This window comes from Uloborus diversus, chromosome 6 (genome assembly GCF_026930045.1).
Source record: "Uloborus diversus isolate 005 chromosome 6, Udiv.v.3.1, whole genome shotgun sequence".
In the NCBI taxonomy this organism is placed as follows: Eukaryota; Metazoa; Arthropoda; class Arachnida; order Araneae; family Uloboridae; genus Uloborus; species Uloborus diversus.
In genome coordinates this window covers 1,174,042-1,293,102 of record NC_072736.1, presented here as the reverse complement: position 1 = coordinate 1,293,102, position 119,061 = coordinate 1,174,042, and the positions used below count along the sequence as shown (strand labels likewise).

The 119,061-nt window shown below is 35.3% G+C and overlaps 1 protein-coding gene across 1 annotated transcript; it reads right to left on the bottom strand.

Annotated features, from left to right (window-relative positions):
- Positions 1–4,767: 4,767 nt before the first annotated feature.
- LOC129224140 (uncharacterized) lies at positions 4,768–83,139 on the bottom strand. Its single transcript, XM_054858556.1, has 11 exons — positions 83,032–83,139; positions 50,202–50,333; positions 43,260–43,324; positions 42,329–42,581; positions 38,865–38,939; positions 32,269–32,329; positions 25,345–25,460; positions 22,508–22,613; positions 16,216–16,271; positions 5,964–6,074; positions 4,768–4,785 (listed from the first exon to the last, which is right to left on the bottom strand). The coding sequence occupies exons 1-11, from the start codon at positions 83,095–83,097 to the stop codon at positions 4,768–4,770; spliced, it is 1,059 nt and encodes a 352-aa protein (XP_054714531.1). The 5' UTR covers positions 83,098–83,139.
- Between the last annotated feature and the right edge of the window lie 35,922 nt (positions 83,140–119,061).

Here is a 119,061-nt window from a genome sequence, read left to right as displayed (position 1 = left end):
ATAGGGTACTGCGGGTACGGCCTTAGATATGGATTGAAAAGTGTTCAACTAGCTATTTGTTTTAGTTTTTTTTCTTCTGAAAATTTATTTGAAACTAGTAGTTTTGAACATACATTTGCTAACTTTAATAGGGATGCTAAAAGCCTCAGGAAACTCCCCCTATTCCCTTAATCGCACTGAAAGTAGCTCCATACCAACAAATTAAATTTCAGTTAAGCATATGATAGTTAATATTAATTAAGTTCATTTTTCAACTTTTTATTTACTTTATTTTCCTATTTCCTATTCCTATTCAGAGTTACAACCGACTACAACTGTATTTATGTCGAGGACTGCATACTAAGTGCCTTGCCTCCATTATTTTATGTACCGATAGATGGCAGCACCATCACCGGATCGAACAGTTAATGAGAATTTAGAACTAGTCCAGGAGCTAATAGCTACCTAGTACTAGCACCCCCAGAGGTATCGTTTCACTTGGAGGACATTGAGACCACGAGCATATTTAACGTCGCCCAGTCCCCTTTAATGACGATGGTGGGTCTTCGACCATCGAGGTTCGAACACAGGACCCCTCCGGCCCCGAATCCGACACTCTACCGATCGGGCTACCACGGCCCTTTTTCCCTATTTATTTTTAAGAAAATTTTTTTTTTTAGAGCGGGGGCCCCTGCTGGCGCGGGGCCCCATTGGGCTCTTTTGCTCTAATCGGTTTAAGGCCGGCTCTGGGTATCCGGGGGAGGGGGAATTATGGCCAAAGTTTCGCGATCAAAATTGGGGGGGTGGGGGATTTTTTTTTCTTTAATGAAATTTTTGGAGGAAAGAAAAATATTTAAATTTATTCAACAAAGAATAGTAAGATGCATGGTCATTCAATGAAGACCAACTCAGAGACGGAATGGGTCAGAATATCTGTTGCAAAAAATGTTCAGACAGCTTGATTGCCTATGCATTTATCATGAACTTTTCTGGAACTAGTACACTTATGTACGTTAACTACGCTTGACAGCTAAGAAAAAAAGGAGGTCGAAAACGAATAAATTAAAATACATTTTTAATCTCTCTTTTTTTTTTGTTAGAATTTTGACCACTATGCTCAGACCTTTAATAGATTCATTAACAACAGGAAAAATCAATAACTAGTTTTAAAGTTTTAAAATAACGTAATTTTTATCCCTTGACTGACCAGTATTAATATATATTTTTTAAAAAACAAGCTTGATTTTATTCAGAATTTTTCATTTCACTTTACCCCCAAGGATTTCATCAATTTTAAAATGACAGTTCTTTCAATTTATATTTACTATTAGATGATTTTTACCATACTGTCAAAAATGCTAAGACTCCGCTGATGGAAGTAGAGCAATTTGATCTCATAATACTTTAACTATTTTTTTATAAACCATTTTTACTTGTATCTGTATCTAACTCATAGAAGAAAGATTTCTATTCATGAAAATGCTCGAATTTCCATGTTTGTGCGCTTAATAGATGAATCATTCTGACCATTTCTCCATATATCTGTGTGTGACTGTGTTTTTTTTTTTTTTTTTTTTTGTGATTGTGCGTATTTAGGACTTCAATTTCGCAAAAGTTTTAGAAGAACGCTCCCTCCCCATAATTAATGACCGTCTTAAATTTTGTTTAGAAAAATGTCAGGAGAGAGTCTTAAACTTCTTTTTTTAACAATATTATCGAAATTCTTCTACAATTGAGTTTTTGGAATTTCAATTTCAACCTCTCATCCCAATAACATGTCAAAGATCATCCAAAACTGCCCTTTTAAAGCTACAAGTTCGAAAGTTTTCCGATGTCCCCCCCCCCTTCTTCACAGCTCCCCCAAACATCATTAAAAATAGGTTTTAAGTTTCTTTTTAAGGGTTTACATTCTAAAACATGTCCGGGTAAGAGCTTTCGAGAACTTCCTCTCAAGCTTCATCGAAGGTCGATTACCTGAAATGGCCTACAATTGCGTTTTTAGTACCTAAATCTCAAAAAATCACCCTCCCCTTACCCATAACATAATCGGAGACAATGCATTTTCGAAGTTCCGATTTCGAAAAATTGCAGCGGAAGTGCCCACGGAACCTCTCATCTGCCTAACATAACCAAAGATGTTCTAAAATTGCGTTTTTATAAGTTTAATTACAAAAAAAAAAAAAAAAAAAAAAAAAAATCCAGGGGAGAGCCTAAGAGCTCTGTTCTTCATACCATTACCAAAGATCGTGTTTAAAGCTTCCACTGGAGTTTTGATTTCGAAAAAGTGCTGCGGAGCGCCACGAATCTCTCCCCGCTAACAGTACTGAAGACTGTCAAAAACTGTGTGTGTGTGTGTTCTAGAACGACAATTTCAATGAAGATCAGTGGAAACAAGTTCTTTGGAGAGACGAATCAAGGTTCACCCTTTACCGTTCGGATGGCAGGGTCTGGGTCTGGCGTCTACCTGGAGAACGTCTCCTGCCGGAATGCATTGTGTCAACAGTCAAGTTCGGCGGAGGTGGAATTATGGTCTGGGGGTGTTTCTCTTGGTATGGGCTGGGACCCTTGGTCCCCATTCATGGTAAGCTCAACTCCGATGCCTACTGCACTATTTTGGATGACAATGTGCTTCCTACGTTGTGGCAGTTTTAAGGGTTGGACCCCTGTTACTTTCAGGACGACAATGCTAGTTGTCATGTTTCGACGTTAACCAAAGCTTGGTATGGTGCCAATGGAGTTCATCGAATGGACTGGCCTGCCCAGAGCCCAGACCTGAACCCTATCGAGAACTTCTGGGATGAGTTGCATCGCCGAATTCAGGGGTGCACTCCCCGTGCAAAATCGGTGAAGGAACTTCTATGCCTTCTCCAAGCTGAGTGGAAGAAAATACCACTAGCCGTCATACAAAGACTTGTGGAAAGTATGCCCCGGAGGGTTCACGCTGTAATTGCCTCTCGTGAAGGCTCTACCAACTATTGATTTTGAATAAAGTGTTAGTTTTTCTTTTCTATCACAGGTTTCCAAATACTTATTGGTAGTCAGTGTATATCGTCGCCTCAGAGCAAACTTAGTGTTATTTCCGGGATTAGATATTTTACTGTTGCTCTGAGGCGACGACATAACATTACTAAAGATGGTCTAAAACTGTAATTTTAGAACTACAATTCTGAAAAAAAGCCGAGGCTGAACTCCTGAACTCCACTTTTCCTGACATAATCAAAGCATTGCCTCTTTATAGTTATAATTTCGAAAAATGAACCCGGGAGAGCCACCAAGCCTCTCTTATCCCTAACATTACCGAAGATCGTCTAAAACAATTGTTTCGAAAATCTTCCGGGGAAGAAACCCCAGGAACCGTTATTTCTGAGCCAACAATTAAACTTTGGATACAGGTCGTATTACCTGGATCTAGTAATGATTCCCTCCCTAACCAAAAGCTGAATCAACCGTCTCTCTGTATTTTAAAATATATTAAGGAAAAGAAAGGTGGGAGTAGTGCTTGCTAAAACTCATATCACTTCGCCCTTAGTTTTTTGATCTCGCGATGCCCGCAAAAATTTTAATATCATCATTTCAACTGGGATTAAAATATAAATTATAAATTTCGCCGGTACATGCAGTAAATCGAGTGAATCTGGTAGCCGAAACCCTCAAATTTTGAAGTTTCGACAAAACGGTAAAATTTAGCAGCGATTATTCGCAATATCCTAAATTCATTACTAATAAACTATTGCTTATACTAGTAATTGCTGTCGTAAATCTAAGCAGTCCGCTGTCAGATTTGTTGTAACTTTATCTCCAACAACTTTATTTCTTGAATTTCCTTTTTACATTTTTTTCTTTTTGATTGATTCATTAAATGAATGCCAATGATGTGAATTTAAACTGAAAAATGTGAAACTAAAAAGTTTTATGTTTCACGTAATTTAAAAGCAAGAGAGTTTGAAAGAATTTGGGGGGAGGGGGGGGGGATTTTGCGCCACTGAGCTTGGAAGGATGGGCTTTCCTGTATGGAACTTCACCTTCAGGGGATTTTATGCCAGGATGATGAATATATCATGAACAAATTGTTTGTATATTTTGAGAATTAATAAGTTTTGTTTAATGGGTAAAAAACTTAAACTTTTCTTAAATCGCTAATATGATATTTTTAATATTTTTCACCGCCATTATTTTCTAAAAAACAGTTCGTGAAGTGGGAAATGGCGGGCTTTTTTTTTTTCTTGGATTCAACATCCTCGAAAACAAAGTTTGCCAAAAACATTCCATGCAGCTGATTTTTTTGGTTTGCAGACCTGTGCTATCTGCCCTCGTCTCCCCGTTGTCAAAATATAAGGCCTTAAAGTCTGTCGAAATTTTAGCCAAATTTAGCGAGTTTGGTGTGAAATAGAACACTCATTTCTCTTGCTTTTCAGATGGATGTCCTGCCACATGCTGCCTGTTAAACTACCGTGATACAGTAAAGTCAGACCAAACAACGTAAGTAGAAGCACAAATTTTACAAATTTGTGCTTCTACTTACGTTGTTTGGTCTGACTTTACTATTCAGCACAAAGGTATTTATTTATCTTACCGTGATACATTCCATTTCTAGCCAAGTCTTTCAATTTGGCACTTTTTTTAAAATTTCGGCGACTTTAAGACCTTATATCTCGATAACGGGGATCCGAGGGCAATTATTTTTTCCATTAAAAAAATATCTTAATTGCTTCTTTCGATTTCTACCTTCAAAATGTTTTTTCATATTCGCAGGTAAGAAAATGATTTCTTAATTGCGTATTTCTATTTTTACGCCCAAAACCTCTTCTGGAAGAAAAAAAAAGTATGCTAATGAAAGAAACAAGTGAGAACTACAAACAAAGCACATCTGACCTTTGAATCTAACAGTGATTAAAATGCCGAAAATTGCGAAGAAAATTCTTTGCTATTTTTCACGAAACTCCTTTCTGAAAGGTATTTTTTCGGGATAATTTACGTTGCAGTCTGCTTTGCGTTACCAGACTATGTCAAGCTTGCACTTTCCCACGCTCTTGAGTAATTTGCTGAATGAATACACTCAAGGTCTCCGAGCACCGCTGCACCTAAATTGCTTCTAAATCTTAACTTTTCGTGAAAACCATTGTTTCTACTTTTGCAAGTATTTCAGGAGAAATTACTTTCAATATCTTCTCCTGATACGATCTGGTGAAAATATGAAACTGTCAGTTTGGAAGGGTAAGAAATTCTACATCAACAATAATCGAAGTGAGGCGCGTAGGTCGCATGCGACTCGCTAAATCGTTTAAGTGTAATCTGAGATCATTTAAACAGAAAGCTCATACCAAAAAAAAAAAAAAAAATACACGTTGAATTCAAGTAGCACAGCACACACAAAGGTGTAATTTACATCAAAGTTTTACCTTCCAAAAATTTGGAAAAATGAAAAACTTGGCTGTTTCCGTTCAGCACAGATTACAGAATTTATAAGGAAAATGGAAGGATTTAAGTTGCCCAGAAAAAATAGCTGGTAAAGTGAAAATCATAATCAAATGTTTTTGTTGAATTTATAATTCAATGTTTTTCACATTACAAATGAAATAAATTAGTTGAAACCAGTTGCTTCGCATCGGTAGACCTTCCATAGAGGAAGGTAGATCACTTAACATTAAAAAACTACTTTTTCACAGTGCCATCTTCAACCAATGACTCTTACACAGTTATTTAAACAGGCACGAAATTCTTAGAATCTCTTTTATATGCCACTTAACCTTCATTCACCAACCGCTCAGTTTCAAAAACTATTAGAAGTTTTGCAATGGAGTTTGTTTCTATTTATCCCAACTGACTGTAATTAAGTTTCAAAAAAGAACTATTACGTCTTCAAAAAAGTTTCTCTAAATCAGACGGAAGAATCATAATATAAGGTACAAATTCAAAATGTAAGGTGCAAATAATTCTCGTCAAAAGTAATAACACAAATGTTTGTTATAAACACATTTATTTACATTCAGTCTAAAGAGCGAGCAACTGTCAAGTTTTTGTTCCTCTTCGACTGGAAATGGAACTGGTTCGTCGCACTTGTACTGTGTAGCTGTGATAGTTTCCGATGGTTTGCGCTAAAATTGATGCAAAATATACAAAGTTTATCAGGCTCTGAAAATGCAAAAGAAATTTTGCTTTCGTAAATGCATTTTTGAAATTGTTTTGCACAAATACGTTGCATCTAGAAATAATTGAGGAGTTTACTTTCAAAACGGATTATATCCAGTTATATATATATATATATATATATATGTATATATATATATATATTGGCAAAACGAAAAAAAAAAGTTTCACGCACAAAAACAAACTTTTAGAATTTCGAATTTTTCACCATGTTTTGGTAGAATAAAGTGACTATTGCCATAAGCCTAGAAATTTTTCCTCAATTTTATCAGACTTAAATTGCCAATTATATTTTGGATATATTCCTCTTTGGTGTAAAACAGTGGATATCATCATTTTTGAAAAAAGAAAAAAAAAAAAAAAACACGCATTTTCTAGTCTACTTTCCAAATAGTACAGTAAAATTAGGCCAAAAAATGGCCAAACCCAAACATCCAAAAAAAAAAAAAAAAAAAGGCGAAACCTGTTGCAAATTACTTCTGACCCTTCCAGCAAGAAGGGGTAAAAAGTCCCAGCACTTTGCGCGTCGGGTTTTGGGGGGAAAGGGGGGGGATGAAATAATCTTCTATTTAAATAAAAATAATTTCTATTACTTAAAAAAAATTCTCAAACTTCGCAGAAACCACTCTATAATAGTAAAATAATAAACTCTCACAGAAAAAATTCTAATTAGCAGGGGTGGACAGGCGGAGGGGGGGGGGGATTGGGGGGTCCATGGAGCAGCTTTCCGTCATTTGAATTTCTAAGGCAGTTTTTTCAAGGATTATTTCTTTCTTTTTTGAGGGCTTTTATTCTGGATGGGTACTCCGTCACACTTAAGGGGTGCGCCATCGCTATTTTTTTGGGGGGGGGGGGAAGGGGGAGGACCCTGAATTTACATTCTAAAATCAACTATTGCAGTGAAGTTCACGAAAAAATTTCCCTGATTTAAACTTTTCCGAAGTACAAAATGTCACACAATGATATGGTAATATCAGACTAATAATTCTAAAAGATCTAAGCGAGCTCGGTAACCAAATTATTTGTGACTGGAGTTATTAAACTGATTAGAGCGCTGGAAAACCAAATTCCTGTGCAGCATAAAAAAAGTCCAAATTGACCAAAGTTTCCCTACTTCTTCTTGATTAACTTACTTCAACTTTTCTACAATCTTTTGCCATCACCGTAAGGGGGGACAAACCGAAATTGCGAATAGTGAGATGGGCAATGCTGCAATTCTGCACCCTCTAAGTCGGTGGGGGTTCTCATTTGCAAACACCGAGCTACCTCTCCTTTACGCAGCTGGTTATGCGAATTATGCTAAATCTGCGAACATATACTTGCAACACTATCTGAAACTTTTGAGTACATTATGCGATAAAAAAAATTTGATCACATTAAACATCAGCTAAAACATCAGCTATCCAGCGATCTAACGCAGTGACAAATTCAGGTGGTCTAGAACCTGTAGTGATTCAACGATGGAACAAGTCTTGCTGAGAGCAATGAGCAATACAACAATAGAATGCTAAGTATTTACACCTTTTTGTCTCTCAATTTGGAAATTACAATCTGTTTCTAAAGCCCCCTGAAGTTTCTTCCCTCTCAAGTTGGTAGTAGTATTGCTCGCTGATGATAAAGTGAGTTGCGATGAGACCTTTAATGTTCGTGTAGTAACATCAAAGGATGTTGATGGCAAACAATTTTGTGGCATTTCTTTGTAAAGGAGGTAAGCAGCTATGTCTTCAGCTTCTGTTATGAGAGTAGTTATTATCTGTAAAGATGTGTAAGCTCAAACCATCTTTACACCTAATGGTATGAACAGTAAAGATGGAATAACAAATTGCTAAAAACTTCTGGTATGAGTTATGCGCTGATCCTCCATCAGTATTCGATGAATCTGGTTTCAGAAGGAAAGAAATACTGTATCGTTAAAGTGCTATTATCTGAAGCAAAAGGTTCATCTACCATCACAGAACGAACAGCTGGTGTCATATATGAGGCAGTGAGAAGCAAAGAGATGTAAGTGAACATTTTCAAGTTTTGAATAAAACACGTTTAAAGATAACATCCTAGGTAGGCTTTCATTGATTTTCTTTTCTAAATCATGCTGTATAGAAGCAAGTACCACGTCTACTAGTACCATCTCTTGCCCCAAGATAGAGGAGAGGTTCAACAACCATTTGTACTGGTTATCTCCAAACTTTTAATTTTGCCACTGACATCCCTTTGCTTCTCACTGCATCATATGTAATAGATGGAAGATACCTGCTTGATCATATTTTTGGTTCTGTAACTTCAAGGAAATATGCCAGTAATGCAGTGTATAGGTCACTTGTAAGTATGGGAAAGCTAGTGTCATTTTTGATGGGTGCAAAGAAAGCACCACAGAAATATAATCTGCGTCTTATTACAACAGTCAAGCTCTAGAAGACTTTCTGCGCCTCAAATCTTGTGCTTGCTCTGAGGGGTTCATTGGATATAGTGAGTGTTTGAAAAGTCTGAAAGTGGACTGAAGTGTGCAACTATATGCACAAACTGTGCTAGACATAACTGCAACAATAACGATTTTGCTGAGAATCTAGATTCCAAAAAACATTTAGATAACGAAGACTTTTTGTTACAAGCTTAGGAGAAATCATTTGAAAGCAAAAAACAGTTCAGCGTAATTTTTCTGGCCATTGAATCAAATGTGCACCATCAGAGCGGGTGGGGGGGAGGATAATATTTTAGTATATAATTTCGTTTTGGGAGGTGAGCTACTGTTCTTATGGGGTGGACAGTCCTGATTTAATGCATTTTAGATTTGCATGAAATAATACTTCTACTTGAAAAAAAGGGGGGGGGGTTAAGTTCATTTTATTTGGCGGAGGGGGGGGTTGCTGTAGCTTTGAGAGGAGATGCACCATCGCTCTTGGAGGATGGACACACTTGATTTATAACCTTAACTTAGCATAAAATAATGTTTCCATATGAAATGTATGGAGGGGGGTTCGGGGGTACTGCTTCGTTTTACGGAGATAGGGGGGCTCTGTAGCATTGATGGGTTATGTCATCCCTCTTGGGGATCAAACACCTTTAATTTCATGCTTTTAAATTTAGTATAACATAATATTCTCACTTTAAATTTACTCTAAAAATTCTGGAAAAATGCTCAAAACAGCAATTTTTAGATGCCCCCCATTCCAAAACCCGACGCACAATGGGGTGGGACTTTTTACCTGTTCTTATTGGGAGGGTAATAAACAATTTGCACCGGGTTTAGCTTTTTTTTTTTGGATGTTTGGGTCCGACCCCTATTTTTACTGTACTAAAACGGATTATATCCAGTTTTATATTTTTTTCGCAAAAAAAAAAAAAAAAACTTTTTACGCACAAACACTAACTTTTAGAATTTCGAATTTTCACCATGTTTTGGTAGAATAAAGTGACTATTGCCATAAGCCTAGAAATTTTTCCTCAATTTTATCAGACTTAAATTGCCAATTATATTTTGGATATATTCCTCTTGTATAACACAGTGGTATACAAGATCTGGTATATAACAAGATCTGGTATAAAACAGTGGAAATCATCATTTTTGAAAAAAGAAAAAAAAAAAAAAAAAACACGCATTTTTTTCAGAAATAAACTTTAAAATTGAAACAAAATATTCAACAATCGCAATTTTTCGATTAATCACAATTTAATAGCAATATCAATTATTTAATATTAATTTAGTAATCACAATTTGAGGTCGCGCTTGCCTAAATGATAACAGACTTGCGCAAGGTGCTGCGATCTCTTAATACGGACAGGTATCCCGCTCGATTGGAAATGCTCAGCCAGTGCTTCGCTCCCCTATTTTATTTGTGAACCACTTTTGAATAAGAAGTGGTAAATTCAAATTTGGTTATGTGCCCTTTTGATATGAAAGTGAATGAGTGGATACCGGCAAATAAGGGATAAGTTCCACTCTGCTGTAAAAGACCTGGCGAGAAATAAGGGGATGGATGTACACGTTCAGGTGATAAAACCAATCTTTACGCATTTTTTAACAGTAGATGTAAATTTTTCCGAGAAGAAAGAAATTCGTGGGTCGACTTATACTAGAGATTCTGAAAACGAAAAAAAAAAATGTTTTTTTCCCTCCAAAAGTCGATGTAATCCGTTTCAAAAGTAAACTCCTCAATTACATTATTAGTCGGCGTTCACCCATACCTGTTATACCACGTTTCTTTTAGACAGTTAAAAGACAGAAAGTGAGGCGGTTGTATAGCAAGTTTATTATACTTACTCGTACTTCGTCGCTGGAGAGTGGGACACGCTATTAAATACGTGCCAAAGACAGAAATGAGTAACGGTAATTATAAAGGTAATAACTGTGAATAAAGTAAACTAGTATGTTGTGGCCATCACGAAACTTTCTTCTATATATATATATATTTTTTTTTTCTGATCCCTCCCCATGCTTGACGAGGAAGCAATATTCCCAACGAAAACAAAATGACACATGCAAAAACTTGACGACTATCCCAATGTCTGAATTATTGCAAAAGCAAAGCAAAGAGCGAAAATTGAAAGTTATTTTAAAAGCCTTGCTTGAATGAATTACAAATATTTTATTTGTTAACAAACATAAGATGGCAACAGTTCAAAATTTTAAATCATTGAGATAATATTTCCTATCATTTCCATACAATTAAAATCACGAGAAATACGCAGACGACAATCTATTACGATTTAGCTTTCTATCCCAATGTCTGAATTATTGCAAAAGCAAAGCAAAGAGCGAAAATTGAAAGTTATTTTAAACTAGTGGCACCCGCACGGCTTCGCCCGTAATAGAAAAATTAAAGGTCTTTTGGTTCGCTTGTATATTTACAAATGATGTATGGTGAATTTTCTCGCCAATTGGCTTGTACCGACGTTACAGTTCCACGTTATGATAATTTCGTATCTCGCCAATTGGCTTGTGCCCATGTTACGATTCCACGTTATGATAATTTCGTAATTTATGATAGTTTTTTTTTCTTAAAATTTGAATAAAAAAAGAACCACATCGAATTTTTGAAAAATCGCTTCGAGGTGCACACCCCCATGCTACATACTAACTTTGTGCCAAATTTCATGAAAATCGGCCGAACGGTTTAAGCGCTATGCGCGTCACAGACATCCTACGGACATCCTACAGACATCCTACAGACATCCTCCGGACAGAGAGACTTACTGCTTTATTATTAGTAAAGAAGCCTTGCTTGAATGAATTACAAATATTTTATTTGTTAACAAACATAAGATGGCAACAGTTAAAAATTTTAAATCATTGAGATAATATTTCCTATCATTTCCATACAATTAAAATCACGAGAAATACGCAGACGACAATCTATTACGATTTATCTTTCTTATTGTTGCATTAATAAAAATATTTTTATTCGCAAAAAAAAAAAAAAAAATCAACACCTCTTGGAGCGATCGGCGTCAAAATAGAACCAAAGCCTGTTTACATATGGATTCACATATATTCCAAATTTCAACCAGAACGTAGCATTACTTCTTGAGATAGGGCACTCAAAATGGAAAAAAAGAACGGGTGATTGCGCTGCCCCCTTTTTAGCTGTTGACACAAAAATAAAATCAGTTCTTATACCCACTAAGGGCTACTTGCCGATAAATTTTTCTTTCATTCCGTTCATTATTTCTTGAGATACAGCAGTCACAATTGACGACAAAAAACGTTCTCTAGCTCAACCCCCGTTTGAGTTATTGACACCAAAATTGAATCAGCACCTGTTCCTGTTAATACCAACATATGGACAAAATTTTGTTTGATTCCGCCAGTAACTTCCTGAGGAATAGCAAGCACGCGTAACTCGAAAAACGTCCCATTGCTCCACCCCCCTTGGAGGAATTCGCGCCAAAACCTAATGGGCACAAGTTCACATAGGGACACATATGTGTACTAAATTTCGTTCGATTTCATGCGGTAGTTTTTGTTGTAGAGCGGCCACAAAAAACTGGTCACACACAGACGTGACACACATACATACACACACACATACATACATACACACACACACACATACATACACACACACACACAGACAGACAGACATTTTCCAAAAATGGTCGAAATGGACTCAGCACACCTCAAAACGTTCGAATCCGTCAAAATTCGAAATTCGAAAATTTGCACGAATCCAATACTTTCTTCTATATATTAGATATAGAAGAAAGTAAAAATTATCTTGAAGGCTGAACTTAGGTAAGCGCAGATTAGTAGAATTTGGACTTAGGAAACTCTTTAAAAAATCGAGGTTTTTTTTTGATTCAGGTCGTCAGTTTAAACGAGTTTTTTAAATGTTCTTTCATTAAATTGCTTGTTCATCACGTAAATAAGAATTCTTATTCACATTTTTACTTTCTTCTATATCTAATATATAGAAGAAAGTATTGGATTCGTGCAAATTTTCGAATTTCGAATTTTGACGGATTCGAACGTTTTGAGGTGTGCTGAGTCCATTTCGACTATTTTTGGAAAATGTCTGTGTGTGTGTGTGTGTCTGTGTGTGTGTGTGTGTGTGTGTGTGTCCGTGTGTGTGTCACTTCTGTGTGTGACCAGTTTTTTGTGGCCGCTCTACAGCAAAAACTACCGCATGAAATCGAACGAAATTTGGTACACATATGTGCCTCTATGTGAACTTGTGCCCATTGGTTTTTGGCGTGAATTCCTCAAAGGGGGGTGGAGCAATGGGGCGTTTTTTGAGTTACGCGTGCTTGCTATTCCTCAGGAAGTAACTGGCGGAAGCAAACAAAATTTGGTCCATATGTTGCCATTAACAGGAACAGGTGCTGATTCAATTTTGGTGACAATAACTCAAACGGGGGTTGAGCTATAGAACGTTTTTTGTCGTCAATTGTGACTGCTGTATCTCAAAAAATAATGAACGGAATGAAAGAAAAATTTATCGGAAAGTAGCCCTTATTAGTGGGTATAAGAACTGATTTTATTTTGGTGTCAACAGCTAAAAAGGGGGTAGCGCAATCGCCTGTTCTTTTTTTCCATTGTGAGTGCCCTATCTCAAGAAGTAATGCTACGTTCTGGTTGAAATTTGGAATATATGTGAATCCATATGTAAACAGGCTTTGGTTCAATTTTGACGCCAATCGCTCCAAGAGGTGTTGATTTTCTTTTCTTTCTTTTTTTTTTTTGCGAATAAAAATATTTTTATTGATGCAACAATAAGAAAGATAAATCGTAATAGGGCAATTCCACAGAAAAGGGGAAAAGGTGGCAGAATTTTAAAATAATCTTTTTCTCACAATTTTGGTATCAATGGAAAGGTAATTATCTGAAGTATATGGAAATAACAAAAATATGCAACAAAAGCAAAATTAATTAGAGTTCTGAGGCTTCAAATCAGGTTGTTATGACCATGTTCATACGAGTAACTTTTTTTATACGACTTAAGAATGGCTGTTTGATACTCACATTTTCGCATTTTTCAAACATTCTCTCTAAAATATGCTTCTCAGAACTCTCTAGAAGAGTTATATACAAAAAAATTGCACTTTAACTGCAAAATTTAGTTTTTAGGGATTTTTTCATATAAGGCATTTTTGTAATTCTACGTCCGACACCAAATTGGCTGAAAGTTTATATTATGTAAAACTGAGATGAGATTTTTACAAAATATTTTGTCTGCAAATAAACATTTTAAATACAATTAAAAATAATCATTTAAATTAAATTTAAAAAAACTAGTTATGCTTAAATAAATGGTCAGAAAAATTTCTACGTCCGACACCAATATTTTCCTAACTGAAACTAGGTTTATAAGTATACGAAAATTCCTTCTTAAATTAAATAATTCACACATGCTATTCATGCCTGATTATGTATTTATACTTATATTTTACATAACATAAATTTAAAGAACATATACACAATATTTTGACTGGGGAAAATATCTGAAGATAAGAAATGAGTCTCATATGTTTATCAATAGCGATTAAAGTAGCTATGTATAAAATTATGAATAGTTAAGAAGCATTAGTGTTCTCAGTTCAAAAATAACACTCTTCCCTTCCCCAGTTTTCACTTAAAAACTCTCAGATATTTTTGGTGAACTCACAACACCCCTGTTTGTGCCTTGAAATGCTCAGTTTCGTTTTCAACAATTTGTAACCAACATCCAAATTTCTTATTATTTGTTAATAAGTTAGATTTTTCTTCATTAAAATTCTACAAATCAATCTTCATTTCTTTTCACCGTAGAGATTGAGTTTTTTGTTGTTCACATAGAGATTGTAAAAAAAAAAAAACTTGACAAAATGCGTCTAATCTCTCTTGTTCTCGTTATAGTATTTTCCTTATTTTATGAGTGAAGACTTAAAATACAAATTTCCTGGATTGGTATACAGATATTGATACATTAGGGGTGTCCATCTCCCCAAAAGCAATGAGATCCCCCCCCCCCCCAAATCCCTCAAGAACACCCAGAAGAATAATATTCAGAAAAACAAACAAATGTCTTGAAAAACATTCCTTGTAAACAAGTTCTATGACATAACTTGGGCCATGACCCCCCCCCCCTCCCTACATTCTTTTTGCATAAAATTTTTAGTTTCAAATTATTTCAATTTTCACAAAATTATTTGATTTTTCACAAAAAATGGAGCCCTGGGAAAAATTCTGCACAGACCCCTGTTATGCATATTTTCCCCTTTTTTATGCTTTAAAATACCATAATATATAATTCCATACACAAATTAAGAGTTCAACAGCTTTTTAAGATGTTTATTTCATGTCGGATGTTGTCTGCTTTGCACATTCTACGTCCGACACCTACTATTCTACGTCCGACACCAAGGGAAAAAAAAAATTTGTGCTATTTATCCGTGAATTAATTTGGTGAAAAAGAAAAAAATATTCATATTTCAGCTTTACTTTTCAACATTCAAGTAGTCAAAAAATCTGAAAACAGTTCATTGAGCTGAAACTTGGGTTTTTTCAACATACGTCAATTTTCAGTTCCCCTTTCATCTACGTCCGACACCATGAGGTTTTTTATTTTTAATATTATAGTTTGAATTTTTTTCAGAAATTCTATAAGTTTTTATATTTTTCCTACATATATAAGTATTGAGAAAAAAAATTGGCTCAGTTCATCCATTTTAACTCTGAAAAATATGAACCTTTATTGGTAAATTTCGTGCAAATTCTACGTCTGACGCCGTGGAATTGCCCAATAGATTGTCGTCTGCGTATTTCTCGTGATTTTAATTGTATGGAAATGATCGGAAATATTATCTCAATGATTTAAAATTTTTAACTGTTGCCATCTTATGTTTGTAAACAATTAAAATATTTGTAATTAATTCAAGCAAGGCTTTTAAAATAACTTTCAATTTTCGCTCTTTGCTTTGCTTTTGCAATAATTCAGACATTGGGATGGTCGTCAAGTCTTTGCATGTGTAATTTTGTTTTTGTTGGGAATATTGCTTCCTCGTCAAGCATGGGGAGGGATCAGAAAAAAAAAGAAAAATATAGAAGAAAGTTTCGTGATGGCCACAACATACTAGTTTGTAATTGCTATCGTAGTTGATCAATTATTAATCTTAAGGATGGTAAAATAAAATATTGTGATAATATTAATACTAAATTGAAACCTCAATCAATACTCCGTTGAAACAATTCCTTGAAAAACAGTGTAAAAATCGTCTACTGGATTTTTTTTTTTTTTTTTTGCTTCATACAATTAAGCAAAGAGTACCAGGTATGCAGTAAAGTTATACATAATAAAGAGAGAAGTCTAAGGCAAAAGCCGAGAAGTTTCTTTATTTCTTGTATCTGCACAACCTTTTTAACAAATTTAAGCATATGCATTCCATATTGCACAGCCAAAAAAATGTATTTTAGATAAATAATTATGTTTTATCGGTTAAATATTTAATAAAAAAATCTTTTTCATGAATGAACCCAAAACACATGATTTTTGAACAAAATCTCTAGAACTCAAGGCCTACATTGAAAACCCAAGATCATGGTAGAAAACCTGGCACCCCTAAAAATAGCCGACGTTTTGAAAAGGGAAAAAAATCACCAAATTGATCAAAATAGCTTACCTGAAAGCAAAGAATTAAAGTGACGTACCAAAACCTTGGTTGGATGTTTGCAGCACCTGGAAAAAACAGACATTACGGTTTGTCAGTGCTCTTCATAACGTCAATAATATCCATTTACTCTGCAGATGTTGGGCCAAGTGAAATAGTTAAGTCACATTTTTTTAATAAACAAATTGAAAACTTAATTTAAAAACTTGAGCACGTAAAGAGAAAACAATGTATATATTTTTTACAGAGCTTGTGTTGAAATGTTACTTGTGATTTTTGGTAATCAATTTGCACATTCAGATAAAAGTGAAAAATTGTAATTTTGCCCCATACCATATAAATAAGTATCCCGGGCATAGTGCATATGTAGGCGTGTGTGTATGTATGTAGGCGTGTGTGTATGTATGTAGGCGTGTGTATATAAGTAGGCATGTGTGTGTATGTATATAGGCATGTATATGTGGGTGTGGCATGTGTGTGTATTTGTGTATGTGCAGGTGTGTATGGGTGTAGGCATATGTGTGTGTGTGAAGGGTACATACGCCACTGCCCAGAAGTGATTCTGCTCGCGTGGATAGTGGAGTTCGCAGAGTTAAGTTTTATGCTTAAGTCCTGAATGACCAAACGATTTGTAATCATGGCGGCGAAAATCAATCCCCTTAATAAATAATTAAACAAAAAGCTAAACTTATTCTCGTTGCCATGGTAATATAAAAAATCAAAACAACATCAACTTTGGTCATGTGACGGACAGCATGCGATTCGTGACTGCTCAAAAACGGAACATTCTGTAGTGCTCTAGAATAGTTGCAAACATTCATGCAACCAAATGTTCGGCAATCTAGTGCTGATGACCACCTCCGAGACGCTGTCTGTACATATTTGTCATGTGAAGCTTGGAACGGTTTTGTCCTGTTTAGGATAAATCCTCATTGAACAAAAGAAACTTGTTAGTCAAGCTGATGAAGCGAAAATTCCTGCTACCCGCTGAATTACGGAATCTGAAAACCAGAGTCATAGTGACAAACATACCGTCGCTATTTTTGCGTACAAAAAGTAATTTTTTGTTGACGCGCAACAAATAATCGATAAGCACCAATTTTTGCGTACAAAAAGTAATTTTTTATTTGACGCGTAACAAATAATCGATAAGCACCAATTTTAGAGTACAAAAAGTAATTTCTTATTTGACGCGTAACAAATAATCGATAGGAAATTTCCCTTCCCTTCATAAAATTTAACTTTACGCGTGGTAACCACCAACCTAGGTATATCATATCATATCACAATCGAAAGGTCCCTTGTACCTACACTCTAAAAACTGAAGTGTAATAAGACTCTTAGTTTGGTGTTAAGCAACTCCAAAAATTGTGCAAATTAACGCTTTATTTCAAGTCAACACCATATCTAGCTTTCCCATTCACCAAAAGTGGTGTAACTGAAACCAAACACCGATATTGGTGAATTCTTTCACTTACGTCCCATGCGCAAACACCATTTGAGGATCCGTTGACACCAACTTTGGTGTAAGATTGGAAAAAAGCCGGTGGCAGCCAAACATTAATCAGTCTCAAGCACGTTGCAACGTCGTCAACACACAATCGTCGTCTGCACAGGATTGAAGTTTTCAAAAGGTATGTTAAATTTTATTTGTAATGAAATGTCAATTACCATAAACCAAAGCTACTTTGCACCATTGTTAGAAAAGACTTTAGTCCATCCGAAAGATAAACTAACGAATATATTATTTTATGAATGATCGTTACAACTTTAGCAGCCATTTTCAACATGGCTGCTTTACGGCTGGGTTTATGGTATTCATAATAAAATAACATGTTTCAGTGTGTATGTGTGTGGCGCGCTTTCCGGGAAAACGGTAAGGCCTAGAAAAATTTTTTTTTTGTAATATAACTTTTTTTGAGGAGCAAGCGAGAAACTTTATCGTTATTGTATCGTGATTTTTGAAATTTTTATATTCTGCTTGTTTTTGTAATTCGTTTTTATGTATACCAGACTTTTAAGACTGATTAAGAAATCTTCTTGAATAAATTTGATTAAAATCTTAAACTGTTCCATTTTTATGTTGTTATTTGAAAAGTGTTAATTTCATTGTTCTAATATACAGATAATTTTAGTTTCCTTAAGTGTTTTTGAAAGTTACTTTTTTGTTCAACTTATAGGCATAAATGTCCATTCCTCGTATTAAAAATAAAAAGTTGAGAATCTTCATATACAAAATAGTTATATGTATTTGTGTTATTAATAATCAATTGGGAAATTAAAACTTGTATAATATGTTCACTGTAAAAAACATTTAGTGTATCTCAACACCAAAAATGGTGGCAACTACTTTACACCAAGTGTCGTGTAGTGAAACACCACAGATTATTCTTGGTGTTAGCAAACACCAGGAATTATCTGTGTGTCGTGTCTGTGTGTCGTCACCAAGAATAATCACAGATTATTCTTGGTGTTAGCAAACACCAAGAATTATCTGTGGTGTTTCACTAAACGACACTTGGTGTAAAGTAGTTGCCACCATTTTTGGTGTTGACAAACACTAAAATTTTTTACAGTGTACCACTGTTTGTAGTTTATTTTCCAAATGAAATTTTTTTGGGGAAGGTCACAGTGACCACCCATCGGGGAGAAAAGAGCTGACATGAGCGGCTATCTCCTAGTTCACCAGCAGAGCTTGTGCCGCAGGAGCTCTGGTCTTTGGACAGAACAACATGCCAGCTGCGTGCAAGTTTCCCTCTCCTCTGAGTGTAGTTAGTGGAAATAAATAATCTTGGTTTAGTTATCTGTTGTTTAATCCTTGTAATTCTTAGTTATGTTTCCATTAACCGAAGTTGTATGATAGTAAAATGGGCGTTATTGCGGGAACTTAAACTTTGAATGAGTTAAGGAAAACAGCTTCGGTTTAATAAAAAAAAAAAATGTGCATCACGGGACGCTTGGCAGAAGTGATAACTTTCATAGGATTAAAGTTGTATCAATATTTAATCCTATGAAAGTAACAATTGGCTTACGGTTGCTATAATAAGCAACGAAATTTTTGCATTGTATGTTATCTAAAAATCTTGCAAAGACTGCATCAAGTACAGTTCCGTGACTTGTAGTGGCTTCTTTTGCCTTATTAATCATTTGCGATTGTAATGTGGATTGTAGAAACGATACTAAATTTTTATCTCGATCAGAAAAGCAAAATTAACATTAAAATCTCCGGTTAAAATTAAAGGTATTGTATAATAATCTTCATAAACTGAAGCAGAACCTTCTTGTGTAGAATTTAAAAGCTGTTTATGAATAAATTGAATAATACTTGAAATACTTTTTTTTGGATATATATATATATATATATATATATATATACATATATATATATATATATATATATATATATATATATATACACATATATATATATATATATATATATATATATATATACATATATATATATATATGTGTGTGTGTGTGTGTGTGTGCGTGTGTGTTGGCAATTATAATTTGTTGCTTTGCTTCATTGAGACATTCCGCTATACGCATTTCTCCAATATCGTTTTGTGTAGCCGTATTAAAGGTTGCAGCATTATTAATATGTAATCCTATGTTTGGAGTGACAATATTTATGCAATCAAGATCATTCTGATAAACTGCTACGCCTCCTGCTCTTATATTTTGACGCTTTAATTGCACAATACGTTTAAAAGATGGAATAAGTTTAGTATCATCATTTTCAAGCGATGTTTCACATAATAAAAGAATATTACAGCGTTGAGAGACCGAACTGACAAGATCGAGGTCATGAACATTAAGGCTGTGACAATTAATTGAAGAAAGAGGAACACTCAAACTTACGAAACATTTTAGATTTTACTCCTGTGATGAACAAATTAAATGTTTATTTATTATTTTGTTTTCTCGGCCGTCCCCAACCCCCGCGTTGCGAAGTCTGCGGGGATGAAGTTCGTTTAAAATATGTACACCTTATCACAGTTCAAAATCCGAAATGAAGCGAGATATTTTTAGTATGACTAATCGCAAAAATGTTTTTGTTTTGAAAATAAATTTAAAAATTAAATGCTGTTTTGAATATATACTGTTTACAATGTTATTTGTATTATATTGAATTATTAAACTCACCTTTCGTTAGGAGATTGCGTTATGTTGCGACGATCATCCATCTTCTGTTAGTTTAATTACTTTTTCTACTATCACTTAACGCTTGCTTAAAGCTGACCCAAAGAGTAAAGAAACAAATTTCCCCGACCATGCGCGCTTCTGTCGTATGCGCGAACGAAAGGAATGCAAGACGAGAGTTGCGCCGTTACGTGCGGTTTGTCACAAATTGGTTTACCCTCACATAAGAAGTTATCACTTCAAAACTGAGAAACAACTTCTTCTGAAAAATGCAATATTTTTACTTCAGTCATCTTAAATTTAAAGTAAAGCTTCATGTATATTTAATTTTTCGAGAGACGACAAAAAAGCGCGATATATCAAATGAGCGATATTTTAACGAGGGGTTATTGTGAAAACCGGTGCTCACCGGTCTATCACTGATTCGCAGTTAAGGTATCCGACTACGTTCGAAAAAAATTTTTTGAAAAAAAAACCTGAATATTTTTTTAAATGTTATTGTTTAACTACATATGTTTCAAATCTATGAAAAAAAAATGTAAAAACAAGCTTTTAAAATATTATTTTTTTAACAAAATGGACAAATTTGAAGAAAAATAGCGAAAAAACGTGTCTTACGCTAACAATTATGGACAAAATTTGGTTTTAATCACACACAAACCCTTGTACTAATGCATTTGTATGACATTAATGTGTGTTTTACTCTAAAAGTTTTATTATTTTTAAAAAAAGTACTGAAATATAGCCGAACAAAGTTCCTACTCTGGTATTTTTTCGTAAGCAAACGCCCTTGTTCAAACTTATCCGCATGAAAATATTACTTAATAATGAAATTCAGCTTAGCTTTTAGAGGAAAACATCAAGCATATTACAGAGAACTATCTCAGAAAATTTCCCATCAATACTCGAATAACTTTTTGAGATATTATTGTTACAGTAGACAGCTTTCTTCAAAAATATCGTTCTTTAGAAAACGCAATTAAATGCAACTTCCGGTCTGGAGCTCAGCGTACGACTCTGTAATACAGCTATAACTCCAGTTGTAATTCACGTAGAGTAAAAACTAAGACAGTTTTGGAAAGCTAATGAATCAGACTACAAAATGAAATCATAAAAACAATTACGAATATTTCATCAAAAATGTCGATTTTAACGCAGTCGGATACCTTAAATCATTTCAAAGTAGCAGAGTCGATTCGGAAACAACCTGAAGCATATAAACCATTACTCAGCAAAAGGACCTAGTAATAGTTTTGGTAGTCCTGAACGGCCAGCCGATGAAAATGCGACGGCCATGTTTTATCCACATCCAACTCATGTGAACAAATAACGTTCCTCAGAAGTTATGAATTAACGCTTAAATAGTTTTATGCCCCCTTCTCTCAAATATCTAGAAGATCGCGATTCGACATCAAACAACAGATAGTTAGATCCTGCTGAATGAGCTATAAAGCAGATGGATGGCATTTTTGCATGGCAGACAAACATTAGTCTTTGAATTTGTACATGGTCTCCAGCAGTGGCGCACACAGGAATTTTGTAAGGGGAGGGTCCAAGGTCAAAAGCCTTATTCTCCTATTTCCCAATATGCCGTCAAATATATTGGCTTGATTTTATCGATTCCCGGGAATGAAATACGGTAAAAAATAAACTATTGAAATTTAATTAGCATTGTTTAATTAAATATACTTAAATTAATAACCCGAGAGCAAAATAATTTATGCTGTTACTTTTCTTATAATTAAAAAATGGATTCAAGTTCATAGAATATCATTTTATTCTGTAATTACAAAACTAAAAACATGATTTTTATTACAGTGTACTCGTTTAAAATCATCATTCTGCGTCTTATAGGCAATTCGTTATAGAAATAGTGCACAACATTTAAAAAAATCTTTTAACATGAGAATTTTATTATTTCACTTATAACAACTGAAAGTACTGTTACCTTTGTTTGAAATTATTCTACGTACAAAATACATAGAATCATAATCAATCGGTAAAAAAGCAAGACCTATGGGAGGGGTCCGGACCCCCTGGACCCCTCCCTTGTGTGCGCCACTGGTCTCCAGCAAAGTAAAGGTTGCTTTTTATGCCACCCTGAGTCAGAAGCAGAATTCTGCATTATTCGACAAGAATTCAGTAGAAAATGACATACCGCACAGTGTTGCAGCAGATACGGATAAGTAGAGCATTTGGATGTACTGAGTGACTGCAATGTTGTCCTCCATTTTGTCTCTGCTCCCGAACTCCCAGCTTTCAGGCTGTAAAAGGTATCATCAGGGTAATTGGGGCATATTTTTAGACAGGCACGCTGACAGGATTTTCACGAGAATTCAGAAGTGACATTGGTAGTTATAGTTATATGGCGTTAAAAAAAGTCTTGTTATGTTTTCATTTCGTAAGGGAAAGTTAGGTTTTTATTGCAATTCTTCCCGACACTGAAAAATATTTTATTTCGGTGTTTTAAAATTGACGAAGATTGACCAGGCAAATGATTTTCACAGAATGTTTTACTACACAAAAAGAGCTTAAATAGCGTCAGTTCAGGAAAATGGAAATAAGCTCTTTTACCACACTTGACGTAATTTTGGAAGCTTAACTGCTGATGAGTAAAGATCAGCTGACATATAAAAGAGATTCTGAGAGTTCGACGTGTTGTGAAACGCTTTTTCAAAATGAATAAATTGGAAATTTGTTTAGAAATTTACAGTACATAAAGAGTAATAATGTGTTTTAACATAGATATATGTGTTTTAAAATAAAACTTGCATTGAAACATTATTTTTTATCTTTGGCAGTAAAATCGTGCTTTAAAAAAAATGGAAATTTTTGATTTTTTTTTTATGGGGAAAAGAGAAAAAATGAAATATTTTTCGAATGAAATATTTTCTATTCGGTTGTGAAAAATTTTTTGAGCCAAATAATGAGCAAATAAAAGGATATTTTAATAAACGAAAAGATAAGGAAACAATAAACTAATAAACAAATTAGTTTATTAATTAATACATGACGAAAAACAATGAGTGATTAAAATAGTGAATGAATAAGAAAATAAGTGAAAGAATGAATACGTCAGTGATTTAACAAACGAGTGAATGAGTAAACGAAATGAACTATTTCACTTAGCCCCATCCACTTTGCCCCGCATGCACTTGACTAATTGTGAAAAATATGAAAAAAACAAATAAGCTAAATAAGAACTAAATAAATACTGCACTGAATATTATAAGTTCACAATTAATATTTAAAATGTTAATAACCGGAACTATTAATTATCATTTGATAATATCAAAATAATTTTCGATTTACAACAAAATGTTACAATTTGAGTATCAATTTTTGAAAATTACTTGTATTATCCTATGCCTTGATTTTCAGAGGTAATTCTTTCTTGACTGGAATAGACTACATATGTTACTACATACTTAAAATATTACTGAGTAAGTGGCACTAAAAGTAGAGTAAATATTTCACCATTTCACTTTGCTCACACATTCGCCTACTTGTCACGTGGAAGGTTTATTAAAAACATTTAGCTAAAAGTAGAGTAAATATTTCACCATTTCACTTTGCTCACACATTCGCCTACTTGTCACGTGGAAGGTTTATTAAAACATTTAGCTAAAAGTAGAGTAAATATTTCACCATTTCACTTTGCTCACACATTCGCCTACTTGTCACGTGGAAGGTTTATTAAAAACATTTAGCTATGAATTTCATCTTCTCAGCTATTTTTGATGGGAAATTAAATTTTTTGTATGATTTTCCTTTTGAAATGATATTTACATTTGTAGGATACAGCGGATGGGCCAGTTTGGTTATTGTTGGTGTACAACTTCATTAGCATCTTTACTTCTAAACTGATTGTGTCGACTGCTGTGATCTACCTACATTAACCGTATGGGGAAATAAATGGGGTGTTTCTGTTTACTCCATCGTCTTTGGGGGAAAAGGAAACATGATTTCATTCGTTAACAAACAATAAGAAAGTCCCTTTTTTTTCCCAGTCACTCTCAAAGAAGACATGCACAAAAGTTTGCCTCTCAATTTATTGAGAAGAAAGGAACGGATCTTAAGTTGAAACATAGAAATTCTGCTTCATTTTATCTCACAGTGGGTGCACGGTCTCATGTTATAGATATAAAGAGAAAAACCAGAATTCTACTTTTTAAATTCATATTTCATTTAATGTGTATGGACTTTTAATTAAGAATTTGTTAGACTTTTAACAAAGGTGAGAATAATTTCAACATGCAGCGAAAGTTGTGTACACACTCTACGACACCTTCAAATCAGTTTTTAATCAGAATTAGAAACTTATGTACATTCGTCGATCAAAATGCTCTGCAGCTCGCGGACGCCTAAGGTTCGAATCCCGATAAGAGTACCTGTGCTCCATTAATAGATTGATTGCAAATTTGTTGAGAGAATGTTTTTAGAAAATTCGAACAAATTTTATCTTTTGCAGAAAAATTAGAGCTTTCGATTGATATATATTGTTAATATGTACGAGTATTTTTTTATCTTAATAATAGAGGATTTATGTGAACATTTCACTCAAATTTAAAGCAAAACAGTTATTTGTGTTAACTAGAAAGTTACCGCTTTTAAGCCATGACTAAGGTAGAACTACATGCAATATACCGACAGTCCAGTTCTGAAATCCAGAGACAGCAGTTTCGTCTTTGTTATAGACTCATCAATTTGGAATAATCAATAACTGAGCTGGAGCCAGGAACCGGGTTTTCGGAATATATTGCATGTTATTCTTAGTAGTTCGTTAATGAGTATGACAATAGAATAGAATATTTCATTGTCACTAGATCTGATGTCGCACACCAAATAATAAAGGAATTCGTTCTCATGAAGTGGGTAAACATTGAATCTAAAGATGCCATTGCATACATGCACAGACACATACAAGTGAAGCTAATAAAAGAATGTTAAGAATAATAATGATAATAATAGTAATAATAACAACGTTATGCTTACATCGAATCTGTAAATGATGAAGTAAAGACCGGCGAATGTAACTACTGTAGCCAGATAAGTCTGTGCCATAAATTTTCCTTCTACCTTGTATTTCAGCATCTGCCTAGACAGCACAACTAAATTAAAAAAATGCCTTCTGTAGTCTCACGCATGCATGAAATATAATTTATTTGCTGGGCACATTCGTGTATTTCAAATATATTGCTGTAGTGTAGTGTAAGAGTCATTTCTGCATAAATGCGAAAAACACTATAAGACATATGAAATATCAAACATTTTATCTTTCTAGATTACAAAATCTGCTTTCTATATTGTAAAATCTGCTTTTTTGCATAACAAAATGTACTTTCTACATTTATGGTGGTAACAGAGTGTGGTTGAGCAAGAGGCTAATAGACTGACAAATATTTTATTGGTCCAGAATACATTCATAACTAAACGTAGTTCACTGAACTAATATAAATACAGTCGACTCCCGCTATAACGCGATTCAACTTACGCGAAATGGCTATAACGCGAATTTTTCGCCAGTAACGAGTTTTAGAGCTGACGCGAATTCCTGGAACACAACACGAATTTCTGTGGAAAGAAGTATCGGCTTCGTTATTGACAACTAAATAATGATTTGTTTGCCAAATGTTCATGTAAAATTTTGTTGATGCTTGTCATACTAATGTCCAGAGCTCCCTCAATCTCACGGTATGTCACATAACGATCTTGCTTTATCAGTTCACGCACAGCGTAGATAGTTTCTGGCACAACAACCGTTTTAGGACGACTTGCACAGAATTCGTCCTGGATCGAACATCGACCACGATTAAATTCGTTATACCAGTTTTTTACAGTGCTGTAGGATGGTGCTTTATCGCTGAAAAAGAATTAAATTCATCAAAGCAATCTTGTGTTGACAATCCATGTCGAAAGTTATGTAAAATAATCGCACAAAAATGTTTACGAGGAAATTCCATTTTTTTAGCGAGATGAATTTTTACTTTTAATGTAAACAACACAAATCAAGCAAAAATGGCAAATCTTTCAGAAAAATTTATGTTTAAAAACATCAAACTTCCTATTTAATTTCTGCTGTCGCCTAGCAACGATTTCTGTTGCCAAGGCAAGAAATGTAAATAGCAGCCCTCGTAAGCATTTTATGTTGAATAAAACAGTTTTTTTTATTTTTTAAATACTGTAAAAGTTCTGTTCTTCATGTAAGAAACTGTAATGTGTTGTTGGGGAATGCTTTATAGCAATTTACGGTGCATACAAATGTCTCAAAGAATTTGGTATGTTTCTAAGAAATGTATAGATACATTTTTCCACAACGCGAAATTTCGACTTACGCGAAGAGTCTTGGAACGCATCCCTCGCGTAAGTCGGGACTCGACTGTAAACAAAATATCTTGTAGCTGATCAGTCATTACATCCTTTTATGAACAAATTCCAAAGTCCATATATATAACTAAAAAACTATTACTACACCATCCATTTAATTTACACAATGGTGTTCTTCTTCCCAGTTGACGCATTTTCAGTTCGAATACTGTCAGTTATTAAATGCTAGAAAATCGCCCGTCAAGGTATGACGGAAAAAAATTGCTGCTACATTTGAATAGAGCCGCTATATAAATGGGCCGACGCATCAACTTAGGTTTAGCTATTTTGGATCGGATTTTTCATTGTTGTGCTGTTAGGGTTACCACAGTAAAGTTTCGGGTTTCGTCAAATTTGCGGAATTTTTTTTAAATCCAATAAACAATTCCACGTCGCTAATAAATCGCTTGCAGCGAACATCATCAAACGCGATAACTCGCCAGAAAAGACAACCACTCAAACAAGCGCCCCGATCTAAAATGGCTGATCTTAAGCTGATGCGCCAACACATATAAAAAGGAGCCTCACATTTGAAAGTAGCAATTGCCTGTTCGGTAATATTTTGATAGTTTAAATTTTAACCCTAGCTGCAGTGGATTAACCCTGAAATATCAAATCTGCTTTCCACATTGTATAAAATTTCCTTTTCACATTATAAAATCTACTTTCTAGCCGTGGATTATCTTGCTTTAATGTCGTTCCAATGTAGAAAGCTCCGAAAAAGATCACGTGCATGAGATAAAAGTAAACGAATAGGTGGTTCTACAATATATTATGCATTCTATGATTACCTCCAAATATGTAAAGGTACTTCTTTACATTTTGTCACTGCAGATCCATGCACTACAAAATTTATTTCGAATCAGCTTTTAACGTAATGTTTTTACAAGGTCAGGATGATTCTTTCATATTGTACAATTTTAACTCTAAGTCTATTTTCAACAATACTTTATGCTTACAATGAATCAGGTGGTTCCTTTTTTTTTTTTTTCAAAAATTTGTCACTTTATAAAAAAAAAAGTATTGGAACCATAAATTTTTTTAATGTGGATTTGGTTATAGTTTTATTCGATTCAGCGTAGAAAATACATACAAAATGATACCCCACTCACCTATATGCTTCAGTTGAAATCCCCCCTCCCTGCGCCCCACCTCCAAAAAAAAAGGAACGTCCACAGAAATGCGGAGGACTTTGAAGTTAAAATTTTTGGTGAAACATAAACTCCTTTGCGAATGGAAAAATCTAGGAAATTATTGATATTATTATTATTATTTTTTTTTTGAAGGAAACGATAGAACAAGTTGTCCTATTCTGTTTTGAAAATTGTTTTTTTTTTTTTTTTTTTTTTTTTGTGCAAAAAACCGAACATTTTGTAATATCGATTCTTTCGTGCTTTCATTCGATTCAGCGTACAAAATAAACATAAAACAATGCCCAATTTGCCTATATATCTAGGTTGCCCCCCCCCCCCCAAAGGGGGGAAGTGCATAGCAAAAAGTTATAACACTGCTTTTTGTGAAGAAAAACCATGAGTACTAATTTTTTCCAAGGAAAATGCTGATTTTAGTAGTGGAAGTTGGGGGTAATAAGAGACAAAAGGGATAATAAGAGACAAAAAAAAAAAAAAAAAATAATATTTAAACTAATATTCCAAATAACTTGAAATAAATACCTCATAGGGACTAAATTAAATGGACTCCTCTTGATTTTTAGGTGATTATTTAACTTAAATATTTTGTTCAAAAAATGTTTAAAAATTGCAGTAAATTCTTGTCTCTAATAACCCCATGTAGGGTAATAAGAGACTAAAGCTGCGGCTCTACCAGATAGATGGAACTAAAAGTAGAGTAAACATTTCACCATTTCACTTTGCCCCGCTAGTTCATTTTGCACCATGTTCCCCCAGGTTTAAAACAGTTTTAAACCATTTTGTAACCTTCCATGCTTGAAGGTTCTAAGGAAAAACTTGATGTGTGCCCTCTGCTACTTTCCTTTACCTCTATCAAATAATCCATGTTTTTTATTAACTGAAAAGAACGAGTTTTTACCACCAACTTGACAATATCGATCAATTGCAAGGGCAAGAACTTAGTTGCCAAAAGTTATATCTTGCTTCAGTCTGTATTGAAATTAATGTCGATCTGCTCCAAAAAGCGTATACATAAACACCCCTTTTTGAGCATTAGGACTTGAAATAAAAAGGAGAAGTTTAAAACTAGACCTCCTAAAGACCTTGAATACAAAATATCAATTTTCTACTGCACACCATTTTTGAGTTACACGAGATTCACAAATGCATACATACATACATACGTACTTACGCACATACATACGTCACGGAAAAACTCATGATAATCAACTCCGGGTTGCCAGAATGGATATTTCGGCTGTCCATTCGTTCGTAGATACATATAATGTACGTACGGACGGGCCAAAAAAAAAAAAAAAAAAATTAATTTGAATTTTGTCATCTTGAATTCAAATTATGTTTTTCGCAATCACGAGTGTGTGTGTGTATGTAGGGGTGTGTGTTTGTGAGTGGGGGGTATATGTGTTTGTGTGTAGGGGTATGTGTATGTGTGTAGGCATGTATGTTTGTGTCTGTGTGCAGGCATGAGTGTGTGGGTAGCTGTGTGTATGAGTGTTTGTGTGCGTGGGGGCGGGGTATGTATATGTGCGCAGGAGTGAATGTGTGGGTAGTTGTGTGTGCTTGTGTTTGTGTGTGTGTATGTGTAGGTGTCTGTATGTGTTTGTGTGTATGTGTTTGTTAGCATGCATGTATGTGTGTGTGTGTGTGTGCGTATGTGTGTGTAGGTGTCTGTATGTATGCGTATGTGTGTGTAGGTGTCTGTATGTATGCGTGTGTGTATGTGTTTGTTAGTATGCATGTATGTGTGTGTGCGTGTGTGTGTGAGTGTATGTGTGTGCATGTGTATGTGTAGTTGTGCATGTGTGTGCATGTGTATGTGTAGTTGTGTATGTGTGTGCATGTGTATGTGTAGTTGTGTATGTATGCGCGTGTGTGTAGGATATGGATGGAACCTGGAGGCGGTTTTCGCTATAGGAGCAGCATCGTGACGAACCGGTCGACGGTGATAGTGCGGAGGGTGGCGGTGGGAATATAAAATGATAGCACGCCAAAAAAAAAAAACTAGTATGTTGTGGCCATCACAAAACTTTCTTCCATATTTTTTTTTTCTTTTTTTTTCTGATCCCTCCCCATGCTTGACGAGGAAGCAATATTCCCCCCCAAAAAAAAAACAAATTTACACATGCAAAAACTTGACGACCATGCCAATGTCTGAATTATTGCAAAAGCAAAGCAAAGAGCGAAAATTGAAAGTTATTTTAAAAGCCTTGCTTGAATTAATTACAAATATTTTATTTATTAACAAACATAAGATGGCAACAGTTAAAAATTTTAAACCATTGAGATAATATTTCCATAGACTAATAATAAGAGTAGACCGAGCTTTCTCATTCTTGCTGATAAAGAAAATTGGTTCATAGATGTATCATGTGACTAGTGGAAGGGCTTGGCGAGGACTTTGGCAGCATGGTTGCTAGATGGCAGCATTATCTATAGTTTGGCACTCGACATGTATTTTAAGACAATGTGTTTTCATTAAAAAAACTTCCAGGTGCAGAGATTGAACTGTTTTTCTTTTAGTTATGCATTATTTTGACATTAGTAATAGTTTTTGATCAGTTTTCGGTAACTTTTATTTCATTTGGAGCTGTCAGCGTTGGCGTGAACGAAATGGCGTAAACGTTTTGCGTTAACGCAAAAATGTACTAATCGGTATCTTAAATTGAAACTGTAGGTAAAAATCTTACCGTTTGCTGATTCCTCTTGGTCGCTTGCATCTTTTATTGCTTAGAGAGTTATTGAAATTGACTAAAGAAAATGCACAATACTATCTAAACGAAAAACTCACTATATTAACAAAATATTTACAACTTAGAATAACAAATTTACAAATCGGACTCCATAAAAGATCATTCTTCCGTGTTCCATCAATTCTATTTATTTTATTTCGCGTTGGCGTTGATCGTCTGCTACGATCAACGCCCGCTGTTGCTAGGATATCCACCAGTCACATGGTTTGGTTTATGAGCAGCAAAAGGGTTGCCATAGCTCGGTCTACTCTTATTATTAGTCTATGAATATTTCCGATCATTTCCATACAATTAAAATCACGAGAAATACGCAGACGACAATCTATTACGATTTATCTTTCTTATTGTTGCATTAATAAAGCTATTTTTATTCGCAAAAAAAATAAATAAATAAAAATAAATAGTAAATAAATAAATAAATAAATAAAATCAACTCCTCTTGGAGTGACTGGAGTCAAAATTGAACCAAAGCCTGTTTACGTATGGATTCACATATATTCCAAATTTCAACCAGAACGTAGCATTACTTATTGAGATATTGCACTCACAATGGAAAAAAAGAACAGGCGATTGCGCTACCCCCTTTTTAGCTGTTGACACCAAAATAAAATCAGCTCCTATACCCACTAAGGGCCACTTGCCGATAAATTTTTCTTTCATTCCGTTCATTATTTCTTGAGATACAGCAGTCACAATTGACGACAAAAAACGTCCTATAGCTCAACCCCGGTTTTAGTTATTGACACCAAAATTGAATCAGCACCTGTTCCTCTTAATGGCAACATATAGACCAAATTTTGTTTGATTTCACCATCTACTTCCTGAGGAATAGCAAGCACGCGTAACTCAAAGAACGTCCCATTGCTCCACTCCCATTTTAGGAATTCGCGCCAAAAATCAATGGGCACAAGTTCACATAAGGGCACATATGTGTACCGAATTTCGTTCGATTTCATGCGGTAGTTTTCGCTGTAGAGCGGCCACAAAAAACTGGTCACACACAGACGTGACACACACACACACACACACACACACACACACACACACACACACACACACACACACACACACATACGCACACACACACACACACAAACAGACAAACATTTTCCAAAAATAGTCGAAATGGACTCAGCACACCTCAAAACGTTCGAATCCGTCAAAATTCGAAATTCGAACGAATCCAATACTTTCTTCTATATATTAGATATAGAAGAAAGTAAAAAACGTTCAAATAAAAGCAATAAGCAATTGTGATTGCTCAAAAAAAAAAAAAAAAAGACTCAACATTTATTCGGGGTCGAGTAAAATGAAAATTTATGCTGAGTAAGAAAATAAGGGTGGAGGTCATTGTGACCTCCCAAAATTCCCTTATTCGGAAAACTTTGTCTCACGGTTGCGGCAAATTTGGAGAAAATATTGCAATACTGCATTTCTTTTGATGATGCGTAGCCGGGCTCTCAGTAAATGTGTAGTTGTTGTAATTTATCATTCGGTAAAATTCGGAATTGCATTCGGTAAAGAGAGAACTTTCCGCATCCCAAATATCATAACTTCGGGGTGCCCCTGAACACTTTCTGTGCACTTTATAAAAAAGAAATGAACATATTTGAAATGAAACTTAAGTTGCTGAGTACGTTTTTGTGACTTACCTGTTGCGAAAGATACCAACATCATATTTAGTATTTGGAGTACCATCCCGCACGATCTAGTCTGCAGTAGAGAAAAATATTTCAATCATTCATCTGCGCTGAAAAAAAGTCAGAATTGCGCACATCTATTTCAATACCGCCATAAGTGCAAATTTTTAATTTATGATTTTATGGTGGTAATGTAGTGACAACATGTTGAACTTTTAAATGATATACAAATAAACCTGATTAACTTAATATCTAAGCATAATTATTAAGTTCATTTTTATTTCATTTCAAATTCTATCATGTTAAATACCGTCATAAAATCAAAAAATTAAAAGTTTGCACTTATGGCTCTATTAACTCGGCTTAATATGGCGATACGTCACTTAGCGAGTATTTAATTTCCTATAGCTGATGGATCGCCAATTGCTTTAAGCAATTTTCCTCTTGTCGCCAAGGTAAAAAGCAAATAATTCGTCAAAACAAGAGACGTCGTACCTTTAACGCAAAAGTACCGATTTTTTCAGTTGCTGCTTTTTTCAAGCACATTCAGGCAATTTTAAGCTTACAACAAATTTTGTAAAAGGTATAAAATTGTTACAAATTTATTAAAACAGTTTAAAACGTTAACCTAACAGGATTTTGAAATCGTTATTAAAAGCAAATCTTTGCCAAAGTAGTAGGGTAAAGGCACCAATTGCTGACACCATTGCAGTTACTGACACATGCTCATTGTATCTTGAAAAATAAGTGGTTCAGGTCACCTAGGAATTCAAAATCGGCGTCAAATCAATGCCACAGTAATTTGCTATCGATTCCGGCCAAGATCTAGTCAGCATTCATGATAAGGTGCTCAGGAATCCAGTTTTATCAACAGTCTAACGCAGGCAGTCCGATCGTTAGCGGTTTTGCGAAGAAAGTGAGTCGCTATTTCATCTATTATATTTCATATTTGTTTCTACATTCGAACTATTTCTTACGGCTCCAATATTGATATTAGATAGGTACTAAGCATACACAAATCCTGTGCAAATTATTGATATAAGCAAATTTTTTTGGCAGTGTTAGAATTTGGGTTACCTGAAACGTGCCTTTACTCAATTACTGATACTTGTGTTAGTAATTGGAGATTCCGGAAAAATTTAGTTCCAAAGTAAAATTAACTAGGATTTTAAAGTAGAAAACAATGGTGCTAACCTCCTTTTGTAAAAAACAAAGGATCCATATCATAACAGGGGGTGTTAGCAACTAGTTGTGGGAGCGTTAGTAATTAAGATATATGCACACCAAATACTGACAGTGAACATATCCAATCACTGACACCCCTCTCGCAGGTAGGAATCTACTCGTACTTACCCTCCTATTCTTAATCTCTATCATTAAGAAATAGTCTCTAATTAATGCATTTTCTGTTTCATGTTCAAATGGCTCCCTCTAAGAGGACCTCCAAGAAAAGGAAGAATCGTGTGATTCAGAAGGGAAGCAATAAACAGTACAGTGAGGATCAAATGCTAGCAGTCCTTGCTGACGTGCAGAAAGGAATTCCAGTGGCGACTGCAGCTCGGAATCACAGGGTACCTTGTGTCACTTCTTCACTGTAAGGTAACTGGAAAATATCCTATTTCTGGTAAACCGTGCAGGTCCGACGCTATGGGGGGGGGGGGGTTGCTACTGTCCGCCTCTGAGAAGTTGAGCTGTGACCTTGAACAAGTCCATTTCTTTCAAGGGAGAGCATACAGTAAGAAGAGGAATTGTTAGCGCAGAGTTGGGCTCTCTTCAAGCCTTTTGACCTTCAGCCGTTTTTGCTCACCCCTATTTCAGCAAATGGAATCGTTTAATCCTCTGACCAACGGAGTTCAACTTGAAAGAGGCGGACAGTACACCTTCGCAGTTTTTCAGAAATGGGGTCGCCAATTTCCTTTTAGCGATGCAACAAACGAAGAAAAAGGGAAACTCTTCGCTGTTTTAAAAACTTAAAATAGTAAATATAAATTAACTATTGAAATAATAGTGACAAAAAGGATTTTTTCTGTCAAATTTGAATGGAAAATGTAATCTTAAAATAGAATTTAGGAACATCCATGATTCTCTTTTGTTAAGATTATCTAAGTAAGGGCCGCGGAAATGTACGCTTCAAACATTTTTTAATTCAAAAAAAAAAAAAAAAAAAAGATTAAGTGCACTATTCACAAGGCCGCAGAGTGGGTATGATTACATGTCTACCTAGTCGGAAACTATGGGCCCGGCTTAAATTAAAGTATTGTGCATAGACTAAAATTAGCATAATGTGATGGAGGACCGACGACAAAACGTGCACGCCTTGTCTCTCGGCGGCCCTCGTTATACAAAACCATGCTTCACGGTTCTTCAGTTTAAAAAAAAATAGATTAATAAATAGGATGACTTCATAGGGGCCACCAAACATTCCCATTTGTAATTTGTAACCTGAAAATCGTTGCTAAGTGGAGAAAAATGCACGGGTCTCCGAAATATATTTGAAACAACAGAGAGAGAGAGGAAAGAAAAAAAGACAGTTTAATGCTAAGAGAGATTAAAAGTATTGTGATGAATACTCACATCAGAAGTTCTAAATGTTTGAACGTAGAAATCTTAAGTTAATCGAAGATTAATCAAGATATGCAAGGGGGAACATTTGAAATGAAATGAAGTGGAATAAATAGGACCTGAGGTATCACTGAAAATTATCACATCCGTTCAAAATGTTAAAAGTTCTTTTTCTGGGGCCAAAGACGCGTGTATTTCAAGAAAAAAAATAATTAGTGGGAAATTGAAAAGTTTAATATGGAAAATCCTAGCAAATAATCATGTTTGGCAAAAGAATATTGGAAGAAAGTATTACCAAAATATTTTTTATCAATAATTAAAGTCAATTATCAAATTAAGTTTAAAATGACGATAGGGAAATAGCCAAACTGAGGGTAGAGTGGAGAACTCCAATTCCTTCTTTTTACGTCCCCAAAGCTGGTTTGAAATTGAGTTTTTAAAACTTAGGTTTAGAAACTATTCTGGGAAAAGTTCTCAAACCCCATCTCTTGCTCTAACGTCATTAAAGATGGCCTACACATGAATATTTAGGACTGCTTTGACTCGCCTGTGCACAGGTCATCTAAAAACCCTCAGATTTTCCAATGGTAATAGGACTTTCCCAATTTGCACCAAATGTCATACTAAAGAGGCCACTGCACAACATCTGAATTTTTGTGTTGGTTTGGTACGCGAGGATCTACTGAAGAGACCTGCTTCTGTCTTGAAGTTGATTAAGGCAAGCAACCTCATGGATCTGATCTAATTCAGAACAGAGAGATAAGTAAGAAGAAGAAGAATTACTGCAATTTCGAAAATCATGAGAATGCTCCCAACGTAATCCCCGAGAAACGCCCTCTCAATTAATCATTCATCATCATTCACGGTTGAATAAATTTCGTCTTTTCATTTTTAATTTAAAAAAAACTCCCTGAGATCTCTCAAACTTGTCCTCCTCCTAATATTACCGATGATCATCAAAAATTAAATTCTTAAGGCTTCAAAAAAATTTTCGGGGGAGATCTCCCAAGCCCCCTACTCCTCTGACAGTATTGAAACTCGTCTACGATTGCCTTAATTGAATTTCAATTCTGAAAATTTGCCAGAGGAGGACTTTCCACCCATTAACATTATCAAAATTCTTCTAAAACTACGTTTTCTACAGATCGAAAATTTTTCTAGAGAATGTTTCCCTCCCTCTCTCACCAACATCATCCAAAAACGTCTTAAATCTCGTTTTTAGTGCTTCAATTACAAAACATTTCTGTACACGAGCCCCTTCAACCCCCCCCCCCTTCAGTGACGGTTGGCTTAAATTAAGTTTTCGGAGCTTTAATTTCAAGGAACTGGCGGTGAATTCAATTTTAAACAAAAAAGCCTACAACCGTGTTTATAGGCTTCAATTTCAAAAAAATTCGGGGGAATGGCGCCTGCATCTCTCTTCTCCTTAATATCACTATACATCGTCTCAAACTGCATTTTATTAACTACAATTTTCAAGTTTTTCCGGGGGAGCCCTCGGACTACCCTTTATCTGTCACAATCCGAAATAATTCGCAATTGAGTTCTTGTAGCTTGAAGTTATCGGGGGATGACCCCGAGTCTCTTCCTCCCTTAACATCAATTATAGATCGTCTAAGTCTGCGTTTTTATATCTTCAATTTCGAAAAAATGCCAGGAGGAAACCCTCCGACACCCCTTATTTCGGATTGAATATTATCCTTACGATTAAATTTACACTACTAATACTAAGGTCTAGAAATATGACTATCCCTGCTAAATCAGAAGCTAAATATTCTCTCTTCTCTGCATATTGGAACATGCGTTTAAATATAAAACAATTAAGGGGCCGCCAAATCCTAACCCCCCCCGCCAGTTTTTTTTGACCTAGCGACGTCCCTGTCAGTAGGTACCTACCTATGACTTGCTTTGTGATTTTCGGCCTTTATAGTACTGCCGTGTGCGTGTACAGGTAAACGGCAGTATCTGCAGAAAATGAGTTCTCGAGATATTTGAAGAAACGCGTTTTGGATTCAATACTAACAATAGGGAAATGTTGGGATTAGACATGTTTTTCGCGCCTTTTTTTTAGAGCGGAACCCAATTAAGAGAGCTTGTACATTAAAGATAACGTACAATAGATGACAAAAATGCAAAAAAAAAAAAAAAAAAAAAAAAATGTAGTTACTGCCTTTTAACTGCACACGGCAGATTAGTTTTTCCATTTAAAAGTTGGAAATAAAATTGATTTGAACTTTGACTTGCTTTGATTTCGAGACTTAAAAATTACTTTTTCCATTTTAAAGTTGAAAATAAAATTAATTTGATCTTGTTCTATGGTGTCAGTAATTGGTTCCTCCTTTTGTCAGTAATTGATGCATGCATGTCAGTGATAGGAGAAAAAAGATGATCCAAATTTTAAGCACAAATATTAATTGATTATTGTTTTGATAATTTAAATGAGCGAAGTGGAAAAAATTCATATTGGCGTAGTGGAAAAATTTTAAACTATGAGGATCGATTTATAAATACGGGAGAAATTGTTGAAAAACCAAAAAATTATCCTTAAAGAGTCAGTAATTGGTGCTTTTATTCTACCGTCCGTAGGTGAAACCCTTTACTTTTTTTTAAGTTTTAAATTCGGGTGCTAGGGTCTGCGGGTAGCACACAGACAATCTTTAGCCCGCTAGAGACCATGTAAAAATTTGGAGACTGCTAATTGGCTACTACGCAAAAACGTCAGCCGTCTCCTTAAAAGCTTTTTTCGCATGCTCTAACTATTGTTTCATTTCGGAACAAAATCTTCTAGGCATTATTCGAGAGAAGGGAGGGGGATGAAAACATTCAAGCGTGTATTCAGAATTTGTTCACATCCGTTGGATGGAGGAAAAAAAACAATGTCGACGCATTTTCATCGGCAAGCTAGCGCAACTCCTGATAGGCCAGCCGACTCAGGCTGGCCAACCAGGAGTCCCAAAACTATTATAAGGTCCCTAGCTGAGTAAAGGTTGTTTATATGCCTGCGGATAATAGGTTGTTTGTTATTATTTTGTAATAGAAAGGATCAGCGAGAACGCGCCTCTAACTACGTGGCATTTTCGGGCTCATTCTACCAATTACAAATGATACAATTGATTTTCTGCTTCAAGGTCATCCACCATCTCTCCCTGGTCAAGCTTTACACCTTCTCTCCCTCTTGTCACAAACTGTCACATTTTCACACACCCCTTTCCCCTTCTCGAAGGATGACATCATTTGTGGACAATATCTTCTTTATTAAGTCGAAAATGATTTTCGTTTGCTATGAATATTAACATGACTGATATAGTATAGCAAGATGATCTTTGAGCTAATATATTTCGTCTCTCATTTCGCAAACTTATCTCTTTTTTGGAGCCCTTATAATCCCGAAATATGTGCTCGTTTTTTGCAAATGTCAGTTTTTTAACATTGCCGATTATCTTTTAAACTCAGGACTGGTTGATCCTTTTAGTCTTTTGAAATTGCTTTGATGTACCTTATATTTCTGATATTTAATTTGGAAGATGTTTTGAAAGTTGAAATATTCATTTCTTCATCAGACGATTGCCCTAAATTGTAGGAGCATTGCAATAACTTATTGCTGAACATTTGTTGTTTATTGGTTTCTGATTTTGCTTCGGATTCATTAGCTCTTCACCATTTGTGTACATGTACATAATGCACTCCCCATTGACTGGTGGTACCCATTCTATCATATGGTACTGCCATCAAAATCAGTTCTTTTCGGCTAGATAAACCAATTACAGAATGTGTACGACTCTATTTTATTTATTTATTTATTTTTTTTTTGTCCGCTTGGAGGCAGAAACACCCTGTAGTTTCACTAACATCACATTCTCTTTCTCTGGAAGTTATGAAAAAGCAAAGGATTGCTTGTCGTAAAAGTTTATCACGCGACATAGCTATTGAACTGAGCCGCCTATTTATGTAGCGGCTCTACATTAAACAGCTTGGAAAGGAAAGAAACAAAAAAGAGAGATATTGCTAAAAATCACGAAAGGTAGGAATCAATTCCAACTTCTTACCAGTATGTGATAGCCCGAATCTGGATGATTTTCGGTCAAATGATCAAACAGGGTTAAAAGAAGAATGCTCACCAGCTGCAAAGAAAAAACAAAAGAATGATGTAGTAACACTTTTCGTTAGTGTGTTTTTGTTATTCATTACCAGGGACGCATCGATGGCAGATCACTGTACCCTCTCATATATTTCCATATTTGGAAAACTTCGCTGACGATTAGGCAAATGTGGAGACAATATTGCAGCATTGAGATTCTTTTTTATTTTTAAAAATTTTAAAAATCGTTTTTAATGATGTCAGATTTCCTTCCATGTATGATATGTGTCTCGTCTTTTTTTTCTGTGTAAAATTGGAATTTTATTCGGCTAATTGAGAGTTTCCCCCTTAGAAAAATTTTAGTTCAGTCCGCTAATGTTCATTACATGTTGAAGGGCCAGAGAGTTCCAGGATTCTGAGACCTTATAATGTAAAAGTTTAAAGAACATATTTTTACTCATATACGCTGATGTTTGCTCTATTCCCGGAATTTTGAACTTAGGTTTCAATTGTGAATTATTTGAACGTAAGGAACTCGTATATAGTATATATCTTAATATGATTTACCAAATTTCTAAAACGTTATCTTGTTTTTAAAAAAAATAATGACTTGTACTTGTTGCGGGTGTGATCGTACGGTCACATCCACAATTCTTAAAAGTTTTTCCCTGCTCATTAGCGCTCACCAACCCCAGAAGATTGCTTCGCAATCTTATTTGATTCGCAATGATTTAAAATCGTCAGTTACAAAGAAACAGATTAAAAAACGCATTATGAGCGCCCTTTGGAACAAAAAGCTACCCTTCCCCGAGTTTCAAAATAACTTGGGCCAACTTGCTGAGTCGTAAAAGGCTAAGGGGCTCCTGAGCATTGCAAAACTAGTTTTGTACGTTTGAAAAGTCTCTTTCATATTCGTGGTCTCTAGTAATATACTTTTTTTAGCTCAGGGCTTGAATTGAGTTGAGGTTTTCCGATAAAATTGAAACCCTTAAAGTTTGTGAATTCGCAACTCCAATAAACTATAGGGGGCGTTGCAGCCACTGTCTAATGGCATATGAAAAAGGTTAAAACAATCAAATGCCGTAACTAATAACTTGCTATGACTCTTAGTGAATGACAGTAATTTTTCATCGAGCTTGTGGGAAGCTTTCTTTTTTATTCTTTTGAAATTACATTACATCACAAACTGTCTGAAGCCTGTAATTTACCCCAAATAAAACACGTGGAATGGAATGTTTTACCTTTTCCTTTAGTATTGTAAATCACCGCAAGGTAGCGTATTCGAGCTCTGGAGTTGCGAATAAGGAAAGACGAAACGAGCGAATCGAAAAGACGTAACTATGGCAACTCCAAATAAAACATCAATAATTTTAATGGATATGAAATTATTCGAACTTGACATTGAACGACTTGTAACTTTTTTTCCTTTGAAGATAGTCTATTTTTTTCGCCCATAGGAAGGTTTAATGAGTTAGGTCTGGAGTAAAAAAAAGCCACTCTTTCGAGTGGTGTCAAAAAGAGAACTGTGGGACAATTCCTTCGCTTTTTACTGATGGATTTAATGAAGAAAGTAGTGGCTACATTTTAGCTAAACCTAAAAAAAGTCCGAGCTAAAAATGCAAACAACTCCCGCCGTATTAAAGTTAGAGCATTGAAACAAACTGCGCAAAAGGCGGAAAATTCTACCATTTTCAATGATTACATAATATTAATATGTGCAAGGAAATTTTTCACCCTTTTAGTAGGCAATAAGAGGCAATATACGCGAAATTTGTGCTTAAAAAATTAGGTTTACAAAACACTTATTCGAATTTTAAAAAACAAAACCCCATGTGCAAACCACCGGGGCTCGAAGTGATATTGTACAAAATTTCAAGGCTGTAGGTGCTATGGGGTCTCCTGGACGAAGGTCCGCCAGACTTCCTTCCAGAATTTCTTAGAAACCTTACTTTTTTTACTATAAAGAGACAAGCCCACAAATGCAAAATAACCGATTCCAACAAGTTTTACTTCTTATGTGGATGGTTACTAAAAACATTTACTTATGAATTTCTCCTTCCCAGCTATTTTTGATGAGCATAAGGAGGAGTGATGCTTTTCCTTCAAATAACACATTTATTGGTGCTAAAACTACATAAACATTAAAACGAGCAAAATGCTACTAAAAGGTTAAGATTTAAAAGGTTAAAATAGGAATATTTAGAAAAGTTCGCTGTCGAGCGAACACACGCTGCACGTCTGCTTCCAGAGAACTCTGCTTGGACTGGGCGCACGTGTGTTATGCACTGAACAGATTCAGATCAGTGGTGTTATCTAGATTCCGATTCCGAGTCACAACTGACTACAACTGTATTTATGTCGAGGACTGCATACTAAGTACCTTGCCTCCATTATTTTTTATACCGATAGATGGCAGCACCATCACCGGATCGAACAGTTAATGAGAATTTAGAACTAGTCCAGGAGCTAATAACTACCTGGTGCTAGCACCCCCAGAGGTATCGTTTCACTTGGAGGACATTGAGACCACGAGCATATTTAACGTCGCTCAGTCCCCTTTAATGACGAAGGTGGGTCTTCGACCATCGAGGTTCGAACTCAGGACCCTCCGGCCCCGAATCCGACACTCTACCGATCGGGCTACCATGGCCCAGTGGTGTTATCTACGCTTAGTTCTTCGCTGAGCCGAGTTAAGTAGCGCGCGCGTGTTCTCTGTCGATTACCGCTGGTTATCTGGAGTTGCAAAATACTGAAGAGGAGTCCTGGAGTCCCACTGACCTGGAGTCCCCCACAAGCAATTTAAGCGTTTCCATTTACCCAATTTTTTCTATGCTTTAGGGAAAATTGAATCAGTTTTCATTCTTCTTATTTTGTTGGCAGATTTCACTTTGGTGTAAATGGTTCATTTGTGTGCATTTTACCTGAATTCAGAGCATAGTTTTATTTTCTGTACGTTTTTTCCTAAAAATTATGTCAGATTACATTTGATGGATACAACGGGTCGCTTGCGACCTACGGGCAACAGATCGAGTGTTGTTGGTGCAGTACTCTGTAAGCTCTTAACTGATTGCGCATGTTCCGATTATTTACCAACATCAACATCATGGGGGAATAAATGGGGTGTTTCCATTCCACAGTGTTTTGGGTAAAAGGGAGCGCGCTGGGGTAAAAGGAAACCCGATGTCATTCGCTAAAAACCAGCCATTAAAATCAAATTTTTCATACCGAGTTACTCTCAGAGAGTGTAGTCCTGGACACAAGGCACAAAATTTAGTCTCAAAGTAAAGAAAAGGATCTAAAGTTGAAACTTTGAAATTCTGCTTCGCATTGCGCCAACTGACCCTACTTTTGTAAACGAATGACATGAATGCAGTACCAGTATAAAAACCTAAGGCGCATCGCAAAAAAGTGGGGTAAGGCGGGGAAAAGTACCTGTATGAAGCCCACCAGTACAATCAAGTACTTGAGCAAGAAAACCGTCTGCTCGAAGGAGGTGCTGGAGAAGAGCTCTTCGGGTTCCGGCGCGGAGGGCATGAGGTAGTCCCTCAAGAGGGCGGCCGTGTCCTCCAGGTGGGTGATGAGGTCGTTAAGGGCGGCCTGACGACTCTCGCTATCCTCTTCCTCCTCCTCCATCGTCGTACACGTGACCAGGGAGGGACTGCGAGAGCCTCGCGACGCCAGCGAACTGCAAAACGAACGAGACAATTCTTAGTTTATTACTGTGCAAGAAGCATCACTTTTCAGTTTACGATCTATTTAGCTCTCTAAAGAGAGTTATGTTGTTCAATGTCCTTAAATTTTCAAATGTTTTAATGCAGAATAAATTAGTAGTTATTTGACGAAAATTGGGAACTTTGATGCAAAATTTGCAGATGCGGCAGTTATTTGAAGACACACATTATAGGAACCTCATTTTTCTGTGTTTTACAGAAACATAGATTTTTTCGTTAAAGATAGACATGGTAGACCCTATTCCTACTCAAGCTTGTCATTATTATCTCCTTGGATGCAGAGCAGACTGATTCCGAAATTGCTGCATTCTTGAAGGTTGTCCGATTATTTGTAAACGAAGTTCCTAGATAATTAAGCGCTGCAAAAGGGGGGATGTGGTAGCAGTTTAGGAAAGGAAACGGCATTGTCGACGTTGTGTCAGGACACCATAATTCGTCAGTCGGTCCAATCACGCTTGGACCTCCGTTACAAATCACACGTGATGCGGAGAGGCCAGTTTATGGTTGACAGGACCAAGGTTAACGCTTGACTAGAGCCAACAGCCTTTTGAGCAAGATCAAAAATCAAGAATTATTCATTCGAAACGAATTTAAGAGCATAAATGTGACTGAATTGTAAACTAAAAAGTTACCTTATTTCTATAGAGGTTTGCATCAGACTATCTATTAAAGGCAAAGCACCGTCTTTCAAGAAAGTCTGAAAAAAAAGTTACAATTTATTTATTATATGCAGTAAACTACCGCCCCTAAGCCAGAACCACATGCAGTATACCGACCGCCAGCTCGTAGACTCTCGCTTGTGTGCCAAATTAATTTTAGCTACCGGTTTGTTGCCACTCTCAGCTTGAATGAGATCACATCTGCCTCCAGCTCAATCATTTTCAATTCCAGACTGACGAGTCTATAACAGAGACGAAGCTGCAGTCATCGCCGGGCTGTCGGTATATTGCACGTAATTTATTCGTTTAATAATTTAAATTGAATAATAGTAACAGTACATTTATTATTGTAACCTGATATCTGCATGACAGAAAGCATCTGCCCCCAGCTCAGTTTTTCTTCCTCCAGCTCTATTCCTGACTGAGGAGTTCTAAGAACGAAACTGCAGTCTCAGGGTATGATAACCATGGTGTCTTGTATATTGCATGTAGTTCTGCCTTAGCCTAGGCTTAGGGGCAGTAACTTACAGCTAAATATCCAAGCTTTGCCTCCAATTCCGGAGTTGAACCGCATCATGCTGCGGACACTTGCTGGTGAGATAAATTTATTTCATCTACCAGTTTGTTGGCACTCTCAGCTTCAATGAGATAACTTCTGCCTTGAGCTCTGTTATTCATTATCCCTGACTGAAGAGTTCAAATAAGAACGAAACTGCAGTCTCTCGATGTGATAACCGGGCTGTCAGGTATATTGCATGTAGTTCTGCCTTAGCCCTCGCTTAGAGGAGGTAACTTACTGCTATTTTAACATTATTTAAACTTTAACGCATTCATCTCCTTCTATAAATGAAATCAGGGCTCACCTGTCCGTCTATTTGCAACTTTAATTCTTTGGTATGTTAGTCTACCAGTCATTGGTCCTATGACAGGAGTGTCCAACTAATTACAACTCTGGGGATCCTTTAGCTCAGGGGTTTCCAAACCCTGGGCCGCGGCTCACAAGTGGGCTGCGAGCAGCGGGGTCTAATTTCCATTTTTGCGGCAATGCACTATAGTTGGGGCAAGGCTTACCTGGCAGCTTTGCAACGCTATAATTAGGATCTGTGTAGCCTTCACAGTGCTGCCTGGTTAGGTTTGCCTCAACAATGGTAGTGCCATTGTTCAAAAGCTCTTTGTGGGTCGTAGCCAATAAGGAACTTTTCCCTTAAGTTTAAACTGCAATCCAATAAATCAGAAACTTCTTTGAAGAAAATTACCTAAAAATCTAGTATTAGCTTCAAGCTTCTAGTTAAAAACACTCTTCCTTTTTTGAACTATCACACGATTTGAGAAGATCTAAAAATCGCTTTTTAAAAAGACAACATTAGTTCCGTTTTGATTACCAAGTAGTAATTGAAACACTTAGAAGGATTTCGACAAACAACCTTTTGTACGAGGATTTTCAATTGCAATTTTTAAACAAGAAGTTCTGTCGAGAACTAGACGAGCTTACTTTCCCGTATACCCATACTACTTTCTAGTACCTGATCAATATTCTCAAAAATAGCTAAAACCGAAAATTTTTTGAAACATATTTTTAAAATACTTTAAGCTGATTTCTAGGAATAAAATAAACAAAGCAGCTAATACACTTTTTTCCATTAAAAAAAATCTTTCACAGCTTTCAAAACCAAAAAATAATAACTAAAATTAATAAGCTCATCAAAATAAATACATCATATCAAAAAGAAAAAAATCGTTTATTTTTCCCCTGTTGCCAAAAACAATTTTTTAAATGAATTAATGCACTTCCCAAAATAAATAAAAAGAACAAAATGTCAACTTAAAGAAATAATTTTCATTGTAAAAAAAAAAAAAAAATCGTCTGCGCGTATCTCTATGTAGAAACATAAATGACTTCGAGTTTATTCGCCGAAAACTGAATACCTAAATTGAAACTTTAGCGTAAAAATAAAAGCAAGTCAGATCAACAAAAATTATTTCACAGTCAAAACCATAGCTGCGGAGTCAATCTCATTTTGGGGTAAAGGAGTCGAAGTCGAATATTTAAGAATCGGAGTCAGTCATTTGTCCTCCGTGTATAAATTTTTGCCAAAGCTACGAAGTCAGAGTCGAAGTCGGGGAGTCGGAGTTCGATTAATTGTCGGGTACAGGAGTCGGTGTCGGAGTCAAGTGCCCCTAAATTCTCGGAGTCGAAGTCTGGAGTTTGGCGTCAAGAGCTATTTCCAACAAAATTTGTTTGAAGAAAATCCGCCTTCAAGTACGGAATCTACATTGACTTTCAGTTTCCCCGTAGGCGCTAATGTTAAGGGATTTGAACTGTTCAAAATTGAACGGAAAATTGTTCAAATCAAAAAGATATTTTATCTACAAGTTTTTTTTATGAAACGCTTTTTCCTACAAAGTTTGTTTGAAGCAAATTCACTTCACAGTTCGGAATTGCCTTGAATTTCCTCGTAGGCGCTAATGTTAAGTATTTTTGAACTGTTTAAAATTGAACAAAAAATGGTTCAAATCAAAAAGTGAAATATGGGAATGAGGTGCCCTCGCCGAGATCTTTCGAACAAAAAAAAGTTTGTTCGAATCGGACTATTCATTCAAAAGTTATTAGGGGGGGGGGGACAGACAGACAGACCGACAGACATTTTTTCCCCCATCTCAATACCCTACTTTCCAATTTTTAATTTTTCGATATTTATTTAATTATTTTATTTATTTTTGACTTTTTTTTGTTTTTTGCGATATTTTTAAGATGCATTAAACCTTCTTTCATGCTTTTTTCTCCTTTTTCTGATTTTTACTGGGAAAGTAGGCAAAAAATTATATAGAAATTCATTGAATGTTGCAATTTATTTGAGACTCAATCTGTCCAGTTTCAAACCAGACGTCGACTCCCTCGTTGAGGAAAAACAGCGTCGAAAATCTCATTGTGAGCTATAACTTTGATACCTTGTTTCTGGGTTTTCTTAGAATTATGCCTAAGTAAAGATAATAAAGTTAATTCCTTTATTCAAAAATTACTTTGTAAATTCTTCTTGTAAAGTGTTTTTATATCAGTGGCACAGCATGAGGGGAGAAGAGATTAACATCTGCAGAACAATTTTTTGAACATATATTTTCATGAAATACACCGCCATTTCAGTCATTCCAGCCAAGAACTGCAGTTTCGTGCTTATTAGCCCTCATCAACCCCGCATAAGAAGTGACTAAGCTGGAGGTGGAAAACCTCTAAGGAAGCCAAGAGTGCCAAACAAACTGGTAGCTAATATAGAATAAGCACTGACCAGACGAGTGACCGAAACAATGGTTCGGTTCAACTCGATACGGTTCAACTGGAACTTTCGGTTTAACTGAAAAAAGAACGGAAGGTATGGTATTTTCAGTAAAAGAGGTTTTCCACCTCCAGCTCAATCACTTTCTAAGCCGGACTGATGAGTGCTTATAAGCACGAAATTGCAGTCCTCGGCCGGAATGACTGAGCTGGCAGAGTATTTCATGTATTTCTGCTTTAGCCCTGGCTATAGGGTGGTAACTTACTGAAAACATATTTTCAGTTCTTATAGGTAGTTTATATGCACTTAAGGACAGAAAAAAAATCTACAGAAGTGTAATGAACAATGGGAAAAGGTAGAGAAATCATTTAATGATATTACTGGTAGGCCCCCTTTAGCATGACGTATACCATCAAATCTGCTAATTATTTTATCGATTATGAGAGTTCGGATATTGAAGGTTTGGATCAACTAATACCTGAGGGACTAGAGATTAAGAATGACCGGATCCCCCCCCCCCCAGAAAGGTTATTTTAGCTGTGCAAGTGATGCATAGTAGTAATTGAGCTTTAGTTGTGCTTTCTACAAAACTGATGGTTCACGCACAACTAAAAATGTTGGGTACCGCTGCTTTAGCTTGTAGCAGGACTCCTTTTCCATGGGAGCTAACAGGAACAGTGCTCCACCAACTATTTTCAATTTTCTGCAAAATTTAACATTGTAGGTGAAATTCAGGCCATTTAAGCATGAAAATAAGTTGTAGAGATTATAAAACTCCCGTTCTTCTTTAGTGTAGAAATTAAGCACTAGATTGCGGTCGGATCAAGTTTGTTTCTTTTCCAGGATCTTAAAATTTTCATTATTGAGCAATATTCTGCAACTCATTCATTTCAAGCAACTGTTGCAACCTTTGATAATAAACTTCCAATCTCTTTTGCATCATCTAATTAATACAACAATCTTTTGATTAATATCTCGCCTTCGTGGAAGTACGTCGGTTTTACTAATTAATTCACTTTTATTATTATTGAAATTGCTTTTAACTGAAACTGTTTTTAATTAAAACTATAGGCTAGTAAAAACAAAAGTTCCTTACTTTTGGTTTTCATAAAATTCATGTAGGAATTTCTATTTAACTTTTAACAGTTAAAAAGATCTTAAGATAAAATAAGTGGTATTTATGTGACACCGAAATGATATTTCTCATGCACTCCACAAAATTTAGCAAATTGAAGTAGGGAATTTTCCAACGATTTATGAACTCTATATAGTAAAATTTAAAAACAAAAGTTCCATAAAAATATTTGTGTGTATGTGTGTGAATCTGCAACGTCTATTGCTTTGGACTTCCGGGGCTTGCTCGTCAGGGTTTTTAAAAGTTTCAAACTAGTTTTTTGTAACATCTTAGGCATATTCAAGCAGTCAACTAAGGAACGGCATGTTATTGGAGGCTACGAATTTGAGAGCTACTTTTAAAACGTCACGTAGGCAGTTTTGCCTTGCCAAGGCAAATACAAGGCTTGCCCTTAATACTTATAGACTTGGATTGTGAAACAAAATAAGTTAGACACCAGAGGTGTGCATAGTGCACATCCACGCGTTTTCCCCCATCTCTTCTTTTAATTTTTGTACGTATTCGAACCAAATAATTTTTTTTTTTTTTCGCAGAGGAATCTTCGTATTTTTATTATTATAATGACATCTTCAGTTAAATTTTATTTTCAACGGGAGGAAGAACGGCATTTTCATTTTCTTATAATCGTAAAGCGAATCTTAATCAAAGTTTTGCTTGCAAATAATATAATACCTTTTCGCAAAACCAACTGGAATTCGAGGCAGTTTTTGGGGGTTGTTGGGCGTTAGCGAGCAGGGGACAGAGTTCCCGACTTTACGAATAACAACTGAAACAGTACCGTAAGTAACATATGAAGGCTGTTAGAATAGCATCCACCCATGTTTTTGAGTGAAAAGCTGATGGATATGGATTAAACGCTCTTGAATGAATTGACTTTGAACCTTTGTGGTCACGCGTGATTTTTCCCCGTCTGTGAATAGCATCACTACCTGGCAAATATAGTTTGACTGATACAGTATGTAGTGCGTAATGCTATGGTCTTTTTTTTTTTTTTTTTTCAATTAAAATGTAAGGACCGGAGCAGCACTACTGCATCAATATTTGCCGGAAACTTGACGACAACCAAGTAAAACCACTCAGAAGATGCAAAAGGCTTTCTGTGGCGATTTACCAGATCATTTTTCTCATTTGATGACTTGATTTTGATGTTTACTTCCCTTTACAAAAAGAAAGTATTGTATTCGCGAAAATTTTTTCACTCAAAACTCGATCTTAATTTCCATTTTGCTCACCCCCGAATGAATGTTGAGTTCTTTTTTCGACTCGACCACACGTGGATAAGTGCCTAAGAACGTATAGACAAGCGAAATAACCATTTTGACTATTTCCCCCCCCCCCCCCAAAAAAAACAACGAGTTTTCTCTTGACGTCTGTATGTACGTATTTAAGTGCGTATGTGCGAATGTGCGTACGTGCGTATGTGCGTATGTGAGTATGTGCGTATGAATGTCGCATAACTCAAGAACAGAATGTCCTAGAAAGTTGAAATTTTCTACGTAGACTCATAGTTGGGTCTGGTTGTGCACCTCTCTTTTTTGTTGCATTCAAATGCTCCAAAGGGGTCTTTTGCCCCTTTTTGAGGGTAAATCATTGTTAATTTCGATGTAAACACAAGTAGTGTTATAATTTGGCGGACACTTGGCAATGCATCGCCTGTCTTTTGGTCGCCAAGTTTCGTTGCCAACTTGGCGACAAATTTGGCGATTTTTTTTTTCCAATTTTTTTTTTTTTTTTTTAAATCTAGTTTCAATTTGGCATCTTTGGTGATATTTAGAGAGTAAACTATTGAATCACATTAAAACTGCCAATAATGAGAAAATGCCATTAAATTGGAGGAAAAGGAAGTCATTTGATGCACAGATCAGCTTGTTTTTTGAAGTGTTAACTTCTTATGGGAGCGTAAACCGATTTGTGATATATCGGGTAAGGCGCAACTCTCGTCTGGCATTTCTTTCGTTCGCGCATACGACAGAAGTGCGCGTGCTCGTGGAAATTCTGTTTTTTTATTCTTTGGGTCAGCTTTAAGCAAGCGTTAAGTGATAGTAGAAAAAGTAATGAAACTATCAGAAGATGGATGATCGTCGCAACATAACGCAATCTCCTAACGAAAGGTGAGTTTAATAATACAGTATAATACCAATTTTTCAGAAAGATTTCAGTAAAGAGAGGGCATTATGCCTCTAACGACAACCGGAGCTAAATTCCTGTTTTAAACAGGCCCTCTCGGAAGGTTTTGAACGATAACAGAAAGTTGGAAGAAGTGTGGGGAGTCATAAGGAGACTACTTCGGGGGGATTAAGTTTCCAGTGCTCCAGTTCTGCCAGTTTATTTTCTTCGATAAAAGGTTGGATACTTTTCAAACTGGCTTTGTACATATGACATAAAGCGACATGTGTAAATATTACAAAACGATTGAATGATGAAGTAAAAATCCTCTGAGGTGTAAGACAGCTCATTTCACCAGGTACGGGTTAATGAAGTTAAGGTTAAAGCGAATAACGTTCTTACCTCTGTTTCCGTCTGTGTGGCGTCGTCCGTGAGTTGGCACTCCTCGTCTTTGAATTCCATGACGTCGGTCAGCTCCCAGTCGGCCCACTGAACCGACTTGTTCCGAGAGCTGCGGGTTACGCTGGGACTGGGCTGAAACGACGTGGAAATGACATCAGAAGCATTTTCAGTATTTCAAGTATTTTTGCATGTAATGAAATCATTGAACTGTATTTCAGAAATAAATAAATAAAAATATTCCCTACGTCCCATTATTGTCGCAATGTTTAGGGCGAAAATTTTATCCCAAATTAATTGTTACATTCTTTTCAACTACCTTATTTCACCTTATTACACATAGGGTCAGATGGGGCAATTATGGGTCAAAAAAACCATAATCTTTACTAATAATAAAGCTGAAAGTCTCTCTGTCCGGAGGATGTCTGGATGTCTGTAGGATGTTTGTGACGCGCATAGCGCCTAGACCGTTCGGCCGATTTTCATGAAATTTGGTACAAAGTTAGTTTGTAGCATGGGAGTGTGCACCTCGAAGCGATTTTTCGAAAATTCCATGTGGTTCTTTTTCTGTTCCAATTTTAAGAACAAAACTATGATAAATTACGAAATTATCATAACGTGGAACCGTAACATGGGCACAAGCCAATTGGCGAGATACGAAATTATCATAACGTGGAACTGTAACGTCGGTACAAGCCAATTGGCGAGATACGAAATTATCATAACGTGGAACTGTAACGTGGGTACAAGCCAATTGGCGAGAAAATTCACCATACATTATTTGTAAATATACAGGCTAACCAAAAGACCTTTTCATTTTTCTATTACGGGCAAAGCCGTGCGGGTGCCACTAGTTCAGAAATAAATGAATAAAAAATATTCCCTACGTCCCATATTTTTCACTATGTTTAGAGCGAAAATTTTATCCCAAATTAGTTAGTACATTCTTTTCAACTACCTTATTTCAGTAAATTACCGCCCATTAGCCAGGGCTGAAGCAGAAATACATGAAATACACCGCCAACTCAGTCATTTCCAGCCGAGGACTGCAGTTTCGTGCTTATTAGCACTCATCAGCCCATATTAGCTACCAGTTTGTTTGGCACTCTTGGCATCCTTAAGAGGTTTTCCATCTCCAGCTCAGTCACTTTCCTAAGCCGGGCTGATGAGTGCTAATAAGCACGAAACTGCAGTCCTCGGCTGGAAATGACTAAGCTGGCGTAGTATTTCATGTACCTTATTTCACCTCATTACACATAGGGTCAGACGGGGCAATTATGGGTCAAAAAACCATAACATATTAATATTTTCTTAAGTATGAAAGATAAAATAATTTAATTTGGCATAGAGTAAGCTTAAATAATTTAGAAATTATTCAAATAATCCCTTTACTTTAAATTGTATTATTATTTATTTTATTTAAGTGAAATGTGAGTGACCAAGAATTACCCCGGATCGTGGCAATTATGGGTCACACATGGGGTAAATATGGGTCACCCTATTTTTTTAAGGTACTCAATGTCAAAAGTAATTAACTATTCTGAATTATCATTTCCTAGCTCACAAAGAGATTTTTTAATGATAAAAAGTTTTATATTAAAGAAATAACATATTATAATTGAAATAATTTGATATTACTCTTACTAGTCAACTATACAATTGATTATTGTTTTCTCTAAATCCACGATTCCATGAAAAAAAATTCTTTGATACTTGTATGCTACCCTCATCAATCATATTTCTATCAACTGCATGGTTTTTTAGCCTACTTTCCCAGTAAAAGTCAGAGAAAGAAGAAAAAAAAGCATGAAAGAAGGCTTAATGCATCTGAAAAATATCCTGAAAAACAAAGAAAAGTCAAAAATAAATAAAATAGTTAGAAAAATATTGAAAAATTTAAAATTGGATAGTAGGGATTGAGATGGGGAAAAATGTCTGTCGGTCTGTCTATCTGTCTGTCGGTCTGTCCCCCCCCCCCTAATAACTTTTGAATGAATAGTCCGATTCGAAGAAATTTTTTTTTTTGTTAAAAAGATCTCGGCGAGGACATCTCATTCCATAATTTATTTTTTGATTTGAACAGTTTTCCGTTCAATTTTGAACACTTCAAAAAACTTAACATTAGCGCCTATACGGGGATATTCAAAGCAAAAATAAATCTTGAACTTAGAGGCGAAGTGGCTCCAAACAAACTTTGTAGGAAAAAGCTTCTGATGAAAAACATGTATCGAAAATATCTTTTTGATTTGAACAAGTTTTCGCTCAATTTTGAACAGTTCAAATCTCTTAACATTAGCGCCTACGGGGAAACTGAAAGTCAATGTAGATTCCGAACTTAAAGGCGGATTTACTTCAAACAAACTTTATTGGAAATAGCTCTTGACGACCTACTCCCGACTCCGATAATTTTGATGCTTCTGACTCCGACTCCGACTCCTGTGCCCAAAAATTACTCGGACTCCGACTTCCCGACTTTGAATCTGACTTCGTAGCTTTGGCAAAAATTAATGGCAAAAATTTTGGCAAATATTGGCAGACTTGCGGACTTTTTGGGGAAATGACCGATTCCAACTCCGAGTCTTTGAAGTTAAAACTTTCGGCTCACGAATCTAACTCTTTCGTCCCGAAATCAGATGGACTCTGACTCCACAGCCATGGTTTTTACTGTGAAATAACTGTTTTAAATATGTTTTGATTTTATTTTCAAGCTAAAGTTTTAATTTATGTATTCAGTTTTTGGCGGAGAAATTCGGAGTCCTTTATGTTTCTACATAAAGATATGCGCAGACGATATTTTTTTCGACAATAAAAATTATTTTTTTAAGTTGACATTTTATTGTTTTTATTTATTTTTGAAAGTACATTAATTCATTCTTAAAAATTTTTTTGCCACCAGGGGAAAAACGAACGATTTTTTTATGATTAATGAGCTTTAAATTTGAATTCTTTTTTTTTTTTTCCTTTTTCAAAGCGGTTGAAGATTGTTTTTTTGATGGAAAAAATGTATTTAGCTGCTTTGTTTAAAAAGTGCTGCTATTTCATTTGTTCTTTTATTTATTTTTTACGTATCTAATTCTTCAGATGAGCGAGGCATACTTTATTTCTCGAAATCAGCTTAAAATATTGAAAAAATATGTTTGAAATAATTTACGATTTTAGCGAATTTTGAGAATACTGATCAGATACTAGAAAGTCGATATTGGTATACGGGAAAGTAGGCTCGTTTAGTTCTAGACATAACTTCTTGTTTCTTTTAAATTTTAATTAACTAGACTGAAAAAATGCACTTCTTTCAAATTACTTCTAAAAATGTCTCGCTTGGACAAACTAAAATTTCCGACACCTTGTTCCAGAAAAATCATTTTTGCTTTTTTTCTTGTCCAAAATTTAAATTACTTTCCAATTCCAAAATATTTTGCTATCATCATACACAACAAAGTATATCTGATGTTCAAGTACAGAATGAGTTCGTTTGTAGCCTCACCATCTTTTAACATTTTTAAAACAGGAATGTTTTTGCAATTGTGTTATTACAAATTCTTCACTCTTTTTCTGGTTCTCATTAAACAATTCCGAAAAAAACTTATTTTGCATTTCAAGCCTCTATATCAGCTTGTTGAGTTACTTTTTACTTTCTTCTATATCTAATATATAGAAGAAAGTATTGGATTCGTGCAAATTTTTGAATTTCGAATTTTGACGGATTCGAACGTTTTGAGGTGTGCTGAGTCCATTTCGACCATTTTTGGAAAATGTCTGTCTGTCTGTGTGTGTGTATGTATGTGTGTGTGTGTGTGTGTGTGTGTGTATGTATGTGTGTCACGTCTGTGTGTGACCAGTTTTTTGTGGCCGCTCTACAACAAAAACTACCGCATGAAATCGAACGAAATTTAGTACACATATGTGCCCCTATGTGAACTTGTGCCCATTAGTTTTTGGCGCGAATTCCTCCAAGGGGGGTGGAGCAATGGGACGTTTTTCGAGTTACGCGTGCTTGCTATTCCTCAGGAAGTTACTGGCGGAATCAAACAAAATTTGGTCCATATGTTGGTATTAACAGGAACAGGTGCTGATTCAATTTTGGTGTCAATAACTCAAACGGGGGTTGAGCTGTAGAACGTTTTTTGTCGTCAATTGTGACTGCTGTATCTCAAGAAATAATGAACGGAATGAAAGAAAAATTTATCGGCAGGTAGCCCTTAGTGGGTATAAGAACTGATTTTATTTTTGGTGTCAACAGCTAAAAGGGGGGTAGCGCAATCACCCGTTCTTTTTTTCCATTTTGAGTGCCGTATCTCAAGAAGTAATGCTACGTTCTGGTTGAAATTTGGAATATATGTGAATCCATATATAAACAGGCTTTGGTTCTATTTTGACGCCGATCGCTCCAAGAGGTGTTGATTTTTTTTTTTTTTTTTTTTTTGCGAATAAAAATATTTTTATTAATGCAACAATAAGAAAGCTAAATCGTAATAGATTGTCGTCTGCGTATTTCTCGTGATTTTAATTGTATGGAAATGATAGGAAATATTATCTCAATGATTTAAAATTTTGAACTGTTGCCATCTTATGTTTGTTAACAAATAAAATATTTGTAATTCATTCAAGCAAGGCTTTTAAAATAACTTTCAATTTTCGCTCTTTGCTTTGCTTTTGCAATAATTCAGACATTGGGATAGTCGTCAAGTTTTTGCATGTGTCATTTTGTTTTTGTTGGGAATATTGCTTCCTCGTCAAGCATGGGGAGGGATCAGAAAAAAAAAAAGAAAAATATAGAAGAAAGTTTCGTGATGGCCACAACATACTAGTTTTTTTGTGAACAAGGTTTTTATCTATGACTGCATTTGTGTATTTGATTTCTCTTCTGCTTCTTTTTCTCTTGCACTTACAAGATACAAGAGAAATTTCTTATAACTGTCGAATTTGTGTCTTTATTTGGTATTCAAGAGATTCATATTAATTTGTTGCTTATTTTGTTACTTGATATGTGAAATAATTGCATGCTGACATAGTTAATCATCAAAGCTAGAATAATAGGTTTGCTAATCAAAAGGCATGATACTTGAGCAGCAATTGAAAATGATATATCATCCAATGTTGCACTTGGAGCGTTAAAATTCCTTTCTGAGAGAGAAATAGGCACAGAAAAAGATAAATTGAATTTAATACTAATATTATTTACACATAAAAAAATAAGTAAAACACCTAAAATATCAGAAAATAGACAGACCCAGAATTATCCCGGTGACCTAGAATTACCTCACTAAATTGGGGTACAAATCAGGCATACTTTTAATACTACATTTTTGTAAAAAGAAGAAAAAATTATGTAGTTATGAAAAGCTTAGACAATTTGCTATTGAAAAACAGCACCAACAAAATTGTTTCCTCAAAAAGTATTTAATCGACAGGAATCTTGAAAAAAAAATCGCGATTTTCCGAAACAATCTTTTTTGAAAATGTTTTTATAGAAGTGTGAAAACTCTTTTTTTACCCGACTGCGCGTGCGCGACGCAAAGGAGGGTAATGTGTTTATCAGTCTATGTATGTATGTCCGTTTCTATGTGGCGTTCAACAGGCTAAACGCCTTGGCCAATTTTGGTAATTCTTACGTCAATCGATTTGTCTTAACCTTGGGAGAGTCACTAAGCACATGACACTACTCAAAATTCTCCATATCAACAACCAGTTGCCATTTTGTTAGTTCGGCATCGTGTCGCACGCAGTCGCTGTGTCGCTCACTACCTGCGTGCGACACAGCGTGAGGCAAATGCATGTAGCTTTCACTGCTTGAATTCTTTGTTTACTAATTAGGACCTCAGTGGCGGAGTGGTCAAAGCGATTGCTTCTCACACTTGAGGCGGTGGGTTGGACTTCCACTTTCGCTCCGGATGTACTTTCCCCTCATTTGTTTTTGTCGTGATTCAGGGGACTGAGTTCCGCTACGTGTACTTTCGCGACAGGTTTTTTTTAGTTTTGCTAGAAAGATTTGACTGACGATGTTTGCTAGCTCGCGTCATCATGAGTTATACAGGCTGTTTATATAGCTGTCCTGTGGTTGACTTAGTTCTCGCATTTTTGCTAAAGGTCAAGCACATGTAGCTTTAAGCCGAGTTAGGTCCCTAAGGGACTAATTATCTGTGTTTTAAACCACCGCAAGTTACTTAATAAACCTCACGATACAAACTCTCTCAATGAAATGACAAGAATGCGAGTCTTATAATCATAATGACTAAGCCAATAAAATTAACTAAAAAGTGTAAAAATAAAAATAATTATTAAAAAAAAAAAAAAAAATCCGACTGCGTAAAAACCAAAAAAACTAAAAAGAAAAATGCATAAGCCCAGTAGCTTAGAATGCTATTAAGTACTACTGAATAACTGCACCATTGAAATGGTTTTATATTCGTTCACACACAAATAAGATATATATATATATATATATATATATATATATATATATATATATATATATATATATATATATATATATATATATCATAAATTAAAAAACAGAATAGAAGGATTAACAATCGGGGCCCATTCCTTTTTGAATCAAGGAACCCCGTAAAATTTGAATGGGCCCCGACTGTTGATCCTTCTATTCTGCGTTTGAATTTATGATATGTCTTATCTGTGCACGAATATAAAACTATTTAAATGGTGCAGTTATTCAGTAGTACTTAATAGCATTCTAAACTACTGGGCTTATACATTTTTACTTCCTTTTACAAAAAAGGAAGTATTGTATTCGCGAAAAAATTTTCACTCAAAAATCGCCCTTAATTTCCATTTTGCTCACCCCCAAATGAATGTTGAGTTTTTTTTTCGATTCGACCACATGCGGAAAAGTGCCTAAGAATGTATAGACACGCGAAATATCCATTTTGACCATCACCGAGGTAATTACAACGACTTTTCTCGTGACGTCTGTATGTATGTGCGTATGTGCGTATGTGCGTATGTATCTCGCATAACTCAAAAATGGTATGTCCTAGAAAGTTGAAATTTGGTACATAGACTCGTAGTGGGGTCTAGTTGTGCACCTCCCCTTTTGGTTGCTTTCGGATGTTCCTAAGGGGGTCTTTTGCACCTTTTTGGGGGGAAATCATTGTTAATATCAATGCAAACTTAAGTGGTGTTATAATTTGGTAAACACTTGGTGACGTATCGCCAAGCTTTTGGTCGCCAAGTTTTTTCGCCAACTTGGCGACGATTTTTTTTTTTTTTTTTTGTGCTTCTTATAAATTAATTGTTCTCCTGCCAAATATACCTAGCCATTCCTGATTTGTTATTTTATAAGAATGAGATTAAAAAAACATATATTCAGCTCAGTGGTGACTCTTTTTTACTTCCTTTTACAAAAAAGGAAGTATTGTATTCGCGAAAAAATGTTCACTCAAAAATCGGCCTTAATTTCCATTTTGCTCACCCCCAAATGAATGCTGAGGTTTTTTTTTCGACCCGACCACACGTACATATGTACCTAAGAACGTATAGACGCTCGAAATATCCATTTTGAAGTTTCCCGAGTTAATTACAACGAGTTTTCTCGTGACGTCTGTATGTACGTATGTGCGTATGTATGTCGCATAACTCAAGAACGTAATGTCCTAGAAAGTTGAAATTTGGTACGTAGACTCCTAGTGAGGTTTAGTTGTGCACCTCCTTTTTTGGTTGCATTCGGGTGTTTCTAACGGGGACTTTTGCCCCTTTTTGGGGGGAATTCATTGTTAATTTCGATGCAAACTCAAGTAGTGTTACAATTTGGCGGACACTTGGCGATATATCGCCAGTCTTTTGGTAGCCGTTTTGTTGCCAAATTTTTTCGCCAACTTGGCGACAAATTTGGCTATTTTTTTTAAAATCTGGTTTTAATGTAGCCATTGTTGGTGATATTTAGAGAGTTAGAGAGAGAATCACATTAAAATTGCAATAATAGAGAAATAACATTAAATTGGTGTAAAAGGAAGTCATGTGATGCACACATCAGCTCGTTCTTTTTAGTATTTTTGGTTTTTACGCAGTCGGGTTTTTTATTTTTATTTAATAATTATTTTTATTTAAATCTTATTTACTTCACTTTTGCATTGATTTTGACCTTGATGTAGGGAAATTGAATGTATGAGGATGGCTTAGCATAATTTAGTTTTTTTGTAAAAACACTTTTTAACTGTAAAAAGTTGGTGACCATTATTTCCCCCGTATGACCCTACCTTCATAGGAAATATCGAAACTGGTGACGCCCTCAATCATCTGGTTGCCGGAGAATTTGGAACTGATTTTGTATGAATTTGATACTAAAAATGCAAATATGACAATATTATCCCTAACACCTCAAAAAGGAAGTACTTCAGTGAAATGTACGAGACTCGGCGTAAAGTTAAATATATAGAGCAAATAAAGCAAAAAACATGGAATTTTTATTATTATTATATTATACAAATGCACAGAGATTGCTTATTGAACAGGCCAACTAGGATGCCGTCTTGGGCCCTCAAACTTTAGGGGACTTAAAATGAACAAAATTGTTCTTGTCTGTTACTTAAGAAAAGGAAATCAAATTAAGGTTTTCAACTGAGTTTGTTTCCTTTTCGTTACCTGTGATTAAGGTGTGGAAAAACAATATATTAATCGAGTGGTTGATCATTTCATAAGTCCTGAAATAAGCCCTCCTGGTTCCCAGTGAGTGCTTGAGTTCATAAGGTTTTACGACAAAGGGCTTCGAGATAATGTTTGGCTTGTGACCAGGACCTTTCAAACATTTTCGATTTCGATTCCGAGTCACAACTGACAAAAACTGTATTTATGTCGAGGACTGCATACTAAGTGCCTTGCGTCCATTATTTTTTATACCGATAGATGGCAGAACCATCACCGGATCGAACAGTTAATGAGAATTTAGAACTAGACCAGGAGCTAATAGCTACCTGGTGCTAGCACCCCCAGAGGTATCGTTTGTTTCACTTGGAGGACATTGAGACCACGAGCATATTTAACGTCGCCCAGTCCCCTTTAATGACGACGGTGGATCTTCGACCATCGAAGTTCGAACTCAGGACCCTCCGGCCCCGATTCCGACACTCTACCGATCGGGCTACCACGGCCTAAACATTTTACACAAACATCCAACTCATTACATATCACCGCAACGCATGGCAAAAAAACAAATTGACTGTTAATTCGTTGCAGCTCTGTAACTACACTTGTCCATTGTTTACTACTTCTCATGAATTTCCCCAAAGAATTGCGGGTTCAAAATAGTGCAAATATGCAGGAAGTAATCTTCGTTTCAATGCCTATACTTGCTTTATAAGGGCACAAAAAGGGGAAAACTGAACAGTTTGGGTATAACAGCAACAGTGATCTAAAAGTAGAGACAAGAGAGAAAACCTAATTTCATGCTGCAGTTCAGCGCACGAAACATAGCTAAAATCAGTTCTAAAACTCTGGACACAAAAGAAAAAGTTTTTTTTTTGAGCAATCACAATTGCTTATTGTTCTCACTTGAATGTTTTGATGTCATTTGATTTTATTTTCCCACGGTTACCCTCCGCACCATCACCGTCAACCGGGTCCTCACGATGCTGCTCCTAAAGCGAAAGCCGTCTCCAGGTTGCACACATATCCTATACATACGCGCATACATACACAACTACACACACATACATACACAACTACACACACATACATACACAACTACACACACATACATACACACACAACTACACACACACATACACACACATACACAAACACATATACACAACTACCCACACATACATGCGTGCACACAGACACAAACATATATGCCTATAAATAAATACACATACCCTCCCCCCCCACACACATTCATACACACAACTACCCACACACTTATGCCAGCACACAGACACAAACACACATGCCTACACACACATACACATACCCCCTACACACAAACACACATACATCCCACACGCCTACATACACACACTCGTGATTGCGAAAAACATAATTTGAATTCAAAATGTCAAAATTCAAATTAATTTTTCTTTCTTTTTTTTTTTGGTTCCACATGTCGTTTTAGCACTTTTCAGGATGCTGCGCTATCAATCAACATCGTTTACTTACCAAGTATTCCCTCCTTTTTCCTTAAATCAGTACCAAATGAGTTTATGAATTCAATAGAATGCAAACTGATATTTCTAGTATACATTGTTAGAACCTAATGTGTAAAGATTTTAACACAGGGGTGAAGAAACGGTGCCTAGGGGTGCAATGGAGGCTACACTGTTAAAAATTCAAAAATATTACAGTAAAATGGAGTGTTTACAGTGCATTAAAAATTACAGAAAATAGTACCGTAAAATATAAACGATTGCAGCGCCAATTGATACACCACGTAGCTTATAGTGCAAAGGAGATAACACCGTATTTCACCTCAGTCAACGTGAACAGACTGTTACACCCCGTTTGCACTGGCGGAATTAAGCCGCTTAGTTTTCAGCTAACCTACTGCGCATTCACTTAGCGCATCTCAAAGCCGCTTCAGTTGAGCGACACTGGAAAGCCGCTCAACAAGACATTCGTCGCTTAAAGATGGCTGCCTCCTTGAGCTTAAAGCGGAAGGACAATTGGGCAGACGATGAAACGTTTGCCCTCGTAAATATATGGCATGAGAATCTTGCAAATTTAAGAAAAAGTAAACGCAACCGTGTGGTTTATGAAGGAATGAGCTGTTCTTTCAAAACATACGGATTTACACGGAGTTCTGCAGAGATCTCGAAAAAAATACAAAACTTAAACCGACGTTACAGGTGAGTGATTTTTTTCTATTTATTTATGTATGCATTTGTACAATATTTTTTCTTGCAATAAATTGTGTCAATGTAAATAAGAATTTTCAAAATTTATTCGTAAACATAAAGGTTTTTTTTTTATTGTTTACAATTAGAGACGTACCGAGTAGCACTTTGGCCGAGTACCAAGTACTCGGCCGAGTACCGAGTTACCGAGCACTCGGCCGAGTCACGGAGTACCAATTATGTTTTAAGAAGAACCACTGAAACACGTGTGATGAATTTTGAACTTATTGGAATAGTAGTATAGACCTCCTAGTCCATATAATAGTTTTAAAAACTAAATTCCTGCTGAAATTTAATTGCTCATTATTTAGGAAATTTTGTTGTCAAAAATTACAAAAAAAAATAAATAAATAAATAAATAAATAAAAGTAAATAAAGAAAAGGTATGATTAATCAAGTTAGAATTAAAACAAACTATACCAATCTATTATAGTTCTAGTCCGCTCAACATAAATAATTTTTGAAAGCAAAGAAAACAAATGCACTACAGACACTTGTTTCTGCATTACAAGGAACAAGGCCGGCAGGGCAGCTGCCCCGGGGCCTCCACAACAAAGGGGCCCCCACAATAAAATTTTTACAAAATATCCTAACTTGTGCTGATTGAAAATTTATGTGATATAATACATGTGTATCAAAATAGTCGGATATATATCAAAGTATGGGATAATTTTGAACCCTGATTAGGGGCCTCCACACTTCCAAATCCAGCCCTGAAAAGGAACGTCTTTTTCAGGGCGTAAAATGTGAGTTAAAGAATGCAAAGACATTCCACAAAAAAATCTGCCTTTTGTCGGATGCCTTTAAATCTGTGAGTCACATTTTGCGCATTGAAAAAGGAATTCCTTGTAAACCCAAAGCACATGTCCATAATTCCATTGAAGGATTACAAACTTCATTAATCTCAAAATTTAAATTTCACTTGTAAATTTGAATTGTAAACAAGGGCACTCATATAAGGGGGTAAGGGGGCTCAAGCCCTGCCCCACCCCCCTTAGAAATGAGAACTTCCTTTCTTTTAATGCTTTTTTCTTTGCAAAAATGTATTTAAAAATTCTTTTCCAGCCATTAATGAATAAGTTATTAAAGGTCAAATTTTAAAATCTTTTTACTGTACTGAAATCCGTTTCCATGTAGAAAATACTCTAAACCATGGAGAAAAATTTTGCATTGGGCACCCTTGATTGTAAATGATTGCAGAATATTATATATATGATTGCGCTTTTTATAAATATTAATATCTGTCATGGAAATATTGCTTTTTTTGCAACTACTCGGTATGGGCCGAGTACCTATTCAAAGTTTGGCCGAGTACCAAGTAGTTCGCGAGTACTCGGTACGTCTCTATTCACAATCCCAGATGTTATAGAAGTGGTTCCGCCCAAAAACACGCCATTTTCCCATAGTCAATTAATTTTGTACAAAAACCTATCTAGCTGCACAAATAATAAAGGACAACAAACCGGGCCTTTTTCTCCATTCCTTTCATGAATGATATTTTACTATTTCTACTTCTCTGATTTGGAACTGTATTTTTATACTTTGAATTTGAGGGATTAAAATAGAAATTTGACATTTTAGCGTATTGCTAAAGCATTTTCTCCAGTTTTAGCATTTTTGCTAAAGAACTTATAAACTCGGCTGAAACATTGCATTGCAATGATAAGTTTGTAATGATCATTTTGATATTAGTTTATAATAATTTTTGAGCAGATTTTAACCCCCACTCCCACAGTATGTACAGTTCATACACTTGAATACAGTGCCGTACTTAGGGAAAAGTAGTATTTGGGGTAACTCACCTTTGTGGGGTTTACAGGAAGTCCCCAAAAAAAGCGGTAGTTTTTAAACACATTTACGTTACAGTGACATTCCTTTTTAACATGAAAAATTAAATGTATTGGGGGACAAAGCTCCCTTCTCCTCTGCCCAGGGTTACAGGACTGATTATGTGCATATATTAATCTGGTTAATTACTGAACTAAATATCTAGTGATGCATTTGAATGCTTAAGATTTGAAGCTGCATATCATTTACAAAAAAACCTTTGGTCGCCTCTGAAAATGCTTTTGTACTTCTAGGGAAGAAAAAACTAAGATTGGCACAACTGGAGGAGAACCGTCCAAATGGAGATTTTTTCAAGCGGTGCATGAAGTGATTGGGGTGCTACCGTGCCAAGATGCATCGTCAATGGTGGAAAGCATGGATAACAGCTTTGTGGCCGATGAAAATAGTGAGCAATAAGGATATTAAAAAACACTTAAAATTTATTTGCATAAAATCTAAACCATGCTCATAATTTATTTATTTATTTATTTATTTATTTTGCAGCATCTTTAGTGACAGACATGTCTCTTGAAGAGGACTGCCAGGAAAGTGGAGCATTACCAAATCAAGTGCGTAGCATAAATCCTCATTACTAGCATTGTATTACTTGGACCAGTTATATAAAAAATGTATCGAGTGGAAAAACTTAAAATTGGGGGGGGGGGGGGTAATCTTATTACATTGTTTAAAAATTGATATTTATCAAATAAATCATAGAGGGAATGTGATTTTATTTCAGATACAATTTCATTCATAACACCTTTTGTATTAACAAATTTTGCCAATTTGCTTCTTGGTTGGCATTTGCAAAAAAAAAAAAAAAAAGAAAAGTTTTAGAGTTTTTATGCTTTGAATTGCTTGATCAGCTCTGGATGTCATGTTAATACCAAGAGTAAAATGCTGCTTATTCTTCTCAGTAAAAATTTGCATGCGGTAAGTTGTTGATAGTCTTAGTTGATACGCTATGAACTATGTTGACTTGTACAAAATGGCATCACCTTGCAAGGTTTATTTCTAATTTCCTCTTCTCTGCCTCTCAGAGTGGAGTGCTACCCTACGTTTTTGTATAATTATTAGTTCTCTGGATGCGTACAGTCATTTGTCGTTTTTTGTAAAAGCAATTTAGAGTGTATGTAGTTTTCTTCAGTATTTATTTTATTTTTTGAATTGTCAGCTACCTGCTGCAGATCCAGTAGAAGATGTTGGTGTCGGAAGTCCCCGGCCTGAACTTCCCGAGCTGGAACCAGTAGCTGGTCCATCAAATCTAGAAGATTCTGTTGCACCCCAGGTTAGCAATTTTTTAATTAAATGTTGTACACGGCAACTGAAATTCTTAATTTTGAAAAAAATCACTTCATTATTTTGTTCATATTGCCGAGTATTTGTCTCCTAATATCCAGTATTCAATTTTTTGACTGTTCAATAGATGTTAATATATATTGCTAGCTCCTTTTGAAAAAGCAGACTTCCCAATGTTCATGTTTAGCAATTTGTTTCATTATAGTTATTCTCAAAAACGTTTTAGTTTTTACTGTCGTGGGCACCGCAGAGGAAGACACTGAGATAGGACTTCAACACCCTCTTGTAGCGTCACTTAGGTTATTTTGCCCTAACCCCTCTTATTCATTTTATTTTTTTTCAGAGACCAAAGAGAAGAAGAGTTGAAGGAGGGAAAAAGACCCGATTTTTGGGCGAATTGTTACAAAAATTCAATAACATACAGCAGAATTATAACGATAATTCGAAAGAAATGCTGAATATAATGAAGCAATCTGTAGAAAATGACGCCAGTATTATTGAAGTTTTAAAAGAACAAACAAATGTGCTGAGGGATTTGTTAAATAAATGATTTTAATTTTGTAGTTTTGTGTTATTAATAAGTTTTGCATGTGTAATTAATAGTTTGTGTTTATAATAATTATTATATATTAATAATTTTTAATTTGTAGAATGAAACCAACTGTGTTTTAATAGTGGATTATCTGTGGTATTAGGCTTCAATACTTGAGAATGAAAAAAAAAACATGTAAGTCATGACTTTAAAACTCGTTTGCTACGTAAAATGTTTTTTCCCCATATTTTGCAGAATAGAAAGTTTTACTTGATTTGTAAATTTTTGTTCGGAGGAGACAAATCTTTCTAATTAAAATAAAAGTGCCAAAAATTACCTGATAAAAATCTCGCCAAATATCCAGTACTCGGCAAATTTTTATTTTGCATTAAAGTTTTCAATTTTAATCGAGACATGGGGGCCTTGAAAAATAGTCATAAGTTTATTTTATTGAATTTTTATTTGTTCCATAGTTTTTTTGAATGTTTCTTTGACAATATGATTGTACCCCGTTAAATCCATTAAAATATGCATCAAGGTGGGTAATTTTCCGGTGCTGTAATGCTGTTAACAAATGACTCAGTCCTGTATCATGTATAATTTTATGTGGAAGGAGAATTTATTTTTGAAGAACAATTACTACGTAAGCTGTATTTGAGCACCAAATCAACCCTGCTCTGATAAAACCAAGTAGTTCAATTAAATTAGCTCGTTTCACATGTACTGACATTATTAAAGCATGGGGTAAAATTGGTACGAAGAAGTTCACTATACAGAAAGTGAAAAATACTGAAGCAAATTGAACTATGCCTATAACATATCTACTCCTTACGTATAGGTATTTGTTATGTATGCATGATCATATTTCATTTTTTGTTAACAATGAAGTTCATTTCTCCGTGTAAGAAAAGGGTAGGTATATCAAAAGGAAGTTGCTGCATCCTCCCAAAAATACGATTCGGCACATTTTATCTGACGATTTAATAAATTTCTTTTATATACCTATACTGCTATTCTAAGCACATAAGTGGTATCTGAATGTTTTATCAAAATCAAGTTATTGTTAGGAGGTGATTCCTTGTAACATATTTTACCAATATGCAATTTTTTGGACATGGAAAATGCAAGATTTAAAAAATTGAAAAAGTGAAATCTGGATTAGATATATGGAGGAAAACTTGAAAAAAGCTTCTCATTTTTGAGGTGAACTGTAGATATAACTTTCAAACCTTAGCGCAACAACATAATAAATTGCATATATGTAGGTATGTGCTAAGTCTACCCATTATTTATTTCATTCGAAACATTGTGAAGTTTATCCTCACAACAATTCAAGTTTGAGGGGCTCCTGGACATAGGTTTCACTGTTACATTATTTTAAACAAATGAAATAAACAATCTGAATTTTAAAATAGGGTCTTTTTATTTTAAACATTTAAAATAATTTTATATCTTATCAAGGCAGCGTTACATACTTGTTTAAAAAATGTGCAAACTTTAAATTACAAATGTTAGCAATGGTTGAGAAGCAGGACAAAGTTCTTGAAAAATTTATGATGTTGAATACAGCGAAAACTGACAGTTTGAAATGTGAAGATCAATGGTCAATGACAAAACTGAAGGTTACTTGAGAAATTAAAAAAATAAACTATTATCAAAATACAATTAAAATCACTTTGTAAACTAATTTAACATATATGTGAAAAACAACATCAAAATTTTGTACAAAAAGGTCTATCTACATATATACATTTTAAGAGGCAAGAAAATTAGCAATAGCTTCTCTAATGCGCACTGATTGTTCATCAGTGTCTCCTTCCTCGGTATCTTGATTTGGAAGAGCTTGGGGAACACTCCATGTTGGGTCAACATCATCACTGTTTAGTTCACAGAGGTTGTTTAGAATGCAGCAGGCTTGTATAATCTTCGTTGTGTTTTTGATGGAAAAATCCATTTGTTGAAGACAACGAAAACGAGCCTTCAGCCTTCCAAAAGCATTTTCTACAACAACTCTAGCTCTAGAGAGTGTAGAGTTGAAGTGTTTTTGATACTCTGGCATTTGGTGCCTCTGTATGTACGGCTTCTGCAGAAAAGGCAGCAACGGAAATGCGGAATCTGCAACCAAACATGCAGGGACACTAACATTGTTTAGTATTCTGTTTAGAGGTGGGAGAATGGTGCTTTGGCGGAAAAAACGATATAAATTTGAATTTTTAAATACAAAAGAATCATTATTTCTTCCCGTAGCCCCCACGTTTATGTATAGGAACTTGTATTTTGCATCCACCACTGCTAGAAGTATTACTCTGTAAAAACTTCTATAATTGTGATAACAAGTTGCGTTTTTTTTGGGGGGTTTTATTTGAATGTGGGAACCATCAATGGCTCCACAACATTGAGGAAAGCCCCAAATATCTTCCAATTCTCCTATTAAACGAGAAACTTCTGCTGTGCTAGATGGAAATGTTATCACTTCTTTAAGAAGATTGTCCACAAGTAATGAGCAGAATTCCAAGACACATTCACATACTGTGGATTTGTGAACTCCAAATAGGCTGGCAATGGTCCTATATTCTGCTGACGAGCCTAGTTTGTAGAGAGCAATTGCAACTCTCTTGCCAAGAGGAATGGGATTCCTGAAATTGCTCGCTTTCCTCTCAAGTTCCGATGATCGATCACAGAGTTCAAAGTACATACTTTTGGTTATTCGGAAATTGCTTTTCCACTGCTCGTCCGTGAAAGCAGTGGCAATTCTTTCGTACCACTGTGATTCTTTTGCCAGAGACCATGAATCTGGACATCTTGTACTGTCCGCCAGTACCAAACTCAACATCAGTAACTCTTGAAGAATTTTGTCCTGTTTTTCAATCATTAATAATATTTGTCGTTTGAAATTTACACGTTTCTTAAACAAGTATGTAAGATTAGCTTGATAAGATATATGAGCTATTGCAACTTCGTTGTTCATGACGAAGCTGCGAATAGTAAATAGAAGTGCCGATAATTACAGTCACAGTCACGGCTGATTCAGAAAACAATATTTTTTTTCATTCGACGCCACGGCGCAGTGCTCAGATGGAGAGGAATAGAATCTAAGTTCCTTCTCTTCCACAGCATAAACACAGTTACAGTTAATTTACCATTCCATTTGAAGTCGCGGTTTGCAGTTAAACTTTAAGTGCGTTCTCTAGTGCAAACGACTTTTAAAGTAAGTGCGCTTAACTCGTAAGTGCATTGATGGGTTGAGCGCGCTTAGCTCGCAGTGCAAACGGGGTGTTATGGTGGTCAGCAAAGCCACTCGCCAATACGAAAGTTCCGAGTTCGAACCTGCTGTTCACAATTTACTATTTTTAACTCTCTTTTATTTTACCGTAAAATTTTACTGTAAAATAGGTTTTACGGTAAAGTTTCTGGCAACATGAAACTTTTACAGTAAAATTTCAGGGTTTTTTTTCTTCTTTTTTTTTAATCTGACTGTGTAGGAAAAGTGTTAAAGATGTCTTTGGGGGCCTCACTGGATGAACGAAGCTAATAAAGGTGCCAACACACCACGCAATAGCAGGGTGACTCGTTTGCGCGTGCGTTTTGGCATCGTTCAAACACTTCAATGGCGGACGAAAGAAGGTGCTACAAAGAAGCACTTTCACATTGAAGGAAGTACAAATTGGATTAAAATTGTTCATTTCTCGGATTAATTGGGATTAGATTCGAAATTGTTTCAAAGTACGTTGCCTACTGCTTATTGTTCAGTTTACCGTTATAAACACTGTAATGTGTTGCTATTTCTATCATGCATAAATGTTACCTAAAAATATCTACCAGCCCTGGAAAAACAACATTTAATAATCAAAGCGTTCAAATTAGCTGATATTTGAAAAGCTAATTCAGCTAGCAATTAGAGCCATTTTACACACCTATTACTCACAATTTTACAAGTCCTTTCCATTCAGAGTGTGACATTTTTTGTGGGCGAGCACTTAGTGTGAAAGAAAATCTAAAAAGATAAACTAACATTCACGTGAAACATATACTTTTAGGAACATGAAGTAATAAATTATCGAACAAACACATTGGAAAAGATTTAAAAAAAAAAAATTGTAAACGATGTTTCAGAACTCAATACGTGATAGCAAAACTTTTAATTTGGCAGAAAGAAATTTTATTTTCATTTATTTATTTTTTTAAACAAAAAGTTTCTACCTTAACTGTAAATTGTTTTATTGGCAAAAAGATAAATTGAAAGAGGTAGGAGGAGTTGGGGTTCGTTGGACAGCGGGGCACGAGTCTCAATATTTTTATTACCATTAAGGGGTGCAGTACCTCAAAAATGATGAAACGATCAAAAAAAAAAAAAAAAAATATCGCTTATTTTAAAACTAAAATCTATTCTGAACACACGGGAAAAGTTTCATTGCTTTGTTCAAATAGTTAAAAAGTTGTGAGTGGTTTAAGTCAATGGTCGCAATGTGTTCTTACGCAAAAGAAAAACTTTAAGAGCCATTATTTTGAAGTTCAGACAAGGTGTGGCAGTGACCATTTTTGATTTTTCTAATTTTTTTATATGTCAAATTAGGTCATGAGAAGTGAACATTCTGAAATTTTTAGCCTTCCAAAAATTTTTTTTCGCTCGTTAAAAATTCCCGAAGTTTGAGGTTTTGCAGCGCTTTTTTAGAAAAATTCTATAAGTCGCATTTCAGTGCGCTATAGCTCTTTACAAAAACACCACCTCACGCTTATGTTTATATTTATTGGTTGTACTGTATCTAGTGATGATGACGTCATAGTTATTTTGGTTGGGTATTGTTGCTTTCTTCAGATAAGGCGTCGCAAAGTATGGATTTTATCCGTTTTCGCGCAAGTTTAACCTGCGTTACTTCCCCCAAAAAGCCACCCCCCGAAAAAAATGTGACATATACTGAAAGTTTATACTATTAAGAGAGTAAATAGCACAAAATTTGTTTGAGGTTTAATTTTTTTTAGGAGAAAAATGCCCTGATATTTTTCAAATTTTCAAAAATTGTGCTTTTTCGATCGCAATTAACTCAAAACAGCATCACTAGGAAAAAAAACCTTTTATATATTATGGTACCTGGCTATGTGTAAAACATCACGAAAAAGAAAACAGCATGGGATCTCTTCTTGTTTTCTAGAAAATAATTTTTTTGTAGCTCATTTTATGCGTTTTCTCGTGCGTAAAACGTGTGTCTAGCATGCAGATGAGATCTGCTAAAACTTAAAGGATGTAGTAAGAATGTATATATATGTGTATAGAGAAAGAGAAAAAGACTAGCAATACTTTATTTTTCTGATTTTTTACAAATTGATGGTATTTTAATTGCAGGTAAATCAGAAAACGATAAATCGATATCATATATATATATATATATACATTGATTTATCGTATCAATCCCAAAATAATTCTTTCTTATTTATGTCTATAGCAGTGGAAGACATTTCAAGAATAATATCTGCTTCACTTTCTTCTAAATGTCTATTTTCTATGTCATCTTCAAATACCTGTTCAGAGTTCTGTTTCTTATGGTCTTGGTCAGGCATCTACCAATCAACAAGGAGAAAACAAAGAAAACATTTTGTAATCTCATGTGAGGAGTGGGCTCTCCCAACTCGTAAAAGTACAAGATTTTCAATAAAAAAATAGAGTTTCTTTAAGAAAAGTTCCTTTATGGTGATAAAACCGGGAGAAATCAAACGCCCGACCAAGTAGGACATGCAATGAGAACAGAGATGATTGAAGACATAAAAATATTCCAACCGAACAATATCTGACAAAAAGTCAAATTCAACCTGCTTTTAGCCGATATACAAAGCAAAAAAAAAAAGCAAATAATACTGATTTATCAAGAACCGACAGCCTTTTAGAGGTATTTGAAGATAACATAAAAAATAGACATTTAGAGGAAAGTGAAGCAGATATTGTTTAAGAAATTTCTTTCATCATTGCTATGGACATTAGGGTGTCCCGAAAATTTTTTTTTTCCGTTTTTCTTAATGCAAGACCTCTCAAAATTTGCGAAATCGGTCGTAAATTACAAAAATAATTTAAAAAATAGAATAAAACTATATCTTCAGGGCTCTACCGATCGTCAAAGTTTTGAAAAATTGTCATTTTTATGGCAACTGAAAAAGAAGTACTGTGTATAAAGTTATAAATTTACTGTGAAATACAAGCTCGACAGCTGAAATAAAAAGATCGTGATTCGTAATATCAACACGAACAGAAAAAAAAAAAAAAAACATATGGTGATTACTACTGTAAATGCCTATATGGGAATAACCCCCATTTCCGCAGTAGAATCGTCCACGAAGCTTGGCGCCACGTCTCGATTTGCATGCAACAATATTGTAACGGATTCGGTGCGACTTCCACTTTCTTGAAAGGATGACACAGTTCTTGATAAAAACACAGGAAATTTATTTACACTATGTACAGGAAACATCGTCAACAACTGCTAAATTATTAATCAGCAATTAAGCAATTATCACACAACACCGTAAACTCAACGTTTACACACGTATTTACTTCCAAATACGAAAACAACACAGCGAAATGCCTCGCAATAAACAGAGCAAAAATGCTCTCAGTTCGAAATATCAATCGAAACTCTCCTGTTTATCCATCGCTAACGGCTTATATAGACACCGAAAAGAAATTTCTCAAATATTCCACACGCTTCTGTAAAGTAGTAGACCGTTATCAAATTTTATCAATGAACAAAAAGGAAATGGGGTTCGTATACTTTAGCCATATGAAAAGGGGTTGTATATTCATTACGGGAAACTATTTACAGGTTACGTTCCTACAATAATTACTATTTACAGGATTTGTAACATTGCCCCCTTCCTAAGGACTGCACGTCCCGGGCAGTACAATCCCCAGAAAGGGTGCCAAACTTCTATCACAAGTTCACAAATACACACATTAAATAATAACCAATAATGCATAGGAAACACAATAATAACAAGAAATATTACTAAACATTAAAAGCAAAAATTATCTACAACTTTTATGTTATCAACCATGGTTGTTTACGTAATACTCATGAACTATGGCCATAGTATGGGGCTAACCGATCATAATGTACAACCCTAGGTTTTGCATTAGGTGATTTTTGGATCCTCACTACGACGTCATTTAGTCGGTTAAGGACTTTGTAGGGTCCATCCCAATGCGACTGCAATTTGGGTGAAAGACCTTTCCGTCGGATGGGATTCCATAACCAAACCTTGTCGCCTTCGTTGAATTCATGTCCAGTAGACCTTGTGTCGTATCTGGTCTTCATCTTCTCCGCCGCGATGTTGATTCGCTCTCGTGCGAAGTTATGAACGTCTTCCAACCGGGCCTGGAGATCCTGGATGTACTCCTCAGGCGATGAAGGCGCATCCGGAGGACGACCGAAAGCGAGATCACAAGGTAGCCGAAGCTCTCGTCCGAAGAGCATCTGAGATGGGGCAAATCCGGTAGTCTCGTGGACAGCACTGCGGTAGGCCAGCAGGAACAAAGGTAGCTTCTTGTCCCAATCCTGTTGATTTCTGGATACCATAAGCGAGAGATTATTCAGGATTGTGTGGTTAAATCTCTCCACCAAGCCGTCCAATTGTGGGTGTAGTGGTGTTGTCCTAGTTTTCTCAATTCCGAGAATTTGACATAGGTCCTTAAACACAGCAGAGATGAAATTCCTCCCTTGATCGGAATGAATCTGCAAAGGTGTTCCGTATCTCGAGATCCAATGCTGGACTAGAGTCTCTGCTACGGTAGTAGCTTCTTGATCTGGAATGGGATATGCTTCCGGCCATTTGGTGAAGTAGTCGATGGAAACAAGAATGTATTTGTTCCCATCAGCAGTTCTTGGTAGAGGACCCAGGATGTCGATCCCAATTCGTTCGAAAGGAGCTCCAACGTTGTACAGATGTAGCTTCCCTCTGCTTCTTTTCTTCGGTCCTTTACGAGCAGAACAGGCGTCACAAGAATGGCACCACTTCTCCACGTCATCCTTCGCCTTGCTCCAGAAGAAGCGCTCCCGAACTTTATTGAGGGTTTTCAAGACACCAAAATGTCCTCCAGTCGCACTACTATGTATTTCTTTAAGAACATCTGAAATCCTTGATCGGGGAAGTAGTAACTGCCACCTAGATGTTTTGCCGTCATCAGATTCCCATTTTCGGTACAGTACGCCGTTCCGTAAATGGAGTGAGTTCCATAAAGCCCAGTATCTTTTTGTTGCAGGAGTGAAGGTGGAAACGTCCTGCCAGCTAGGGCGTCGACTGTCACTTTCCATGAACTCCAAAATTGGTTTTATGTCGGGGTCTTCAAGTTGATCTTTTCGAACTTGGTCATCACTCCATGGATCAGGTTCTGATGAAGTTGGAGTCACTGTCACCTGATAGGCAGTAGGGCTTGTCGTTCCATACTGTTTCTCGATTCGGGAACAATAATTGCAGTTCTCAGGACAGGGTCTCCTTGATAAAGCGTCTGCATTGCCATGAGACAACCCTTTTCGGTGCTTGATCTCCATGTCATATTCCTGGAGCCGCTGTATCCACCTGGCTATCTGGCCTTCCGGATTTTTGAAGTTCAAAAGCCAAGTTAACGAGGCATGATCTGTCCGAAGCAGAAACTTTCGGCCGTAGAGGTAATGATGGAAGTGTTCTACAGCTTTCACTATGGCCAGTAACTCCTTTCTGGTGACGCAGTAATTTCGCTCCGACTTTGATAAGCATTTGCTCCAGTAAGCGATGACATGTTCATTGCCGTCAATTTCTTGGGATAAAACAGCTCCAATGCCCTCGTTGCTCGCATCAGTGTCCAGGATGAAGGATTTTTCAGGCTGAGGATAGGCGAGGATAGGCGTTGATGTTAAAGCCTCCTTCAGTCGTAGAAATGCATCTTCGCATTCTTTGGACCATTCAAACTTTTGCTTGCTCTCCGTCAGCTTATGCAAAGGTCGTGCAATATTGGAAAAACCCTTCACAAACTTCCTGTAGTACGTGCAGAGCCCCAGGAAACTTCGCAGCTGATGGATGTTTTCGGGACGACTCCAACCCTTGACCGCAGATACCTTCTCTGGATCGGTTTGTACACCCTCAGAAGAGAGAATGTGACCAAGGTAGTTCACTTCCCGGCGGAACAAATTACATTTGGACGGGCTTAACTTCAGATTGGCTTCCTTAAGCTTTTGCAGCACCTTCCTAAGATTTGCCAGATGTTCTTCGAAGCTGCGTCCCACGATGATGATATCGTCTAAGTAGACCAGACAGGATTCGTAAGAAAGTCCTCTTAACACTGTTTCCATAAGACTTTCGAACGTAGCTGGTGCAATGCAGAGGCCGAAGGGCATCACTTTAAACTGCCATAAGCCTTGTCCAGTTGTAAATGCTGTCTTTTCTCGGTCATCAGGGTGTATCTCAACCTGCCAGTAGCCGCTCTTCAAGTCCAGGGTCGAAAACCACTTGTGTCCGGAAAGAGTGTCCAAGGTGTCGTCTATCCGTGGAAGAGGGTAACTGTCTTTCTTGGTGATTTCATTCAGCCGTCGGTAATCGACACAAAATCTGGTGGAGCCATCTTTCTTTCGGACTAAGACGATGGGAGAAGCCCAAGGACTGGATGACGGTTCGATGACATCATTCTCCTTCATCTCTTTCAGGAGGGTCTCAACTTCTTCCTTCTTGGCGAATGGTAGTCGTCTTGGATGCTGCTTAATAGGGGGGTGTTCTCCAGTGTAAATCCTATGCTGCGTTAAATTCGTACGGCCGACATCCTCCGATGTAGATGAAAACAGATGCTTGAAATCGTCCACCAGTTTTCCCGCAGCAGTTCTTTGATCTTTCGATAATGCCGCACTCCCAATTAACTTCGATGTCAAGGACTCGGAAGACACAGTCTCGGGGGAATTGATTCTTCTAATGATGCAGTTTACTGGAGTACAAGTTGCTAACACTTCACCTTTCCGGATATTCCTTGGCCTTTCACTCACGTTGGCGACTCTCACAGGAATTACATCCTTAGAAAGGTCCACAAGCGTAGATGCTACCAGCACTCCTTTTAGGTTATTGCTTAGGTTAGGGTATTCAATGAGTCCAAATCGAAAACTATTGCTTTCTTCAAGGGAGCCAGGTATTAATGATTCTGACCTTGAGGGAATCGATAAATCTGTTTGGGCTATTATTTGATGAGCGGATTTTACATCACTTTCTGCAGGGAAAACGGCTATGTCTTCTCTCATCGAGTGCAGCTCATTAGTCTTGAAGTCGAGAGTGAAGTCATATTTCTTCAAAAAGTCCAATCCGAGAATGAAGGGGTCCGTGATATTAGCGACGAATGCCGTATGATGGTAGGTGTCATTCCCAAACACTATTTCCAAGTCCACTTTACCGTCAATCTCGATTTTGTCATCTGTCACAGTCTGGAGACTTACGCGTGGCGATGTCCACAGCAGTTTCAATCCGAATTCACGAACCACATCTGTCCTAATGATTGTCACATTGGCTCCAGTGTCGACAATCAGTCTGCAGGGGTTCCCATTTACATGTGCGTAAATGAAAAGTCCATCACTGCCACTACTAGAAGAAGAAATCTGCAGATCTCTGGTGGTGGTGATTTCCTTCCCTCGCGTAGCTTGACGAGCCGGACAACTCCTTCGCAGGTGTCCTTCACTACCGCATTTCCAGCACTTCTGCTCTTGTTTCTTTTGGGCTGTTATGCTACTCAGATGTCTTGCCAAGTCACCGAGTTCTCTCTCGAGTTCAGCGAGGTGGGACGACCTGGAATCAGATTCATCAGCTTCCTGAGTCCGGATTAGATGGCGATCCACACGGGTTGCTTCTTGGGCGGCCTCGTATCTCATCGCATACACAACAGCAGAATTCAGGTCTTTGACATCCGCCATCCGTAGAGCTTTCTGGATTTCCGGATCTCGAACCCCGTCGATGTAGTAGTTGAGTGCCAGGTTGTCTCGAACATCCGCAGGACAGTCGCAAAAAGCAAGATGAGACAGTCTCTCGATGTCCGCCGCAAGCTCTTGCAGGGTTTCCCCGGTTTTCTGGAAACGGGACTTCAACTGGAGTCGGCTGAAATCTTTCTGGCACTTCTCACCGAAGCGAAGCTCCAACGCAGATGTGAGGGCGGCGAAATCCAGGCGCTGGCTGTCCGGAAGGGTCTGGAGAATGTCCGCTGCGTCACCTCTCAGGGATGCTGCAAGATGGCAGGCCTTGGTAGCAGAGTCCCATCCGTTCGCTTCCGCCACTATCATGAATTGAGTTTTGTAAACCTGCCACGAAGTTTTCCCATTAAATGTGGCAAGTTTAATGGACGGTCGAGCAACCGATGTGGGAGCGCCAAACTGTACAGAGCTGCTTTCCGCGATCGCCAATCTCCTTTCCAGGTCTTTAAAGATGTCTTCTTTAAGTTGATGAAATTTTCTATCTTCTTCTTCCAGTTTATTTTCTACAGCATTGCATCGGCCTTCAACGGAACTTAATTTTTCTTCAAATTTCTCTTCGATTTTATTTTCCACTGCGATGAATCGGCCTTCAACTGCCTCAAACTTTCCTTCAATAGCATCAACTCGATGCTCTATCTCCTTAAATTTATTTTCCATCACAGTCTTTACCGAAGTAAGATCGTTTTTAATTTCCTCTTGGTTAGAAACTAGGTCATTTTTCAGCACCGTTAAATCACTTTTCAATTGGTTTTGATTAGCCGCCATATCATTTTTTAATTGTTCTTGATTAGCTGTAAAACTTGCAGTCAAGTCACTTTTTAATTGTTCTTGATTAGCCGCCATATCACTCTTCACAGAGGTGATTGCGTCAAGAAGTTGTTTTAATTGTTCATCCATTGCGCGAGTAATCACCATAAAAATAAAGTCCTCATTCAAAAAAAGTCTTTATGAAAAAATGTCCAAAGTCACACTTACTCCAAGAAAGTCCAGAAGAAGCCCCACGTTGGGCGCCAAATTGTAACGGACTCGGTGCGACTTCCACTTTCTTGAAAGGATGACACAGTTCTTGATAAAAACACAGGAAATTTATTTACACTATGTACAGGAAACATCGTCAACAACTGCTAAATTATTCATCAGCAATTAAGCAATTATCACACAACACCGTAAACTCAACGTTTACACACGTATTTACTTCCAAATACGAAAACAACACAGCGAAATGCCTCGCAATAAACAGAGCAAAAATGCTCTCAGTTCGAAATATCAATCGAAACTCTCCTGTTTATCCATCGCTAACGGCTTATATAGACACCGAAAAGAAATTTCTCAAATATTCCACACGCTTCTGTAAAGTAGTAGACCGTTATCAAATTTTATCAATGAACAAAAAGGAAATAGGGGTCGTATACTTTAGCCATATGAAAAGGGGTTGTATATTCATTACGGGAAACTATTTACAGGTTACGTTCCTACAATAATTACTATTTACAGGATTTGTAACCTTATGTTACTGACGACTTCGACTTTGTTTGGTTTCAACTTGCTAATTCCTTTTACTTGTTTCGAGGGCTTTCTTGGCTTGACTCACGGGTGTTTTCTTCGTAGCCAAAGTAATTTTAATGCTATAAAAGTACAGTTGCAATTGTTAGTGTTATATGCCGATTCTGTTAGTTTTAAGTAATGAGTTCGAGACGTAGCGAGACTACTTGTGCTATACTGGGACCCTACAAGGAACTTGATGATCGGCAGCTACCTACTGTAAAAGACGTCATAAAATTTATTTTATTTGTCAGGAGCGAACAGAAATGTATGCATAATGGAAAGGACCCTTCCAGTTCAGATATATATACAATTGTTTCTGAAAAAATCAACAGTATTTGGACAAAAGCTTCAATTCCAATCGTAGCTAAGGAACGAGTAAATCAATTATTAAAATTCTATTTCGAAAAGTACGTCAATTTTAAACGATACCCCAGAAGCAAACGAAGTGATAGTTTTGAAAATAAACTGAAGTGCTTTATAGAGTCATCTGAGAAGCTCTTCGACGTTGCGGCTTGTAAGTGCCCTGTATTTGAGTCTTGTTCGTGTTTAAAACCTAAAAAAGTTCCCATCAATGAGAGAAGTTTCTTGTTGGATCAAAGAAATGACAGGAAAATGGTGATAAGAGGTGTCGATAAGAAAGAAACAGCTAGATTAATGAAACAACAGCAGAGAAAACTTGAAAGGGCAGCAAAAAAGTCTTCTACTGAAAATAACGATTCTGTCTCAGCAAATTTTGATGACGATTCGATGCGTGAATTTTCTCCAGAAACGTATCCCATAACAGAGACGAATACGGCCTCTACAGGGACACCATCAACTTCAACGACAAATAGGAATACACTGATCTTGCCAACTGTTGCTAAGGTCTGTGATAGATTCGGTTTGTCGACGCGATCTGCTGCTGCTGTTGCTTCTGCAGTTTTAGCTGATGTCGGCTTGGTTTCAAAAGAAGATTTAACTCTAGTTGTTGATAAAAACAAAATCCACAGAGCTGTAGCTAAAGCTCGGAAAGAAGCTTCCAAAGATATTGAAAGTATTGTTATAAAAAGCATTTACTTTGTTGGACGTAAAGACAAGACTCTGATAAATGAGAAAATAGGAGCTCGTTACCATCGCAATGAAATTTTAGAAGAGCAAATCTCAATTTCAGCAGAACTCGGATCAATTTATTTGGGACACACAACGCCAAGTCGTGGCACTGCAAAGGCAATTCTAACTTCGATTACAGCTCTATTAGAAGGTCAATGCTTGAATTTAGAAGATGTGATTTGCGTTGGATGTGACGGAACTGCAATAAACACCGGTTGGAAGGGTGGCGTGATTCAATATTTAGAGGAGTATTTGGAAAGACCATTGCAATGGTGTGTGTGTATGCTTCATGCCAACGAATTACCCCTTCGTCATTTATTCTTGACCTTAGATGGTTGCACTTTGGGTCCTAAAGAATATTCCGGACTTATTGGAAAACAGTTAGCTGGTTGTGAAAATAAAATGACATTGTCTTTTTGCGCGGTGGATGGTAATTTGCCTAATTTGCCGAAAAATGTGGTTGATGAACTAAGCACGGATCAAAAATATCTTTATGAGATTTGTCAAGCTGTATCAACTGGTTTCTGTAGTCCTGAGCTGGCAAATCGCCAACCTGGAAAAATGGCGCACTCGAGATGGCCTACTTCTGCTAATCGTATACTCAGACTTTATGTAAGTACTCTTAATCCAACAGAAAATTTGCGATTACTTGTTAACTACGTGGTTAAAGTGTACGCTCCAGTTTGGTTCTTAATCACGCAAAAGTCATCTTTTAAGGAAGCAGCCAAACATCTTTTTCAAATGATTGTGTACTCTCGATTTTTACCCGAAAACTTGAAATCTGTCGTGTATTCTGTTATCGAAAGAAATGCTTTTTTTGCGCACCCAGAAAACCTGCTGGTCAGTATGTTGTTTGATGATAGGGAGCACATTCGGGAGTTAGCATTACGAAGAATAAAAAAAGCTAGAGAGGCTGAAAGTAGCACTAAACGCAGAATATTTAAAACACCAAAAATTAACTTCTCTGCTAAAGATTATACGGAAATAATTGTCTGGCAAGAGTGTCAGGTTACAGCACCACCGGTTCTTCGACATATTTCTAACGAGAACCTTCAAATTATGGCAAAAGATAATAGCTTGGAAATCGTTGACTTTCCTTGCCACTCACAATCTGTGGAAAGATGTGTTAAACTAATAACACAGGCTTCACAAAGTGTTTACTAACGCTACTTCTAGAGATGGCTTCGTTAGAACCAGGTTGCAATCTCGCGCAGAAATGCTAAATTTTGGACACAAAAATAAGTTTAAATTCTAAACTTTTGTCATTATTTATAAACTGTAGTTTGTTTATTTTATTTTCTTGTGCTTTGTTTCATTAGTTTATTAAATAAAATGGTTTCTAAACTTTATTTTTGTATTTTTTAAATCATATCGTTTAGGTCTGTCAAAAATGTAAAATATGCAAAACTTCAAAGAGCGGTAGAGCCCTCAAGATGACACGCAATTCCATTTTTTTTTACTTTTTTCGTGATCTGTGAAAAATTTCGCAAATTTTGACACCTCTTTTGATAGTGTGGCTCAAAATTTTTTTTTTCTCATATATGGACGGGATACCCTAATGGACTTAAATATGAAAGAATTATTTTGGGATTAATACGATAAAACGATAGATCAATATATATATATATATATATATATATATATATATATATATATATATATATATATATATATATATATATATATATATATATATATATATATATATATATATATATATGATACCGATTTATCGTTTCCTGATTTACCTGCAATTAAAATACCATCAATTTGTAAAAAATCAGAAAAATAAAGTAGTGCTAGTCTTTTTCTCTTTCTTCATACGTACATATATACATTCTTACTACATTCTTTAAGTTTTAGCAGATCTAATCTGCATACTGGACACACGTTTTACGCACGAGAAAACGCATAGAATGAGCTACAAAAAGAATTATTTTCTAGAAAACAAGAAGAGATCCCACGCTGTTTTCTTTTTCATGATGTTTTACACATAGCTAGGTACCATAATATATAAAAGGTTTTTTTTCCCTAGTGATGCTGTTTTGAGTTAATTGCGATCAAAAAAGCACAATTTTTGAAAATTTGAAAAATATCAGGGCATTTTTCTCCTAAAAAAAAATTAAACCTCAAACAAATTTTGTGCTATTTACTCTCTTCATAGTATAAACTTTCAGTATATGTCACATTTTTTTCAGGGGGGTGGCTTTTTGGGGGAAATAACGCAGGTTAAACATGCGCGAAAACGGATAAAATCCATACTTTGCGACCCCTTATCTGAAGAAAGCAACAATCCCCAACCAAAATAACTATGAAATCATCATCACTAGATACAGTACAACCAATAAATATAAACATAACCGTGAGGTGGTGTTTCTGTAAAGAGCTATAGCGCACTAAAATGCGACTTTTAGAATTTTTCTAAAAAAGCGCTGCAAAACCTCAAACTTTGGGAATTTTTAACGAGCGAAAAAATTTTTTTGGAAGGCTAAAAATTTCAGAATGTTCACTTCTCATAACCTACTTTGACATATAAAAAAATTAGGAAAATCAAAAATGGTCACTGCCAAAATTTCCGTTTTTTGTCTGAATTTCAAAATAATGGCTCTTAAATTGCTTTTTCTCGATGATGGCTTTTTTGTGTTTTCATGTCATTAGAATCCCTAAGGATTTTTTTTCTATTAAAGTAATACTTTTTGCAATTGGGATAACATATTTGACAAAACTGTGCATTGGATAAGCATTTTATAAATTATTCAAATGTTTAGAGCATGTTAAACCTTTAAAAAACCATTTTTTTTTTAAACTTTGATTTTTTTTACATAATTGATCACAGAAGATTTTCTAATAAACTCAGAAGCAAATGAATGCACTGTTTTTTAGAGATTATTATAGTGATCGTTTAGCAAAAAACCTTTTTTAAATTAGTAAAAAAATAAAAAAAACCTTAGGGATTTTAAAAAAATTGAAATTTTCCTCAATTTTTGGAATTTTTAAAAAAAGTAGGCAATATTTTTAAATTTTGAAAATAAATTTTTGATTAAGAAATAAGTATGCATGTTATGGTTTCAAAGAAATATAAAATTTACTTAAATTATAAAAAAATGTTTGAAAGGTACTGTGACCCCTTAATATTTTTTATTTTAAAGTACCACCAACACAAATAGCTCGTACAGTGCTACAAATTCTTTTTACAAAATCGCATGATAAAGTTTTATTGAACACATTTCATTTGAGAAATAATTTTTTTCAGTGCTGAGTAATTTTCATAAGTCTTACACTTGAATTTTTAAAATGGTTTTAATGAAGAATGGAGTAATAAATGGAATTCATCTCCTGAAGTAAGTTCTTTTAGTTCCGAATTATTTGTAGTTTCTTTATTTTTTGTTAGAAAGGAAAAAAAAAATGACAACATTTCTGCTGACCAAGAACGCAGAGAACGGAGCTCCAATTTTAGAAAACCCGGGAAACGCAAAAACTTTTAGAAGAATTAGAAAAAAAAAATCTAGTCATCTCAACAGTGAAGTTGATGAAGACCAGGGTTGCGCTGATTGCTTAGAAAATGTAGATGGTTCTGCTATAAATAAGGCAAAAGTAGATGTTGGTCAATTTCATATTTCGGCATGTTATATTAATCTTTAACCTTTTTTTTCATGTGAAACAGAAAAGAAAATAAGTTAGCAGCAATAGTGGATGTTATTTATCATTAAAATTCTTATAGAAGTAGTCTTCGTAATGCGTTCGGGACACGTTGGTTCGTTTCACAAAGTTATGTTAAAAAATATTTTTTTTTTAAATAACGAATTGAACATTTTCAAAAAAATCTGGAGTGATGAGAAATATTTAATAAAACTCATGGTAGAAAATAAAATTGTTTGTTTAATTTTTTGATGAGACAAAAAATGAAAGTAGAAAAGCAGATCAGCGTGCCCCATCTCCCCTTACATATTTCAACTAATTTATCAGTGAACATTACTTTTCTCAAGGACATGAAATCTACATGTAAATTTAGAGTGTCTCTTGAATTAAACAAACAAACATGTAAACATCAAATTGATTTTCTTAATTATATTCTTAATTAAGAAAATCTTTCTTAAAATCTCCTTATTCTTTATCATATGAATTAACTTAAATTCTTCAGGTAAGCAAATCATTGTTGCTCTTTAGTGATACCAAACTAATTCAGTTTTGGATCCAAATTAGGTTAAAATATAGCCATATTTACCTTGCTCAAATTTGCAACTCATTAAAAATGATGAAGTCAAATATCATTTTGACTTTTTCGCTTATTCAGTGTAAAAGAAGGATAGCGTTTAGTTCACGCAAATTCTTTGGATTTTTAAAATAAATGAACTTCTGCTGCTAAGTTTAATGAAATAAAATTTTTCAGTTATTATTTAAATAAGAAAATCTTTTAGTTACATATTTATGCAAATTATAAAACAATATTCTCCGACAACAATGAGCGAGAAAAACAGCAGCGTTGACATTCCATCAAAATATTGCAACTATTCTCTCTAATTTCTTTTACCGTTGCCATTTCAAAAAAGAAAAAAAAAATTGCGCATCTGATATTTAAACTAAATAATGCAAATAAAAAACCTTACAGACGATAATAAATTGGTAAGTAAAGCACAACAGATGATAATATAGTGATAATTTTTTAACCAAAAGGCAGACGATAGTTTCGAACAGCAGAGGCAGACAGCGACTTGTGAGCAAAATTAATTTCTTACCGGTGTGGAAGGGGTGGGTAGAGATGAAAACACATCGCTGTTCTTTTTTAATTTCAAATGAGCCATTGCTAATAGTCGATACTCCAATCGGTTTCGCCTCTAACGCTGCATGGTTGAAAAAAAAAAGAAAAAAGAAAAAGTTATCTGATCATTGCGATATTTTTTAAAAACAAAGCAAGACAAAAGAGAGTTATCCATTAAGATAACCGTGGATCTTATCAGGCCAAAGAGATATGGACGAGAAAGGAAAATGTTCGGGTTTTTTTAAGCTCTGACTGCTTTAATAAAACGAACAACTCTGTGGTGAGCGTTTCAAATTGTCTTTACAAATCTTAATTACAAAACGTCGAGTGTCTTCTTAGGAGATCAACACTTTACTATATCGTAACAATCTCTATGCTACAGAGCAGCGGTCGGCAACTGGCGGACCGTGATCCAGGTACGAACTGCGATCGATCAAAAAGTGGAACACCAAAACTCTTTTTAAAGTATAACTTGCGCAAATAAATTACATTAAACTATGCTTCAGTAAATAACAATACATTTGGCTGCTTAAATTACTTTAAAGTATTCTTCTCTGGATAATAATGACTTCGGGCACCACCCTCATCATTATTTTTAGTATACGTACCAAAGTTGCTACAAATTTAACCCGGCGATTGTTCAGCTCTTTCTTCCGGGTTAAAATATTCAGATTTTAATTTTCTTCCGTTGCCAAAATTAATAAGAAAATGTCAACCTAATTCAATAATTTTCATCATCGTAAAAAATTAAAAACAATCTGTGTTCACTGCTTTTTCTGAAACACATAAAGGACTCCAAACTTCCCTTCAGTTCCCGTTGCTTGCAAAAAAAAAAAAAAAAAAAGAAAAAAAGAGTCAATAAATTGTATTTCTGAAATGAAAATAAAAACAAATCATGTCAGCAGTCATTATTTCATGGTAAAAAGCAGGGCTGGGGAGTCGGAGTCGCTCATTTTCCCTCAAACTCCGAAACTCGATTTGCGGAGTCGAATCGGATGCCCTAAAATTCCACAAATCGGAGACAGGGGTGGAGTCTCATTTTCCCTTTCGAGTAGGATTCGGAATCATTTGAGGATAAAGGATTCGGTGTCTGGCGTAGACAGCTTTAAAGTTCCAAGAGTCAGAGTCGGTCATTTTCGATCCAAGTCTGTATTTCTGTCAACGCTGTGGAGTCAGAGTTGGACTGAATTGCTAAATTTGGGTGCAGGAGTCGAAGCCGAGGGGTCCTAAAATTCTAGGAGTCGGAGTCGGGAGTTGGTCATTATTTTCCCACCGAGTCTGTAGCCCAGGTAGAAACACTTGCCCTTTGAATTAATTTTATTTTTTCTTCATTCATATTTCTCTCTCAATCTTATCATTGTTAAGTCTACGGAAACATTTTATTTTGATTTTTATTGATGCCTTTTTTTTCCCTTTCCTGAAAGCAAAAATTGAAATACATTCTTAATTTATACAAAATTTTAAATTTTTTGTGCAAATGATAATTTTTCCTCCGTAGACGCTAATGTTAAGGGTTTTGGAATTGTTCAAAACTGAACGATAGCTTGTTCAAATCAAGAGGATATTGTTTACACATGTTCTTCATCAAGCGTTTTCTCCAGCATAGTATGAAGCAAACGTCTTTTCGTTTGGGATTTATGTTTGCCTTAAGTTTCCCCGAAGCATTGATGTTAAGTTTTTAGTTGTTCAAATCACAAAGTAAAATATGGGAATGAGGTGTCCTTGCTGAGATCTTTCGAACAAAAAGAAGTTTGCTCGAATCGGACTATTCACTCAAAAGTTATTAGGAGTGGGTGGGGGGGGGGGGGGGACAGGCAGACAGTCAGACGAACAGACAGACAGACACTTATTTTTCCAACTAAATAACCTACTTTCCAAATTTTAATTTTTCGATATTTATTTAATTATTTTACTCATTTTTCTTACTTTCGTTTTTAGCGATATTTTTAAGATGCATTAAGCCTTCTTTTAATTCTTTTCTCTTTTTTACTTCACTTCTACGAGAATAAAGGTAGAAAAATGGCTGTTTTGTTATGCTCAAAATCCCTTAGCACCTATAGCTGTGAAATTTGGTATACGTTAGTTTGTACTCTGGGGGTGAGCAAATAAATTATGCACCTCCACATTTCTTTTGCAGCTGCTCTCACATAGATCAAAGCTAAAATAGATCCGACACAGATTTTGACTATCAAATGAAATTTAGCCATTATATGATTTATATTTAATGGTTTAGTTTATTTACTTGGCTGATTTTTTTTTCGTTTGTATGCAACTTTTAGTCTTATTTAATGGTTTTCTTGATTAAAAAATTAAAAGTTAAATTTTAAACTTATGCAATATTTATTTTAGCAACATTTGACGACCAAAAAGATGCTTTGCTTTGACCAATTTGGGGAAATGTTTTGAAGATGAGCCAATTGTTTCTCTTTACGATTGTTTCCCCAATTATACGACATACTCTGGTTTGTATTACAGGAATCAAAGGACGCCATAAAAAGGACCTTATGACTAGAAACAGTAATAAATTAAAATAAAGATTGCTAAGTTTTACTCTGTAGATAAGGTGTTTGCGCCCATATAGATCGTCTATCAGAATTTTCACCCGAAATGAATGTTGTGACTCGTTACCCCATTTTCTCACACGCGTCCCACTTTTTGAAAATTCCCTCCCCCCCCCTCTTTTTTTTTTCAAAATTCTACAGTTTAATAGCCGTTATTTTTTATTTTTTTTGGAAGGGAAGGGGGCATTATATTAGCCATTAACACTGTACTGGAGGACTAGAGAGGTACACAGTTCAAAATTATGATCATTTAAAGCCAAATTTTAAGTTATGAAAATTAAAAAAAAAAAAAAGTTGGCAGCATTGCATTTTGCTTAGTCAGAGTCGCATCGCAGATCTTCAGTACAGAACCTTCCCGTATCATTTAACAAACATTCCCAGACATAATTATAATTAAAGATTAACTTAAAGTAGAGTCTGTCTGTAAGCCTGATACTCGATCTTCTCGAGAATTTCTGCGAGAGTCAAACGAGGTACTGATCGGTTTAAAATTTCAAAAAGAAAACAATAAGACCAATCTCGTAATGGTGTTCTTTCCTTCAGTCAAAAGTAGTACTTTTAGTCACTGAAATTGATAGAATAAGCAAAAAAAAAAGAAAAGAAAAGAAAAGAAAAGAAAACCATGAACCCAGAAAATTCTTTCATTTCCCACAACAGTTATTTTTTAATTATTTTTTGAAAATGTTCGATTTTTCAAACAAGGCTTGGTCTTGATGACGTCACAAATAATGCTCTTTGGCGCATCTTTGTTCCGCGTTTCCACGTTATGATAATCAAGAAGCGAATTAAAATTGCGCTCTACGCTTGCTATCAACCATATCGTTGCCAATACACGTGAGTAAAGATGCGAATTAAATATTTTGCTCTGTGAATGGCAACACAGAATGGCATTTCATCATTTGTGATGTCATCGGCAAGTAATGTAAACAATAAGGAAAGATCACCGATGTAAGTAATTTCTTAAAAATATTAAACTTAAACAAATTACAGTGAAATCCCTCCTAACGGACACCCCTCAAAGGCGGACACCCTTCTTATGCGGACAATTTTTAATTCCCCAGTTCCAATGCAAATAACATTATTAAACCTCGGTCCTGCGGACAACTCTCTATTGCAGACAAAAAAAATTGTCCTGTTAGTGTCCGCATTAGAAGGATTTTATTTGAAAAATGGTTAGTTCCTATGTTTTTAAGCATGTTCTTTCAGGAAAAAATACTTTTAAAATATTGGAAACGACCCCATTCGCATCTTCGATGAACTATAGGGGCGCTGCAGTCACTGTCTAATGGCGGATGAAAAAGGTAAAACAAACAAATGCCGTAACTTATAACTTTGACGCTTTTGGAACGACAGTAATTTTTAACAGACTTCAAAAAAGGAGGTTATGATTTCGTATTGCGACTTTTTATGTGTGTTTTCGAATTATTCCAACACTACTCGACCGATTTGAAGAAAAAAAAATTTTTTGTTTGGAAGGGTATACTTCCCAGATAGTCCCATTGTAATTTGGTCTGGATCTGATAAGGGGTCTCGGAAAAATCCGTCATACGTCACGGTCACGTGGTGTTGCTGTGATCGGTGCATTTTCACACCTAAGCTTTTGGCTTTCTCTTGAACGATATTTAATTCTCGCGGCACATGGATGATTATTTTTCTCAACGCTGCGCAGCATGGTAATTTTTATTATAGGTGTTACTAATGTATTTATTACTGCGTAGCAAAGCAGTAAATTAAATATATTTTGCTACTTAAATAGTTGAATCAATTACCTTAATATTTTATTTACTAATAAATAACTTTATTTAGGCACTAAAATATAAAGTTCTTTATTTAATATTCCAATTTTTAAATATAGTTAGTGTTCAATTGAGGGGGAAATGAATACAGAACACCCCTCCCCCACGATTTAATTTATATTCTTTAATAATATACATTATAACTGTGTATGATTTCTGAAGTTTGACCAATATTCTAGATTTACTATTTCACGATGCCGCCAGTTCAATTTGAAATTAGAGCTATATTAATTAGCAGGCTTCAAAAAAAGGAAGAGGTTCTGAACTCGTCGGATTTATTTATTTATTTATTTATTTTTTTTGTACAATGTTCCATAAATACTCGAAGACACCTGTACCCAGGGGTGTGCACAGAGAGGGGGGAGGGACACCTGTTGGTTACGTTAGGTAGTAGTTTATAGGAGGCCCCGACTTCAAAATCTTATTAAAAATTAAGAGATCGTATATAATTAGTTAGGTATTCAAAATAATTCATCGTATAGTAATTTAAATCAGTGTTTATTTTATAATTCGGTGTTTAGTTTAGTTGATTTTTGTACTGGAATTGTAAAATGAATTTCATTTCTATGTTTGGGTAGGAAATAGAATGTAAGTGTAATCAGTTATTTTTTGCTTTTTAGTTCCTGGGTATTTTTTGAAGGCGGTTTTTTTTTTTTTTTTTTTTTTTGAGCAATCACGATTGCTTATTGTTTTCATTTGACCGTTTTTGAAGTTCCGTGCCTTTTTCAGCTTGGACCAGAAGCCTCTGCAGCCCCACCGTCCTCTGCAGGCGGCGCGGCGCGGCTGCTATGGTCATGAGCTATCCGCTTCTCCTGGTCGGAGGCGTCCATGTCCTACACACACGCACGCTCACACACTCACACACATACACCTACACACGCCTACGTGCATACACACAGGTCTACGCACACACACAAGCCTACACACTTACACACACAACTATGCACACATAACCGCCCAGGAGGAGAGGCAGGCTTGGGGGGGGGGGGGACAGGAGCTGTTTCTAGAAACAATACCTCCAATGAGTAGGGTCCTGTCTCAGTTCGTGATTGCGAAAAACATAATTTGAATTCAAAATTTCACAATTCAAATTAATTTTTTTTTTGTTTAAAAGTAATTTATTCATTGTGTTTGTGGGAAGCTTTCTCTTCTATTCCTCTGAAACTACATTACACCACAAACTGTCTGAAGCTTGTAATTTACCCCAAAGAAAACACGTGGAATGGAATGTTTTACCTTTTTCGGAAGTATTGTTAATCACCACATGGTAGCGTATTCGAACTCTGGAGTTGCGAACTGTACGACTTCAGTGGGCGGAGATATTAATTAAAAGGTCAATAAACATCACGTTCTCGGAAACTTTTATTTCTTTCTTGTTGCCATTTTACATATGGATTAGAAAATAAAATTCTAATTATTGTTTTAAGATAGCAGTTTTTTTGTCTGCGATCCAAATCTTAAAACAACTTTTTCGTGTAGAATTTCTTTTTTATTTTAATAGCTTCATTTCTTTGTTATTCTGATGTTTAAATACTAAAACTAGTTTTAAAGCATTTTTTTTTGTTTAGAGTTATATTTTAAAAAGCAGCTTCAGTTCTCTTTAATTCTAAGCATAGACTAATAATAAGAGTAGACCGAGCTTTCCCAGGCTTGCTGATGAAAAAAATTGGTTCATGGATACATCATGTGACTGGTGGAAGGCTTGGCGAAAACTTTGGCAGCATGGTTGCTAAATGGCAACATTATCTATAGTTTGGCACTCGACATGTATTTTAAGTAATGTGTTTTCATTATAATTTTTTTCCAGATGCAGAGATTGAACTGTTTTTCTTTTAGTTATGAATTATTTTGACATTAGTAATTAGTTTTTGATCACAGTTTTCAGTAACTTTTATTTCATTTGGAACTGCTACGTCAGCGTTGGCGTAAACGTAATGAAGGAAACGTTTTGCGTTAACGCAAAAATGTACTAATCGGAATCTTAAATTGAAATTGTAGGTAAAAATCTTACCGTTTGCGATTCTATTTGGGCGCTTGCATCTTTAATTGCTTAGAGAGTTGTTGAAATTGACTAAAGAAAATGCACAATACTATCTAAACGAAAAACTCACAATATTAACAAAATATTTACAACTTCGAATAACAAATTTACAAATCGGACTCCATAAATATTCCGCGTTCCACCAATTCTATTTATTTTATTTCTCGCGGTAGTTGATCGTCTGCCACGATCAACGCCCACTGTTGCTAGGATATCCACTAGTCACATGGTTTGGTTCATGAGTAGCAAAGGGTTGCCATAGCTCGGTCTATTCTTATTATTAGTCTATGATTCTAAGCAATGATTTTAGTTTCTATCTGTTGCCATTTTATACTATGTGTTAACGAATAACATTTTAACATTTATTTCAGTAGGACTGACTTCATCAAATCTACCAATCGAGCTAACCAGTTGCTCTATTCGAGCATAAGCTTTAGTTATCGTCTGCTTTTTTTTTTAATAGCCAACGTTTTTAAGTCGTTTTAACATATAAAGGTTTTTCCTAGTTTATTTATTGTAGTGTAAATTTACCATGATCTTGGTGAATTTAGAAAGAACGACTAATTATATTAATTTTGTTGGACTTTTCCCCTTCATATGGGTGAGTTTTCGAATTATAATAACTCTCTTTTTCCCTTCTGTTTTTACTTTTGAAGTACAGTTTGTATAGTTAAAAGAGCACGTTAAATTAAGGTAGTTTAGATTTATTTAAATGAAACAGAGTTGAATAAAAAAGTTTGTTTTAATGAGTTTAACTAAAGCTTTATTGGAAGCTGATGACTTGGTATTAATGGATGCAGTTATTGGTACTTAACAAGTCCTGATGCTTTAATTTCATGTTATCAACCACGCAATATGTAACATTGTACGTAAAAAGCTGATTGTTATTGTGCATAAATACTTTGGATATAGTCTATCAAACGCAATTAAATTAAACGTGATTATAGTTGATAATGCATATATTTCCATCTTTTGTGTTAATTGAAAATATTCATAATTTGTATCATTGACACGTATTCTGCCGTGCTAAGCGCAAAAGTGGTATCTGCAGTGGAGCTCAAAATGAGAAATTCATGATTAAAGTTTTACAACTCGTTTCTTTGATATGTGGCTTAATTAAATGTTCTATTCGCGGTAGTTATTCAGTAAATAACTTATCTAATCTACATAAAAACCTATTTTTGTAAAAATCTTAATTTAAAATTAATGAATGCAGTTACGACAAAATTTCTCTTCAAAACCTTTTCATATGCGAGGTTAATTTCACTGTAAATAACTATTACTTAAGCATTTTTATGGGTATCTGCACAGATACGACAAAAATAGCTTAGTAAAACACACTTAATGTGTCTTTAAATAATACTCTGCTTTATTCAGTAAAGTACCGCCCATTAGCCAGGGATAAAGCAGAAATACGTGAAATACACCGCCAGCTCAGTCATTTCCAGCCGAGGACTGCAGTTTCGTGCTTATTAGCACTCATCAGCCCGGCATAGGAAAGTGACTGAGCTGGAGATGGAAAACCTCTAAAGGAAGAGTGCGAAACAAACTGGTAGCTAATATAGAATTAGTAGCCCAAGGTTTAGGTTTTCCATCTCCAGCTCAGTCACTTTCCTATGCCGGGCTGATGAGTGCTAATAAGCACGAAACTGCAGTCCTCGGCTAGAAATGACTGAGCTGGCGGTGTATTTCACAAATACTCTGCTTTATTTGGACTTAGCTTCTGCTTTATTTTGTTAATACAAATCTAACAGAATCTACCTCCTGAAAAATACAATTTTTCAAAATTTTGGACATTTAAAACAGTAAACCATAATAATTTTCTGTTTTTTATACTCAAAGAATGTGTTGATGGTATCATTTATAATGTTTTATTTTCTTAAGTCATTTTTACCGAGCATGAAGATAATTTTGACAGCAGACGATACTTAAATAAAAATATAATGGCCGTAGAATGAAATGCGTTTTTTTTTTCTTCATGAAAGACTTAGAAAAGAATATTTTAAATGCATTTCATTTTTAAGAATTTGCTGTTTAAATGAAAATTTGAATAGGAAAAAGCTGAACATTTACTTGAACATTCATCCAAAGTAGTATTAGTTTTTGTTTTCGACCTATATCAACTATTTAACGATAAACTAATTTTAGTACACTTACAATAAACTGCTACGTTATTAAATATGCTGCTTTACTAAGATATAAAAGTCGTATCTACAAATTACTAAGTAAAAAAGTGGTAACTGCGCAGATACCACTGCAAAGGCTTAGTATTTGTCACTTATGTTCAAATTGCTTTAGCAAACTAAGCAAATTCGCAGTTACGGCTTTTTTCTTAAAGCTTTTTTTTAATATTTCGCGTTCACAAATCGCCAAAAAACTTGAGATTCAGGTAAATTAAATTACTAATGACCACCCGGTGACAATAACTTCCACTATAATATTAAAATCTGCTCGCGTCCGTCTGTCTGTCTGTCTGAAGATCGATCTTCTCGAGAACCGCTGCGAATCGAGAGTCAAACGAGATATCGATCTATTCGAAATTTTCCAAAGAAAACAATAGGACCGATCTCGTAATTGTGCGACTTTAATTAGCGGAGATATTAATTAAAGGGCAGTTCTCAAAAGGTGGGAACAAAAAAGTTAACTTCGAGCAATTTCAAAAATTTTCAAATTTGACATCAATTTTGCTTTTATTCTACAGCATGCATACCTAGAACACAATATATGAACATGAAAAGACAGCAGGTATTTGTAAAAATTGTTAATTACCAAATTAAATCAGCTGTCTGTAGGTAACAGATTTTGGACATTGTTGTCCTGTAGGTAACGGATTTTGGACATCATCATAATGTAAGTTTCACCATTTTTGACAATTGTTAATCTGATTTTTAACTTTTCAAATGAAAATTTTATTTACTACTTTTTGAATTTTGAAATTTAATAATAAAGAGGATATTAATGAAGTACTTGAATGGCTATACATACTGCTCTTTACATATAATAAAGTCTTGGAATGATTTTGAAGAAATTGATGAAAGGTTAAAAAAAAGCTTCATGGAAATAACTATACAAACTCGTAGCTTCTTTTATTAAATAACATTTGTATTTCTCTGGATTATTAACTTTCATTTCTGCAGATATTTTCCAAACTTAGAATGTACTTCTACCAGAACCTCACTTTTTGTTCTACTTCTAGGAGACAATCTCGTGTGAGCATTAAAATTTGCAATAAATACTTTTGCAAATAGGTATTGAAAATCAATAATGACTTCAAAAAGCATATAAATACAAATTCCATAAAAGAACTTAATTAAATTGTTTAAAGCACTTTTTCAAAACATGTTAATTCAAAAGGCTTACTATCTCTCAAATCTCAAGATAGAATGAAAATTACCAACTAATATTTGTTTACAAATCAACTGCAGACGATTTTTTTAACTCTAAAAAATTAAAAATAAAAAAATTGCTAGCGCAGGTGATAAAGTCGCCAAAACTGGTGCAGCTGACGATCAACTACATTTGTCAAACTGGAATTCCCCTCTGGTAACCTTTAGCTTATCGTATACTGTGTTGTCGCTAACGGAGGTTTGCTTGGCGATTTTCGCGCAAAATGGCTTTCGTTCGATCATAACAAGCCATGTTTCTACTGTAATTTATGTATTGTTCAATGTGTAACGTATTAATTATGCAAAATACCAATGGATTAAAGAAGATAACATTATAATGACCATTTTTATTGAGGTTAGAAGACAGTGGATCATCAAAAATTATGAATAAACGGACAGAATTATCGGCGTCAAGATCGTAACACCATTTGGACATTGCACATGTATGTTTAAGAAAAATCATTGTTCTTCTAAGATACTGCATAAAAGCTTATGAAAACACTTTAAAACAATTAAAAATTGATTCTGAGGATCGATAAATACCTTTAAAACGAAAACATCCTATACTTAGTTCTCAAATAATAGCATTGTAAAGATCGTAACTTTTGGACATACATCAAATTTCAAACTTACGTTTTTTTAAAATTGTTTACAAAGTAAATAATCTATCTTTACTTATGTTATTTGTGTAAAATATTAACAAAAAGTTATTCAGTGTAAGATTCATACCTTTAATTTTTTTTTGAAACGTATGGAAATAATTAAAAAAAAATTTTTTTTTAATGGTACATTTGCTCAGTTAACGTTTTGGTATGTCCAAAATTGTGCCTTTTAGCAAAGAAAATATTTTTTTAAGGGCATTTGAAGAGCATTTTTTCCATAATTTATGTCAATTCTTGTCTCTATACAGTATTATAGTTTAACTCAAAAATTTTTGAGTTAATTAAAATGAAAGTTATTTGGTGTTGAAGCTTCAAAGTTGAGGTCTGTGTTTGTACCCACCTTTTGAGAACTGCCCTAAAACGTTAATTAACATAACGTTATTCAGGAATTTTTATTTCTTTCCTCTTGCCATTTTGCATATGCGTGAGCAAGTAAAATTGTAATAATTGTTTTAAAGGAGATTTTTTTGGCTGTTGTCCAAGTCTTAAAACAACGTTTCCATCTAGAATTTCATTTTAAATTAGTTTAAAATTGGTTGCCCTATTCGGACATAGCCTTTATTTTATCGTCCTTTTTTTATTTTTTACATTCAACGTTCTTAACTCTTTTCAGCATATGAAAGTTGTTTCTTTAGCTATATTTATTGATTGTAGTGTAAGTTTATCATTCACCGGCCTCATATTTTGGTACACTTAGGATGTGCGACTAATTATGTTTGTTTCGCTGGATTTTTTCCCGTCACATGGGTGAGTTTTCGAATTGTAATAACTCTCTTTTTCCTTCCTGTTTCTATTTTTAAAATAAAGTTTATATCGTTAAAAGAACATGTTAAATTAAGATTGTTTGGATTTCTTTGTGAAACAGAGTTGAACAAAAAAGATTGTTTTTAAGGATTTTAACTAAAGCTAAATTTTAATCTGATGACTTGGTATTAAATTAAAGCTTAATGGTAGTTATTTAGTCTTGGTGCTTTAGTTTCACTTAATCAACCAAAAAGTATCTGTCACTCTATGTAAAAAGCTGATTGTAATTGTTCATAAATAGTTCAGATATATAACGAATAACGAATAAATACCTTTGTGCTGAAAATTCAAAAAATCAGTAATCCAACGTCATAAAGCACAGAAATAACGTGTGCACAGATATGATGTTATATTTTCAGTTGATAATGCATATATTTTCATCTTTTGTGCTAATTGAAAATACTCATAACTTGTATCATTGATAACTATGATTAACGTTAAAGAGATTTTTGACAAAAATATGCTCTACTGGTGTTTTGCAAACCTTGCATTACGAGTATTTATTTACTCCTTAGCGCTTTAGAAACTGATGTCAGAGTAATACAAAAACATCAATTGGACATCTCTTTCATTTTTTTAAGTAGCCCGTGCAACGCCGGGCACTCAGCTAGTAATTTTGATAAAATGTGTAGATACCACATCTGTGCTTAGCCATCACCGTACTAGAGTACGGTGATGTACTCTAGGTGAGTACGGTGACTCTAGTACGGTGATGGCTTAGCACGGCAGTATTAGTGTATTACTGACGTTGATTGAGATATTAGCCAGAAATATATTTCACTGGTGTTTTGCAAGCCCTACATTACAAACATTTGTTTAATCCTTAACGTGTTAGAAACTGATGTCAGAGTATTATAAAAACATTAACTTGACATCTCTTTCATTTTCGACAGCCCGTGCAACGCCGAGCGCGCAGGTAGTTGTTTATTACTTTTTGATGTAGTGAAAAGTAATGGAGGCAGTGCATGTCCAGAAATAAAAACATTCATTAATTCTTAATTATTAAGCATACTTTAGACCATTTTAATCTTAATTATATTTGTGAATTAAGTTGAAAAATAAGAGAAGGTTCTTTACTAAAGATGTGCGATACGAATTTGACTATGAAAAATACGATGCTTCCAATATATTTTATTTATTTTTTTTTACAACGGAATTTTTTTTCGGATATGGGATTCAAAAGAGGGAATTCCGTACTACGGTTTTATGCCGAAAAATAGGTGAAAAAATTGTAAAACAAAAAAAAAATAAAAAAAAGATCGGTTTTGATGTTTTTTAAACATTTAAGGAGGGATTATCTTCTTAAGTCTACCGAATTGCTTCAAAAGCTCATGATTTTGAACTTTGTACTGCTCTAACACAGTCTGTAGGGGGACAGCGGTGGTCGTATTTGTATTCAGGGAAGCATTTTGAAGTTTTTTTTTTTTTTTTTTTTTTTTTTTTTGCACAGTGTAACTTTTAGGTATTTTCATCAAGTTTCTTCTTGTTCTTGTGGGAGCGGAACCTTTATATTGTTCTAATTATAATGAGCTCGCACATAAGTTATATTTTTGCGTGAGGGACAGCAGGATTTTCATCTGCTAATCGAAACACATATTTTAATATGAGTCTTTCTAAAATAAAAATAAATATTCGCGATCCATTAATTTTCGGGGGTTGAGCAACGAGCAGGGGGTGGAACCCCTTTGTAAGGTATATAAATAAACAAAAAAGTGTTTAAAGATAATTAGCAGTGTTTTTTAAAGTTGACTATTAAAAAAACAATGACTATAAATGTTTGAACTATTTTAAAAGTTTGTATACTACACTAGTTTTAATATTAGGGAGATAATGAGCGGGAATTGCTGGACTTGTCTCCCAGATCCTTTGTTTCCAAATGTCCTATCTTTAGGACTATCTTGCACGAGAAAGACTTTCGAATACAGAAAAAAAATTTAAAGAGTGACATAAATTTATCCCAATATTCACACAATGGTTTTCAGTAATTGAATTTAGCTTATTAGTTAGTTTGAAATATGTTTTCACATGAAGAGGACATTAATGAAATTATATACAACAGAGTCTGAAACATAGAAATTGTTACCAAAGAAAAACAATATGGTCCATTGCTCTAAACGTCTTACAAAGAAGAGATAGGACTGGTACTGCCATCATTTGAGAATTTTTAAAGAGATGTTTCCTTTTAAGTTGTCATAGTAAACCACATAATATTCACATGTGCCCGTGATTGAATGTGCGCCCTTTTCTCCTACTTTTTGTACGGTACATTTCTGAGTTTAAATTTTATACAATGCTATTTATTTTTAAACTGTCATTTATTTTTGAAAAAAATACAATAAAATCAGTCATTGTGCTGTTTCCTCAAGTGAAATTCAGTGCGTTCCAAGCAAAGAACATCATCTTTGACATTATATTGGATCACCATCATCGGTACCTTGCTCACTGGGATGCATCTTCTTCGCTGAAATCATCCTCATTGATGAGCTTCATGATGATGAGGTCTCAACGTTGTCTGGTGATGAGGACTCACCGTTGTCTGGTGATGAGGACTCAACGTTGTCTGGTGATGAGGACTCAACGTTGTCTGGTGATGAGGACTCAACGTTGTCTGGTGATGAGGACTTAACGTTGTCTGGTGATGAGGACTCAACGTTGTTTGGTGATGATGAAGTCTCTACGTTGTCTGGTGATGATGAGGACTCAACTTTTTCTGGCGTGGTGGCAACCACTGCTGTGGTGCATCTTTTTAGGATATTTCCCGTCTGCAAATACGGAAAATGAGTCCTTTAACATCCAGTAGTTTAAATTTTTTTGGAGCATTTCAAAGTAGAAAGGTTGATAATGTTTTAATATATAATAATTAACGTCGGCTCCTTTTGTGTCTCCTTGAAAAAATGCTTTCGTTCAAGTAACAATGCAACAACCACTTGCTCTTCGTTTATGAAAAATATTATGTTTATTAAGCTTAAGGGGGTCCGGGACACAAAAATCGTCAAATTTTGCAATTTTTGTTTATCATGTGAAAAATTACTCCGTTTTTTTCTGCTTAAAAGGACGTTTGAATCTTGTTTCGATCTTAAGTAGAACGAAGGATATAAATATTTTTGTTGCATGCACCTAACTAATGTGTAGTTAACTTTAAAACTTTAAACGTGTTTTTCTCCATGATGCAATTTTTCCCGATTTCTTGCATTCAAACTCTTAAAAGTCAGGAACCGATAAAGATAAAGTAATGAAACTTGTAGCATATCTTTTTCAAACAGTTTACTTTAAATTTTATTCGTCGAATTTGAAAAAAACGTTTACTGCAAAAATTACGATTTTTTAAAGAAAAAAAGTATCTTCGAATTGTTCGAAATTTTTCTTCAAATATTTTTTATTTTTTATTGAATCAATATTTTTAAAATCGCCGAATAAAAATTAAAGTTTAGATATTTGTGCGTAATTTATTTAAAAAAAATTGAAAATTGATCAAGAATATTTTGAGTTATAGCAATTTCAAGCAGCCCCATTTAAAAAAAAAAACTAATTAAAACTTAAATAATTTTTTTTTCATATTGATGTTATGATTTTGATTATTAAATAAATGGTGAATCAGTGCAAAAAATTTCAAAACTCTAAACTCTATAATAAAAAAATTTCAAAATGTGTCCCGGACCCCCTTAAGGAGAAAATGGTGGAGCTTGGGAACAATAAGTCTAACATTTTGAGTTTGTGTGTATCTCTCTCTAAGAGAGACACCTTCTTTGTCATAAGGAGGTAGCAATTATTCTAAACATGTGAAGAAGTAACGTCAAAATATGTTTAAGTGAGGCCTAGCCTTAATTCTCGTAGTAATATTCTTGTAAAGTACTCTTAAGTGTTCCAAATAAAACCAACCCAAAGTTCAGGGCCTATGTTGCTCATTTATGGTTCAGTTGGCTCAAATCTTTGCACATTCATGAAATAACTATTTTTTTTTTAAATCATTTTTTGAAAATATTTTTATATCATGTTTGGCAGCTTTTTAACTAAAAATGAAAAATTAGATTTATCAAGAATAATGGTTCCTATTAAGACCAATTCTCAAAAAGCGCAAACAAGGACAATAAACCTTTTTTTTAAAGAGAATCTTTTTGTCAATTTAAAATCATATTGAACCGTATTTGATAATCTAAAGAACATTATCGAAAACTCCATATTTACTTCAGTAGTCAAGTTTTTGTCACCAATTTGGTGATGAATCGCCAAGTTGGCGACAAGAACTTGACAACTAAAAGTTTGGCAAAAAATGGCCAAATGACCGCCAAATTATAACATCACTTAAGTCTGCTTTGAAATGAACAACAGTTTGCCTCAAAGAAGGTGTGATATAGTCCCCTTTTAGAACATCTGAATGCAACCAGAAAGGATAGGTGTATAACTAGATCCGACGCAGAGCCTACATGCTAAATTTCAATCTTCTACTCCATACCATTTTTGAGTTATGCAAGGTACATACATAATGCACTTTCGTTTCACACAGACGAAACGGGATAACTCGCAATAACCAAATCGGAGACGGTCAAAATTAATATTTTGGATTCCCGTGCGTGCGTATGTAGTACTCTCAGACAGACTGAAAAAACTACTCAAAATATATTCAGGGTTGAGTGAAATGGAATTTTAGGCCGAAATTTGAGGAATTCTTTTTTGCGATTAAAATACTTCCTTTACAGTGAAAAAGGAAATAAAAATAGATAATTAGTAAAAAACTGAAATCTTGAGTTATACAACCGCATTCAATGGCATTACAATAAGAACCAAAGTTGATGTTCAACCTGGTGACCAAATGTGGAGTTGTACTATTCGCATCGGCTAAGTTAGAACTAATGCACTGAGAGCAAAATGCGACTCAAGATGATTAATTCCATTCAAATATGGTTAGTCTATCGTCTTGATGGGTTCTACCTCCCTTACTTTCTCAAAACCGTTCTGAACACCTGCATATCTTAAATATTTAATATGACGTAATACTCTGTCAATGTTAGATGAAAATTGTCGTTATATTTTAACATTTTGATTGCCATGAATGCTTATCATTCTTTCCCTGGTACCATCTAAACTGAAATAAATGCTGCGAGAGAAATAACTTACCGCTTTAGCAGTGGTACACAACCAAAGATGATCAATGTGGGCCCGTTGTTACGAGTAAAGTTCCGAATCAATAACTCTGTTCTTGCGAAACCCGTAACAACCGATAATCCTCATTCAATATCAAAAATGATTCTAGTAAGTTCGGAGCCGATTGATCAGAGGTTAGTTTCCAAAAGACGGATGGAAAATTTTTAATTGGGTCATTCTCACAGAAACGGTCATTTTCATGTTTCTTCCGTACCATTGCACGCTATTTAGAACATTTTGTTCATTTTTTATGACATTTTACCTTTTCAGACATTCAACAAGTTTTAACGTTTGCAATATTTCAAGGTTACAGAATTTCAAAAGAAAAGGTGTTAATATTTCAATTATATTTTTAATGGGCGATTTCCTTCGCACCAGCATTAGGTTTTTTTTTTTTTTTTTTTGAAGTACTAAACCCTAGGAAATTTGAAACACGCTAACATTCTCAAAAAAGATCAGTTTTCCTGCACCTCTTTTCGAAGATTTTAAGGACGAGTTAATTTGATTATTTTCGATTTGCGTGGTCTAGAAAATGAATTGTTAGCACCAGGAGAGTACATCATGGAACTAATGCGTTTTATGAAAAAACGGTCTACGAATAAGTCAAGTTCTTTTTCGGTTAGAAAAAAAAAAAAAAAAAAAAAAAAAAAAAAAAAAAACAACCTTGGATGAAATTTTTAAAGAATCATTTCGGCCAGCAATAGTATTATAAACTAAACTTGTAACAATAGCATGAGTGGAACGAAGTTTTTCAGATTTCAAAAGAATCTACATGGTATAAAAATCAACTCAAAGCGAAAATCGCCTGAATAACCTTTCCTTACTATCTATCGAAAAAGAATTATTGGCATCCTTAAGAGAAAAGGAAGACTTCTATTCTAAATGCATTGCCAAATTCGTTTCAAAATCAAATTAAAGTTAAAAATAATCCGTTGAATTAGTAAAATAAATCCTCATGTGACATTTAAAGTTCAATTAAAATACAAAATAATCCGCCAAATCCAGTTTTTATCTCCAGTCTCTTCCAGCGACCACGTCACCACCCCGTCATCTACCGAATGGGATGTTTCCTCTTACAGTATTTAAAATGCTGAAAAAATCCGAGGGACCATTGAATTCATTTAGGAATTGTTAATTTTTTTTTACTGATGGGGATTTTTAAGGGACTGATGCTCTTACTCTAAAAGTGCTTTTTAGGAACTGTATTAGAATTAGTCTTAGTAGTTTATGTTGATGCTATTTCAAGTCTGCCTTTACTCATACTGTCTTTACTCAGTTCAGGAAGGGCATGCCTTACGTAATCTCCGTTCTTTTCTACAACAGGGAGCTATGTAATTCTGAAGCCGCGCAGCACCGGGCACAAACAGACGAGGATCGGAATTTTAATTTAAATGTTGATTGTATTTAAGAACTGTTGACCGTATTCAAATTTAGGTTCTTAAGAATTTCCCGTGCTAACTTCTTTTCTCATCTCATACGTATTCCTGATTTTGATTGTGCAGTTTTTTTTTTTTTTTTTTGAGCAATCACGATTGCTTATTCTTCTCATTGGACTGTTTTGATGTCCTTTGATTTTATTTTCCCACCGCCACCCTCTGCAGCATCACCGTCGACGGGCTCCTCACGATGCTGCTCCTATAGCGAAAGCCTCCAGGTTGCATCCATGTCCTACACACACGCGCATGCATACAGAACTACACACACACACACACACAAACACACACAAACACATACACACACCTACACACATACAAACACATACACACAACTATCCACACAGTCATGCCTGCACACAGACACAAACATATATGCCTACATACACATACCAACCTCCCCACACACATTCATATACACAACTACCCACACACTTATGCCAGCACACAGACACATACCCCCTACACACAAACACACATACCCCCCACACATAAACACACACGCCTACATACACAGACTCGTGATTTCGAAAAACATAATTTGAATTCAAGATGTCAAAATTCAAATTAATTTTTTTTACTTTTTTTTTTTCGCTATGCAACCTCTGCCTGTGTTGACCAATAACCTGAATTGATTGATAAAATCTACATCAATGAGACCTAAGCGGCGGGTAAAAGATAGTCAAGATAAAATAAATCAAAGAGCAAATAATTAAAACTAGGTACCAATATAGGCCGAATTAAAAAATATACTTATTATAAAAACTTACGTATTAAAAATTTATGAGATTTAAAACCTTATTTTTAAAAGAAAAATTAAAATTAAAGAGCTCTATTTAAAAATTATTTTTAAATAAAAAAAGAACAGACTTCAAAAAACAAAGAGGAACACAAAAGTAAATAATAATTGGTTACACTTACATACGATTTCCTACCCAAACTTATAAATCAAATTTATTCTACAATTCCAGCACAAAAATCAAGTAAACTAAACACTCAATTATAAAATAAGCACTGATTTTAATTACTATACAATGAATTATTTTAAATACCTAATTATATACGATCTCTTAATTTTTAACAACCTAAGTCGGGGCCTCCGATAAACTACTACCTAACGTACTGAGTAGGAGGCCTAGTCTCTGCCCAATACGTAAAAATTTAACGCATGCAACGCCCACCCGTGACGTCACTTTTAAGTACGCAACAAAACTCGCTAGTCTCTGCCCTTTCTTACCGGACGCAAAAGGCAGCTGCCGAAAAGCGAACGTACGGTAAATTAACGCCATGATTTTTCTGGCGTAAACCTTTCGTACGTACGCTAAAGAGTTAAAACAAAGATGGCTGCTGTATTCGGCGCGCATTGAGTTTTGTGAAACTTGCTGAACTATTGGAACTTGTCGAAAGAAAAGTATGGAAATATCATCACACGCGTTGGATATTTTTGATGCAAAGGTTTGTCAAACTTTATTATGATCAAAAGTTAAGTGATTAACGCCACAGAAGTGAAACATTGCTTTCCCTCCTGTATAGAGGATTACCAGCTAATTTGCGAGTATTCTTCGTCATTCTACAAACACAACATCATTTTTAATTCTTAGCGTTCATTTATATTTATTGATAAGAGTGAAGTAAAAGATCTTGCACCATGGCCCTACGAAATTTGCTGTTGATTTTGTTCGTACAGATTAATTTTTTTCCGACAGATAAGTGGGTCATTCCATTTTAAACCAAGCAATAAAATAAACAAAATTCTCAAGCTGATCGTTTCAGATTTTCAAGAAACTTTTCGAAATCCTACTCTACTTTCTGACACCTCACAAATGTATATAAATTAAAAAAAAAAAAAACTATCTTACACAATTGATCTAGTAATTAATGCCTGAGTTTGTTAAACACTATTTTTCCGGCAGTGTTTTGAAATGTTATACCTAACTCAAGTTTTATGGGAGCATCAGAGTTGCATAATAGCTCATTTTAAAGAAAACTGCATGTGCCTTACTTTGAAATGTAACAACACAAATATTTCAGGTAAAAATATTTTTTCACAATTTTAAATTTTGACATTGTGTCTCAAAAATTCAGTTTTTTTTTTTTTGTAATGTATTATAATGAATGCATCCCAAATGTTCAGGGTGGGCTCAGAACAGTTGCAGCAAATATTGTAGGATAATTTTTGCAAAAAATTGGCTTTAAAAAATCCTGACTAGTGATATGCCGGATATCCGAGGGAAGATAAAGATTTGTATCCTTATATGTTTTTTACGGATCTTAAACAAATCTTTTATATTCTTAAATTTCAACACATATTTGAATTCTAAATATAGATAGGTATGAAACACTCTTAAATTCTATGTATGTTAGGAGTTTTCATTTAGTTAAATAATAAGGTATTTCAGAAATTAAAAAAGTTAATTTTTAAACCCCGACTCTATTAGGAAAGAGATAATAAGTTTGACATGCATATTTGTGCGTGTTTGTGGAATCGTAGCTCCCAAACAGATGAAACGATTTTGTTCATTCTTTTTTACGCTTAAAAAGTGACTTGATCGAAAGTGTTCTTAGCTTAGTCTCGTCTTTGTAACACTAATTAGCCAGGGGTGTCCACCTCTTCCCCAAATACAACGGAGAAAAATACCTCTGAAAACAACCCTCCTAAAATTTTCAATACCGTAGACTGACCTACCCTTGGTAGACACCTATGAATTAATGAAGATATTAATTAAAAACCAACTTAGTGTTTTTCGCAGTTTTAACAGTGAGATCTTATATATGTGCGTTTAAATATTGGCACTAGTTGAAAGAATGAAATTTTCTGCGTTTAATATTTGTTAGGAATTTCCAAGTAGGAGTTATAATTTTGTCTACATAAAAGAAAATTTTGAGTACAATGTTACACCTTTATGCTTGTGAGTAATAACAATTTCTTCGTTGCTTCACGATTTAAAATTTACCTGCTTTCAGTTTCTGGCGTGTACTGACCCACAAGACGTTCTCACGGTTCTAGACACTAGTGATCCCTATCTGCAGATCTGAATTTTTAACGATCACAAGTTATAACTTAAGTTTTTTTTTTTTTTTTTTTTTTTTGAGCTACAGACCTGTACAATACCGCATTTTAAAGATAATTTCATGATCTTTCATCTCTGATTTGTAAGTTAAACATTTTTTTTATTCCAATAATTTTAAAATAAAGTGTACATTTTAAAATTTTGTTGTAGTCCCACTCTGAAAATTTTTGGCCCTATTCACTAAAATACAGTAAAAATCATGCTCTTTTTTATAAAATGACACTATTCTCAATTTTTTAATTTGAAAATTTTGGGAAAGAGAATTTTTTTCCGAAAAGTATTTAAATTACACATTCAACTGGAGTGCGTGTCTTTCTCTTCAAAGTGAGCTATAATACAGCTCTGTAGCTCTCATAAAGCTTGAATTATAAAATTTTAAGCACTGCCAGCAAGTTAAAAAGAAGTGCTGTGCTTTTTAACAACTTTCAGAAATTAATTACTTATCAAGTATGAAAGTTTTTTAAAAAATATATACAGTAAAAACCCTCTAATACAGACACTAACAGGACAATTTTTTTGTCGGCAAAAGAGAGGTGTCCGCAGGACAGAGATTTAATAATGTTATTTTCCTTGAAATCGGAGAATAAAATATTGTCCACATCACAGGGGTGGCCGTTAGGAGGGGTTTTACTGTTACATTTAAGATGTCAGAGAGTAGGGTTTCTCAAACTTTCATGAAAATCTGAGACGGTCAGGTTGAGAATTTTATTTATTTATTTATAGATTTGATATGATCCATTTGCGTGTCGAATAATATTAATTTGTGCAAATAAAATAAACAACAATTTTTCTAGTGCCAAGCTGCAAGACCTTTTACTTCACTCCCATCAATAAATATAAATGAATGCTAGGAATTAACAAGAAGTTCCGTCTAGAACTATACGAGCCTACTTTCCCGTATACCCATACTACTTTCTAGTACCTGATCAATATTCTCTAAAATAGCTAAAATCGCAAATTATTTCAAAATTTTTTTTTAAATTTAAGCTAATTTCTAGGAATAAAATATTCCTCACACATCTAAAAAAATTAAATGCGTAAAAAAAATAAAAAAATAAAAAAATAAATAAAAATAGCAGCACCTTTTAAACAAAGCAGCAAATACACTTTTTTCCATTAGAAAAAAATCTTTAAAAGCTTTCAAAACGAAAAAATAATAAATAAAATTAATAAGCTCATTACAATAAATACATCATATCAAAAAAAAAAAAAAAAAAAAGAATTCGTTTCTTTTTCCCCTGTTGCCAAAAATAATTTTTTAAATTAATTAATGCACTTACCAAAATAAATAAAAACAATGAAATGTCAACTTAAAGAAATACTTTTCATTGTCAAAAATAAAAAAAATCGTCTGCGCATATCCAAGGACGTAGCCAAGGGGTGGATCCATGGGGTCCGGCCCCCCCCCCCCCTTTCCGAAAGACCCCTCTCTTTTTTTCTCAGTTGTTGCATCTCGCATCAACAAAATTTTTCCGAAAGATAATGATTTTATAAAACGCAGCATTCTCTCCCCTTAAATATTCCCAGTAACCGGCAATTTTCTAAGCGCTTGAGTCAATTCAGAACACGAGAACCTCGTGCAACAACTGCAATTTTCGTCTGCTTTTTGCTGTGTCACCTACTCCGTCCGAAACGGGGAAATGTCCCTTTCGACTTTCAAACCAGCTGGGTCCTGTGACCTTGAAATTCAACCCCTCTCCTTGGTCCATCAAATTGCCATTGGCAAAGTAAAAACAAGCATTTATTGCCACTTCCGCCGTATCCCACAGTCTCATTGGCGTGGTTTTCTTTATTTCCTTCTCTTTTCGTTTTGTATTTTCGTGGATTTCGTAGACGCATGTTGTACGAAAGACAGCCAGAGAGGTGCGTTCCTGGTGAATCAGTAGTTGAATTCCGCACGCAGTTTTTATCTACGTCATACTTATAGGAAACATATCTTGAACAAAATTGTATGCAAAAGAAAATTAAGTTTACCCAAACTAGATAAATCGCAGTGCTCCCTTTTAAAGTTTTCTTGATAATACGAGCAGTTTTACGTGTTAATGTGTTTTTCCATTTAAAAACTAATTTTAGATTCTGAGCCAGCAGCGAAAAAAGAAATTCTACGCATTTCGTGTGTTTGAGGATGAGAAAAATAATTATTGATTTTTTTTCATTTTAACTCTATATTTTTGGCATGGTTCATTTCAGATTCATTTTATATTTTGATAAAAATTTTATTTGAACTTTTAGATTACTTTTAACATCTCTCTTCTTTCTGAGTAACAAATTACGTAGATTTTTACTGATGTTTTCTCCCCAATATTTAAGCATGATCATGGAAAATATTAAATGCCCCAAAAAAATCGTGTTTGAAGGTAAAATAAATAAAATAAATTAATAAATAAAACTTGAAGTTGACGTAACAAACTTTTTACGGTATCAAAATTTTATAGAAAAATTAAATTGAAAATTACTTAAATATTTTACTGTGATCAGTTTATGAAATTACAAGTTCGGCCATATTAACGCATGTAATAAGTAATTTATTAGAAATTATTACTTTTAAATCTTACTGTATTGTGATTCTATGATCCCAAAAGAAAAACAGTTTTTAATTGACGAAAAAAAATCTTATTCGATGTTGTTCCATAAAACATATTTGTATTTGCATCATTGGAATACATTTTCTGATTGTTATTCACTGGCTTTGTACTAAGGAGTTATTTAATTAGCATCTATGCATCCATCTTTACTAAATTGTGAAGGTAGCATTAAACGTAACAAAAAACAGGCATGTGCATTTAACTATAAATTACTAGGTGAAAATTACCGCTATTTACTGCGTTACAAGCAAAGAAACAAAAAAGGTGAATACGAGGTAAATGTTTTTGAGCTTTTCTTTTATATATTGCCTTTTTTATTAAACACTTATTTTCTTTAAGCTAAAGATATTTACTATTTCTTGCAATAGAGTGTTTTGCTAACATCGTATTGAAGAAGAAAAATCATTACCTGCGTCGTAAAATATGATATGTATTGTTGTTAAAATTAACATCATGTCGTTAAAATAAAATTACACAGATGCTTAATTTAATTCATTAGGTATACATTCCATTAATCGGCATGTAAAACATCCCTTAGGTCGTTTGACTGTGAATACTCTTGACAAAATTAAATTCCTTTTGCAGTTTCGCATCGAAGAGAGCTCAGGTGTCTTCATCTGGTGGAAACTGGGCATCAAATTTTCCTGTGACATTCACATCCGCTCCTTAATAGTGGCATATAAATGACTGGATGCCACATCGTTGGTTCGCACTTGTTCCGCAAAATGCTAAAGCCTCTAACACAGCCCCGTTAGAAAGAAAAAAATAATGATAAAAAACGGCAATACGCCTTTTCCGATATTTAAAATTTTTTCGAACAGCTTTCACCCTTTGAGGAATAGCGACTTCACTTGAGAACACCATTTATTTCTTGCTTCTCTTTTTTTTTCAGCTAACTAAAATCACTGTGTCAGTTGGCTGAAGAAAGAAAAAATATATATATAAAAAATGGTTGCAACAAAGGAAGCCTCCGTCCCTCAAAGAGTTAATAGTTTGTTCAAGTTTTTAATTGATGATTAGGAATGATAATTAGAAAACGGATAAGATTGGAAATATCATTCTATTTCGTGTTATCAAAAGAATATTATAAATGTAAATAAATAAAAACTAATTCAAGCTTTTTAAATGAAACCTTGTTAATATTTTCGATGAGATAGTTGTGGGATTTTGCCTGAAATGTTGTTCAAATCGGACGTTATGTAACATTCATATAGTTATACATTCGACTCCATAGATATAGATTTATTTATCCTCATATAAATAATGCCGATGATCGAGTAATCCGCGTGTTTCAACAATGAATTCGCACCACGGCATTATATTTAATTCGATAATATGTTTTGGTAATGTTTAACATGCAAGGAAAGGCTTTATTGTGACAAGGCTGAACTCGATCCGGTAACTTGAACAGTTTTACTGGTAAGACTGTGTCATATCAGAGGAATGAAGAAACGAAAACAATGAACGCTATCTACTGGAGTTTAGGGTTAATCCACTGGTGTTAAGAGTTAAAATTTCAACTATCAAAATATCACCAAACAGGCAATTGCTTCGTTCAAATGAAGAAGAGTTGAAGCAATTTTCACCCGTCATGCCTTGACGGGTGACTTTCTAGTTTTCAAATAAAATGGCATAAGTACAAATGTACATATTTTGTTGAAATATATTACAAAGCTTTAATATTTTATTAAATTATCGCATGCATTTTCCAAGTAATTTCGGGAACAGTTTTCGTTTTCCGTTTTTCTTTTATTGTGCCCTTTTTAATAGAAATATATCACTTATTTTCAGGAGGACAGAGGTTCACCCATATTTGGAAACTTTGTATGTGATAACTTTCAGTTTAATGTTAATTTACAAACTGACAATAATTAATTTACCACTTAACATAAACATTTTGTTAACTCATTTTAACTAATGACTCTATTAATTTCAATTATTTAATTAATTTTAATTAATTATCATATTTTAATAATCAGTTTGAATTGGATTTATCTTAATCTTAGTGTAATTATCAGCTACTAATTCTGCTTTAGCATGCCTCCTCTTTTGAAGTTCGTGCAACCTTGGACCCCCCTCCCCCTTAACAAAGTTCTAGTTACGTGCCTGGCATATCTTTATGTAGAAACATAAATGACTTCGAATTTATCCGCCGAAAACTGAATACCTAAATTAAAACTTTAGCGTGAAAATAAAAACAGGTCATATAGACTATAATTATTTTACAGTAAATACCATAGTTGCGGAGTCGGAGTCAATCTCATTTTGGGATTAAGGAGTCGGAGACGAATATCCAAGAATCGGAATCAGTCATTTGTCCTCCGTGTATACATTTTTGCCAAAGCTACGAAGTCAGAGTCGAAGTCGGGGAGTAGGAGTCCGATTAATTGTCGGGCGCAGGAGTCGGAGTCAGGTGCCTCTAAATTCTCGGAGTCGGAGTCTGGAAATTGGCGTCAATAGCTATTTCCAACAAAATTTGTTTGAAATAAATCCGCCTTCAAGTACGGAATCTACATTGACTTTCAGTTTCCCCGTAGGCGCTAATGTTAAGTTTTTTTGAACTGTTCAAAATTGAACAAAAAAAAAGTTCAAATAAAAAAGTGAAATATGGGAATGAGGTGTCCTCGCCGAGATCATTCGAAAAAAAAAATTTGCTCGAATCGGACTATTCATTCAAAAGTTATTAGGGGGGGACAGACAGACAGACCGACGAACCGACAGACAGACCGACAGAGATTTTTCCCCATCTCAATACCCTACTTTCCAATTTTTAATTTTTCGATATTTATTTAATTATTTTATTTATTTTTGATTTTTGTTTTGTTTTTTCGCGACATTTTTAAGATGCATTAAGCCTTCTTTCATGCTTTTTTCTTCTTTTTCTGACTTTTACTGGGAAAGTAGGCTAAAAATGATGTTGTGTTTGCCAAATGATGAAGTAAATTAGTTAGTTATCCCATAATGATGAAGGAGAAAATGAGCTGGTAATATTGCTGACGGAAAGCAATGTTTTATTGCTGTGAGGTTAATCTGAATATTTTTAGTCAGAAAAAAAAGTTTGACATACTTTGCATCTAAACTATTCAAACACATTATATAAGACTCCTGAAATACTTGTCTTTTGATGCATTCCAATATTTCTGCTTCTTCTTGTTGAACGTTCAAAAGCAGCAAATTCAGCACTCAGCAGCCATCATAGACTTTACACATAATAGCTGTAAGCTCAGGTACACATGTATACTTCCGTAGGACTCCCTCAAGCTACAGTAGGGTCTCATTTCACAATTTTCCGTGGGAGGGGGGGGGGGGGGCTAAAGATTTGCGCTCAATGGATTATATAGGGAGAAAACAATAAAATGCGTACACAATAATGCCAAATTTGATTGTTTCTAAAATCCAGGAGGGGCCCCTTACCCACCCAATTGATGGATCTGGAATTCATGTTCTTCACTACATATCATCATTCCCATAATACACATCACAAAATTTTACATAGTTGCGGAACCAATAAATGCACATTATACATCAATGTTCATCGTTGTTTCTTCAATATGCACTTTATTTGTATTCCTTCGAGTGATTTCAAACAAATTTCTTTACTTAAGCTGTCATTTTATTATAAAAAGGAATATTAAAACATATTCTGTACAAACTGCAGTATAGTTGTAATGGAAATTTTAAAGGCTCTGCCCCCTGCTCGTTTGGCTCGCAAAACCCCCGGTTGCCCACCTGTGGGGGCTCAAAGCCACTTGCAGCAGGTGACTATTAATGATTTTAGGGGTGTCGAGACATCCCTGGATATCCTCAGGAATGGAGGCCCCTCAAGGTTTAGAGGGGCTGTTAAAGAGTGGAAATGGCTTCCCAGGGCCAGATTTGGAAGTGTGGAGGCTCCGGGCAACGAAGGAGTGGAGGCCCCCTAATCAGGATTCGAAAAGGATCATCATATTTTCGAAAATATCCGATACTTTGATATATATCCGAATATTTTAATATATATGTATATATCCGATATTTTCGACTCGTGAAAGTTAGGATATTTTGTAAAATTTTATTGTGGAGGCCCCTTTGTTGTGGAGGCCCAGGGGCAGTAGCCCCGCATGCCCTCCCCCTAAATCCGGCCGTGTGGCTTCCCCTAGTTGCCCTGTATCCAATGGTACAGGTAGACAGGGCCAATCCGGAGAAGATAGTTACAGAAACAGAAATAAACAGTTTAGACTAGTGGGGCCCCACCCCCCTGCTCGCTTTGCACGCCAACCCTTTGCCATCCGCCTCAAAGACTTTATGCTTTTTTAGGGTATCATGACATCTTTGGATATCCTCAAGGCATAATCAGTACTGGATATCCGGTCCCTCAAGGTTTAGAGGGTTGATACAGGGTGCAATAAATACGGAGATTAACAACCCGTATCCCGTATGGGGTGTGTTGGCAGTACTGGTAAGGTGTCGGACTCTTAACTCAGGGTGCCCACCTCGAAGGGGTCATGGCAGACTGCGCCAATAGAATTTCTAAGGGAGGGGGGGGGGGGTGCTTTTGCTCTTGAGGGAGGACCCCTGCTTACCCGTAGGGTCCCAGGTCTGATGCCAGCCGGTCAAATATCTCCCGTGTTTGTTAATGGTGACTGGGGCAAGTTAAATAATCAAGTCCTTCAAAGAATTAATACCTCTGGGAGTGCTGGACCAGAGATTGCTCGTCTTCTGGCCTTGATCAAAAAACAACTGTCTTCAGGTCTCCATCCAACAGTTTAGAAAAAAATGGTAGGTACGGGGAATCCTAGAGTGTGATGTATTCAACAGTACCAGTATTGACTTGGCAGACATTTCCAGTCCAGAGGAGATGCGGTTAGTGACAGGTAGTCACAGAAATTAATATTATCGACTATCAAGATAATCTGTTATGCAAATTGTTCTGAATGATGTTTTAATTTTCAAACTACTAATAGAAAGAAATTCACAAAAAAAACATTTTAGTAATTATTTTTCTTTTCATAATTGCATATGTAAAGCCTAATAAATACAAATTAAATTTCATTCATTGGATATTTAAAGAGAGAAGGATTTCTAAACTCCTTGGTCCTGGGCTCAGTTAACCCCAGCTCCAGATCTACTTACCCGCAGCGCGAGGCGGCTCACTATACTAAAGGGGCCCCTGGCTTTCAGTGGCATAGAACTCCAGTAGGCAGTTAGGGGCTCTGCTAATTTTTTGCCAGGGGGACCCAAAATTTATAGATCAGAGCCTGGTTGGCCCAATCCTTGATCAGGGCCAGACACTATCTCAACATAGAAGGGGAGGGCGGGCCCAGGAGAGCCCCCAATGCGAAGTCGTTGTGACCTCCCAAAATTTTCCTTATTCGACAAATTTTTCTGCCGATTCAGCAAAATTGGGAGTTCTATTAGGCAAAATTATCCTCATTCAGCGACAATATTTGTAGTTTGAAACATTTTTCCCTCCCAAAGATTTAAGTTCAGGGTCCTCCTGGGCAGGGCCATAATTTGGACAATTTGGGGGCTGGTCTGTTCCCCCCCCCCTTCACCCAAGATTTTAGAAGCAGTGTAATTCTAAAATGATAGCAGTATTCACTCAATACTAATATTTTTTTTTAATGGACTCTGAAGAAGATGTATACACTTTCAAACTCATTGACAAATACCCCCCCCCCCCTTGCTCACCCCCCGGTGGATATGTCCATGGGGCCAGAAGTGCCTGTTTTTCATTTGAGATCTGGCACAAAAGTATTTTGAGCCAAATTCTTAAAAAATATAGTGTTAAAGCTATTTTGATAATGTACAAAACTATTCAAAATAATGTTTCAAAGAATGATATTTCGCTACATTAGGAATATTTTGTAATTTCATTATCATGTTGACAGATCAATGAAGAAATATTAGAAATGAATTTAATTAGAACCTTCCATTGCTTTGCTTTCTTTGCTAGTTCCTATTTTTTTTTAGGAACTTGTTACTTAATGCTCCAAAAAAATGGTAAAAACTCCAACAAAAATGCTCTTTTTTATTATCATTATGGTTCTTAGGTCAATAGGTTCTTCTTTTGTGTCCCCTTTTTTCTGATTTGGGTACCTGAGTGGTGTAAGTAACAATAAGAACATTTTTTCCATGTTTCTGTGATTGGGAGCAGACGTCCGAAGGAGAATCAAAACACAACAACTGAGGCTAGCCTCGTCTCCTGAGCGTTCTCATGCCAGCGATCCTAATTTTCCATTGGCTTACAGGGACAGGAAGAAAGGCGTGGTTTAATGCTTACCGTACGTTCGTTATCCCAGTGAATATTAACGAACTTCCGGTATTTTTGGGCAGAGACTACGACAATTACGGTAAGTCAGAGCATTTTTTAACATAGGGACTACGTGACACCAATGTCGCCTAGTGAAAAAAATCTGTCGCCAAGAAGATGCGAAATCAAACCACTGGGCGACATTGGAAAATCTAAAATTGGTCCACTCATTTTTGTAAACGGATTTCAAATCTTTGTAAAAATCTTAGGAAGACCCTTGCCTTTTTTTTTAAATAAAACCGTCGACTCGTACATGACGAAAGCCTTCTTTTTCTTTCCTTGTGGACCGGCCCACCACGCACTCGGCGCCAGATTAAGCAATCGATTAGCACCCCACCTCATTAGCCCTTTTATTGATGACAGCCGATAACCATTTCACGGCTATCTGTGTACAGGGTATAGGGACCAGTACAGGAACACAGGGTGACTTGGGACGGGACAGCAAAAGCAGTTTGCGGAACGGAAACAGCTGTTTTTCATTCGAAGATGCAAAGAGAGGTATTTTTCCGTAAAGCCGAAGGCTGAAGAGTCGGGATTGTTTCCTGGAATTCTTTTCAGTCATTTTTGATTTAGGGTAACTGAGGATTCTACCACTTCCTTTTTTATGGCTTTGTGAACAAAAGAGATTCGCGCATTGAAACTTGTAGGCACTGGCAATCTATTTAGTTTTTCCCCAGTTTCGAGGCAACGGACTGTAACACGTTTTAGCTGTAATTAAAAATCCTTTTAGAGTTATAATGAAATTGAAATTCATTTTGATGATTCAAACAAAACATTTTGAAGGATTGAAGGGTAAGTTTGGTTCGTAAAATTTTTTTACCTATTTCTAAAACTTTTACTTTAATTATCCATTACCGCTTTTAATTTGTAAAAATGTTTTTGAGATATTTGTTATTTATACTATCATTTCCAGGGCCAGATTTACATTTTAGTTGAAAGCTATTGCTTATAACGAAAAGTTGTGTGAATTGTCGTTCCTAAAAAAAAATGAAAATACTTGAAAAAAATTGATTTCATTTCAAATGCTTGAAATTTTGCAAAAATGTGGCTACAAGCCTTGAATTTTAAAATTTCGAACAAATTGGAGTTGATAAGGAAGGAGGAGTGCCAAAATACGTTAAATTCAGTGTGTGCTTCAATGTATGTTCGTCAAAGAGTATGCTTCAATTTTATTTCTTACTAAGCGTATAAATTATGAATTGTTCAAATGGGCATTATGTTACTCTCTTGCTACCTATTTTCTAAGTGTGTACCCAATTTCTTTTAAAGCACTTTGTAGATGGGTTGCAGAGGTGATTAAAAACTAATTGTATCGAAAGTCCATGAGAGCAAGTAACAATGCATTATCCTTTCTCCTCCCCCGCTCTATCTCTCTGTTGACTGCCTCATCGATGCGTCGACCGAGTCGACCCCTAAAAAATTTTAATGTGTATTATCTCAACTTGCAAGAGTACATAACTTAAAAAAAGTTTTGTTTGCCTATTTTTCCCTGAATAGTTTTGATTCCAATCTTCCTTTATATAACCTCATACTTCAGAATTTTACTTTTTTTTTTTAATTCCCTCTGGGGGAACCCCCGGAACCCCTAAACTGGGAGCCCTGCATCCTTCTCTCGATGCTATTCCCCTTCTAAAGTGAAATTCAAAAAGACAGGCAAACACACATTAAAAAAACACACACACAAAACAAAAAAGAAGGAAGAAATTTAAGAGAGCATAACTTCGTCTCAGGGGGAAAAGACAAATATAGAGCAAAAAAAAAAAAAAAAAAAAAAAAAAAATAATAATAATAATCATTAATAATAATAATAAAAAAAAAAACACTTTAGCATTTCCTCTTTCGCAACAGACAAAATGGTCTGGATTACAAAAGGGGCCCCATACCTGAAATAGCTTAAGGCCCCGTTAAGTCTAAATCCGACCCTGATCATATATGTTTTAGAAATAGTAACAAAACTGGCTTTATATGCTAGTCTATGTAATTATTCTTTATTCCCTTTTTAATATGGGATCTTCCAAACCACTCCTCTTGTTAGTATTGCCAAATATCGTCTCCAAACTGCGTTTAAAAAAAACTTGTAAAAGTTTCCAGGGGAGGGTCCCCCACCTCTCCTTTTCGCCAGCATCGTTTAAGATTGGCCTAAATTTTGTTTTAAGCGCTTGAGTTTCAAAATGTTTCCGGGGAAAACTCCTCCCTAACGTCATTGAAAGTCTTCTAGAACTACGTTTTTGAAGCTTCAATTTCGAAAGATTGCTGGTCCTCTAAAAGTTACTCATGAATCATGGATTGCCTACTTTTGCAATTTGAAACAAATTTTGGGAGTGGACCTCAGAATTTCTTCAACCGCTAACCTTACCGAAGATAGTCTAGAATGCGTTTTTAAGTCTATGCATTAGAAAAATTTCCTGGGATGGGCCTTTTAATCTCTCCTCCCCTTAACATCACCAAAAATCGTCTAAAACAGCCTTTTTACCTGACTACGGCAATGCCAAAAGGAAGGGTTATGGTTTTAGCAGTCTATGTATGTTTGTATTTACGGTTGTTCCACCGTAGCGTCTAAACTATTCATCCGATTTTGATAAATAAGGTGTCATTCGCTTCGTAATTGTGACCCGAGTAACATAAGCAATATTTTTACAGACTTCAGTAGCAGGAAAATTTGATTTCACCCTATAAATCCTGATTTTAACCATTTTCATTCCTTTCTCTTTTTAGCACGGGTTTTAAATAAATATAATAAAAACTGTAACCATACTACGGAAAAAACACCATTAGGTAAAGAACAATTTAGATGTTGATTATTATTATATTCTTATTAAGAGCAACCTTTTATAATCTAAGTTGTCTACCAGTTTTATGCAGTAACACTGTAATTTATCTTTCATGTGTTTTAAACTTAGATGCTTGCTTGCAGGTAAATAGTGCTCAAGCTATTGTATTATTCGTTTTTATCCCGACTACGGCAAAGTCAAAAGAAATGGTTATGATTTCAGCAGTCTATGTGTGTTTGTATTTACTGTTGTTCCATCGTACAAAACTATTCATCCTATTTTGGTCATTCGTTTTTTAATTGTAACCCGGCTAACATAGGCTACATTTTACACTTACAGTCCTAAACCTTTTAAAAATATCTTCGAACGATACGATTGGATGACTACACTGTAAAAAAAAGTTACTGGCAATTTCAGTGGAACGTTTCGGGATTTCACAGGTTTTCATCCACTTCCTGAGAAAATCGAGTATATTTGTCAAAAAGTTTCCTGAATTGCCAAAACCTACACGAATGCAGACTTTTCACTGTTGTGAAAAATATTTTTTCGCTACCAGTTTAAAGACTGACTGAGCTTGTTTATTAAGTGTGTCGGCTTTACCACGATTACTCTCTGTCCAGACTGACTAATGTCTCGGAAAGAGCGAATTAGTCAAGCATCGCTTCAGCTTTGCCAGGAGTACGCTTAGTTTTTACTTGCAGTTCTGTCGTGTCTGCTTTAATGCTTCTGGAGCTCTGTTGGTGGAGCGGCGAGGTTCTAATTAAACAAAATCCACCTACCACAATTTTCTTGAAGGTTCCCGAGACATGGCGGGCTTTAACAGAGGAGATTTCCCAATTCTTTAAAAAGTTTCTAGAACAGTTTCAGAAAGGTTACTGACTTTTGACGGAACATTTTTGTTTTTCACTTGACTACGGCGAAGCCAAAAGGAAGGGTTATAATTTAGTATTTTTCTGTATTTACGTATTATCCATCGTAGTGCCTAAACTATTCATCCGATTTCGATAAATAAGGTGTCAATCGATTCCCTGCGATAAACCGGGTAACATTGGCTACATTTTAACTAGAGACGTACCGAGTACTCGGTAACTACTCGGTACTCGGCCTACTCGGCCAATTTGCCGAGTACTCGGTACTCGGCCAAATTCTGATCAGGTACTCGGGCCAATACCGAGTGGTTGCAAAACATTGAATATTGTCCAAGGCAGATACTAAAATTTATAAAAAAAGAGCAAGCATTATATTCTGCAATCATTTACAATTAAAATTTATAAATCAAATTTAAATTTTGAGAATAATGAAGTTTGTAATGCTTCAATGGAATAAATCTTTATTTTAATTTCCCCAAAGTTAATAAAACTTATTTATTAAAAATTCTGCAAAAAAGGTAAGTATAGAAAATATGGAATTTTTACATTAAAAATGGATTTTTGCTACAAACAAAAATTAGTTACAAAAAATATAAAAATACCTTTGCTTAAAAAATAAAGGGAAATAAAACAACGTTAAAAGCACAGTGCACACTGCAGACACGTGTTTTGGGGTTAAAAGGAATTCCTTTTTCAATGCACAAAATGGGGGCTCGTGGATTTAAAGGCATCTGACAAAAGTCGGATTTTTTTGTTGAATGTCTTTACATTCCTTAGCTCACATGTTGTGCACTGAAAAAGACGTTCCTTGTAACGGGGGGGGGGGGGAGGGGGAGGACGTGTCTGCAGTGTTCCTGCACATTTGTTGTATTAAAATTATTTATGTTTGGCGGACTAAAACTATAATTGGTTGGTATACAGTGAAACCCTTCCTAACGGACACCCCTCAAAGGGGGACATTCCTCTTATGCGGACAATTTTTAATTCTCCAGTTCCAATGCAAATAACATTATTAAACCCCTATCCTGCAGACACCTCTCTATTGCGGACAAAAAAAAATTGTCCTGTTAGTGTCCGCATTAGAGGGATTTTACTGTAATTTGTTTTAATTCCAACTTAATTAATCATACCTTTTATTTATTTATTTTTTATTTTAAAAATATTTTTTTTTTGTAAAATTTTTGACACAAACAAAATTGTTTATATGATGCGTAATTGAATTTCAGCAGGAATTTAGTTTTAAAAACTATTATATGGATAAGGAGGTCTATATTACTATTCCAATAAGTTCAAAATTCATCACATGTGTGTCGGGGGTCCTTCTTAAAACATAATTGGTACTTTGTAACTCGGCCGAGTAGTGAAAGGCTGAGTACTCGGTAACTCGGTACTCGGCCAAAGTGCTACTCGGTACGTCTCTAATTTTAACTGACTTCCGGGTTTCAGTTTTTTGATCTTTTATTTTTTACAGCTACAATTTCCGAAGGAGTGCTTCAAGCCTCTACTCCCCTACCATTATCAAAGACAAGTAGAATGCATCTTTAAGACTGCAAATTAGAAAAATTTCTTGTTGCGGGCCCTTGAACCACTCCTTCACGTCACATCACAAAAAGAGCGTATTGAACTCCGTTTTTAGCATTACAATTGCAGAAAAAAATCCGCGGGACAACCGAACCACCCTCTTCTGAACATTATTGGGCATAATATTTGCATTTTGAACGTTTCAATTTCGAAAAACGGGCGTGGGGAGGGAGTCGCTCACGAGCGCATAATATTACGAAAGACAGAATGCATTTCTAAGATGACAAATAAAGAAACATTTCCTGGGGTATGGGCCCTCAAATCTTTCCTCACTCTAACATCATCAAAAAGATCGTCTAAAACTGCATTCTTGGAGCTACCTGTTCGAAAAATAGACAGGTGAGTGACACCGAAATTCTTCAATCCTAACATTACCAATGATCGTCTAAAAATACGTTTTCAAGATTAAAAATTTCGAAATATTTCCGAGGGAGAAACCCCCGGACCCCCCTTTATTTCAGAGTTAATACTATGTTTAAGGTTTGGTTCATATCGGCTTCCTTTTTTAAATCAGAAGTCCTATACAGCCGCCACAGAACAAACAGTACTTACAGAAATATCACTTTGAGGCGACGATTATGCATACATTTGTTGAGAAAAAGGGCCTTCTCAATAATTTTTACTCTTATGATAAACTTGTGTCGCCTAGTAAAAATTCCTTAAAAAAATGCTCTGCAGTAAGTGCGTAAGTTGCTAGGGTTCGTTACGAAGCATCCGAGCGATGACGTCATGATTAACGTATGCTATTTAAGTATGGGCAGAGACTAGACCTCTAGGTTTAGTTTTAAATACTAATTTCGCGTTTAGTTAAATTAGTAATCAACTCAGGATTCGGTGGGTTGTCAGGGGGTTTGGTTTGGTTTTGTTTTCAATCAAAAAAAGAATTTTTCAAATCTTTCACGGCATCTTGGAAAAATCAGAGGACGTACATAAAGGCCGCAGACAAATACATAACCTCCTTTGAAGTCGATTAAAAAGTATTAACGCGCCAAAAAGGTCGAAACAGTGAAAATCAA

What these genes read in the sequence shown, in the direction of transcription:
- LOC129224140 (XM_054858556.1), bottom strand. Translation starts at nt 83,097, where the DNA reads ATGGCTCATTTGAAATTAAAAAAGAACAGCGATGTGTTTTCATCTCTA. An exon ending in ATTCGGGCTATCACATACTG is followed by an intron (nt 32,330 to 38,864) that starts GTAAGAAGTTGG and finishes TCTCTACTGCAG; the next exon opens with ACTAGATCGTGCGGGATGGT. An exon ending in GTTGGTATCTTTCGCAACAG is followed by an intron (nt 25,461 to 32,268) that starts GTAAGTCACAAA and finishes TTTTTAATTTAG; the next exon opens with TTGTGCTGTCTAGGCAGATG.